The 144,179-nt window shown below is 40.9% G+C and overlaps 2 protein-coding genes across 2 annotated transcripts; one reads left to right on the top strand and one right to left on the bottom strand.

Annotated features, from left to right (window-relative positions):
* Positions 1–36,236: 36,236 nt before the first annotated feature.
* LOC134497971 (uncharacterized) lies at positions 36,237–46,016 on the bottom strand. The gene is made up of 8 exons (XM_063304021.1): positions 45,843–46,016; positions 42,048–42,234; positions 41,240–41,350; positions 40,152–40,221; positions 39,775–39,973; positions 39,448–39,609; positions 37,331–37,388; positions 36,237–36,481 (listed from the first exon to the last, which is right to left on the bottom strand). The coding sequence occupies exons 2-8, from the start codon at positions 42,222–42,224 to the stop codon at positions 36,374–36,376; spliced, it is 885 nt and encodes a 294-aa protein (XP_063160091.1). The 5' UTR covers positions 42,225–42,234; positions 45,843–46,016; the 3' UTR covers positions 36,237–36,373.
* Positions 45,993–133,328, top strand: LARS2 (leucyl-tRNA synthetase 2, mitochondrial). The gene is made up of 21 exons (XM_063304018.1): positions 45,993–46,086; positions 48,190–48,447; positions 50,253–50,381; positions 60,869–60,960; positions 62,502–62,562; positions 63,696–63,785; positions 69,259–69,402; positions 83,768–83,875; positions 84,631–84,790; positions 91,203–91,307; positions 92,670–92,785; positions 93,610–93,893; positions 97,964–98,062; positions 99,826–99,963; positions 103,169–103,272; positions 105,065–105,247; positions 106,716–106,885; positions 107,772–107,849; positions 110,218–110,329; positions 115,924–116,048; positions 132,092–133,328. The coding sequence occupies exons 2-21, from the start codon at positions 48,214–48,216 to the stop codon at positions 132,269–132,271; spliced, it is 2,712 nt and encodes a 903-aa protein (XP_063160088.1). The 5' UTR covers positions 45,993–46,086; positions 48,190–48,213; the 3' UTR covers positions 132,272–133,328.
* Positions 133,329–144,179: the final 10,851 nt, after the last annotated feature.

Below are 144,179 nucleotides of genomic sequence, written 5' to 3'. Positions count from 1 at the left end.
GGAAGGTCTTACCCACCTCTCCAGCTGGGAGAACTGGACTTGCATCTTTTGCTGTTTTGTACACTAACGCAGAGGAATATGGAGAAGGCCTTGAAGAAGATATTCAACAGCCCTTACTTAAACACTGGCTTAGTCCTGGAAGAGAGGAGAGAACAAGAAAGAAACTCAAGATTGTCTTGCTTGATTCTCTTTGGTATACGAGTGGGGGAGAAAGAGAATCTGTTAGGCTTTCAAGATTCCTTTATTTTATTCTGCAACTATAGATTCCTGTAGTCCTTGGGAATCTGTCCAGAAACAGAAACTTTATTGTTGCATGACTGGTGGTCTAAAAAAAAACAACACATCTCTGGATGGTTGGCTGTTTTGGAGATCCATTGTCTATGCCAGTTTCAATAGGAAATATTGGACTTCATGAACAGTAACCTGGAATGGTGTAAGAGAGATCCTATATGTATTGTCTCCACTGATTATGACTTATCCATCCTTAGATGAATAATAAACAAATGAACATTTGGTTGAAACCAAGCTATCTGTGGCCTCAAAGGCAGATACTGTAACTGCCACTATGACTCCAGGAAAGCCTCATTTACTGAGAAAGTGGGCATGTCCATATCAGCTTAACTGGTTCCTGGTTTAGCTGCTGTTTTATGAAAATGAGAAAGGGAGACACAATATGGCAAGCAGTCAGAAATTATGCAAGTAGAAATATTCCAGCTGAGGAAACATTAAGAATTCCCAAACAGCTGTAGTGCTTTTTTAAATGAAGTATAAAAATCACAACATATGTGGTATTTGGGGGGAAAAAATAGCAAATTTACAGTCTTGAAGGGAAAAAAAGAACTGGAAATGTTTAAAATAAAATCTGATGAATTTCAATTCTTGGCCACCATCTGTCACATTTTAAAATATGCTCTTACTGATACATTTCTGGAGTATTAACATGTTCAGGAGCAGTTCAAATGCCTGCTTAGAATGCTTTCAGGAGACTTCCACAGCATTTTCAATATTTTATATCTCTGACACTTGCTAATTAACAAAAATGCCTCCAAAGATTAGAAGACTGCACCAAAGAGTTGCACAGAACTTCCCTAATTCAATCTTATTTTTGATTTTTGATTCATTCTGAGATGTGATTCCCATCTTTGTCTGTGTCTCTTATGAAAAGAAGCAGCTAACATCCTCAGAATCACTACATGAAACATCAGCTTCTGGGCAGATCCACACTTCCTACTTAGCTTGTTGCCTGGGCAGATCACACACCTCTTCCAGAGTGCAGGAATGGACATTGTTCTCCTGCCACTTGTACCCTATGAGAAAAGCAGTCCCCATTTGTATTTTTCAACTACAGATACAAACTAGGGCAGTGTTTCTCAACCTTGGCAACTTTAAGACGTGTCAACTTCAACTCCCAGAATTTTCTGGGAATTGAAGTCTACATGTCTTAAAGCTGCCAAGGTTTTGAAACACTGAACTAGGGTTTTTCTTACCAAGCCACTGTAAGCCCTTTAGAGCTGATCATTTTGAGTGCTCCGTTTCGATTTAGTTAACAGCCACAGCTCTGATTGGTTGCATGGCTTGCCATGCCCCTTCCCCTTGGGTAGTTGCTGCCCCCAGCAGCTTTTTCCTCCTGGGCTACTGGGATGTCTGCTCCCTTTTCTTTGTTTATATATTTATATATTTATATATATATAATCTACAATTTAATGTTTTTTTTAATCTACAGTTGATTCAAGGGTGACTCAGTGGTTGGTAATTTCCCACCCATGAGGGAAAGCAAACTCAGGAGAGTAGAGAGATGGGGCCAATCCCTAAAATGAAACAGCAAACACAGGGAGACATGCCTACCCTGCAGCCATCCAATAACACTTGACTTTCCTGCATGGGTGGGCAGGACAAGAAGCAGGGAATTGACCAGTCAGGTCCTGCTTTGGCCTGGACTGACACCATCCTGATCCCATTGCTGGCTCACAGTACTCCAGACTAGAATTTCTGGAGTCAATTTTAAAAAATGTCAGCAGCAGCTGGCTTTTGAAATAAGCAACTTAGATTGTGGCGTGGAAGTGGTGTCTTGCCATGCTACTGTGGTGATGCAAAGTTCCCCCTCTCCTGGATATTTGCAACTTCATAGGTAGACTAGCCCTGTTGTCCTGCTGAACAAATTATCTTCTTTCTTCTTGTTGAAATTATGATCATAAAGCAGAGTTTATAAAAGTGGGTAAACCAATGTGGTTACAAGAGTCCCAGTGTTGCAGTGACAGTGAGGAATGTCAGAGTGTGCTGGAAAGCGTTTGGCCCGAGAGATCAGAAAATCACACACCAGGCATTTCTATAAAAATAAATGTATTTACAGAAAGCACAAAAACATATTTTCAAGCTGTGCACAGAGAGGACTGGGAGCAGGCTGTGTGTAGAAAAGAAAACAGAAACTAACAAGCCCAGGCAAGCTGCCCTCCAGGCAAATCAGGAGCTTTTACCTTATATGGTCATGCCTTTTCACCTCCAAAACTAAGGATACTTAAGTTTGACCTTCTGACTCTGCTAGAGTGATTTGTTACCATAGAAACCTTAATGACTTTACAGCCAAAAGCAGAAAAAAAAACCAAATACCAACAAGGAAAGCCTCGGGAGAGCTGAATTAAATTAGTTAATTTGATCAATCCTTTAGTGTTTAATACTTTTTCCTTTTTACTGCATTACATTTTCAGTTTGGTGACAACTTTTGAAGATCTCTGGCATCTGTACTCAAGGTTTTTGAGATGTGGCTCTGGGATTTCAGGTTGTATACATCAGTTCCTTTCTTTTTTAATAGTAAATTTTATCAAATTTCAAGAGAAGAATAAAAACTACAAAAAAAACAAAAAACTACAAAGAAAAAAAAAGAATGAAAAAAGTGCAGAAACACAAGAGAATTTTTTTCCAAATTTACAAAAAGATGTGGCTTCTGACTTTTAACAGCAAGGATATACAAAAATTTCCATAATAATCTCTATATTAAACCAAAACACATTATTTCTATAAATCATTCCACTTTATCACATTAAAAAGTCACTAAGTACAGTTACTCTTCCCCCTTATATTAAAATAAAGAAAGAAAAATCATATAAACCTCCTAAACATCTTTCTCCCCTCCAAAAGATAACATATATTTAATTATTCCCTTCCTACCATTATTCTATACATTTCTGTCTACTATAATAAGAATAAATTAAAAAGCACAAAAGTTGTCTGCTATTATACTTAATAGTACAACAATTTTAATAATCCCAATCTTCATAAACCCAAAAAACAAAGACAATTCAAAACAGTAATTCCATGTGTTAAAAAGGGAATAACATTCAATCAAATCCTTAAAGCAAACCAAATAAATATTCTTTAACCCTAATACAACAGTTTTAATAATTTTAATCTTAATAAAATTAAGGTTGGTTTTTATAAAAAAACAAAGCCAATTCAAAACAGTAAATCCAACTCTTTAAAGGCAAATAACATCAGTCAAATCCTTAAAGCAAACCAGATGAACATTCTTCAACCCTTATCCCACTTCAAAATAAACCAGAGCAGTTACATAGCCCCACAATGTGCACAGAGCTTTCCTCTTGAAAGAATCAAACAGCCCAACTGCCCCCCTCAAAGATTCCGGTTCTTTTCATGGCATTCCACCAGGAGATCGATTTTACTTATGGCTTGCAGATCACCCTCTCCCTTAGATTTCTCCAGCTCCATTATCCAATCTTCATCCCGCATCTCGATAAAACTCCCAATCTCACTCTTAAGAAAAACCTTTCTATCACTCTTAAATTCCTCAGTTTCATCCACCACATCCCCAACCTGATGGCACATTTTAGATCTCATATTTTCCACAATGTCCTGGATATCTTGCATAAAAGCTTGAAGTCAGGAGACATCTGTTTAAAATCCTGGTGAAGGTCAGAAAGAATCTGTTTGAAATTCTCCATGTCTCACGCAGTAGATTATGGCGCCCCCTAAGAGCTTAACCAGTGAAAGTTGAAGATATGGAAGAATTCCAAAGTGTGTTTACATAAAGTGAGAGTGAGATAGCAGACAGCTCTCAAGGGAAAGTGAAAACAGAAAGCTGCAGGTTCAGATCAGCCGATACAACATGTAGGAAAATGCTAATATCTTCAAATTTAATACAAAAATAATAACAGGAAGACAATTGTTTACTCTCAATCCTTCTTTATATTTGGAAGAAAAATGAAATCCAAAACTTAAAAAAAATTTTTTAAAGTAATCCCAAAAATAATGTTAAGCACCAAGAGAACCAGCTTCTCCTCCCTGTAGAAAGCCTCTCTTGAGGTACATATGCTTAAAAAAAAAATACAAATTGGTGTCTTAGAAATAGGGTGGCCGGTCTTAGTGTCCCTTTAAGGCTACAGTGCAGTTTGGAAATGGTGACATCCCCGCCTCCCAGCTGCTCTTACCAGTCGAGTGCAAAACGCTGTTTGTGATCTTCTGGCTGCAAGCAGCCATCCAGAGGACAGATGGGATGATTCCAGGTATGAATCCTTGATCCGGAGAATGTTTCTGGGCTTCAGGAAAACCTGACTGAGCCCGCAAAAAATTACATTGTCAGCTCCACCCGCTGAACCCGTGGGCACAGCTGTTCAGTCTGCCATTCCCACCAGAAACCCAGGTCGTGTACCTCAGTTCTAAAGGACTGTGATAGGTAACAGGAGATAGTGAGGACAGGTTTTTTGCTTGTGATTTTCTCTGTTTCAACACAAAGTATGAGAGATTCTCAAATTTCAGCATCAAGGGATGCCTAGGGAAGGAAAGCTGACCTCTCTCATTTCTGTTTTGTGATCCTGCATTGCATTACTTTGGCATTTTTCTGCCTGCCTAGTTCTAATACCAGAAATGAACCAGAATGCCAGAAATGACAGGAAAGGGAGTGAGATATATCTTCTCATCTTTTACCTGTTGTAATGTTAAATTGGACTCACTGTGCTTTTTAGTCATATCTATCCTCATTAATCTGAAAAGGAATGCTTACTTTACCATATTAATTTCCTGACTCTCTAAAGTCACATTCAAAGGCACATCATCATATTTGTAGTACCATAACCTTTTATATGACTAGATTGACACATCTAATTGCCATAGATGTGTTTTTCCATAATGTTTTAGCTATGATTGGTATAGCCAGCTTTTTAATGCAAAAAAATAGCTCATTATGTCGCTACAATATACTGTATTACTTTTCAGATTATCTACATACAGTAGGTAATCTGTCAACTAACAAACTGTTGCAATAAGTACAAACCATGTACAAAATGCATTTTCTACCACTAAATACTAGAGCTCTTTAAACAGCTGGATGAGATTAGGAGAATATTTTAGTATAAATTTCATTAAGGTTCAATCCTAGCATGTCATTTTAGAAATTAAGCATTCTTTTTATTATTCTAGCCACAATAAATGTTAGCTAAGGTTGTGCATGCATAGGATTGAAAGAATATAACAGGATTCTAAATAACAAAGCAGGAGCAGATTGAGGCAGAATGTAATCCAAAACAGATTCAGATTACTGATTTAGAGTCCTCTAAATGTGTTTTGTGTAAACATAAGTGTTGTGTTGAATATGGAGAGAGAGAATGCAGATGTTATTGATCTAATTCAGCACTTGTGAAAAATATACAAAAGTGTTTGAGATCTTGTGTGATTATAAGCATTTTTCTGCTACTCATTAAAGTAAAATAAAAAACTTGCATCATGCATTCTGTAACATCCTCTGCATTTGGATGTATCCTGTGGAATACCAGGTAAATTGGCCCTGAGATAGAAAGACTGAATAAATCAGTTCTTCTTGTCTTTCTATGTGCATCCCAAAATTAAGCTCTTTAATCAAGTAAATTGAGACCCAGTTTGGTCTAGTGGTTAAGGCAACGGGCTAGAAACCAGGAGACTGTGAGTTCTAGTCCCGCCTTAGGTGTGAAAGCCTAAGGCTGACCTTGGGCCAGTCACTCTCTCTCAGCCCAACTAACCTCACAGGGTTGCTGTTGTGGGGAAAATAGGAGGAGGAAGGAGTATTAGGTATGTTTGCCACCTTGAGTTATTTATAAAAATAACAAAGGCGGGATAGAAAATAAAATAAATAAACAAAACACTCACTCAATGGCATTCCCCCCCCCCCCGCAAAAAAAGAATCAAATAAGTTATCTGGTTACAATTGGTCTATTTTTTTAAAATATATGGTTATTCAGTAGATGAGTTCAGGCAGGCCTTAAATAACTTTCCCATTTGCTGGCTAGACCAATGCTTTTGAAAAGGAGGCTATCAAAATATTCAGTCTCTGCTCAATGACTGGCTTTCACTAGTATCAAACTTATAAATGTGAGGGAGAATAAAAAGATGGTTTCTCTCTGACCATTTTCACTGCAACAAACTCTGAATACTCAGACTGAACTCAAGCAGTTAAGGGGTGACTATCTAAGATTGATGTATTGATTTTACCTTTGGTGTGATGTTTGTGATTGTTTCTTTTCTCTGGGCTTGCTATTATCTACTTTTCCTAAATAACCTACCTGGACATTTTACTACTTTTTTTAAGGGAAATGTTCACTAAAACCTTCCTTCCATGTGCAAAAGCCTTAAGATTTCACAATTATGGGTTTCTAGGCTCTGGACAAGAAAATACAAATCATTTCCGTCCTAAATCTGAACTGAACAGAGCAATGGAGAAATCATTGAACACAAGCCGTAAAACTCCCCAGCTAGTGGCAGCCTACCATAATGCTTCTTTTGGTTTGTTTTTGAAGGGAAGGTATCCTTGAAAAAAAGGTCCCTCCCATGACCCCAATAAGAGACGATGATGCCATCCCCCTGCCTAGATCCATAATAAACCAGGTACCCCGTAGAAAAAAGTTTCCTTGAATGTAACCTTTTTGTCATTAGGCTTCTTCAAGCCAATCTCCTTTGGGCCTTCGGGTTTTAAATGAGCGTATCTGAGAAGGGCAACGTGTCTGGAAAGATGTTTTATGTAAACGGCTCATATTTTTCACAATGCTGGTCTTCTAAGGTGTTGGTGGGGGGATGTTTGTGGGGTGAGTTAAGTGCAAAGAAGAGCTTAATGCACCTGCAAGAGCTGAAGCATACTGCTCTCTGTCTCTAATCAACATGAAATATTTAAGGACATCATTAAATCTCATCGGCTCTTTCCCGTGGTTTTTCCATCTGACCCCAGCACAATGACATTGTAATCAAATAAGAGAGACAACAAGAGATAATAATTTAGAGGCAATTAGAGAGTTCAGCCCTAAGAAACAACATGAATGATATAAGAGTGTGACTGGACTTAAAATTCAGGATAATCAAACACTTGTACAGAAGCTAATAATGGTTCTTTGCACAGCAGGATTAGAGGCAATTTTAGTTGAAAAAGAAAAGCAACAACAACAGTGTTGGTCAGTCAAGGTTTGATGGACAACAGCTTCAGTTTGCTCTCAGGAACAACTTCCTGATGGACTTTAGTACCAGAAATCCATGCATGGTTTTGCCACTTGTAAAAAATGAGAAAATAGTTTATAGCATAACTTATCAAAATATCTGTATTTATTTGAAATCCTTTTTCCTATTTTTCCAATACTAGGAACTTAACAACTTGTCAATACCACAAAAAGAAAAACATTAAGTAGGGCTATCAGATCTGGGCTACAAAAATCTGGATAGCCACGAGATGGCAAACAAAGGGTTATAGTTTTGTTATTTTTACAATTATGTTTACTCATCAAAGGCAACAGCAATCATTGGGTGATTTCATTGGAGGGGATAGTTTTTTGTGAAGAGGCTGCCAAGCCATCCCTCTGCTCTATTTAGGAAGTGAAGTGCAAGGTGTTGGAAGTCCTGGCAAATCCAGCATGCCACATTAGCATGTGAATTAGCATGTAAATTGAGTTGTCCCACAGTGCAACTCTGAGGAAGCTGTTTGTTGCCATTCCCACTTCCTCTTTCTCTTCTCTCCTTCTTCCACCCAGGGAGAAGCAAGCATGCTGCTCTGCTCTCCATTCATCAGGGCCATGTGCTCGGGCCTTGATGAAGAATTCTGCCCCTTTCTTCCACACAGCTCTTGGCAGCTGTAGGGCTGAGAGTTTAGGGCAAACTAAGTATTTAGAAAGAAAAGAAGAACAAAGGAACTTCTTCTTTTCCACCAAGATGGATGTTACAGAAGCAACAATAAAGTCAGTAAGAATTCTTTTACTTATCTTAACCTAATATGTCTAAGCGTGCGATTCTTTATGCTTGGGAGGGCTGAATGTGTAAGATCAATGACCTGTGTTTCTCTGGCATGCTCACTGAAGCTAAGTAAGATAATTTTCTTTTTCTGTGCCAGCTTCTGGAACAGCTGCTTATCGGGTGGACATTTTTCTTCCTTTCAGATCGACTTTTTGTCATTAAATTGACTGGTAGAGCAAAGAGGTTCAAATATGTCTCCCTCAACGGCATACAGGCAGATTCTCATTTATTTATTTTATTTTCTATCTCGCCTTTATTATCTTTATAAATAACTCAAGGTGGTGAACATACCTAATACTCCTTCCTCCTCCTATTTTTCCCACAAAAACAAACCTGTGAGGTGAGTTGGGCTGAGAGAGAGTGACAGGCCCAAGGTCACCCAGCCGGCTTTCATGCCTAAGGCGGGACTAGAACTCTCAGTCTCCTGGTTTCTAGCCCGTTGCCTTAACCACTAGACCAAACTGCCTCTCACTTTTACTGAGCATACTAAATAAACTGCCACCAATGGCCATTCACCCCTTCACTTTTAGCAGTTAACAGCAAGCCTAATATCTATAGTGCATTTGGGTGTGATGTGTATGAATGGAGTTTGTCTATGCTGTGAATGAACTGAAACCTCTATCTCAGTGTTTCTCAACCTCAGCAATGTTAAGATGTGTGGACTTCAACTCCCAGAATTCCCTGGCTAGCATGGCTGGCCAGGGAATTCTGGGAGTTGAAGTCCACACATCTTAACATTGCTGAGGTTGAGAAACACTGCTATATCTATACTTGTGAGCAGAGTTTCCCCAACTTATCAACCAGCCCTGTGTGTAGCCTTTGAAACCAAGAAGCTTTTCCTCCTCCCACTTCTAAAAGTAAATGAATAATTGGTATGATTAGTCAAGAAGAAACAGGTCTTGTCAACCAACGCCAACAAGCTGAACTCTTCTTAATCAAACTAGAAGTAGTAAAGGACAATGCATTAAAGGACAGACTGTCCTATTAATATATTTAACAGAGCAGCCTGTCCCAACCAGGTAACCTACAAACGTTTTGGGATGACAAGGCCAATTCTCATCTATTCCTCCTCATGACTTAGTTTGCTTAACAAAGTTAACCTGGACAACGAACTAACCAATTTTCATAGATTTCCACAATATATTGAATGATAAACTAACCAAATGGGCAGCTCTACACCACACGCTAACCTGAAAAAAACAAAGCTGAAGCTGAGCTTCACCTGTTGTATAAAGGCAGCTGCTTGATCTTTAACTGACCTGATCAGGCATCTTATACAAATTCAGCCCCTCTGTCTCTGCCAGAAGATACCTGCTGCCAATTGTTTGTTTGTTTATTGATTGGCTGGGTTGCTCTTAAATGCTGCTCCAACTCAGAAGGACTCTGAGCAGCTTGTGTTCCCTGCTTTCAGTTAGAAGATTAAAATAGTAAAACCACATAACAGAAGAGCAACTAACAATAGCAACAGCAACAAAAACTACAAAGAAAACTATGGCCTACTGAAGAACAACAAGCATCTAAACCCAACCCAGGCCAAGAACTCCCAATTTATACAGATCCCCTCTCAGGGAAAGGGAGGGAATTGGTTCAGAATTGGCTCCTATTGCACCAGATGGGTGGACTAGAATCAATAGATAGAAATTGCAGGGACTGAATGTTTAGTAGACTAAACATCAGAAGACACTTCCAAATGGAAACTGCAGTTTGATAGCAGAAGAAAGGGCCTCAGAAGGGAGGGCATTCCTCTCATTTGCAAGCAGTAGTGGCCCTAGACTAGCTGACAGCTACTGTCACCCTAGGCGAGCCAAACAATTGGTGTCCTGGGCAACTGCTTAATTTGCCTCCCTGGGAGACTGCCCCCGGCTACAGTATTTTCAGAAGAATCTGGAATCATCCACCGTTTTTATTTTCTAAGAATGCTTGGGGGCCTTCTTGGTATGAAAGATGGTGTCAGAGATTGGGGTTTGGCTTTGCTGCAGATCAGGCATCCATTGAATTGCTCCAAAACCTTAATGTTTTAATGAAGTTTAAAAATAGAGGGACAAGGAACCCAGCGAGTGCTAAGAATGTATCTTCAGGTGCATTGTCAAGTCATCCACCATAGAACAAAAAATGGTCAAATATAAGGAAGTCAGGATATATACAATTAAGGATCATAAGCTCCTGAATGCAAGGCAAGCTTAAAACTAACAAATAAATGCATTTAAATTGCTCCTTGGAAAATTGTGAAGGCTGTGATGAGGAATGTTCATCCTAGTTACTGAAATGCACAGTTGTCTGTTTAATAGCATCTCTATTCAAGAGAAAGGCTGGCCAGATAGTTGTTCTCTCCTCTTGCACAGATGCGTTTTCCACCAAGGAGAAGACTTGGTTGAACATGCCAGGACGGTTAGCAGAAGGCTGTGGAGCATGGTTGAGAGACTTCTACAAATGAAAATTGGGGATTTAGAAGTGCTGACATTCCATAATTTATAGGGAGATAAGAAGGGAGGTAACAATCAGTTCAGGAGAGCATTAACCTTGCCAAGTTTATTTTTATATTATAAATCCCACTTGTATCCAGATTCACTTTACCACTCAACAGGTGCTTTCAGCTCTAAAGTTAGCACAATGACCTTTTCTGTACAATGCGTTCTTCTAGGAGAGTAGCCAACTTCTGTCATGAGCTCTGTCATTCTTAAAACCTCCTGCTATAATGTATTTTCCATTGACAGGTGGTAGTTTTGAAGTCAATAATAGTCTTTGCTCTCAGCTATTCCCCTCCCCCAAAGTAGGGCCTAAGTGAGAGACTTTTTTGAGGGGGGTGGGGCTCAACAAAACAAGGTAACAAACATATAATAAAAGAATTTATTCCCAAATTTGAGTGTAATAAAACACATTTAGGCTGTGTTCACACAATAGCTAAGATGTGATTTGCTTAACTATCGTCACACAAACTGGAGTTTTCTACAGCACCAGTTCTGTTGGGACCTTGACCACAGTGGGTTATTAAACAGGTTTATGCATTCTAGAAGGCAAAAGAAAATTAAACCATAATCAACAACCAATCGATAAAATGTATTAAAGAATATTTGAGGCTAATGGCATACAAGGCCATCAAAACTACTTGGTATCCAGTGAGATGCAAATAGCAGTTATACAGAAATCTTCAGCTATTCATAGTATTTAATACATTCAGCTCAGTGAGAGAAAGACAAAGTGAGTTCAAAGAAAGGTGGTGAAGCAAGATATTTCAAGGGAAAAGCAGAAAAAATAGAAGTTACATTACATAACATTACATCTTCTTGCTATGGCAAAGAAATACTACAGCTAGAGACTTACAAATGTCACTTAAAAATGTAGCATTCATACATACATATGGACACATATATAAAGGGGGCAGCCAAACTATATTCCAGACTTGGGAATATCGCATAAAAAAAAGAGAGAGCTTGCTTTGTTAGAGAGAAAAGGAAGAGGACGTCTTGTTTAGGAGGGAGAAAGGAACAGAGATAAAGACAGAATTACCTTTCTGAGCAGCCCTAAGCTTGCTTGATGCAATAGAAAATGGCTTAGCTTCTTTTGAATCCAGGGAAAGGGAGGGAAAGAGAGAGAAGGGATTCTCATCTCATCTGCTGGATGGTTGAGGGACATTTTCATACTTGTTTTGGGGAGCTTATCAAATTAAAAGAAAACAAAACTAATTTGGAAAATCATTGATAGGGTGTCAGGCAAAAAAAGAGAAAAACTCTTTTCTTCTTTTTCCAGGGCTGAAGGGGAGGGAGATTTTTTAGCTTAGTGACCAAAAGTACAATATTGTCAAAGGTTATCCTTGACAATGGGGCTTGTTGAAAGGATCAACAGTAGCAGGACATGAGAAATTGGAACCCTGAAATTACCAGTGAATTAACATTTCAAAATATAATATGTCTCTTTTCTGTTCAGTATCAAAAATTGTAAGAGTTGTATCTGTACACACAGACATGAATGCACACACACATTTCCTTTCCTTTTATTTTATTTTAAATAGGAAGGTTCAAATCACCATGAATCTAGGAGCAGGGAGATTAGGTCCTAGTCCTCCCTTAGGCATGGAAGCCACTTGGGTGACCTTGGGCCGGTCACGTCCTCTCACTCCTGAACATCACTGGGCTCTGCAACAAGCCAGCTGAAAAGCAAAAGCGCATGAACAGATGGCTTCACCATGTCACAAATGCTATGAAAAAAATAAGCATGACTTTACCAGGCTAGCTTCTTCTGTGACTCTTGGAATTAGGCAAGATCAGAAATTTCACAACTGTTAATCAAGGATGGAAAACATCTATCAGGGGGCTGCAGGAATGCTTGCAAAGCCCACCTCTATATCCTGAGAAGATCTTGCCTGAGTTTTAAAAATAGAAATGGTTTTTTGGAGCGTTTGCTAAGATGAAATGGAGTTTTCCTTTCAACTGCAGGCTATCTTTACTCAACATGCTGCTATCGAAAGCTGCATAAGAGATGGTGAATTACAGTGGTTGAAATGAAAGCCTCCCTTCAACTCTTAGTAATATAGGGAGCCATTCATACTCTTTTCTTAATATAATATGGAAATGGTTTGCCTCTGCCTTCCTCTAGTTTTTTTTTTTACTTTCCAGTCTCGCATACAGCCCGGGTTTTACCTAGTGGTCTCCCATCCATAGGCTAACCAAACGCAACCCTACTTAGCTTTCTTTAAGCTAAGATTGCATAGGTACAATGTTGGATTAGGACCAAAAAGGCTGAGGTTCATCTTCACTCACAGCTACTGAAGCTTACAGGGTGACTTTGGGCCAGTTGCCATCTCTAGCCCAACTTGTTCCAAGGGTTGCTGTCAAAGGTGTCTGTGAGAGGATCAAAATCAGCAAGCTGGCAGACAGAGCATCATGACATAGCCCCACACCTTTTGTACATTCATTACCTGCAATGGTCAAAAGGGGCAGAGTTTGCATCATGCTGTTCTATAAATTATCTTGCCAATTTTGACACCACACCTGCAGGTAACACTGGTTGTTGCCATGGGGGAAAAAAGTGGAGGAGGGGTGCTATGTGTGCCAACTAGACCTCCTGGAGGAAAAGCAGGTTATAAAACTAACAAGATAATAAAAATAGCCATGGAAGTTTAGTAGGGAAGGGTAGAATTTCATAGAGAGAAGAAAATCTTTGTGGGTTGGATGTGGAATTCCATATTTCTCCTTTTCTATCAGAAATCTAGGGCAATTTTTACAACTTGGTATGCTCCTCCAGCCAGCATATCTGATGTCATGACATTCAACAGAAGACCCTGAAATGTGGATTAGGAGAGTCATAATTCATGGGGCTAGTGCTTTTAATGGCATCCTTATTTTTGGCTTAGTACTAAGTAGCAGTCTGTGCCATACTATAGTCTAACAAAACAGGAATCCCTACCGCATTTCATTTTTCTAGGCCTGAAGGTCCAGTAATACTCCATCCACTGGCCCCTGTATTTTATGTAAGAGAAGAAGCTGAACTATTTATTGTGCCAGGTCTGCTTCTTAAAAGTTTACATTCTTTTCTTATTTTTACTATATGCCATGTGGAGTGGAGGTGGAAAGTGGAGGTGAAATTCTCATCACAACTTAGCTTCTCCTGCATTCCACCTAATAAAAAAATAACTCAACCAAACACAAATTCAATAGTGTTACTGCACTGCCTTGCAGCTACAGATTACAAGGGCAGACAGGAATGGGTTTTCCAAAAAATCCACAGCATCTGTTCAGAATGTATTGTTCTTCATTAAACAGCAGTGCAACACAGGCAAGTCCATTTAATCTGTTGGCTTTTGTAGTAAAAGCAGTTGTGTAGAAAATTTACTATATTTTCAAACAAAATAGAGTTATTGGACCAGAATAAATGATCAAGTTAAGAATTCTTTGCAAGGCTGAGTCAGGAGTACTGACTCATGTTGGAGAAGATTTTGTCTGTTGTACTTTCTGCCTAGTAATCTGGAATCCAAAGAATTATTTGATATTACTGACTAGTTTTCCACTATAACTATAACACAGCCAGTGGTCAATGCACAAAACATGAAATATTACTGCAGTAGATCTAAAACTTCACTCCATACATTTTCAAAAGGAAAATTCTATGCCCCTCTGTTTAGTAGAATTTTATTTCCCCTCATTTACAGGTGACTAGCACTAGGATCAATATCACATTTATTTCTATTTGCAATTATTTGAACAATTGTGTTCCATAACTTACTGTATGAGAAAAAAAGAATAAAAGGATCTTTAATAGACTATCTCCAACATCCTGGAGTTGCAAAACCTGTAGAACACAATGAATGAAACTGCAGTCCTAGATAAAGTCCCCTTTGAGTCAGACTCAACTTCTGGCAATGTTGTGGGTCCATCTATGTAGTTTCCTTGGCAACAGTATGTAAGTGGGTTTGCCATTACTTTATTCTGGGATGTTTCCATCCCAAACTAACCTACAACCCTAGAATTTCTTGGAGATCCACCCTCCAAATAATAACCTGTCCTGACTCTGCAAAGCATCACCATCTATGAATCTCACTGGAATTGATGTTATTTCTGAATAAGCTTGCCTAGGGTTACACTGTGTCAGGGTCAGCCTCGCTCCGAATAAGACACGGACTCACTTAATAGGGATTAAGGATTTCCGGTTTATTGAAACGGTTCTGACAGAAAGAAAAACGGGAACGGGGGTGCGGTGGTGAGGCACCCTGTTTATACCCTCTTGCGGGGTCCCGTGCTCCTCCACCCTTCATTGTCCCCAATCCCCCTTGATGGGTTTCTTGATGGCTGTGTGGGCGTTTTCCCGGTGGCTTTCCTTGTCCTCTTGGTTCAGGTGGGTCCTTCAGGGCACCAGGTGCGGCTTATCGCTGCTTAACTGAAGTCCTTCTTTTCAGCTGTATATGATTCCATGGGTGTGGGTGCTTTGGGTGCTTGGTTTAAGCGCTGATTTAATTATCTCCTTCCTCTTTTCCTTAATGATCATGATCCTCGTTGTGAGGCTCTTTGTGCCTTGCAATGGGGTCATGACAACACTGTAAGAAACCATTTTGGCAATGGGGGAGGGGGAGAATTTAAAGTTGACTTTTGCCATGGATTTATTTGATGTTACTAATTCCCAATTCCTTATTCCATATTGGGGTAATACTGATCTACCTTATAAGGCTGCTTTAAGGCTTAAACTAAAGGAAAACAAGTGGCATTATAGTGCATTTCACAAATGCATTTAATTCTGCTTACTGCCTGTATAATAATCCAGCCTTTATATAATTGCACAGGGCTGCATTTCTTTGCTCCCAGAATCTCTTATTCAGCTCCCAACCTCAACATTTCCCAAGAATTAGCTCCACTATTTCAGTTTTAATCACCACCTCTTTAAAGACTAGAGATAGGATTTTTGAAAGTGATACCTTGGCTGGATTATCAAATTCTTTGCCAGTTCTTAGTTCTGTTTCAGGATTACATATATTATACTGAATATTATAAACTACAGTACTCTTTTTTTCAGATTGGCTGTTCTAGTGATCACTGAAAACATCCCCAGAAGAGGCTAGTATCTTTCCAGTGGAAATCCTTACATTCCTCATGAAAGATAGATATGTACTATTAGTACAATTATACAATCAGCCACGTGGGCCAGTCAGGAAGCAGTACAAGCAGTACTCAGCAAATCCTCCCAGACAGATGGACCATTTGGATAAGATCATGTGCTCTCAGTGCATCCAAATAGCATTAGTTTCAGCAAACATAGGCTTTAAAAATGTCCTTTGTTCACACAGTCATAAAAATCACACAGGCAAAGCTCTTCTGTTAATGGAAATGCATGTCAATTGCTGCTATGCTGGGAAGTTGCTCAATTTTATGGATAATTTGTTTAGAATACATTTTGGTTCTTGGAAAACTTAGAACAAGCAACCATACTGTTGCATTACAGTCTTTCCTAAATAGAGGTTGCTGTCATCTTTCCTATGGTTAAAGTTATAGAACATGCTGTTTTATTATTTATTTGTTAGATTTATATTTCTCCAGCCTAGTAGTATTGCCCACTTGTCCTTTAACTTGATATAAAACTCTATTCACAGCCTGGCATTAGAAACAGAAAGAATGATAGTAATTTTATAATATAGAAACTAGTGGCAGGGAAACAGAACCCAAACAAAATTATGGTGGGTGGAATTAGAAGATCACTGACAGAGAACAAGCAGAATGATATAGAGTTGGCAGTTCAACAAGCCAGGAAAAGGGAGATTGTGACAAAATGTGGGTTTCTTTGGACAGAAGAAGCATAATTTATTCCAAATTCAGTCTGAGGACAGATAATGTTCTTGAAATCTTGCTGCCACATCTTCAAAATAATAATTTTAGAGTTCTTACCTGGGGGTTGAAGCTAATATTGACCTTGTCACCTCTATTATTTTTGCAGCATAACAACAGAGACTTGGATAATTATGTTCTCATTTACTCAGAAAACCAGTTAATCATGAATGATTAAAACTTGAAAAAACATCTTGGAATATGGCAAAGATAAACCATTTCTGTATTTATATCAAGAAAACTGCCTAGACGTATCCATGTAGTCCCAGGAGACAAGGTCCACTCAACGGAGTTTTCCCTTTTAACGGTAACATTGCATGAACACATCATATACAGTATCATATGAAAAGCTGCTTCTGTTTAGGGAGGTACATTAGCAAAACTCTTTCTCTGTTCCTTTTTACAGGATGAATGTTTAGTTTGTCACGAGAGATTACTACATCCCCTTTTTTTCTTCAATTTTCTTTATTTCCTTTTACCTCCCTTGATCCCACATCAGTTGCCTCTCTTTTCTCTTACTCCCCTCTCAGTAAGCTTTCTAGTTGCTTCCCATACAAGAAAGCGGCAGTTAATATTTTATCTGCAGTCTGACAGAAAAATTAACTGCTGTCTGACCACATATTTCTCCCTTTCTGTTTCAAATTAGCTTGAACATGCCAAGTCTAAGCAGAGATATCCCTCTCTCTTAAATTAAATAAATCTACCTATTTATATTTCCTATCTTGATAAAGCATCAGAATCCTATTTTGCTGGCAGGTATATGTTGTCTTCTGCATCTTACATAGCTGCTTCATTTTGCTTTTACTGCTTTCTTCCATTTCAATGCAACCTCATTTTCACTGGTTTAGATCTCATAGCTTCCCCACTTCCCTGCTAATTTTTTTTTAGTTTCCTCTTTTTCCCCTCACAAGATGAGGAAACTAGACACAGATGTGCCAACCAAAGTTGGTCTCACAGCTACAGTGGTTCAGTCACCCTTAGACTGTTTTGGGATTCTTCTGGATTCTTCATCTTTCCCCTAATTTCAGGAAACAGCCTCTTTGGTTTAACTATTTCCTTCTTACATGCTTTTCTAAATTCACTTTTAGTCACTCAGTCAACAGAACCATTCTTTTATCAATGACTGCCATGGATTTAGAGGACTGCAGCACTACTTCATCATACTGACTGCTGTAATTACGCCAACCCAAACCAACAGTGAGTCTCTGCAAGCGAAAAAGAGACAGGCTTCTAATTTTTTCTGCTGAAGGGTCAGATAGGACCCTTCTTTTGGATTTTCAGATTTTGGATTTTCTACAATTTTAGATGGGCCTAAGCTGAGTTACTTTGGTGTCTTCTTTTTTATATGTTATTTTTGTGAATACCTTTATATATGACTTGTGCATGGGTGGTGCCATTTTAGCTCTACTCACTGCCTGGACATCAGAAATAGAAGTACCAGTAGTTCTTATCATGTAGATTGCCACTTCCTTGTAAGTGGCAAGGAAACACCTCTAAAACCCAGTTGTGGAGGGTGCCATCCACCAAGAACTCAAGATGGCATATTTTGCACTCCCTTCTCCAATTTTTCCAACAACAACCTGTGGGATAGATCAGTCTGAGAATTAGTGACTGGCCCAAAGTCACCCAGTCACTTCTCCATAGATGAAGGTGGACGTACTTATACACCAGACTTTACAGTCCTACCTTCAGTACCTTAACCACTGTATCATACTAGCTTTCTGATTTGACAGGCCACAAAAAGTGACAGAATGAAACAAATGAGGATTGTCCCTTGTTAATTTTTCTTCTTTCTGATGAGGCTGCTGTAATTCCTTTTTTCAGCAACGTGGCGTAATAGCAGCATGGTGTACAGGAAGATGTTTCCATCAACAGTAGCTGAAAGTTATTATATAGAGCCGGGTTCTGAGTGCACCACCAGGTCAGGCCAAGTGGCTGGATAGAAGCACATCATTGTGGTTTATTACAATGAAGCAACTGGGAGAGAGCTAGAATGCAAATGGAAGAAGACTTGAACCTTATTTATTTATTTATTTATTTGTTTATTTGTTTATTTATTTATTTATTTATCCAATTTGTCCCCGCCCATCTCCTCCCATCAGAGGACTCTGGGCAGTTTACAATAATCAATTAAAACAACAATAATACAATGAATAAAATATACAATATAAAATTACAGCAATAAATAATATAAATAAGAGTAAAAAATAATTCTGTGTCTTACCTACTTTAAAAAAATAAGTATTCTAATAGCCTAAATAGCCAAATGTTTACAAAATGAGATGGTCAAATCAAACCTTTAAGAATCTAAATTCTTGCTAATAACTTTTCCTCTTCAGGCAACCTGCCTTTCCTGTAAAAGTATTTGCTTCTGTGGGAAGCAGTAGAAAACACCAAGGAGTCAAACAGGGCACTAGACTTCTCATAGGTAAAGGTAAAGGTAAAGGTTTCCCTTGACATAAAGTCCAGTCGTGTCCGACTCTAGGGGGCGGTGCTCATCTCCGTTTCAAAGCCTTGGAGCCGGCGTTGTCATAGACACTTCCGGGTCATGTGGCCAGCATGACTCACGGAACGCCGTTACCTTCCCGCCGAAGCGGTACCAATTAATCTACTCACATTTGCATGTTTTTGAACTGCTTGGTGTGCAGAAGCTGGGACGAGCAACAGGAGCTCACCCCGCCGCGCGGTTTCGAACCGCCGACCTTCCGATCGACAGCTCAGCGGTTTAACCCGCAGCGCCACCGCGTCCCACTTCTCATACATTACAGAAAACGTTATCCAACAACCCCTTTGGCAATGAAGATACTACCAGACCTGGTCCACACATCTCTGAGCATACTTTTCCCTTATAAAGTTTAGAAACTGAGTTCTTGATTTTTTATTTGTATCAGTGATAGCAAACATTCTACACTGCCATGAAACAAGTTGAATTGAACTTGTAGAGAACTGAGACAGATATAAAGAACTCTTTTGTGTGCAAGCAATTTATTTTATGTATGGAACAGGGTGTGAACTGCAGGATGTGGGGCAGCTCATAGTACGGCAGTGATTTTTACTTCTTGTGGTTGGAGTACTGAGATTGGCTTAAAGAGGATTGTGGATGGTCTTCCAAGCACCTGTACAAGCACTTGGTGATAAAGTAGAAGTATGTGAAGTCGCTCATACAATCATGTATTCTTCTTCTTTTTTTTCTCTTTCATTAAACAAACACAAGATAATAATAGTGTTCACAACCACTATTGGTTCTATCAAACCACTAATGTTTCTATTTTCTAGGAACATTGATGAGGTCTAAAGGCATTCTTGAAAATAAGGGTGATGCTGGAGAATGGCTTTTTGCTTTGCAGCATGCAGACTGTCCATTTAATTAATTAGTTAAAATTATTTAAAGAACATAAGGTCAGGTGGGGCACATAATGAAATGGATGCCAAGGGATGACCTCCTATATACCTGCTGTGGACTATAGTCCACCCACAAATACTATGTAACTGTTGCCAGTCTTCAAGGTGCCCAGAACTCTTTAGTGTACATATACTTCTTATTAAACATCTTGGTATTGCTGCAGTTAGAAAGATGATTAGTGCAGAGATAGTGCAGAGCTCAAAGAACAAAGGACCAGTGTTGGGCAGCATCTGGTTACGTTCTCTGAGTAGATGTTTCAGAAAATATCATAAGGGATAGGGCCAATCTGGAAATAGATTAACAAATGGATATTATAATCAGGAGACAAAAAGGGGACACTTGAAAAAGAATACTGTATGCTTGTGTTTCTTTGCCAATCTTAGATGTTTCCAGATCAAGATGGGGGAATTATATTACCTGGTTGTGAATAAGAACATATAGTGGATATAACAGAAATTTGGTGGAACAGAATCAGTAGGATGCAGTCGTTCTTGAATACAAACTCTATAGAAAGGAGATGGAAGTATACACTGTGGGAAGTATTGTTCTGTATTCTTAAGAGGATATAAAATCTAACATACTGTACATTGGAAGACCAGATGGCTCCAGAGAATCACTGTGAATGGTCTTATCTGTGGCTACAAATGTAAATCAGATCTAGAAATACATTAATGGCCACCTGATCAAAAAGCTGAGGATGATCATAAGATGGTGAAACAAGTCAGGGAGGCAGGCAAAGGAGATGTTGCAACAATGGGGGATTAAATTTACATAGATTGGGTACATTCACGCTCAGGCCACAACAAACAAACCAAATTTCTAGACACTGTAAATGATTGTTCCTTTGAATGGCCTTGGAATTGGCAGGAGGTGGGGGGATGGGTAACCCCAGATTTAATTCTAAGTGGTATCCATGATCTGGTTCAAGATGGAAGTGTTGTGGAACCAATAGGAAACCTTTAGTACAATACTACTTCATTCAGTATATATGCAAATGGGAAATTGCCATCGTGATACAACATAGTCTCAAATGGCTTTATTATAAACTTTTCAAAGAAGAAAAGGAGACAGAGAAAAATCAAGAGGGTAAATGCAAGTTATTTAAATCCACAGTAATTGAGGCTTTGCTCAAGAAAGGGTCAACCATGGCTTTGCTAAGAGTTCAGGGCATCATAAAAGCTAAGAAATCTTCCTTCAGGAAGTAGAAAGCCTAACCTAGTGAAAGTAAAAAAGACCACAAACTGTGACAAAAAGTGAATCATCAAGCAAGTGGCAAATTCAGTGAAATGGAAATAAGTGTAAAGTGATACACATTGTTGTCGCGTCGCGTGACCAGTCCTTCGCCCTTCGGTCTATGGGATTCCCTGGGGGGGAATGAGCCAACGATTCCCTCGCAAGGGTGAGGTCGAAAAAACAACGGTAGGTACAGGATTCTTTTGTGGTGAGAGACGCTACATCTCAGGAGGATGCTGGTGCTGCCTCCTGCGTGCCACGCCCCCACCTCCTTTTATTCAGCAGTTCTATCAGGGCGGGGGAGTGAGTACAAAGAGAATAGGGAAATACAAGTCATGCCCTTATAAGGGAATATACAGCATTCTGAGGCTACGTGAGAGACGTGCAATCTAGCTGTGCAGTAATGGAGTCAGGTTCGTCACATTTCTACCTTTTTTATTTAATTTAGTCCTCCCCCCAGAGGGTCTGAGTCGGGGAGCCAGGGACCCTTCAGTCCAAGGAGACCCATCCCAGCTTCCTCTTCCGGGGGGTAGTGTGACTGGGGGTCCTTGTCCATTTCCGATTCACTATCAGAGGACCATCCCAAGAGTGGTGTTTTCTCCATACCTACAGCAGTGACCAGGTGTTGAACAGCAATCTTTGTCTCGGATACCTCTGAGTCCAATGTATGAAGTCTCTGCTTTAAGAAGCGGAGAACGCGACCCAGCACACAGGGGCCTATGGTGCATACGAAAATCAGTAAAAGGAGGGGCCCCAACAGAGTGGACAGCAGTGTGGTTAGCCATGGAGAAATGCTAAACATATTTTGATACCATGACATGGATTGTTGGCGCTCCGATTCCCTTTTTTTAAACGGGAATCTAGCTCTTTCATAGAGTCCAATACTACTCCTGAGTTGTCGGCATAAAAACAGCAGTCTTCCTTTAGAGCAACACACAGTCCCCCTTGTTTGAGGAACAGAAGGTCGAGACCCCTACGATTTTGCAAAACCACTTCGGATAGAGAGGTAAGGGAATCTTGTAGCGCCACAATAGATTGTTCGATAGCGCGAAGGTCAGCGTCAATGGTAGCACTAAGGTGACGCAGGTTCTGATCATTGACAACAAGGGCTGACACACCGGTGGCGGCTCCGGCCGCACCTAAGCCCAGTAGGACTGATAAAGTTACAGCAGTCACTACTTCGCGCTTAGCCTTGAGGGGGTAATGAGGGGGCTCTAGGATGGAGATAAGTTCGTCAGGGGAATAGATGGAGATTTTGGGGAGTAGGAGCACCTGAATACAAAAGGCGTTAGTTCGTAACAAGGTATCGCCATATACACATGCGGTGAGGCCAGAAGAACATGCCCAAACAGAGTTGTTCCCAGGGATGAAGTATTGCCCTGTCAATCGGGCAGAGATAATACCAGAGGCAGTGTAGAGTACACCGTAGCCACCATGGCCGGTGTAACCGTTGATGTTCAAGCGATTTTTTGGAAGATAGAGGGCACAGTGATCATGAGAAGAATTAAGGCAATATTGAGTATAGTTAGCAGGAACACGGCCAAGGCAGCAGCCCTGCCCTATTATAGAGGTGATAGTCAACGTGGTGTTTTGCCAGCGGCAGGAGGAGGCTGAGGTAGAGTTTCGGATAGGGTCAGGAGAACCGACTGCTTCATAGAATGGTGGAGAGGAAGACAAGCAAAGCCAACATCGAGATGTGTTAGAAGCGGTGTGAACGAGGGAAAAGGAGGAGTTAAGAAGAGAGACGAGGGGGTTTATTTGTTTGTTGAGGGGTTTAAGAAAGGTGGAGTGAATGTCGTCGGCATTGGGCCCAACAGGTGGGGACTGAGGGAGAGTGACCTGTCGTTGAATGTAGAATATGTTGCCGTAATGAAACCCGGGCCATGTGCCATACATACGACCTCCCCATTTTACACCTGAGTCCCAGGCATTCCCCTGAGCTTTCCCTGCAGCAGTGAATTGTACAATAACCGGATTACATCTATTCCAACCCCCCTGTCCTGCCGCACCCTTTCTGGTTGCGGTGAACCTAATGTCCTCTCTCAACCGAGTGAGAGTGATGTAATCAGTCTTATATGGAGGGGTCCAGTCGATGTGGCCGGTGGAAACGCAGGACCAAGACTTGCAAAAATAATCTGCTAAGCCTCCGCAGTCGTGCACGTGATCAGGGCGGGTGTCATGTCCTGGGCACACGTACAGGGGATACCTTTTAACGATGGAGTGGCTGGGCTCTGGGGTGCCGTCCAGCCTCCTGTAGGCTGTCACTCCTAGAAGCATTTCTGCAAAGTCAAAATACAGGTTAGGGAAACAAGATGCAATTGGGCTATAACAGGAGGAGGTATTCAGGACCTGACCCAAGGCATCGCGGATTGTCCAGGTGATACTGTAAGGGCGATGCGATTCCTGGGCGTCGGATGCCAGCAGGCGTCGTCCCTGCCAACGGGCGGGCTCAGGAAGGGAGAGTTGAAACAAGGTGAGCGTAAGGCGAGATGAGGTGGCGAACCCCTTAATTAACTTTGTTATTTCACAGTGGTATTGTCCTAGATCGGTCAACTGTACGTTGGTGACAGCAAGGGTAGTTTGGCGGAAGTGATAAGTGATGGAGTAGGAATCGCCATCTTGGAGAAGGGTGTTGTTGCGGAACCAGCGCCAGAAGGTGCCTTTTCTTTTGATGGGAGAGCGTTGAAGACATTCCATGGCGTTGGATGCTGAGCTGCGGCCGATGATGGCAGGGTAGCGTAAACGATGGGTTCGAATGAGAGAGGTTGTTTTAGGGTTCGTTGTGAGGGGAGCAGAGATGGAAGAGAGATAACAGAGAAGGAGGATCAAGGAGGTGCTTGTCAGGAGGCTGCCCATGATATGGCCGGATACAGCGAGCAGGAACCCAGAGCACTCGATCAGGAAGTTGCACAGCAGCGTAGCCTTTTCCCCAGGTGACGAGTTGCGCAGGGCCTTTCCACTCAGGGCTGGGCAGTTGCCTAAAATAAACAAGGGGACGGGAAGAGGGAACTACTGGCTTAGAGAAGTGTCGAGATGCGGCCGTAGCAGAGGGGGTACCGGTAAGATTAAGGAAATTTAAAGTATACAAGGTGAGATTAAGGAGATTTTGTAACATCGGGAGGTTCGGGGGGCCTAAGGCCTTTTTCCCCGTTTGCCGATCAAGGGCATTCTTTAGAGTCTGGTTAGCCCTTTCCACAATAGCCTGACCTTGGCTGTTGAATGGTATACCGAATCTGTGGGTAATGGACCACTTACGGCAAAACTCAGCAAAGGGAGTGCTGACGTAAGCAGGGCCATTGTCAGTTTTCAAAGTTTTGGGACATCCCGATGTGACGAAAGTGCGAATACAATGATTGATTACGTTTGTCGTGGCTTCTCCTCTTTGCAAAGTTGCCAGGATGAATCCCGAATAAGTATCCACAGATACATGGATGTACTTCCAAGGTGCAAAGGAGGGATAATGAGTGACATCCATCTGCCATGTGTCACATTCAAAGGCTGTTCTGGGAAAAGAGACAAGGCTAACAGAAAAGCGGCTAACTCAGCCTGTTGGGCGGATGCTTGTGGGGCTGTTAGGCGTTTTTGCCATTTGCGATTATTTTGCCATATGCAAGCCCCTATGGTTTTGGAGCCGTCTGTAAAAACAGTGAGGGCTTCCTTGAGTGGCTGCTGAACGAACGGCGAGGTTAGTGTGAAGGGTACTGTTCGCAACAGTTGCAATCGAGGATCAGGGGGAAGATGGCATGACACCTGGCCACACCAGTCCTCCAAGGCATCCTGCAATGCAGTGGAGTTTTGTAGGAGGGTTTCCCATTGAGTAACCTTAAGGGGAATGTACAGGGTGGAAACATCCAGTCCCATTAGGGCTCTAATCCTCTTCCGGCCTTTCTCAACAAGAGAGGCCATTTGTGCTGCTCTGGTGATGATGGATGTCTTAGGTGTGTGTGGCAAGTGTAGCCATTCTAAAATATGTAGATGTTTTTTATCAGACGTTTGGACAATGATGGCAGTCAGTAATTGATGTGTTGAAAGAATGGCAAGAGAGGGTGGTTTGTCAGTGAGCGCACGGTCCACCCATTGGGTCGTAAGGGCGGCATTAACCTGTTGTAGGGCATGCAATTGTTGTTCTGTAAGGTACACCTTGTCAGCTGGATTTGTCAAACCCACTAACGCTTGGAATAAAGGTGATAACATGGGTGTAGTTAAAGCGAGGTATGCGCGGGCCCAGTTAATGACCCCCAGACATTGTTGTAATTGGACCAAAGTGGTCGGCTGGGGAAGCGTGAGCATAGGTAGAAGTGGGGCAGCCGTGGAGGCTAAAACTTTGTGGCCTAGATATTGCATTGGATAACGAGACTGGACCTTTTCTGGTGCAACGTGTAACCCTGCCGTTGCTAGGGTGGCTAAAAGAGTAGGAAAAGTTTTTTGAACTGTCCCTTTCAGGCCCTCAGCAGCGACTAAAATGTCATCCATATAATGATACACAAGAAAATGCGGAAATTGGGATCTATAGGGTTGTATATAAGGGAATATACAGCATTCTGAGGCTACGTGAGAGACGTGCAATCTAGCTGTGCAGTAATGGAGTCAGGTTCGTCACACATTGGGGCAACCTCTTCCTAGTGCCCCTGCTGTAATTTCACATACACTGATGGGCTCTAAGCTGTCTATCACTATCCAGGAAAAAGATTTTACAGTCACAGTGGATAGCTGAGTGAACATGTCAACGTGGTATGTGGTGGGGTTCCATGCTAGGGATCAATAGGTAAGAACCTGAAAATGCAATTCCATGCTAGGGATCAATAGGTAAGAACCTGAAAATACAACTGCCAACACTATAATGCCCTTACAGTATATAAATCTATGGAGTATCCATATCTGAAATACTGTGTATAGCTCAGTTCTAGTTGCCACATTTGAAAAAGAATAGGATGGAACTGGAAAAGGAGAGGAGAGTAACCAAAATGATTGATGGTCTTAAATACCTTCCTTAGGATGAAAATTTGGAAAGTTTGGGACTCTTTAACAGAAAAAAAGGCAACAGTTGGAGGACTTGATCAAGGTGTATAAAATCGTATAAGGCATTGACAGGGAGAAGTTTTCCCCTTCTCTTAAAACACTAGGACCAGAGATTATTCAATGAAAGTAGAAATTTAGAACAAATTTCCACTTAAAAGAAAGCATTATTCACATAATGCATAACTAACACTAGTTGCTTGCGGAATTCATTGCTGCGAAATGTGGTGATGGCCATTAACCTGGGTGGTTTTAAAAAGGAATTAGATACATTCATGGAGGTTAGGTCTAGCAAGGGCTATAAGGTTTTGAAGCTTCAACACTATGTCCAGGGTGAGCAGCGTGCCTGCATCTCCTGCTTGTTAGCAGTCCATGGGCATCCGGTTAGCCACTCTGAGGAACAAAGTTTGGAGTAAGATAGGTTTTGGTATTCCTTGGTAAGAGGAATATATACCATAAGGATTTACTCAGATGAAGGATTAGCTTCTTAACTTTCCTGAATAGGAAGAAAAGGCTGAAGAGGATATACTTGAAGTTGTTTTGTTTCTTCCCAAACAAAAGGGCAGCCAAGACACAAATCAGACTTCTGGCACCAGTATTAGGAAAAAGTCAGTTTCTACCAGCAACCCTCACATCTTGCATATTCCTCTTCACAGGCCCAGACATTGAAAGAAATTCCTCAAGAGATCAGCTGGCATTTGATCTGCATACTTGCTACCGCAGATTAGAAAGCCAAAGATCAAAGCTTAAAAGAAATTTGTCATGTTCAAAAAGATTTTCTTTTTCCTCCTTCACCTCAGCATTTTCCAGTGACCCATTCCTATATTTGTGTTAAGATCTGTTCTCAGGTTTGCCTTTCAGATGCCCAGGAACACACAATATCAATGTGGCTATTTAGTGATAATTTCCTTTTAGAGATTGGAACTATTCTTCTCTATTATGGAGGTGCACCCTTTGCCTCTGGAAATGATTAAGGCAAGGCTGAGGAACTCTCTATGGGAGAGGCCAGACTTTTGGGGCTCATTCAAGAAAAGCTAATGAATGGCCTAAGTTCTTGTAGCCCCAGATCTGCTTTCACTCTCACTGCATTAAAGGATATTCACAGTTGATAGCAAAAATGGAAGTAGCAGAATCATACAGCAAGAACTACTGTACATTCTATGATTATTCAATTAAAGGTGACTACATATGGAAAACAATTTTTTGCAAGACAAGTGAATGGTTGAAAAATTGTTATACTTTGCTAGTAAGAAAATAATTAATCAATCATATAAAGCTGAGATGGGGAACTCAATCTAATCTAAATGCCAGATACAGCAGACTTCCAGTGGGGACATGGCAGACTGAACAGCTGATCTTGCGGGCTCCGCGGGCAGAACTGACAACATGGCAGTTTTTTTGGCTCAGGCAGGTTTTTCCCAGGAGTGTTTTACTGGGAAAGGAAAATGCTCAGAATCATCCCATTTGTCCTCCAGGACAGCAGATTGCAGCCAGAAGATTGTAAACAGAGTTCACGCTTGACTGGTAAAAGCTGCCGGGAGGCTGGGACATCACCATTTCCCAAGCTGCGCTATAGCCTTAAAGGGACAATAAGACCAGCCATCCCATTTCTAAATCACCCAATTTATATACAGTATATTTTAAGTATACTGTATGTACACTAAGAGAGGCTTTCTACAGCAAAGAGAAGTTGTGTCATGACCCCGTTTCAAGGCACACAAGAGCCTCACAACGTGGATCATGATCATCAGGAAAAGAGGAAGGATATAATCAAATCAATGCTCAACTAATCACCCAAGCACCCACACCCATGACCTGATCTACAGCTTCATAGAAGGACATCACAAGGTAATTCAGATAAGCATCGAAGACACAGAAGGACTCACGCCTTGTGCCCCGGAGGACGCACCTGCACCCATAGGACAAAGATGGCAGCCGGGAAAACACCCAAACAACCATCACAAATCCCATCAACATCTAAATCTCCCGTCCGGTCAGGGGAATGGGGACAATAGAGGGCGGAGGAGCACGGGGTCCGGCAAGGGGCTATAAAACAGGACACCATGCCCCCATGCCTCCATTCCCGTTTTTCTTTCTGTCAAGCATTCCGTTCCAATAAACCAGAAATCCTTAATCCCTATTAAGTGAGTCCGTGTCTTATTCGGAGTGAGGCTGACCCTGACAAGTTGGTACTCTTGGTGCTTATTGTTCTTTTTGGGATTAATTTTTTTTAAAATTCTTTTTAAATTTTGGCTTGTTTTCCATCCAAATATTAAGAAGGATTGTGAGTAAATAATTGTCTCCCTGTTATTATTTTTGTACTAAATTTGAAGACGTTAGCATTTTCCTACACGGTCGGCTGTTTTGAACTTTCACTTTCATTTTTCTACTTTCCCTGGGGAACTGTCCGCATATCACTTTCATTTGTATAAACATACCCTGTAACTCCTTCATACCCTTGACTTTCACTGGTTAAGCTCCTAGGGGGCACCATAATCTACTGCTTGAGGCATGGAGGACCATGAACAAACTTTCTCTGACTGTCCTGTTCAGACAATGAGATGGCCAGGCAGAATACTAATAAAATTCTTTATTGAACAAACTATTTACAATAGTAAAAGTTCTGCAGTAATTAGAATATGTGGTTCAAATCAAGTCCAACCAGGTGGCAGAGGCCACGCAGGCAACACTGCAGGGTCAGGCTGGGGCAAAGGGGCAAGGCAGAATCTGGCCACTTCTCTGATGGAGGCTGCAAGGTTGGAAGGAGCTAGAGTGCGTGGCAAGGAAGAGGCTGAATGGAATTGAAGAATTTAACAGCAACAGAAATGTCTCTTCAGTTTCTGTTGAAATGCTGGATGAAGATTGGATAGTTGAGTTGAAGAAATTAAAGGGAGAGATCAAGTTGCAAGCCACAAGTGAAACTGATCTTCTGATGGAATGCCATGGAAAAGAAGGGGTTATTATGTATGGGAGGTCTCCTGAAGAGAAGTTGGAGTTTTTGAGGGGGGCAGTTGGGCTGTTTGATTTCTGTAAGAAAAAAGCTCTGTGTACATTGTGTGGACATGTAAATGCTTTGGTCTATTTCGAAGTGGGATAAAGGTTTAAGAAAATCTTTCTGGATTGTTTCTAGGGTTTGGCTGATTTCATTTATCTTTAATGATTTGGATTAAGATTACTGAGGTATAAAAAATATTATTTGGTTTTGGGTTCAATATGATTAAGATTATTAAACTTGTATTATTAAGTATAATGGTAGACAATTTATATGCTTCCTAGTTTGATCTTTATTATAGTAAACAGGAATGTATAGAATAGTAGTAGGAAGGAAATAATTAAATGAATGTTATCCTGGAGTGGGTAGTTGATTAGGAGGTGTGTGTGTGTATGTATACATACATATATATATATGCATGTGTGTGTGTTTCTTCTCTCTCTTAATATAAGGGGATGGAACAGCTGTATTTAGTAATTTCTATAATGTGCCAATGGAGTGATTTATAGAAATAATGTGATTTTGCTTTAATATGGAATAAGGGATTGATTAAGGAAAATTGTTGTATATCCTTGCTGTTAAAAGTCAGAAGTCACCTCTTTTTGTAACTTAATTCTCTTGTTTTTACCCTTTTTAGTTTTTTTCTTTTTCTTTATAGTTTTTTTTTTCTGTAGCTTTTATCTTTGTCTGAAACTTAATAAAATTCTTATTAAAAAAAATAAATGCCAGATACAGCCTCCGCCAACTATCTTGAAGAGCTGAATGATGTCAGGAACAGGGTTTAAGGGAAGGAATCCCTACCCTATATTCAAAAAGAATGCTCCCTGACTTCACCCCAATTTTCTATAGAAAACAAGGTGGGGAAATCATCATGGTTTCTGCCTAGAAAGATTGGCATGCTCTACAAAAGATGAAATGGGAAGCCCTTGCTGTCTTCTCCTGCATGGAATGTCTCTCCATTAACAAGGCAGAGCTTGGGGTGTACCTCATTCAAGGCCCTGTAGACTGGCCTGGCAACTTGAGGGCTACTATTTCTAATACTAAGCTTTTGTGGCTTTATTGTGATTTTATCGGCTATATTATTATTGCTGCTGCTATTTATTGGGATCATTTTGTTTAATGGATTTAGTCACCTCTATGTGGTTGTTGGGCAATTTAGAAATGCCTCAAATACATACTCAACGTCTACTTATGGTCTGCAATTATATTTGTTTCAAAAGACAATCCTGAATTTAAGACCTGTTCCCCCCAAATAATTGTTTGTTGTTGTTTATTCGTTTAGTCACTTCCGACTCTTCGTGACTTCATGGACCAGCCCACGCCAGAGCTTCCTGTCGGTTGTCAACACCCCCAGCTCCCCCAGGGACAAGTCCGTCACCTCTAGAACATCATCCATCCACCTTGCCCTTGGTCAGCCCCTCTTCCTTTTGCCTTCCACTCTCCCTAGCATCAGCATCTTCTCCAGGGTGTCCTGTCTTCTCATTATGTGGCCAAAGTATTTCAGTTTTGCCTTTAATATCATTCCCTCAAGTGAGCAGTCTGGCTTTATTTCCTGGAGGATGGACTGGTTTGATCTTCTTGCAGTCCAAGGCACTCTCAGAATTTTCCTCCAACACCACAGTTCAAAAGCATCGATCTTCCTTCGCTCAGCCTTCCTTATGGTCCAGCTCTCGCAGCCATATGTTACTACAGGGAACACCATTGCTTTAACTATGCGGGCCTTTGTTGTCAGTGTGATGTCTCTGCTCTTAACTATTTTATCGAGATTTGTCATTGCTCTTCTTCCAAGGATTAAGCGTCTTCTGATTTCCTGACTGCAGTCAGCATCTGCAGTAATCTTTGCACCTAGGAATACAAAGTCTTTCACTGCTTCTACATTTTCTCCATTTGCCAGTTATCAATCAAGCTGGTTGCCATAATCTTGGTTTTTTTGAGGTTTAGCTGCAAACCAGCTTTTGCACTTTCTTCTTTCACCTTCATCATAAGGCTCCTCAGTTCCTCTTCGCTTTCAGCCATCAAAGTGGTATCATCTGCATATCTGAGATTGTTAATGTTTCTTCCAGCGATTTTAACTCCAGCCTTGGATTCCTCAAGGTCAGCTTGTCGCATGATGTGTTCTGCATACAAGTTGAATAGGTAGGGTGAGAGTATACAGCCCTGCCGTACTCCTTTCCCAATCTTAAACCAGTCTGTTGTTCCGTGGTCTGTTCTTACTGTTGCTACTTGGTCGTTATACAGATTCTTCAGGAGGCAGACAAGATGACTTGGTATCCCCATACCACTAAGAACTTGCCACAATTTGTTATGGTCCACACAGTCAAAGGCTTTAGAATAGTCAATAAAACAGAAATAGATGTTTTTCTGAAACTCCCTGGCTTTTTCCATTATCCAGTGGATATTGGCAATTTGGTCTCTAGTTCCTCTGCCTTTTCTAAACCCAGCTTGTACATCTGGCAATTCTCGCTCCATGAACTGCTGAAGTCTACCTTGCAGGATCTTGAGCATTACCTTACTGGCATGTGAAATGAGTGCCACTGTTCGATAGTTTGAACATTCTTTAGTGTTTCCCTTTTTTGGTATGGGGATATAAGTTGATTTTTTCCAGTCTGATGGCCATTCTTGTGTTTTCCAAATTTGCTGGCATATAGCATGCATTACCTTGACCGCATCATCTTGCAAGATTTTGAACAGTTCAGCTGGGATGCCGTCGTCTCCTGCTGCCTTGTTATTAGCAATGCTTCTTAAGGCCCACTCAACCTCACTCTTCAGGATGTCTGGCTCTAGCTCACCAACCACACCGTCAAAGCTATCCCCGATATTGTTATCCTTCCTGTATAGGTCTTCTGTATATTCTTGCCACCTTTTCTTGATCTCTTCTTCTTCTGTTAGGTCCTTGCCATCTTTGTTTTTGATCATACCCATTTTGGCCTGGAATTTACCTCCCATGTTTCTAATTTTCTGGAAGAGGTCTCTTGTCCTTCCTATTCTATTGTCTTCTTCCACTTCCATGCATTGCTTGTTTAAAAATAATTCCTTATCTCTTCTGGCTAACCTCTGGAATTTTGCATTTAATTAGGCATATCTCCCCCTATCACTGTTGCCTTTTGCTTTCCTTCTTTCTTGGGCTACTTCTAGTGTCTCAGCAGACAGCCATTTTGCCTTCTTGGTTTTCTCTTTCTTTGGGATGTATTTTGTTGCCGCCTCCTGAACAATGCTGCCAACTTCTGTCCAGAGTTCTTCCGGGACCCTATCTACTAAGTCCAGTCCCTTAAATCTATTCTTCACCTCCACTGCATATTCCTTAGGAATATTAGTGAGCTCATATCTAGCTGATCTGTGGGTCTTCCCTAATCTCTTGAGTCTGATCCTAAATTGTGCAAGAAGTAGTTCGTGATCTGAACTACAGTCAGCTCCAGGCCTTGTTTTTACCGACTGTACAGATGTCCGCCACCTTTGGCTGCAAAGGATGTAATCAATCTGATTTCGGTGTTGTCCATCTGGTGAAGTCCATGTATAAAGCCGTCTCTTAGGTTGTTGGAAGAGAGTGTTTGTTATGCAGAGTGAATTGTCTTGGCAAAATTCTATCAGCCTATGTCCTGCTTCATTTTGTTCTCCCAGGCCATGCTTACCTGTAATTCGAGGTGTCATTTGACTGCCCACCTTAGCATTCCAGTCTCCTGTGATGAAAATAACATCTCTTTTAGGCGTGTTGTCCAGTAGGTGCTGCAGATCCTCATAGAACTGCTCTACTTCAGCTTCTTCAGCATTTGTGGTTGGGGCGTATATTTGGATCACTGTGATGTTAGATGGCTTGCCCTGAATTCGAACTGAGATCATTCTGTCGTTTTTTGGGTTGTATCCAAGCACTGATTTAGCCACTTGACTATTAATTATGAAGGCTACTCCATTTCTTCTGTGGTCCTCTTGTCCACAGTAGTAGATCTGGTGGTCATTTGATGTGAAGTGGCCCATTCCAGTCCATTTCAGTTCACTGACGCCCAGAATGTCTATCTTTAATCTTGACATCTCACCAATAACCACATCCAATTTGCCCTGGCTCATAGATCTTACATTCCAGGTTCCAATGGTGTGTTGATCCTTAGAACATCGGATTCGCCGTTCACCACCAGCACTGTCGGCCGCTAGCCGTCCTTTCGGCTTTGAGCTAGCTGTGTCATCACTTCTGGGGCTAGTTGAACTCATCCTCTGTTCCTTCCCAGTAACATTTTGACCATCTTCCGACCTGGGGGTCTCATCTTCCGATGGTATACCGACATATCTCTGGTTGTACTGATCCATTGAGTTTTCACGGCAAGAATACTGGGGTGGGTTGCCATTACCTTCCCTAGGGATCGCATTTAGTCTGACCTCTCTGTCATGACCTTCCCGTCTTGGATGGCCCTTCACGGTTTAGCTCATGGCATCATTGAGGTGCTCAAGCTCCAGCACCACGACAAGGTAACGATCCTTTGCTGAAGCCCAAATAATTACAAAATGAAAAATATTGCCTATTTTCACTACTGTAGTCTCAGTGAATCTAAGACAAACCTCCCATTTTGTTGTTGTTTATTCGTTTAGTCGCTTCCGACTCTTCGTGACTTCATGGACCAGCCCACGCCAGAGCTTCCTGTCGGCTGTCAACACCCCCAGCTCCCCCAGGGACGAGTCCGTCACCTCTAGAATATCATCCATCCATCTTGCCCTTGGTCGGCCCCTCTTCCTTTTGCCTTCCACTCTCCCTAGCATCAGCATCTTCTCCAGGGTGTCCTGTCTTCTCATGATGTGGCCAAAGTATTTCAGTTTTGCCTTTCATATCATTCCCTCAAGTGAGCAGTCTGGCTTGATTTCCTGGAGGATGGACTGGTTGGATCTTCTTGCAGTCCAAGGCACTCTCAGAATTTTCCTCCAACACCACAGTTCAAAAGCATCGATCTTCCTTCTCTCAGCCTTCCTTATGGTCCAGCTCTCGCAGCCATACGTTACTACGGGGAACACCATTGCTTTAACTATGTGGACCTTTGTTGTCAGTGTGATGTCTCTGCTCTTAACTATTTTATCGAGATTGGTCATTGCTCTTCTCCCAAGGATTAAGCGTCTTCTGATTTCCTGACTGCAGTCAGCATCTGCAGTAATCTTCCCACCTAGAAATACAAAGTCTTTCACTGCTTCTACATTTTCTCCCTCTATTTGCCAGTTATCAATCAAGCTGGTTGCCATAATCTTGGTTTTTTTGAGGTTTAGCTGCAAACCAGCTTTTGCACTTTCTTCTTTCACCTTCATCATAAGGCTCCTCAGTTCCTCTTCACTTTCAGCCATCAAAGTGGTATCATCTGCATATCTGAGATTGTTAATGTTTCTTCCAGCGATTTTGACCCCAGCCATTTTAAAGGTCAAATATTTGAGAAAGCTAACCTTCCTTTCAGGTATTTATTAGCCATTGGCCAAGGTATATATGCTTTCACAAATATGTTTACAGACTCAGGGGCTAAGGAGTGAAATAAAAAGCAGAGCTTTCTCAAGAATATGGAGTTCACTATTATCAGCAAATTCTACCCTTGCACAAAATTGCAGTTGTACTGTTTCTATTTCTGAAAGGATGAAATGCAGCTGGCAGCAAAGACCAGCTCCAGTGGGATAAACAGAGGAAAGAAAATAATAGTTGATGATTTGTGTGATATTCAGTTAGGAAAATGTCACAGCTCAGTAGTACAGCATATCCTTCTTGCCAAAGCTCTTAGACATATCTCCTAATCTTTTCATCTCTCAATTTACACCTTATCTCAGGTGATCTATAGCCCCAGCCTATCAAAATAAAGAGATGGTAACTGGAATTCCTTCAGATATGGCTATGATGGGATTTCTGGGAGCTGTCTGGCACATCTGGATGGGATCAGTTACAGAAGTCTGGAGTATATAAAACTTTGCTTGATGTTTGCCAGGGTCTGAGACAGTAAAATAAGAAGCTATCATTTCAAAGGTGGATGGACAGAAGATCCACCTACATCTACTGACAGACCTCTGGGTGATCTGTAGAAGATGAGCATGGATTTATCACTTCTGTTTGCTTTAACAATAGCAGCAACTGCACAAGTCTGTCCCCTTCTCCAAACAATGCTGAAATGAAGAAAGCTCAAAGAAAGTAGAAGTGTGTGAGGAAGGATACGAGTTCAATGCAATTCTGTAATCGGCATAAATACAAAAGCTCAGAAGTCTTTCACACCAAGTCTATGAATGGATTCACACACTGTGATTTTAAAATGCTTATACACAGTCCTGGGAGAACTTTGATTTTAAAAGCAGCATGGGCACTCTTAAAATGAACAATTGTGTGTGTGTGTGTGTATTCAGCTTTTGCTATCAGAACAGTGGAAAGGTGTTCAGTCATTTGGAACTAGAAAACAAAACTAGAGTGGCTTTCAAAAGATGGCATTTAGGTCACTGAGTCCAACCCCTGCTTAATGCAGGATTCATCACAGCCTCTGTTTGAAGACATTCAATGAAGGGGAGTTCATCACCACCTTTAAGAATCTGTTCCAGCATTAAACATCTCTGTTAAGAAGTTTTTCATAACATTCAAATGGAATATACCTTCCTGTAATTTAAGGGATTTAATTATTCTGTGTCCTGCATTATGGGACAAGACAGAATCCGTCAGTCTAGTTCTGTTTGATCATTTTCCTCACTTTTCAGGTACTTGAAAAGTGCTATCATATGCTCTCCTCAGTCTTTTCAAGACTAAACATTCTCTATTTTCTTTTCTCATCCAAAGATACAATTTCCAGGCTGTTCATCATCCTCATTGTCTGAATTTTTCTTAGTGTGGTGTCCAGAATGGACATAGTACTAAAGCTGAGATCTGTCAAATGTAGAATAAAACGGAACTATTACTTAATGTGTTTTCAAAATTGATTGAGCTATTGAATTTCAATGGAATATTTACATGTTTCTTATAAAACTATGGTGGACTAAGAATATATGGAAATGGACAAAATGTAAAGCCCTCTCCATTCTAGATATGGTGGTGAGAATAATGCCAATATTTACAAGCAATCTTTATTACAATAGAGCAAATAAAAACCTAATGAACATCCATAGATATATGTACAAATACTTGAGCACATGACAGTTTTTCTTCTTCTCTGCTTTTGAGAGAATTCCTTTTCAAACATCTCATCTTTCGTATGGAGATGGGGAATGGACAACCAGGGGCTGGAGAGGACGCAAAGCTCGATCCATACCAAGCTCTCCCCTGGCCATCTGGGAAAGAATCCCATCCACCTGCATGAGGAAAAATGGCTTCATCAGTTCTAAGTGGCAAATAATTAAACTGTATAAATTCTTAAGATTATCTCAATATAATTATCAGGCTATCCAAGTAGCCTTTGGAAAATGAGTTATTTCCATGTCTTACACAGAAAGTTCTTCCTTTCCTACCTGCAAATCAACCAGACTGGATCACTGGTTAGAATGGTGAAAAAGTTTGGTAAAGGGACAGCTGACCTGACATACATCTTCCCATAGGAGACAGGGTCAAGTTTGGGAATACAAGAGAAACCCATAAGAGTCTTGCAATATTGGACCAAAGTCCTACCAAGTCCTCCATTTTGTGCCTCCCAATAATGAACAAGATGTCTATGGGAAGCCCACAAAGACAACGAAAGGACACTTTCCCAATTATCTTCCTAGTGAACCAACACTGAGTTTTATTGCCTGATATGGAAGTAATACACAGTAGACTCTCAGTTAACCAGCACCCATGGGGATTGGTAGATGCTGGATAAATGTAGTTTCTGGTTGCTTGAGAGTTTAAATTTTATTTAAAGTATTATTTGATTTTTTGCTGGTTGCTTGAGAGTCAGTTCTGGTTAACTGAGAGTCTACTATATTATTTATTCGATTTTTTTTGCCGGTTGCTTGAGAGTGTCGGTTGCTTGAGTTCAGGTTAACTGAGAGTCTACTGTATTTTCCTGACTAATGATCACTGATATTCTTCATGAATTTGTTTAAACCACTTTCAAAACCACACCACATCTGATGTAATGAATTCACCTAAGCAGCTATACAAACAGTGGAATCACAATGCTGCTACTCAAGACATAGCAATCTCTCCCATTGCTTGACACTCACCCGCTGGGCATAGGCCTGGTCCTCTTGGGGCTGGTATAGTTTTTTAATCTCTACAGTTCTGCAGATACAGGATAATGGGGAATAAGTATTAGCTAAGTGATGGAATGTAATTCCTCCGAGCTATTGTATAATAAGATCCTTCTATTTACTATTACTATATATAAAAACAAAAGTTTGACTTATTGTTAAGGTTCCTTTCTTTTAAGTGGTGAGAACAATCTTAATAGTCTTGCGACAGGAGAAACATTCACTGAGAGGATCTGGAACTTGCTCACTTTATTTGTTTTATACTGTCCTCTCCTGGATAACATATACTGTACATCTGTACCATCATGTCCTATTAGCAGTCTATATACCGGAAGTCCTTGCTTAACTATGGTAATTGGGACGGCAACTGTTGCTAAGTGATATGGTCGTAAAGCGTGATGTCATGGGACTGCCATTTATGACCTCCTGCCAGCTTCCCCATTGACTTTGCTTGTTGGAAGCTGGCAGTGAAGGTTGCAAATGGAGATCTCATGACCATGGGACACTGCGACCATTGTAATTGCGAGCTGGTTGCCAAGCACTCGAATCATGTTCGTGTGATTGCGGAGATGCTGCAATAGCTGTAACTACGAGGACCAGTCATGAGTCTCCTCATTCAGTGCTGTTGTAACTTCGAATGGTTGCTGAACAAGTGGTTGTTAATCGAGGACTACCTGTATGTAAACTTGTTCCAGTGTCTATGTATGCAAATTTATTTCAAGAGAAAAAATGCTAATCTAAACTCAACTTAGTTTAGATCAAGGTTATCTGATACCATCTTTTTCTTATTATTCTCAACCTCCCTGTTCAATGACGGCCTCTGGAGTGGGTCACCTAAGCTATAGGTGAACCAAATGTTCATTTCTTCATGACTTGATACTGCGCCTTCTCTACAGCCACCTGGTCTGTGGAATGTGCTCCTAATCAAATTGAGGGACCTAACTTCCTTGTTGGCATTTCAGAAGTGTAAAAAATGTTTTGTTGAACAGGTTTTCAAACAGGTATTAATGGCTTTAATATTGGTTAGTTTAATCTATTTAATTAGTTATGTTTTTATGTTTTAACTGGAAATTACTATGAGACTTCAGTAACTGGAAGTATAAAACTTTAATTACAAACAAACAAAAATACAACTTCTTCATCATAACAGAATAGATGATGTGACATGGGGGTATCCATCTCCATACATTGGTAGGATAACCTTTTCAATATTTACAATATTCAGCATTAGTCTACCCACATTTCAGAAGACAGAGTTGTGGCTGAAAAAATGTAGGACACACCAGCTCTGCAAAGATCTTTTTTGTGGGGGAGGGTGGTTAGAGGAAGGAGTGAGCAGTAAGTAACAAACCTTCAGAGTCAACCGGAGTTGATTTCCTAATCTGTCTTGGCTTTTTAAAATGGGAAAAAGGCCATACTGCTATGATTGCTGAGAGTTATATAAGTGCCCAGCATTGATCTAACAACCTCAGTGCTTTTCTCTCTTTAGCACTGAGGATATTTCCAATTTTGCTTGTACACAGCTACAATACTTATGCTAGCTCCAGACTTGGAGATTGCAATCATAACTGCTTTTATCCAGATATTTAAGTTCCACTGAGTAGGAAAGAGCAAAGGTTAGGAAAGTCTTATGGTATTGTTTGATAAGCAGTAAATCCTTGTTTTAATTATTAAATAAAGAAAACATAAGCCCAAAAATGTTTTATATGTATTTCAATTTCCCACTAAAATATTTTTGAAAAACCACACTATTGATTCAGAAATAACCAAATGATCCAATCTCTGCAGTAAACTACATTTTAATTTGGACTTATCTCCAAACAAGTCAAACTCCTGTTTCCTAAGCCTAGAAAACTGATGTAATTTTTGCATTTGAGTAAATATGTAGTGACATAAAGTATATATTATATAATTGTGCAAATGACATAATTTATGCAAATTACATAAAGTCATATTTAATGGGCACTTTGCTCAAATGGTCACCACTTGCCCCAAATAGTCCATTAAATCAAGACTTACTGTATTTGTCAGTATAATTCCCAACATACAAATACTCAGGAGACTGGCAGTTCCACAAGCATGCAACTCACCTTCTTTTTTCTTTAGAACCACCAGTTGCAAGGAGTGAAGAAGAAGAGGCGCTTTTCACCAAAGGGGAAAGGTTCTTGAAAAAATTCTGGGATAAATAAGCTCTACTACCTTTCCCTTGGATTTGTTGGCACAAGGGACATTTCTTTGGCTTTTCTTGGTTCCTGTGACAATAAATTGGGAAGGCACTAAACAGCAGAGCACTAAACTAGAAGTCCCAGCTGCAGCTGCACCCATAGACAGTAAGAAAGGATGCTGAAAACAGCACCACCAGCAGCACATTTTCTATTCTTGAAACAGAGGACCTACAGGAGAGTAGGCAGCTTTACCTGAGCACACAGTCATTGCAAACATAGTTGTCCAACAATCCCTCAGGGACAGAAATATTCAATGGGGGAAGGTGAAAAGGGACCAGGTTTTCTCCATCCTGGACACAGACCAAGCCTCCGCGGAGCACTAGAGGAACCCAGCTGGATGCTGGACGGTACAGCACCATTCCATGGACTATGCACCAACCACGGACCATATCTAAAAGGAAAACAAGGCTTACTCAAGATCTGGTTTCATTAGTATTCCTTAATTCTCTTCTGTAGTCTAATCTTTTTGAGCACAGGCCCAAATTCTTTCAACTAATCCATTATTCTTTTTGACCTTTCATTTCTGCCCTGGCTCCTCCCCTGCTCCCTCCCCTCCAAGATCTGATCACCTGTTTTCTCTTCAGAGGTCTCTGTTTTTATATCCTTGGAAAGATCTAGAAGAGGGGCCATCACAGGAGTCTAGAAGGGGCAAGTGGGTATCGGCATGAGCAATATTGTAGAATAGCCTTTTCAAACCTGCCCCCCCACAATATATTGAGATTGCAAGGCCCAGAATTTGATTGCAAATTTGTAGTCCCAAAGTATCTGAACAGCACTCGGTTGGGGAAGGGTGAGGTACTTTCCTTTGCTCACTCCCAATGCTTTCCCTTAATCACAATCAAAATTTATTAAATGGATTATAGCTGCCCACTTCAAAAGACTCTGGGTGGCTTACAAAGTATATAAATTTGTCCTTTGTCCTATCCGTCCTCTATCCTGTTGCTTCCCATGGTTATAAAGTCTCCACCTTCCTGTCTACTATGCCAGTCATGGAAATACACTACTGTATGACATTTTGGATCATAGAACGAAAAGGATTTTGACAGCCCCATCTATTCAGGTATTTTCCTTTCACTTTTGGTATGACTTCCTTGATTCTGAGAGCAACCCACATTTACATTTGTCACCATATTAAACAAGAACAGTCTAAAGTAGAGTCCTGCTAAATTGAAGGCAAGGATCCATTTAGCACACCTTCCCAATAGTGGGTAGGTAGATACATCTGGAATGCTCACACACTGGACACCAAGGCAACAGACTCCTTTATTGCTCAGTCCCAGCTTCTGCTATTCAGAGGTAAACTGACTAAATGAAACTTTTATAGTCAGAAGCAATCATGGCAAATGTATCAATATGTATTCATGGAATGGCCTATTTTGGATATCTCAGAAAGCAGTATGTGAAGCTGCCTTATGCTAAGGCAGATAACCAATCTATGTAAGGAAATCCCACCAATTTTAAGTGGCAATGTTCTTCCAAACATACAGCTAGAAGTCTGCCTCCATTACTAAAATGCTGATTTTTTTTCCTCACTCAAGAGTTGCCAGGTCCTGTCCTTCTCAGCAGAGTGTTTCTACCAACTTCCTTTCTAATCATTTCTTCTTTCTGCTAATATCCACTCCTGAAATCCCATCAACCTAAATCCAGAACTACTAACCCCAAGATTGTCAGAACTCTCTTCTGACTTGTTTGTTTCTTCTTTATTGCAAGCCATTTTCAATGAAGATTCTCCATGATAAGCTTTCAGCCTTTCTACAAGTTCAGCATTCTGAGAAGAAGAAGAAGAAAAATCCACAATTGCAGCAATGGGCAGATGTAAGAATTAATCTCAGGGTATTAGTCCTCCTGGGGGATTATTATATTGATGTGGCAGCTCAGTAGCTTCAATGATCCTGAGTGTGATGCTAGAGGGATCATGAGCTTCTGCCAGGGACACCTTTGCTGGTAGGGTCAGAAGGGGAGGGAAGAACCTATGGGCAATTCACAATGTGAGGGCTGATGGGGCTCTGCAGGCATGAGAGAAGCCAATCTATCTAGGAGAAAGAACTCCACTATCAGACTTAGAAGACAGATGGATTCCCACATTACTTCCAAGCATATTGTGTTGAACAAGCCCCAATGGCCTGGTTCAAACTAAGCCACAGTGCTTTACGAGCCACAATGACTAGATTTTTACACTGAGCACAAGGAGGTATACAAGTGCAATAAATAAGGCAACAGTCATGTTTCAACGTATCTGACAGACACCAAGTTGGGAAAAATTGACATAGAATACTGTAATGCAAAATAAAAGAACAGTTGTAATTGCTTTTGAGTAAACAAACACAAAAGAAAATAGATTTTCTTCATTCTTTTAATGATATGATAATCACATGGGAGTTTGCAATTGTGAAAATCTGGATTCCCATCTAATGATCAACAGTAGTGTGAAAACAGGAGAGAAACCTGGAACAACCTCCTCTCACCTTTCCTGTGGCACGAAGACCCAGCTTCTTACACTGGAGTTGCAACTGGGCCCTCTTTAGGGTATTGTAGTCCACTGAGAAAGTTGCACTGAGTGGTAGACATGAAGAGTCCTTGGCTGGCATGCGTAGCGGGAGGGTAGAAGTGGATTTTGTAGTTTTACGGCCTTGGCGGGGCATTTTAGAAACTCTAAACCAGAAACAGAAAGAAGATAATGGAAGTCAAGAGTGTACAAAACCAACTTCCATTTTTCTTTCTTCTTTTTAATAAGAATTTTATTAAGTTTAAAGCAAAGATAAAAACTACAAAAAAGAAAAAAACTACAAAAAAAACTAAGAAGGTGTGAAACACAAGAAAAAAAGAATTGTAAAGATTACATAACGATTCTGACTTTTAATAGCAAAAATATACATCAATTTCCATAATCAATCCCTTACTCTGTATCAAACCAAAATCACATTGTCTTTATAATTCATTCCATTAGCACATTATAAAAATCACTAAGTACAGTTGTTCCTTCCCCTTATATTAAAAGAAAAAAAAAAGTATATAAACCTCCTAATCAACTTCCTTCCCCCAAAACAACATTTATTTCCTTCCTACCACTATTCTATACATTTCTGTCCACTATAATAAAGATCAAACTAAAAAACATACAAATAGCCTACTTTTATAATTAATAATACTATAATAATCTTAACCCTATTAAATCTAAAAACAAGCAATTATTATTATACCTTATAAATCTTAACAAATTAAGGAATAAAATCAAACAAACCTTAAAAGCAATCCAATTAACCTTAATCCAAATTATTGAACAAAAATGGAATCAAACAAGCCTTAAAAAAGTCCAAATAAACATTCTTAAATCTTTACCCCATTTCAAAATATACCAAGGCATTTACATATCTCCATAGTACACACAACGCATTTTTCATACAAAAATCAAAAAGCCCAACTGCCCCCCTTAAAAACTCAGACTTCTCAGCAAAAAACCTCCCACAGAGCAAAGCCTCTTCTTTCCTGTAATATTCCATCAGAAAAAGAATTCCATTTGTAATTTGCTGTTCAGTCTATGCCTTTAACCCCTTCAACACCAGAATGTGGTCATTGTCTGGCATTTCAACAAAGGCTTCAATCTCGCTTTCAGGAGAAACATCTCTATCTTTGTTAAAATCTTCAACTTCTTCCACAACATCTTCAGCCAGATGACACATTTTAAAGCTGATATTTTCCACAATGTCCCGAATATATTGCATAATAACTTAACAGGAATCAGAGAGAATCTGCTTAAGCTCAGAACATGAGAATGTCTGCTTGGAATCTTCCATGTTGCAGGCAGTAGATTATGGCACCCCCTAGATAGTTAACTAGTGAAAGTAAGAGCTAATAGAAGATTTCCGGAAATGTTTACACAAGTAAAAGTATGATAAGAGGCAGCTTCCCAGGGAAAGTGGCAACAGAAAGTTGAAGGTTCAAAACAGCAGATTCAACATGTAGGAAAACATTACATTCTTCAAATTCAGTACAAAAATAGTAACAGGGAGGCATTTATTCTCAGTCCCCCTCAGTATTTAAATGGGAAAACAAGCCAAAGCTTAAAAAGATTTTTAAAAATTAATCCAAAAATAACAATAAGCACCAAGAAAGACTGCTTCTCCTTGCTGTAGAAAGCCTCTCTTGGGGTACATAAACTTGAAAAAAATATATAAATTGGGTTTAGAAATGGAATGGCCGGTCTTAGTGTCCCTTTAAGGCTACAGAGCGGTTTGGAAATGGTGACGTCCCAGCCTCCCGGCATCTCTTACCAGATTAGCACTAACGCTGTTTGCTATCCTCTGGCTGCGAGGCGCCGTTCTGAAGTAGGAATGGGATAATTCTGAGCATTTTCTGTCCATGAAAATGCTCTAGGGCTTCAGGAAAAGCCTGCCTGAGCCAAAAAAAAAAGCCACGTCAGATCTGCCCGCAGACCTTGCAGGCACAGCTGTTCAGACCACCATATTCCCACTGGAAGTCCAACTTCCATTTTTCTTCATGTACAAGTAAATTGGCCCATTGAAGTTATTAGCAGTTTTCACTTCCCCAACCTGGCACCTTCAAAGTGCACTGGACTACAATTTCCATCATCCTGCAGCCAATAAGAATGACAGCAGTTGTAAATCAATCTATCTGGAAGGCACCAATTTGAGGAAGCTTGACTTACTGGATGAGCAAATGGGTGTCAAAGATACGTTTTTCTTTTTACCATACAGTGTTATCTTACCCCACTGACAAGGCTTCAGGCTCTGCCTCTTCCTTCCACATTAAGATTTAGCAGAAGGTGCAAACCATGTCAGAAAGTTCAAAAAGGCAGGCAGAAGATATACACAGATCTACTGGTAATCCACAATCATTTCTAGCCCCCAATTATTTAAGGGCATGGAGGAAAAACTCACAAAAAGTACCATCCATCCTACTATGCTCTAAAATAGAGATTTTCAAACTTTTTCATGCCACGGAGCCTATAAAAATTCTTGAACCAATCAAGAGGCACAGTTTGAAAGATCTTGCTGTAGATCAATGTTTCTCAACCTTGGCAAGTGCTGGGGAATTCTGGGAGTTGGAAGTCCACACATCTTAAAGTTACTGAGGTTGAGAAACACTGAGATAGATTATACTACTGTACCGAAATTAAGAAAACTGTAGTAAGAAGTGGAAACCTGCATAAAAAGATTGGGAAATCTGTTTAGTCCTGATACTTAAAACCTGCATTTTGACTGAAAACAATTTAATTCTGTATTTGTCTAGTTAGAGAGTTGCCTATTCTTCATGTTAGCATTGTTTGGGCTGGATATTTTGATTATTGGCATTTGTGGATTTTATCAGCATTGCTGTTTTACTCTTGCAATTCTTTTTATTGGAGCCAGTTTTACTGAGCAAGCCATCTTGGGAGTGTTTTTGCTTTTAAATACATTGACCAGATAGATAAAATATTTAAAATGTTTTCAGAAATCACTTGCTTTCAGTTGAGGAATTTGCTTTGCTGTCTATATAGCCAATACAATCAATGCCAAAAAAGTGGGGAAAAGTGGGGAGGGTAGGATAGAAACCTATTAACTTGTGTGGCATCCTGCTCTGCATAACATTTTGTTATTTTTTTAAAAATTGGCAATATTGGTTTGCCATATGTAACTGTTAATAAAATATAAAACTACGTTTTGCCAGAGAAGTGCACATTTCTGAGTCTGAATTTTTTTTGCTTCCCCCCCAAACTTCTCTTTGAACGTTATAAGAGGAATCAACAAACAGCCCCTGATTCAAATGGCTTCATCCCAGAATGCAACGCCGCATTTTTCAGGGAATCTAAAGTGGGAAAGAGAAAGAGATCGCGAGCGTTGTTACTTTTTATCCAGTCACCCTGCAGAGAAAATACAAATATATAATTACAAAGTAAATGATAAGGGTGTGTAATCCCACTGAGATACTACTATCACCATATAATCGATCCAATAACGAAAAGAACCACCTAGGTTGTGATTGCAGGATTATGAAAAAGTTCTCAAATCCACTTAAAAAATTAGGCAGCTCCGCACCCAAAAAGCACCTTACGCTTCTAGAAACTTGGCAAGAAGGAACATACAGTACTGTGATAATCCAGGGGAACAGAAGCATAGCAAAGTAGGAAAACAGCTACAGAGACCATTTAGGAAGGATCTTATTTCTCCCTGGAATAAGAAAAAGAGGGAGAGGGAGAGGGAGAGGGAGAGGGAGAGGGAGAGGGAGAGCAAGCTAAACATTTCACCCACCTCTTCCCCCACCTCTTCCCCTAGAACTCCTCAGGCTCCGGTGGAATCCAGCCCCAGCCCCTTTTTCAAAGTGCGCGGATCTTCTCACGCTTCTCTCAAGCAGCTTCTCGCGATTTACGGCTCTCCACCGGGATGGCTCTGCGCCTGCGCGAGCCGGCTTTTTGCTCACGAGAGGAGGAGCGCAAATTAAGATGGCAGCGCCCATCCTGGCAGCTGGCTTGCGGGGCACGTGAACCACAATCGTTCCTCTTCGTTTGTAAGTAATGCTGTTCCCTGCCGAGGACGTTGCTTCTCTTCCCCTGCTTGCGACCTGCTTCTCCCCCCCCCCCCCGGGTCAGCCGCTCAGTCTGCACATGTATCAATCGTTCTCCACTTCGTTGTAGGTTAGCCTGCAAAGTCGTATGAGCGGAAAATAGCCTCTGATTTCTTAAATCAATCTGAGGACGTTTGCTTATAAGTTATAACTAAACCTTAAAGGGAGACGTTCGTCGTCGTCCGGAGGAAAAGTTGCGAACTCTCAGCATTGCTCACCATGTGCCAACTTGCTTGGATTGCTGGAAGTTGAAGTTCAACAACACCTAGAGCAGGGGTTCTCAATCTTAGGAACTTTAAGATGTCTGGACTTCAGCTCCCAGAATTCCCCAGCCAGGTGGCTGGGGAGTTATGGGAGTTGAAGTCCAGACATCTTAAAAGTTCCTAAGGCTGAGAAACACTGATCCAGAAGGACTTGGGTTTCCTACTCCTGGAAGGGACAGTCCTAGAATCTGTTTTTTAGTGCAAGAGCCCAGGAAGTAGTAGTACAACTATAAATTAACTATAAATTAAATTAACCCCAGGGACTGTCTTTTCCCAGATGTTTCTACCAGTCCGATCTGGTCTGGCAGGATGGGTATGCTCCGGGTTGGTCAGCCAAGGAATGTCAGCTGGCGGGGACCAAGAGATGTGCCTTTTCTGCTGTGGCACCTGCCCTCTGAACATCCTCCCTCCTGAGATTAGGATGGCTCCGACACTTTCAGCTTTTTGGAAGGCCTTGAAGACTTGGCTTTGTGTCTGAGCCTGGGGCCCTGAGTGTCTGAAGGGCCCCATTTCATGGTTGTGCTGACACCAACAGATTTTAAGATCTCTTGGTTCTGTGTGTGTGTGTGTGTATAATTTTCTGTATTGTTTTAATTGTTTGATTATTTTTTTATTATTTTTAGCTGCCCAGAGTCACTGGTCTGAGATAGGTGGCTATATAAATAAAATACATACATACATACATTTTTAAATTTGACTAATATACTAAAGAAAGTAAGCTATAGACTACGGGATTATACTGGATTATAACAGTCAACTTCATTTGATAGAGTATGAAAGTTTAGTAGATTATAAACTGAGATGAATTAAAATAGTCATAAATGTGAATCAGAGAAAATCAAATGTCAATGATACGTTGAATGTTTACAAGCCTCTTGTAGAATCAGATCACACCTGCAATTTCCCCCCCTCATATATGTCTGTGCACTTGTATCCTAGAGGACAGTGCCTTTATTTTATGTCTTTATTTTTAAATATTTTTTCTTTAATCAAAAAGGATCATATAACCAAGCTGTTCAGTAATAAATGATACTTTTTAAAAAATTAAATGTGCCAGCCTTGATTCCTAGTGGATATGTTCACTCAGGGCATATTGGAAGGTTCCTCTGCAAGCTGTCTGCATCTACAAAAATATCTTTTTGTAGAGCAAAGACTCTTCTCTCTGAAAGGGTAGATTTTAAGAACAATTAACATGGGGAATATCAATTACACTTTTGCAATTTGTCATTCTGAAATAGCGGAGTCATATACTTTCAAGAGGTGTCCTGAACATGTAAGTCTACCTCTTAAGTGATACACATTCCTTTGCATTCTGTAGTACATTGCCAAAGTATTTCTTATATTTTGAAGATATAGATGAACAAATCTGAAGAAAGCACTATCCCAGTTTGGTTATTGTATGGAATATCTGCCATTCAAATTTGTTACTTATTTCAAGTGCACCCTCATTTCCACAGGGAATTTTGCACAGCAATATATTTTAAAAATGAAATAAAAATCACTATCTTATAATATCAGTTTATCTCTGTATTTTTCTGTTTGCTTTTTGTTGTTGTTGTTGTTGGCTTCTGGCTCTAATAGGTTTTACAGGTCCATGTGGCCCAGCCAAAGTATAAAAAAAAAAACTGATTTACAGACAGCATGCAAACCTACGATATTGTTGGAAATGTTTTGCTATTAGAAATCCTCCAAAGAGTAACAGCATTTTCTTAAACTAAAAGAATTCATCTTTTCCTGAGTGCTAATATTACTGAAGGTAAAAATCATTTCCTGTTTTTAATAGGACTGCCAAGTTACTCTGCAGAGAATGTGGTTCCCTTGCAATAAGTTTTTTGTGTTCCCATCATGCTGGAGAAGACAACTGAATGGAGTACTAGACCCAATTAAGTGGCAGAAGAGGCGAATCCCAAGATGTAGCAGAACTATTTTTAGTGAAACAGGAAAGTGGGAACAAAATTATACAACAGAGACCAGGAAGAAAGTTGAAAACTGGTGGTGTTCAAGAATAAAGCAATCATTCAGCAAAATCACAGAAACAGATGTAAGAATTGCAACAAAAATTAAGATTACATGTTTAAATTTTTTTCTTCTCTCCCAATAATTCCATACATAATCCCTACATGAGAGCCAGTTTGGTGTAGTGGTTAAGGCACCAAGCTAGAAACCTGGAGTTCTAGTCCTGCCTTAGGCATGAAACCAGCCAGGTGACCTTGGGCCAGTCACTCTCTCTCAGCCCTAGGAAGGAGGCAATGGCAAACCACTTCTGAAACACCTTGCCAAGAAAACTGCAGGGACTAGTCCAGGGTTAGGGACTCTAAGGCACCAAAACGAACAATCCTGTGGTGGTTTTCAGCAGCGCCACTGGTTCTCAGGAAGGAGGGAACACATTCCAAGAAGGGGAGGGAGATAAGAGGAAACAGTCCAGGAGGCAGTTGTGGGAAAACCAAGAGGTTCAGAATAGCCCTGCCCTAGACCTTTCCCAGGTTATTTCCCCTGAGGTTAGGTAGAGTTGCTTTAGTCTGGCAAGATTCTGTCTGTATGGCGTTGGCAAATAACTGAAGTTTGTCTGGACTGATTCTTGGTTGTTCTTGTGCTGGGCCTGACTAATCCCTACATGATTAAGTTGTACCTACTGTTTAGACTGTTTCTCTGTGTGTTTCCATTGCAGCCTTTGGGGCATGTCAGTTCATTCTTCCAATGCCTGTTGCCACCCACTGTTTAGTCCTTGAACCTTTCCCTAGTTAGTACTTACATACAGTATATATTTCTTCTCTCAAGTGGAATGTGGTTCACATTTTAAGAAATCCTGAACTCTGATTATTTTTAGCTGTTATTTATAATTTATTGAGCCACATCGTTTCAATTCTTTTCCCAAAGTGCATGAGCTTACTACCCTCATTCCAAAACACTACTTGTATATATTTTCCTGATATCCCTAACTCAAATGCAGGAAATAGTTTCAGATGGCTGTTGTTGCTATTATTTTGTGCTTTTGTTGTTTTCATCCAAGGAGCTTAAAAGAATGAAGAGGAGTTAAGCCTGTTTCTCTGTAAATAGAATGAGGAATGGTTTCTAATCACCCAGTAAGCTTTATGATTATGCTAAGGTCTGAACTGGTTTCTTTGTGAGAACTCCAGTACTCCTACACAGGAGTGGGCAAACTTTTCATCTTGAAGGGTTACATGCTGTGCCAAATGGTGAGTCATGCGTATATGACATATCTTATTCACTTTCCATTCATGTCATATACATTTATACAGTTCGTACCCCAGCCACACTGTGTAAATGATGATGTCTCCCTCAAGTTGAACTTGATTCCTGATATTCCATGGACACATTCATGCTGTTTTCTTGGCAACAAGATAAACATTTGTAATTACGTACTTCCAGGATGTTTTTTTTAGAAGCCTACATCCCTGGAATCTTCTGGTGTCTCCCATTTAAGGACTAACCAGATCAGGATCTGCTTTGCTTTTTTGAGGCCAGCCAAGGTCTGCACATATAACCTTCACATACTATTACATAGTATGTTTATTCACTCAGTGAATGCTAAGGAACCCCATTAGCCCAGGCCGTGAAATAAAATTGCCTATTTCCAAAATCTCAATAAGTTAAATCTGCCCTATTGAGAAAGGTGTGAGAATTTATATTATTCTCAAAAACTTATCAGGGAGGGTAAAGCCATATGTTACATTTTGTGATCCATTTTATAGGAAAACTGCAGTGTTAATAAATGTACTCTTGGTTTAGAAAGTGTAGCTTTCCTTTTAAGATAAGCAATGTAAAAAATAAAAAAAATACTGCTATGTGACTTGTGCTCAAAGTGATTTGTTTTGTTTTGTTTAGAAATCAAAGCCAAAGTATTATATCCTGTCAATGTTTCCATATCCTTCTGGAAAGCTTCACATGGGCCATGTTCGAGTATACACCATAAGTGACACAGTAGCACGGTTTCAGAAGATGAGAGGATTGCAGGTATTTATTTTAGGATGGTCCTCTTTCTTTCATCATCAGAGAAAGGTTTTCCTACTGATACCTAGATGATGGTAAGGATTTAAAGAAAGTTCATGCTATTGATTATTTTAGGGAAGAGGTAAGACAGAAATTCTTCTATTTAACAGCTATTGTATTAATGATGATAAAGCAGATTCATGTTGGTTGGAAATCTGGAGAGTTGGAGTACCAGTGCATCAGAGGGACACTAGGCTGGGGAAGGTTGTTATAAAGCATAAGCTGTGAAGACCCAAACTGGATTATTAAAGGAATTAAAGGCCATATTGTAAATAGGTATTCAGCATTTTTGTTCAAGGTTGCTTGTGGAGTTGTCTTTTGTTTTAATAGCTAACTTGTAACTTCCGTTTCCCAGTTTTTCTGCATTTGAGCTTCCTCTCTGTTGCCTGCATATGTTGTGAAAATTCGTTTTCCTGCCTATTTGGTATCACTTTGATGTGCTGTGCAGTCTTAATATATTTTGAGAAATGTCTGCCCTGCCCCTCTTATAGTGTTGTGTTATTGGAAAACTTGGTTCTCATTCTGCAGGAACATTCATTTATCCCTACTGTAAAGGATGAACATAGTAAATTATAAGAGATGGCAGTGGCAAATGATAAGACGTTCACTATAAGATAACAAACCTTTAATATTTTGTTGCTTGAGGAAATAATTGTCGCCTGGGGAGGAAATAATTGCACTGCTGATGCCATTGTACTTAACCAGGGAGATATGCCATAATTGAATACCATAAACAAGAAGGGTCTCTTCCTTGTTAACACTGAGTTTACTCTTTTTTTTTTTTTAACCAATTCTAAGCCATGGGCAGGACAACATGAGATGGTTCTCCAAGGATTTAAAGTTTAAGTTATTGTGGGCAAGTATCGGCACCTTCAATTGGCTTGGAAGTAAATATGTGGCAACTCACAATGTTGTGCTGATTTTACAAGCTTTTCTGCAGGCAGTTGAGATTTCTGGCAAGGGTAACGTGTGCTTGCATTGCTATCTTCTGGGCACGATAGAAAGAGAAAAAAGTGGCAGCTCCACCCACAGCTGACTTAGGCTGTGCTCGATGTTAATGGGTGCCCCTGCAACAAAAGGAGTTAGTTATTTTAGCTATGAAGTCAGGTTCATAGAATTGTAAAGGTGGAAAGGACATCAGCAGTCATCTAGTCCAGCCCCTGCTCAGTTCAGGATCCACTAGCACATCTGTAATGGATGAGTTGACCAATATATAGATTTTTTTTAAAGGCAGAATAGAAATACCACCACCACCACCACCATCATCATCCAACCTTGGATGAATGAGAATTCACCAATTCATGTGACAGTCTGTTCCACTGTCTGACAGCCACTGATTCAGATCCTGCCCTCTGGGACAATAGAGGCAACCCTTCAGATATTGGATGCCTGCTATGATAGCTTCCCTTAGTAATTTTTTTCTGGGGATAAATGTATCTAGATTCTTTAACCATTCTTCATAGGGCTTGGTTTTGAGACCCTTCTCCTTCTTGATTGCCCTTCTCTGAACTTGCTCCAGTTTTTGAACTGTGATGCCCAGAACTGGACAAATTATTCCAAGCGGTCTGATTAGGACCAAATAGATTGGATGATTTCTTACCTTGATCAGGACTCTTATGTTTTTCTTAATGCACCCCGAAATAGCATTTGCTTTTTGAGGAGATGCTTCACATTGCTGGTCCATGTTTATCTCATGGTCTACAGGGACATTCAGATCCTTTTCATGTGTACTGTTGCATGCCAGGCTTCCCCCATCCTGTACTTGTTATTTTCATTTTTCCTACATACATACAGAACTTTACATTTATTCTTGCTAAATTACATCATAGTCATTTTAATCCACTGCCACTCAAGCCAGTCCTGATCTTTTTGGATCTTCTGTTTTCCTTTGAAGCATTAGCTATACCCCACCCCACCTGTTTTATGTCATCTGCAAATTTCCTCAACCGTACACTCTAAGTAATAAATTATACTAAAAAAAATACACTTATGTTTAGGTACAGCTGTATAAAGTCTGGGTATAATCTTAAAAAGTAGCAGGATCCTATTCCTGAGCTGCAGGATTTTAAAGTAGATTTATAAATTCTGTAGTAGTACTAAATTCATTTAGTGACCTAGCTAAATCCAATTGTACATTTGAGTTGGCCACAGACAGGCCATTCGGTGGTGAAATCTGAGAATGTGGAGCTTACAGCCTGGATGAACCAAGTTTACTAAGAAATAAGCTTAGCTGAAGTCTTTTTTTCTCTGCACTGCTAGCACCCTTTAAAAGAAGCAACAACATTTTTCAAAATCTGGGCAGTTGTGCTGCTTCAAAAACTGTGTGTAACAGGTTGTTTAGTTTTGCTGTGAGGCAGTTGGTTCAGAATGTCAGAAGAAGGATGTGACTGGAAATCAAGAAATAGGGAGGAGGAGGATCAGTATTACCCCCATGGCTATGTTGTTTGCAATGTGTAACTAGAATAGAGTGATATACACCCACTAAAAAGCATTCAACTTTTGGAGTATGGATAATCAGTTTTACTTCTGTTTGTAACTTATAGCAGAAAACCAGTGATTGCTTGCATGTAGAGCCCTTTGGCCTGGAAATAATCCCTTTTGGAAAGGGTTGTTTTTGCACTGATTAAACAATTCTTTTGAATGGGGCTCAAAGGGTTAAGCAAATGCTTCACTAGAAAACAGAAAGCTGATGAACAACAAGAATTTATTGATGGTTTGTGGAAAAACAAACAGATTCACATGAAGAAAAATAAAATGTTCACCAAAATACTGTGGAGTGATATGAAAGAATACAGGGCTGGCCTTGGGAATGGAAAAGAATGAGTGAACCATTAAAGGAGGACTTTTAGAAATGAATACTCAGTCCGGAGAAAGAGGAAAGTGTGAGAAAGAAACTCAAAATAACCCTGCCTTGATAAGATGAGTCAGAGAGAAGCTCTGTTGGGCTTTCAGAATTATGTTTTACTACCAAGAAAAATGTTCCTGGAATCCCTACCAGGCCTGTTTCTTGAGCTTGCCTACTTCAAACAGCTGACAGGTGAGGATGGAGAGGAACTCCCTGCCACAGGGGTAGCACACCTTTCCAGTTTAAAAAAGTGTGGAGAGATTGGGCCAAAAACCTCACCCCACCTGTTACATTGCTCCCCTCTACAGGCCTTGGTCACTGGGAAAAAGTGAGCAACAAATCCAGCAACAGAAAGATGGTCTACCACCATCTTATCATATAATTTTGAATATAGTTACTCTGAAATAAGTCTCTGTGTAAATAAGTACAACAAATAATCTCATGGCATGATAAAGACTAACTATTTTGTTGCTTCAGTTTCTATAGGCCATAATCCACTTCATCAGATGTATGGAGTAGAGTTCTGGGGGAGGTGTACCATAGATACTAATGTATGTGCATATGAAGTGCTTTATAAGATAAAATTCTTATATTTGCTACAAAAGGCTAACATGTTTTTTTTCCTGTACAGTACTAGGGCAGCTGGCTGGGTGGGTTGGGAACTTGTTGCAGGAAAAGTATTTGTTTGTTCTTATGAGAAGCCTGTCTATACCACTGACTCCTTCCCCCACTCTCATCATTAAGAATATGCTTTTATTTGGATGGATTTTGCCATTTGTAGATTTTACAAAAAGCTGTATCTACTGTCAGCTGTATATTTTATTAACCAGAATGTTTTCATGGATTTTATCTAATATATCAACTGTATTTTTGAGTTTTAAATTCAGTAGCTTTATATAATATATCGAAGTAGCAAAGAACAAATGATTCAGAAACTGGGGAACCAGTGGGAGTATCCATATGTTACATTCCATATTTTTATTCCTCTCTTCCTTCTCTTATTACAAGAGAATTACAAGAAATGGCTCTCTAATTATACCAGGGTATTTTATTATTTGAGGCTGTCCTTACCAATTCCTTTTTTTTTTTTTTTTTGCTTTTCGCTGCTGTTATTTGAACTCATGTTTTCTTGAATATTGCATTTCTTTTGAATACTGGCCAATCTCCACAACTTCAGAAAAGTGCATTTTCATAAGCACCTTTAGAATCTATTCACAGCCTAGAGTGCAGAGACAATGGAATTGAAACAAGGATTTTCCTGAACGTATTTGAAGGCTACATTAGTCTCCATGGTAACAGAAAAATACATCTGCTTCTGTGATTAATCTATGGATAATTGACAGTGGACTTGAACAATTTGCACTAATGTTATCTTGTGCAATGCACTTATCTGTATGGTAACAACGAAATCTCTCTTTACATTTTATTCACTTGTCCATATTTCTTTTTAAAGAAAGGTTTTCTGGAAGTTCATTTTAAATATAGTATATACAGATGTCTATACGTTTGGGCATAGTTAATTATTCAGCCATTTTTAAAATTGCCATGCTTTCACTCTCCCACCGATCAGATTTGGTGGATGAGAATATTTTCTGTCTTGTTGCCAGGCTCTGTGGGAGTTAGCAGTAGTGCTTTGTAATGCTTATGATGAGACGAAAAGAAAACAAGATTACACAATATGGAAACTTTAAATAAGATCCACAAGTTTTACCATTTAAACCAGTGTTTCTCAATATAAACAGCTGTAAGATGTGTGGACCAACTCCCAGAAGTCACAATATAAAAACCCTTTAAACTCTGAAATAATTAGAATTAATACAAGAGCCCAGAAGGAGCATATAAAGTAATTTGGAAAAATAAGCAGATAACTGATGGAAGATAAAAGTGTTTTTTTATTTTTTATTTTTATAGAAGATACAAGTGTTTTTTTTCAATTTTTGAGTCTTGCAGGGATTTGGAGAATTCTTATTGCTTCCATGCAAGAATTACGGCTTAAGAATTTACTTAACTGGCATTTAACCCCTATAAGAATCTCACAGATAACACATAAATATGCTACAAGTTGCTGGAGTAGATGAAGTCAAATACACATGCTTAAAAAAACAAAGTGGGAAATGATTGTTTTATCCTTATTTATAGTAATTTTATTAAAAATTAAAATTACAACAACAAAAATACAAAAGAAAAAATAGATGTGCAGAAAAAAAGAAAAAGAAAAGAAAAGAAAGAAAGAATATAGTAAAGAAAAGAAATATATAAAGAATAAAGAAATGACTTCCCCTTCATCACAAGAAGTATAAACAATTTTAGTAATTTATCTTCTTCTCTTAAAATACAACAAATGATCTCTTCTTCCCATATCTCATCTCTTATCTATAAACAAATCCTTAAAGCCATTTCAGTCCTAATATCAGCAAAAGTCCAGTAAGGGTTACGAGAGATAACAACATATCTGTTTTAACCTTGATCAAATAAACCAACTTTATATTCCTTCCCTTTGCTTCTAACAATCTTGATCTTCAGTCCCTTCAAATAATGTCTTAGAACTTGATTTCTTTTCATTTTTTCTTTGTCCTTTCTCACAAAGTTCTTCAAAGCTTTAAAAAGCCTCTTTTGTAAATCCAATATAGGAAAATTATCCAGGTCACTCTTTTGGTTTGTTATTTGTTTATCCCTTTTAATTATTAAGACATCAGCCAGTTTCTTTTGTATGTCCAGTGTAACATTGTTTTCCATGCCATTTTTGTAATCTGTCATTTTTAAATCCACTTTCAAATCAATCTCAATCTTTTCAGGTAAAACATGCTCCTCTTCCATAACATCTTTTAAACACAATCTATCTATACAGGCAGACAATCTTAAAATTAACTTCAGGGTCCATTGTTCAAAAATATCCTTCAATATATAAAATGTTAAAATATTTTGCTTCATTCTGAATTTATAAGTCAAGTTTGAGTGTTCTTCCCTTTTAATTGTAATCTTCTGGTTCCCTCTAGTGTTGAAAGTCTCATCCTATTATGTTTTTTTAAGAGAATTCAAAAACAAAAGCATTTTCCCATGGGAAGGATTCTTACAATTAATTCTAAAATCTTACTTTAAATCCATCTGGATCCTAAATCAGTTTGTAACTTTCCAAAATCAAAGTTATAATTACCCTTTTGCTGTTTATTCCCCCTGCCCAAAATTGTTTTTAAGTCTTTAAACTTGTATTTACTTCTTTTGCTAAAGATTGAAGGAAACTCACCCAGTGTTTTCCCACTTGTTGAGCCAAAGGTTCCTAATAGCTGAAAAGCAGTTAACAGTCAATTTCTGAAAATGACTAGAAAAGGAACTATGCGAACTTAGTGTCCTTTCAAAGGCACCAAATGCGGTTTGAGCAAGATGGTTTTTCCCTCATCTCTCAGAGCTCTAAACCTGCTGGAGACCACTGTCTTGCAGTCTCCTTGTGAGGAGCAACTGTCTGGAGCACTTAACATAAAATACAGTAAAATAAGAAAATGAATAAAAAAGAAAAAGTAAAATACAGTAATGAGAGAAGAACAAAAGAGAATACATAATATATCCAATAATCAATCCAAAGATAATTTGCTATTAGTAAAACATGAGTTCTGCAGTCTGGAAATGCAAACTTAGCAACAACTGGTGTTGCTTTAGAGGAGTCTTTCTCAACCTTCTGACCCTGGAGAACCCTTGAAATATTTTTCAAGCCTCAGGGAACTCCTGCACATTCAAGCTCAAATATAGGCCAGAAGTTACGAAATTATTATATTCGTTTCATGTGTAGGCTTGTATATATGGATTAATCGTGTTCCTAAAGTAAAAATAAAGAATAAAACATACATCTTTAATGTGAAGTTGCCCAAATTTGAAATAATTTTTAAAACAAATTGTGATCTCCCAGGGAACCCCTAGTGACCTCTTGCGGAACCCTAGGGTTCCATGGAACCCTGGTTGGGAAACCCTACTTTAGAGTCTTTATCTGATAGAAGACTTTTACATACAGTTCATCTGGTCATCTGGTAAATGGCCTAATCATGGGTGTTAGAAGCTCACTAAGCATATCTCCAGAGAGGTGACAATAAAGTAATAATGGGCTAGTGGCTCAGTGTTCCTGGACTCACAGGGGTAAGTCCTTTCTGCATTAGGGGGTTTTCTGAAGCTTGCCCTCCAATACAGCAGATGACAAGTTGTCAAAGCACTGCAATGTAAAGGCCCAATGGAATTTATTAACTAAGAGCTGGCTAAGATGCTGGACTGGTTTGAAACAAGTTACTGTGTCCCAATTATATTCCAGCTGGTATTTTGCTGGATTCGGTTTGTAATTCTGTGTCAAAGAACCTTTGTCTAAGACAGGGTTTCTCAAAAGTTGAACTTTAAAGAAGCAATATAAGAAGAATATTGATGCATTTGAATTTGATGTTGAAGAAGACTCCTGAGAATACTGAGGACAGCCAAGAAAACAAACAAATGGATCATCAAACATATCAATCTAGAGTTCACACTTGATACACAAATGACCAGGCTCAAATTATCCTACTTTGGATACATTATGACAAGACCTAGCTCTCTGTAGAAGGCTCTAATGCTGGGAAAGGTGGAAGGAAAGAGAAGACGAGGATGGTGGATGGACTATTAGAGTGGCAATGGGTACACCTGAATACCTGAACAACCAGGTTAGGGATAGATCGTCATGGAGAAAGTCTATCTGTGTAATTGCTAGGAGTTGAAAATGGCTTGATAGTACATATGATTATTGATTATGTAATCAATAATCATGTGTACTATCATCATGACCCAGTGCCTGGGGAAAGAACCAGGTCTTCAAGGACTTCTTAAAGGCTGGCAGGGTTGGGACCAAGCTGAATCTCAGGGTAAGATGCTATTCCACGTTATATTTATGGCCTAAAGGAATGTCTTCTTTACCTGGTTTAATTACCTGGTTTAAGATCATTACAAGAAAGAAGAAAATGACATTTAATTGCAGCCCATTTTATATACAAGGGAAAACAACCCTGCTTGTTTGTTATATTTACATTATATTGTGCAAAGCTGGTCATTGAATAATCTTTCTCAATTTTGTGCACTTTTTCTAATGATATATGAAATTCTGGTGTGTTAGGAGAGGAATAAAGTAGAATGTCATAGTGCTCGTGGAAAAAAAAGAGAAATAATAGAATGATAATTACTGCATAATTTTCTATTGCTAATATACCAAGATTAGACTATTAAGATGGGAGAGCAAATATAAAAGCCAAAGTCTCCATAACTTTTCAGAGACCAGGAAATCTGAACACTTACCTATTTTTGAAATTAAGTGATTAGTTTCTGCTTCATTCTTAATCATTCTAACTCAATCTAAAATTGTGATTCCAAAGATTTAGTACATTTTATGATAGTACACTTCAGAAACAAAGCTGCTGTTTTTAAAACATGTATTACTATAATTACAATGCAAACTACAGTAAAGTTTATAACAAAACAGTGCTGGTTATATTATTTTGATAAGTAATATTGACGTCCTTATTTTTAATAATCCTTTGCTTCTGTTTTAATCCATTGCTATGATATATCTTATTCAGATAAGTTTGCAGGATATGCATTTGGAAAATTGTGAGGATTATGCATTTATGAGTATGTTTGGGTGAGAAAAGGAGCTTCATTTTCCTGATGGAGATATAGATTAATGCATTTCTGCTTCTGCCGCTTCCTCATGTATGCATAACCGCCCAGAGTCCCACTTTTTGGGGGGAGATGGGCGGTGATAGAAATTTGAATAATAAAATAAATAAATAAATAAATATAATGTCTTATCTTTGTTGTTTTCTTCTGCATCCTGCACCAGAGCAGGTGGTATATTATATCTTTTAGACTGCAAGCCCAACTGGGATTGTACTGTGGTGGGTTTTTTGAAGTAATTTCAGCTAAAAGACTCACTAGAGTATATTAAGATACTTTAAACAACTAACTATGCCCCTTTCCCCAATACATTACTGATACCTATTGGTTTCTGAACAACCAATAGCTTCTAGAAAGGCTCAGCTATTTGCAGAAGTAAATTGTGCAAATAACAAACCTAGTGGACATGTCCTCAGACTGACTTGACTTACTCAGATAAGTCTGAAATAGATGCAGCTGAACAATTTCCCATCATGTGATACAGGGTTCTGTGTAATAAGACTTTAAGTATTAATTGTTAAATGATACTATGTTGAGTAGAATTGTGTGGCGCAGAGTGGTAGGTGGCAGTTTTGCAACTGAAACTCTCCCCATGACCCAGGTTCAATCCCAGCAGAAGCTGGATTCTCTCTTGGGTAGCCAGCTCAGGTCGACTCAGCCTTCCATCCTTCCGAGGTTGGTAAAATGAGCACCCAGCTTGCTGGGGAAGGTGACGACTGGGGAAGGCAATGGCAAACCACCCCACTATAGTCTGCCAAGAAAACATCGCAAAAGTGGCACTCTCCCCAAAGGTTCAGACAGGACTCAGTCCTTGCACAGGGGACCTTTCGCCAGAGTTGGTAAAATTCAAGAGGATCTATAATGCTTGTGTTGTTGTTGTTCTTTGTACATCCTCATTACTATGCAAAGTAAACACCTGGTATTTTATTTTGCATAAGCTATACATGCTGCAGAATTCCATTTCTCTTTTTTGTTTGGGAACTGATTTATTTTCCCAGATAAGTAACTGTTGCATCCCTTCTCTACTTTACACCTGGTTTTTTATATAGCAAGAATAATAGCACACTATCAATATAGCTAGAAAAATGCACTTTCCATTTATATTGCATTTACAAATGGCACAGCCATGAAGCCACTGATAGGAGGAATAAGGAGGTCCAGTTTTTGTTCTAGAAAAAGGAAGTAAGCTCTCATTCATTTGTAAAAATGTCATCTGATAAGCGGGCCCTTACCTAAATCCCTGATAATTTGGAAATCTACCTACCTACAGAGTGGTAACAGACATGCTTACCACTGATTAATCTATTTATGGTGTGCTTCAGTTGTTTTTCTTTTATACATGCAGAAAATCAAGCCTTGACAATAGTCTGATTTGGAATTTAGAATGAGCTACGGTTCTTTAGCACCTGGCTTACCAGGGCCAAGCAATGGTGTCATTAAGGGCTGCCCAATTGCTCCTGTTTTGCTTCTCTTTCCAGAGGGATTCGTTAAATAAATCAAAAAGTCTTTGTAATTTACTTTAGCATTATGCACAAACTGGATCCCTGGCTTGCTCTCCCTTAACAAGCCAGAATTACAAGGCAGAGTTAGTTCCTGATTACCCTATTTAATATAAACAAACAACAACAACAAAAAACTTGCTGAACAGGATATGTGCTGATGGAAGCATCAGGAAGCAAAAAAATATATAATTTTGTTTTGTTTTGTTATAAGGGTATATATAGTACTTATAGCATGTACACTAGCTCTGACTGTTTTCAAGTAAGACAAAAAATATCTTGTATGTTATACTTAAAGCGAAATAGTTTGTGACAAGCACACTTTGGATAATTCTGTGACAGAATGAAAATGCTGAGTTTGGAAACGTGTTCCATTGTTTTGAGCCCTGAAGCTCTGGAAAGTGACAAAAATGACATTTGTTTTTGCACAGGTGATAAATCCAATGGGATGGGATGCATTTGGATTACCAGCAGAGAATGCTGCAGTTGAGCATGGATTCCATCCCGCAGAGTGGACTCAAAGGTTTTGTTTTTCCAGCTCCTTGACCAATATGACAGTACAGAAATCGTCAGAGTAGGAGGAAAGCCGTGTTAGTGTAGGGTAGCCAGAAAACTGAAGGAGTCTAATAGTAGCTTTGCTGACCAACACATTTTAATAAAAGGCATATGTTTTCATGAGCTACGGCTCACTTCATCAGATGCCTAGAGTTGCAGGATTTTAATTGGGACAAGGTGGGTGTGGGGCAGGGAAGGGGAGGCAGGGTGGTTATACAGATGCAGGTTACTTGTGAGACAGATTACAAGTACTTTATCAATTAAGTATTGTAATTTTGATTTATGTGAGTTCAGCAATTTCTCACTCAGTTGGGCTGCTAAGTCTCTCGTTTCCAAACGGTTACTTTGAGATCAGTAAAGTGTCCTGGGTGGTTGAAATGCTCTGATATTACTTTGTCCTTGTTTTGAGTCCTGATATTAAACTTGTGCCAATTAACTCTTTTGCACAAAGCTTCCCAGAAGGACATTGCTAGCAGATTAAGTTATACAGAAGAAGAGTATGCCTCTAATCTTGTGTGTATTTGTTGGGGCTTGTGATGTCCTGTTGGTGGAGATGTGGGAACACAATAGACATCTGGGTTTGTTGCAGGGTCTAGTTCCCGAGTTAGCATCATTGTCATGTTGTTTCTTGTTGCTTGTGATAAACCCCTTCAGATTGGGTGGTTGTCTGTATGCTGGTATGGACCTGCCACCCCGTTCCTAAGAAAGTGCAGTGTAATTGTTCATTATGGGCTGTAGCTAATTAATAATGAGTTTGAGTGGTTTGAGTTATGAGCTATTGTAGGTGACAACCAGGGGTGTTCTGTTGTTCTGTTTCTGTGGCCTGATTTTTAATAAATCCTTCTGGGAATTGATCTGGCTCTATTGATTTGTCTACTGATCTCGTTGGGTAGATAGTTTGATCTTATTGGGTGGGTGGTTCAACATTCCAGAGACAAACTTGCATCTGCATAACCAACTTGTCTTCCCCTCCTTCCCCTCACTCCATCCCAATTTAAACCCTACATCAGTTTAGCTACTCCATGCATCTGTTGAAGGGAGTCATAGCTCATGAAAGGTTATGCCTTTTAATAAAATTTGCTCGTCAGAAAAGGTGCTGCAGTAATGAAGTGGAAGTTTGTCATACACTGAGTGCTGTACTTAATCCTTCCTACATTCATTAACCCCCATTTCTACAGAGAAAGTCACAAGGTTTAATCACATGTTGAAGAATATATATTTCATTAGAATTTGTCTATAAATTTGTTTGGCTCAAAAATCTGGGATTATGCATACATTCCCCTGATTTAGTGTGTGTTGCTATCTGTTGTCTGTTAAATTGAGTGGAGAAGGCGGGGAAGATCATAGAGTTTAGGAAGTAACAGTCTTGCAAAAATATTGTAGCAAAATGAATGATGGTTAAAGCTATTGTTCAAATTGGAGAAACTCTTCCTGCTCTAACCATCATGGATCACACTGGAGGATTGTTAAGTTGATAAAATTTCACTGAGATTTTGTTTTGTCTTACAGTAATATTCAACACATGCGAGAGCAGTTTGATGTATTAGGCTTGTCTTTTAGCTGGGATCGGGTAAGTTTTTTAAAATAAGTATTTTAGATTTAAAATGTAATTGGTACATTTTAGAATGTAAATTGCCTATGAAATATCTAAAGAATCTGCAGTTTCATGTTGTTAAAATATGTGAAGCTACTCCTTCTCTCATGACTGTTTTTATATTAATTTTACTGTGTGACTCCCCATCCCTTGGAACAGACAGTATTGAATTTGACAGGAAAAAACACAGAGAAAAGAGCTGGAGATAGAAAAGAGGGGAAACAGACAAACGGGTTTCAGTTACGTGCATGTAGGCTTAGATGCAATGGGGTAAGCTGGAGAAAATAATATTTATTTCATAAGCAGATAAATATTAAGTATTTTATATATCATAAGTTTAACAGGGATAAAATCCTCCCCTCAGGGATAAGGTATAAATAAATAGGGACATGAAAGAAAAGAAGGTAATAAAATTGCCAGAGAAGTAACTTTTATACTCAATCTTGTTACTGTTTTTTGTTTTGCTTTGAATTAGAAAGCTGTTTAACTTTTGTTTGTGAACTAGAGGTATGCCAAATATTTTGAGGACAAAATATTCAGACCCCAAAACATCCCATTCTGTCCTCACTGGAAATGTTATGATATTGGAACATTTAGGAAGTAGTTTGACCTTGAAACACACCATTTTGACTATGAAACAGAAGTTGGAATGAGCCATGTCAGGATCAAAGCACTTCCAGTAAGGGTCATTTCAAGATCAGGACAGGACATTTTGGGGGATGGATTGCTTTGACCACAAAACATTTTGTGCAGTTTTAATCAAAACTTTTACAGAATCTTGAAAAGATGCCTCTGTGCTTGCCTGTCAGAGATCTATGTGTGGATTTTAGTAATATAACCCCTATCTACAGATTGTTAAAAATGCTCCTTTTCTTCAAATGGTAGAAGATATATATTATCCTGAAAAATGAATGAGTTTTACTCTTTGCTGAATTGTGACTGCGGAGACCCCTCCCAGTCTAAGAAAGATCCCTCGTTTGTTTTAATGGAGGAAATGCTAGACCTTCAAGCATTCCACAGGGTACATAGGAGTTCTGCATCAGGTAATTGTCTTCTGGGTGAGTTTGTACTGTGTTGATTTGATAGAATTGTTCTTTTTATGTTTACAGGAAATAATCACTTGCTCTCCTGAGTACTACAAGTGGACACAGTATCTTTTTATTAAACTTTATGAAGCTGGTTTAGTCTATCAGAATGAAGTAAGTTTTAATATTGCTTCAAATTCATAATTTAGGTTACCTTTCAAACCTTGAGTAATTACTGCTTGTGAGACAGATACAAAGCTCAAAAGATAAGAGCCACATTCTGTAGATCCATGAAGGAAAGGAGCATGTTGCCCATCATACAGCTTAGTGAAAGATGATTACTTTTATATAAGCATTTCTCCCTCTTCATTTCAGTGTTTTTGTCTCCATTTTAACAAATGATACAAATAAATAAAACATTACAGTTAATACAACACATCAGTGAAGACAACAAAACCATAACAGAGTATCACAGGTGCCAGATTTTTTTTAAATACTTGCTAGCATCTACATTTGTGTGCCAGGCAACCCTCCTTTAAGAGAATGCTCCAAAATGGGGCACCACAGTCAAAGTTTTCTGTCCAACTGAGGATGGCTCACCTCAGAAAGATGAACATTTTGAAGATGCTGCAGTGGGAAGAGGGTTTCCAAAAATATAAGCTAGTTTCACGCATTGCACTCAAACAGAGTTTGTTTTAACCATGGTTTATTGGATGAACTGCTTAAGAGCTTGCTGTAGTAAGCCAAAGTCTATTGGCTCTTTTACCATAAGTGCTTCAGCAAAGGATCGTTACCTTGTCGTGGTGCTGGAGCTTGAGCACCTCAATGATGCCATGAGCTAAACCGTGAAGGGCCACCCAAGACGGGAAGGTCATGACAGAGAGGTCAGACTAAATGCGATCCCTGGGGAAGGTAATGGCAACCCACCTCAGTATTCTTGCCGTGAAAACTAAATGGATCAGTACAACCAGAGATATGTCGGTATACCATCGGAAGATGAGACCCCCAGGTCGGAAGATGGTCAAAATGCTACTGGGGAGGAACAGAGGATGAGCTCAACTAGCCCCAGACGTGATGACGCAGCTAGCTCAAAGCCGAAAGGACGGCTAGCGGCCGACGGTGCTGGTGGTGAACGGCGAATCCGATGTTCTAAGGATCAACACACCATCGGAACCTGGAATGTAAGATCTATGAGCCAGGGCAAATTGGATGTGGTTATTGGTGAGATGTCAAGATTAAAGATAGACATTCTGGGCGTCAGTGAACTGAAATGGACTGGAATGGGCCACTTCACATCAAATGACCACCAGATCTACTACTGTGGACAAGAGGACCACAGAAGAAATGGAGTAGCCTTCATAATTAATAGTAAAGTAGCTAAAGCAGTGCTTGGATACAACCCAAAAAACGATAGAATGATCTCAATTCGAATTCAGGGCAAGCCATCTAACATCACAGTGATCCAAATATACGCCCCAACCACAAATGCTGAAGAAGCTGAAGTAGAGCAGTTCAATGAGGATCTGCAGCACCTACTGGACAACACGCCTAAAAGAGATGTTATTTTCATCACAGGAGACTGGAATGCTAAGGTGGGCAGTCAAATGACACCTCGAATTACAGGTAAGTATGGCCTGGGAGAACAAAACGAAGCAGGACACAGGCTGATAGAATTTTGCCAAGACAATTCACTCTGCATAACAAACACTCTCTTCCAACAACCTAAGAGACGGCTTTATACATGGACTTCACCAGATGGACAACACCGAAATCAGATTGATTACATCCTTTGCAGCCAAAGGTGGCGGACATCTGTACAGTCAGTAAAAACAAGGCCTGGAGCTGACTGTAGTTCAGATCACGAACTTCTTCTTGCACAATTTAGGATCAGACTAAAGAGATTAGGGAAGACCCACAGATCAGCTAGATATGAGCTCACTAATATTCCTAAGGAATATGCAGTGGAGGTGAAGAATAGATTTAAGGGACTGGACTTAGTAGATAGGGTCCCGGAAGAACTCTGGACAGAAGTTGGCAGCATTGTTCAGGAGGCGGCAACAAAATACATCCCAAAGAAAGAGAAAACCAAGAAGGCAAAATGGCTGTCTGCTGAGACACTAGAAGTAGCCCAAGAAAGAAGGAAAGCAAAAGGCAACAGTGATAGGGGGAGATATGCCCAATTAAATGCAAAATTCCAGAGGTTAGCCAGAAGAGATAAGGAATTATTTTTAAACAAGCAATGCGCGGAAGTGGAAGAAGACAATAGAATAGGAAGGACAAGAGACCTCTTCCAGAAAATTAGAAACATTGGAGGTAAATTCCAGGCAAAAATGGGTATGATCAAAAACAAAGATGGCAAGGACCTAACAGAAGAAGAAGACATCAAGAAAAGGTGGCAAGAATATACAGAAAACCTGTATAGGAAGGATAACAATATCGGGGATAGCTTTGACAGTGTGGTCGGTGAGCTAGAGCCAGACATCCTGAAGAGTGAGGTTGAGTGGGCCTTAAGAAGCATTGCTAATAACAAGGCAACAGGAGACGACGGCATCCCAGCTGAACTGTTCAAAATCTTGCAAGATGATGCTGTCAAGGTAATGCATGCTATATGCCAGCAAATTTGGAAAACACAAGAATGGCCATCAGACTGGAAAAAATCAACTTATATCCCCATACCAAAAAAGGGAAACACTAAAGAATGTTCAAACTATTGAACAGTGGCACTCATTTCACATGCCAGTAAGGTAATGCTCAAGATCCTGCAAGGTAGACTTCAGCAGTTCATGGAGCGAGAATTGCCAGACGTACAAGCTGGGTTTAGAAAAGGCAGAGGAACTAGAGACCAAATTGCCAATATCCGCTGGATAATGGAAAAGGCCAGGGAGTTTCAGAAAAACATCTATTTCTGTTTTATTGACTATTCTAAAGCCTTTGACTGTGTGGACCATAACAAATTGTGGCAAGTTCTTAGTGGTATGGGGATACCAAGTCATCTTGTCTGCCTCCTGAAGAATCTGTATAACGACCAAGTAGCAACAGTAAGAACAGACCACGGAACAACAGACTGGTTTAAGATTGGGAAAGGAGTACGGCAGGGCTGTATACTCTCACCCTACCTATTCAACTTGTATGCAGAACACATCATGCGACAAGCTGGGCTTGAGGAATCCAAGGCTGGAGTTAAAATCTCTGGAAGAAACATTAACAATCTCAGATATGCAGATGATACCACTTTGATGGCTGAAAGTGAAGAGGAACTGAGGAGCCTTATGATGAAGGTGAAAGAAGAAAGTGCAAAAGCTGGTTTGCAGCTAAACCTCAAAAAAACCAAGATTATGGCAACCAGTTTGATTGATAACTGGCAAATAGAGGGAGAAAATGTAGAAGCAGTGAAAGACTTTGTATTCCTAGGTGCAAAGATTACTGCAGATGCTGACTGCAGTCAGGAAATCAGAAGACGCTTAATCCTTGGAAGAAGAGCAATGACAAATCTCGATAAAATAGTTAAGAGCAGAGACATCACACTGACAACAAAGGCCCGCATAGTTAAAGCAATGGTGTTCCCTGTAGTAACATATGGCTGCGAGAGCTGGACCATAAGGAAGGCTGAGCGAAAGAAGATCGATGCTTTTGAACTGTGGTGTTGGAGGAAAATTCTGAGAGTGCCTTGGACTGCAAGAAGATCCAACCAGTCCATCCTCCAGGAAATAAAGCCAGACTGCTCACTTGAGGGAATGATATTAAAGGCAAAACTGAAATACTTTGGCCACATCATGAGAAGACAGGACACCCTGGAGAAGATGCTGATGCTAGGGAGAGTGGAGGGCAAAAGGAAGAGGGGCCGACCAAGGGCAAGATGGATGGATGATATTCTAGAGGTGACGGACTCGTCCCTGGGGGAGCTCGGGGTGTTGACGACCGACAGGAAGCTCTGGCGTGGGCTGGTCCATGAAGTCACGAAGAGTCGGAAGCGACTAAACGAATAAACAACAACAAAACCATAAGTGCATTTAAGAAAACATATGTAAATAACATGGGATTCTTTCCTGAGGCATGTGATAAATTTGATTGCACAAACGATGTCATTTTTATATTACAAGAAATTCACACATTGCACTCAAACAGAGTTTGTTTTAACCATGGTTTATTGGATGAACTACAGTGGTCTAATTCAGAAAAATAATATGGCTTAGACATAACCATGGTTTATAACCACAGCTGGATTCACATGGCTTAGTACTGTATTTTGCGGGTGCATACTGATGTAATGGTTGCCTATTCTAAAACACCATCAGACTCTTAAGTAGGAATTCAAAGATATCTGATTTATTAAAGAACAGTATGCAGGATCACAGAGAAAGCTGAGAATGATGAAAGTGCGCCAAATTCAAACTAAAAACCCTCAGTGCAAATGAAATCCCTCCCCCCCGTAGAATCTTCCCAAGTTCACAATCCCAGGTGCTCCTAACAGCTTCTGATGGTCTGCGGGAAAAGTCCTTGAGCAGAGAAAATAACCCAAACACATTCCATTGTACTGATTTCACATACAGAGCTTGGTACAAGGTCTCACAGCAGCTCCCTCCCAAACAGAAACGTGCGTCAGCGCCATGGCATGTGAAACGTTACGATGTATAAACTACATTGAATCAGTGAACATGACAACTGATATAAATGATCTTTCAGGCATTCAGGTTCCCATCTAGGTAGAGAATTTGATGCAAAGATCAACTCCTTGCATTGGGCTTGGAAATGGTTTGGCAACAGTGAATTCATTTAAGAACAAGTGGAAAGTGTTTGAACTGGCCAGCTCCACTTACCAATCTAATTGCTGTGTTCTGAACTAGTAGTGTGTCAGAAATGTCTTCCAGGACAGCTCCCTAATGCCATTTTGTTCTAATTGAATCGTGAGAGTAAAGGGAGGCTCCCATAAATGCTGCTACCATACAAGTAAAATCACTTGTAAGGACTGCATGAAACACCTTTTCCTGTGGAAGACTTTCTGGTGTTTAAAGTAATTGGTTTTGTGGCCTTACAGAACAATGCCAGTAAATAGTACTGATTTCAGTCGAGGTTACTCCAGGTTCCTGGACTGCAGCTCTAATATTCCAAAAATACAATTACTTTCTAGAATCAGTCTTCTTCCACTGAAGATGTCATGTGGAGAATTTCTTGTTATATAAAAATGACATCATTTGTGCAATCAAATTTATCAGATGCCTCAGGAAAGAATCCCATGTTATTTACATTTTTTAAAAATGCACTTATGGTAAAAGAGCCACTAGACTTAGGCTTACTGCAGCAAGCTCTTAAGCAGCACTGAGTGAAGATACCAAAAGGAAAAAAAAAATGCTTTGTAAGGCATCTCTTTAGTTTTTTTAGTATAATATATATTTTATTTTTAATTTCTCTCAAATAGAGAATAAGCAAAATGTGATTTTAGCGTAGGAGAGATAAAAGTAGCTTGAGTAGCTTTAAAAAGGGATAATTGGGTGTTGCTCTGACTGGAATAAAAGCTTTTGAAAAATGATATGTGCTTCAGGGCCCACAAAGTATAAGTATTTGTGCCAGTCTCCTGTTTGAAAAGTTGCCTCAGTCACGGGCTTGCTTATGCCAGTATTCCTTCTCTCTGATTCTGGGCATCACTTAGGCAATGGTGAATTGGGACCCAGTGGATCAGACTGTCCTTGCTAATGAACAAGTTGATGAAAATGGCTGTTCATGGCGTTCAGGAGCAAAGGTGGAAAAAAAATACCTCAAACAGTGGTTCATTAAGACAACTGCTTATGCAAAGGTGTGAGTATAAATGGTTTTGGAGAGGGGAGTCAGTGCTTGGAAAATGTAAACCACAAACAAACCTGAAGGTCTTCGTATCAGTAATATATGTATAGAATTATATTGTTTTGGCCTCACTTCTTTGGTGTGTTTATAACCACTTACAAAAACAGATGCAGTTGCATTAATATCATGTTCCTAGAGCAGCTTGCTTCTCTAAATAATGTCTTTTGCTATGAACAAATGTGTTAAAATGACAGGTCATGCTAACCTAACTTTTAATAAAATTTGTTCTTTTTTGACAGTTTCTTTATATTCAGTCACAAACAAACACATTCCTGTCTGTGACAAAGATAATGTCATGCGCTGCCTACCTCTGAATAACGTTCAGACGCTGGTTTGCAAATCAGGTTCTGGTTTATTTCAGGGCAGGTACAACGTTGGTAGAAAAAAGCTGAGAGTGACAGGAGCGCGCCGGTGCGGGGTTTAAATACCCCGCGCCGGTCAGCGCCCCCTCGCTCACGGTCACGTCACCCCCCTTTGTCCCATGCGTTGCCCTGCCGTTGGTTGAGGGTTTCCAGGATCGCCCATCCTCAGGTTTCCATTCTTCTGCTGATTGCTTTCAGCTGGGCGATCCCCGTTGTATTGCCGCTGATGGCTTGGGTGGCTCCGTGATTCGTTTAGCTATTGTTTGTTAGCCGTTAATCGTTGTGGGTTGATGGCTACTTAACTTGTGCCCCTTCACTTATTTCCTTGTCATTGTCATGTGTGCCATTGCGCTGATGACTTTAGCTCAACGGCACTCATGACATACTGCCCCCTTTTCGAATAGTGTTCTCCCCCGGTTTTCTTGGTTTTCCCCGTGGAGCTGTCAAAACGCCACATTTTTTTTTTTTTTTTTTTCAAAGTTCCCGCCGGAGTAGTTGTCGCCCCTCCCTTTGCTCCTCCCTCTACCACGTGCCTTCCCAGGGTGTGTCCATGGTGCGCATGCTCGGGTTCTGACCTGGCTTGCGCATGCTCCAACCACACCCTGTTTGTTTGGCTCAGTTCGGCGAGGCGAGAGGCGTGGCTGGTCGGGTGCTGCTCAGCTCCAGGTAGGGCCCTTCTTTTCTTATTTAGAGTGCATCGCCTTTGTTGTGTCTCCTGGGCGTTGCCCCCAGGTTGCCCTGTTGACTTGCTTGCCACTCCCCCGCGGCCGGGGGGCGGGGGGAGGGTGCTGGCGATCGTTTGTCACCACCCCGTGGGCCCGGGGCGGGGGGAGTGAGTCCCGGGGGGGGGAAGGTCCACCCAAGTCGCGGGCTTGGGGGGGGCCCTTTCCCTTGGGGCACGGGAGGCGGGGGGGGGCCTGCGGGGGGGGGGTTGGTTTTGCTGACCTTGATTGCGGTTTGTCGGGGTATGCCCGGTGAAATGCTCTGGTCAGGTCAGGCGCGTTAACGTTGTGCGCCGCCACCCATTCCGGGTGGGGGAAGTGTTTCCACCTGACCAGATAGTGTAGAGTTCCTCGTTGCTTGCGGGAGTCGAGGATGTCCCTGATCTCGAAGTGGTGTTGCCCGTCGATCATTAGCGGTGCGGGCTGTGGCGTGCTTGGGTGCCATCGGGAGGTGGTTGCCGGTTTTAGGAGGCTGGTATGGAACACCGGGTGGAGTCTCCGGAGGTTGTGTGGCAGGTCCAGGCGTATTGCTACCGGGTTCACTATTTGCGTGACTCGGAACGGCCCGATGTACTTAGGCCCCAGTTTTTTCGAGGGTTGGGTTGACTTTAGGAACTTGGTGGAGAGATAGGCCATATCCCCCGCCTGGAACGTCGGTTGTTGGCGCCGGTGCTTGTCGGCCTGCTCTTTGTAAGCAGCCTGTGCCTCCTTCAGCGCCGCCGTGATTACTGGCCATGCTTCCGCGATCTTCCGTCCCCAGTCGCTGGCGTCCACCTGGGGTTCCGGGGGTTGAGGTAGCTCCGGTATGGGGACGAAGTCGCGCCCCGAGACTACTTCGAACGGGGTTTTCCCCGTGCTCGTGTGGACGGCGTTGTTGTATGCGACTTCGGCGAACGGGAGCAGTTCAGCCCAGTCGTCTTGGTGGTAGTTCGTATATGATCGTATAAATTGCTCTAAGGTGGCATTAAGAACCTCAGTGGCTCCGTCCGTCTGCGGATGCCAAGCCGTAGATAGGGCCTGTTGGGTCCCCGTCAGCTTCAGGAAGGCCCGCCAGAATTTGGAGGTGAACTGTGTGCCCCTGTCGGTCACCACACGTGCGGGACATCCGTGTAGCCTGTACACGTGGATGAGGAAGAGTTTGGCTAGTTGTTGTGAGGATGGGACCGACGTGCAGGGGATGAAGTGGGCCTGCTTTGAGAAGTAGTCCTTCACCACCCAAATGGCCGTTTTCTTCTGGCTGGGTGGGAGGTCCACTATAAAATCCATAGAGATTTCCTCCCATGGGCGGGAGGGTTCTGCCACCCGTTGCAATAGCCCCGCGGGTTTGCCTGGTGCCCGTTTGGCCCTAGCGCACGTTGGGCAGGACGCCACGTAGGTTTTTACGTCTCGCCTGAGCGCGGGCCACCAGAATTGGCGCCGTGTTAGGTGTAGGGTCTTGAGGAACCCAAAGTGTCCCGCTTGCTTGGCGTCGTGTGACCTATGCAAGATCGCCTGGCGTTGCGAGTCCGGGACGTAGATTCTGCCTTCCCCCCATGCCAGGTCTTGCGCCATCGTTACCTTGTCGGGGTTTGCCAGGAACCAGGGGTCGGTTTTGAGGGCGGCGGCGAGGTCCGTGCGCATTCCCCCTGGTAGTTGCGGTTGGCTTCTTTCCGTCGCCGGTTGTCCCGCCGTCGGCTGCGCCGTAGCGTCGAGCTGCCTCCGTGCGCCGCTTCGGGTGGTCACGGCCATCCCCAGTTGCGAGGCGGATAGGACCGTCCCAATGGTGTCTGGGGCGGGCTCTTCGTCTTGGGGCAGCCGGGAGAGGGCGTCGGCCAGGAAGTTCTTCTTGCCCGGCATGAACTTCAGCTGGAAATCAAAGCGGCTGAAGAATTGGGCCCATCGGACCTGTTTTGGGCTAAGGCGTCTAGGCGTTCGTAGGGCCTCGAGGTTCCGGTGGTCCGTCCAGACCTCGAATGGTTGGGTGGCTCCCTCGAGTAGGTGACGCCATGTCTCTAGTGCCGATTTCACCGCGAAGGCTTCTTTCTCCCAGACGTGCCATCGCCTCTCTGTCTCGGAGAACTTCCTTGACAGGTAGGCGCATGGTTTCAGGAGCCCCGTGGAGTCTTTTTGTAGCAGGATGGCTCCCAGGGAGAAGTCTGAGGCGTCGGCTTGGACCACGAACGGCCGTTCTGGGTCCGGGTGCGCGAGGATTGGCTCCGTCGTGAACAGCGCTTTCAGCTTGTCGAATGCGGTCTGGCACGCGGGAGTCCAATTCAGCACTGTGCCTGGGTTCTTGGCGCGTCGGGTGTCCCCCACCCCTTTGGTTTTGAGGAGGTCCGTTAAGGGGAGGGCTATCTCAGCGAACCCCCGGGCGAAGGACCTGTAGAAATTCGCGAATCCCAGGAAGCTCTGTAGTTGCCGTCTGTTGCGGGGCCGCTCCCAGTTTAGCACCGCTTCGACTTTTGCGGGGTCCATTTCGATGCCGTCCCCGGAGATTCGATACCCCAAATAGTCTAGGCGCTCTTTGTGAAACTCGCACTTTGTAGGCTTTGCATAGAGCTGCGCCCTTCTGAGCTTGTCGAGGACTTGCCTGACTAAGGTTACGTGTTCCTCGTGTGTTTTTGTGTAAATGAGGACGTCGTCGATGTAGACCAGGACCCCTTTAAACAGATGTTCATGCAGTACCTCATTGATGAGCTGCATGAACACCCCAGGGGCCCCCGCGAGTCCGAAGGGCAGTACCTTGTACTGGAAGGCGCCTAGGGGGCAGTTAAACGCCGTCTTCCATTCGTCCCCCTCCCTGATTCGGATGCGATAGTACGCCTCGCGAAGGTCCAATTTGGAAAAGACTTTGCCCGTGGACAGGTGGGCGAGCATGTCCTTCACCAGGGGTAAGGGGTATTTGTTGGACAGGGAAGCCGCGTTTAGGCCCCGGTAGTCGGTGCAGAGCTGTAGGGTCCCGTCTTTCTTCTCCCGGAATAAGACGGGGGCTCCGACCGGTGAGCATGCTGGCTCTATGAATCCCCTGTCTAGGTTTTTATCGATGAACTCCCGGAGGGTTGCCATCTCCTTCGGGGTCATCGAATAGATCTTTGGTCTAGGTAGGGGGACGTCGGGCAGTAGGTCGATCCGGCAATCCGTCTTGCGGTGGGGGGGTAGTTGGTCTGCCTCTGCCTCTCCGAAGACCTCGGAGAAGTCGGCGTATTGTTCTGGTAGGTCTGCTGTGGTAGCGGCGTTGTCTTGTGTGGTCGCCTCCGCTCGTCCTACCGTGGGGTTGCTTTTGCCAGCTGGTACTGGTGCTCGATACTCGCCGTCGCCGAATGTGAAGGTGCGGGTCGCCCAGTTGATCCGCGGGTTGTTTTTCGCGAGCCATGGCATCCCCAGGACTGCAATGGGCCGTCCGATGGGCGTGACTACGAACGATGTGCGCTCGGTGTGAGTGCCCATTTGCAGGGTGACCGGCTCGGTTTGTAGCGTGGCTGGTTTCCCTCCCGCTGTAGAGCCGTCCAGCTGGTGGAATGCCAGCGGCGTGGGGAGGGGGAAGCAGCGGAGGTCGAGTTTGGCGACTAGGTCGGGGTGGATGAGGTTTTTTGAGCACCCCGAGTCCACTAGTGCCGCGGCCGTGGTGGCTCCGTTGCCGGCAGAGAGTTGAATTGCTGCCAATATTACGGAGCTTTTGTCGTTTCGTTGAGGTGGTCCGCGTTGCTGTCCCACCGCCTGCCTCGCCACGCGTCTCAGAGCAAGCGGGGAGCATTTCCCGCCGGCTGGTCGGGGTCGGTATTGTCCTCTTCCCCCCAGTAAGCGTCCCAGCCCTCTTCCGGTGTCGCTGTGGCCACGGTCATTCGGCGGTGAGGGGGCGGCCCCGGGTTGGGTGGTTTGGGGCTAATTTTCGGGGCGGGCTTGGGCGCGCTGGTCGGCGGTCGGTTGGCGAAGCAATCCGCCGTCTTGTGCCCTAATTTGCCACACCTCCCGCAGGGCTCCCGGTTGAACTTCTTTTTTGGGTATATGGGGCCGGCCATCCCCCCGTGTGGTGCGGGTACCTTTTTCCCGACATAGTTTGTGTCTTCCGTGGTTGTCATAAGGAAGGTGCGGTGCGCGTGTTCGGCTTTCCCCGCGAGGTGGATCCACCCGTGTAACGTTTCTGGGTCGTCGCGGTAGAGGGCCCATTGGAGAACGTCGCGGTTGAGCCCCCTTTTGAAGATTTCCAGCAGGGTGGTCTCAGACCAGTCGCAGACCTTTCCCGCGAGGGCTTTGAACTCCAGGGCGTAGTCAGGGACCGTGCGTGTGCCCTGTTTAAGTCTCTGGAGTGCGCTTTTCGCCCGTACTTTAGCTAGGGGGTCTTCGAAGTAGTTTTTCATCTCTTTGATGAAAGCAGGGAAGGTGGCGAGGGCGGGGGAGCTGGACTCGTACAGTTGGACGTACCAGTCCGCCGCCCTGTCTTGGAGTTTGATCGCCACGGCGGCGATCTTGTCGGCCTCGGAGTCATAGGAGTGTCCGTGCCTCCCCATGAACTCCCTAGCGTTGGTAACGAAAAACGAGAGTTTTGAGGGGGTCCCATCGAAGAAGATGGGGAAGTCCTTTGGGGCCCGGGCGTTTTGTGCGGCCCCGCCTCTCGCTTCCCGGGGTGTGGTGTCGGCCGCCTGTGCCGTCTGCTGGCTCTCCGCTGGCCCGTGTGGGTTCGGTGCTTCGCTCGGGGTGTGGGCTTGTGCGGGGACGTCGTTGGGTGGCGCAGGGGGCATAAGCGCCTGGAGCATGGTCCGGAGTTCCGTCAGCTGAGCCCGCATGGCCGCGAGTTCAGCTCGTGCCTCCTCGTCCACAGCCCGCGCCGCCGCTGGGGCCGGTTCCGTTGGCGCGTCCTCGGGGGTGGGTTGCCGGTGGGGTTCATCGTCCCTCCGCCGCGGGTCCGCTTCCTCCTCCGTCTGATGGGTGTCTCCGTCGTCCTCCTCCGTGTTGAGCACCGTGGGGCTGTCGCTCCACGCCCGTTGCTGGGGTGCGATGTGGGGCGCGGGGTCCTCCGCTGGTTTCGGAAGTCGTGCTGCTCCCTCCCGCGGTCGGGTTGCCTCCGTCGCCATCTCCCCTTGGGGTTGGAGCTGAGGCTCGGGTCGGGTGGGGTGGGCGTCCATGGCTCCGGGGGTCCGCGGTGCCTCTGGCCTCGGTCGGTCCTCCTCTGTCTCTTGCCGCGCGGCTCGCCCTCCTTGCCCGCGCCGTTCCGGCCTCATCTTGCTGGTCTTCTCGCCGTCTACTCCTCCCGCGGCTCGTTGTCGTCCGGTGGGGCTCGGCGAGGCTGAGTTTATGACTCTCAGCTTTATGTCATGCGCTGCCTACCTCTGAATAACGTTCAGACGCTGGTTTGCAAATCAGGTTCTGGTTTATTTCAGGGCAGGTACAACGTTGGTAGAAAAAAGCTGAGAGTGACAGGAGCGCGCCGGTGCGGGGTTTAAATACCCCGCGCCGGTCAGCGCCCCCTCGCTCACGGTCACGTCACCCCCCTTTGTCCCATGCGTTGCCCTGCCGTTGGTTGAGGGTTTCCAGGATCGCCCATCCTCAGGTTTCCATTCTTCTGCTGATTGCTTTCAGCTGGGCGATCCCCGTTGTATTGCCGCTGATGGCTTGGGTGGCTCCGTGATTCGTTTAGCTATTGTTTGTTAGCCGTTAGTCGTTGTGGGTTGATGGCTACTTAACTTGTGCCCCTTCACTTATTTCCTTGTCATTGTCATGTGTGCCATTGCGCTGATGACTTTAGCTCAACGGCACTCATGACAGATAAACTGAATGTCTTATATCCACTAAGAGGAAATGCCTCTGCCCAGTGTTTAGGATTCTGCCTTTCCTCCATACCAGTATTTAAATGGAATAGTACCCTTCCCCCCTGATCCTCTTTGTATTATTTGCTAAAGAGCTACTGTAAAAAGAAAAAAACGGTTGGATATGATATTGGAACTATTTTTGAGAACTAGGCAATATTTGCTATTCTTCTTCCTTTGCGGCAAACTGGAAGGATTCATTAACTTGTAGAATTCAAACTGAGCGTTTAAAAAAAAAAGTGTGTATTAAACACTTGTACTGAAAGAATGTGTCCCTTATCAGTTAACATTTGACAGACACATTTAATTTATTTTGTGTGCCTTAAGTACTTTCTATGGTGGATTCAGTAATCATGATATAGGACAAATTTAATCCACAAAACAGCCATGGGTTAAATATGTGTGCCTCGCCCATCCCCAGAACTTCTGTGGAATAATGAGCATAAGACTAAGAGATTGAAGTATAGATGAAAGTCTAGATGAAGTTCAGGCATGTGCTTGCTAGTAGTGTTGAAAAGTTTATGTCTTGTTCATCTCTAAATGGAGATACCAATTATTGGACCCAACCACCAAGGTATGCCCTGGTTCCAATTACTTTTTAAAAATCTTAAACAGCTTCTAAAATTATTTTCAGTTTTGTTAGTGTAAAAACTATCTAGCTTCTCTATATTTTGCTTTTCACCTCTCAAGAAACTTGTGCTCCTTGCCTAATGTTGGAAACAGAGTTGAGACAATAGCTGGAATGTATGTTCTCAAAAATGCAGGGGAATCCATTGTTTCCCTTCTTAATAGAAATCTAAACCAGTCTCAACACCTGTTATTTTTAAACTCACTGTACACGTAACTCACACATTTTAAGAGACTTTAGCTAAATGCAGACTCCAGGTTTGAACAATAACCTCATTTTTCTCCATTACCTCCCCGCTTTAAAAATGTTGCTATTCAACATTTTACGTAATGAAGAGCCCTTTCTATTTTGTGACTGCCCTATTAAATACATTTGTTGCCCTGATGTGAATTCTGAAGTGATTTTATATGCTGAAACCCATCTTTCCCCTCCTCTTCTGTCAGAGACCTTTCCTTTGAACTGGGATTCAGAGCTTCTATCTGATATTTCTAATATTCATGGTTTATTAATAGTTTTCCATAGGATGGAAGATTATTTTTAATGATTCACATGTTGGGCTTTAAAACTGTATAAATAATGTGTCAAAAATACTGTTTTTACAGTAGAATAGTATACACTAGGAAAATCAAACTTTTTCATTTTGCTGTTAACCAAAAGATAATGGTTGATATTTTCACCATTCACTAACCAACATTTTTGTTGTCCAGTAGAAGACAATTTCACTATTCAAACTGTTTTTGAAGGGGGGTATGAGAGAGAGAGGAAAAAAAGAGAATTTGAGATGTTCTGGATAATCATCCTTTCTCTTTGCAACATCTCAGATCATTTCTCAATCTAGGTCATCACTTTGCTTGAAACACCCAGCTCTATAATTCCCTTGTCTTTCTGTCTCTTAGCAACTGGTACTGTTGACTGCCACCTCCAAACCATGTCAAGATTTCTTCTTACACTGCTAGAATTACTCCTTATAACAGATAGTTTTCTTTAAATATTATTTTGGAATGGGGGAAGGAGTAAAGGAAGGTGTTTCTGTTTTTCCTACTCCTGTCACTTTTTACATTCAAGAAGATATTTGGACTAGTGTTTAATGGTTGTTATAATTTTCATTATTCCATCTTTAATATCAAAATGCCTGATAGAAATGAAAATCTAGTTAAAATTGTCTCCCTGTTTCTACAGATGAAGGTATACAGGTTTGTACAGTATGCTTCCTTTATGAAATTAGTGTTGTTTCCTTTTACATTTATTTAGAAGCATTGTACTCAAATATGCCAATGAAACATTTCATTGAACATATCCCACATTGGATCCCCGCACTCAAGTTCCTGCCTCAAAGTGGTTATTCTGGATTCTTTCTTTACTTGGTAAAATAAGACCACCTCAACAAGCTTGGTGTTTTGGATTTTTTACTTGCACCTTGTTAACCAAATTACTGTCCTTTCTGGTGAGATAAATTGCAACCTTGCTATCTACCTTGAAGCTGAAGTTCAGTCTGTTTTTTTTATCTAGAATTTAAACTGCTTTGGGTTCTAAAAAAGGAGGATCATGCAGCTCACTCTGAAGTCTTTTGGTTTTATTTTGCCTGCTCATATAATTTTCATGTAATTGGGTGCAGATGTAACAAACCAGTCCAACAAATGAGGGTTAATTGCCCAGGAACATTTCATGTGCCTGTATATGTCCTCCTTGCTTCTCTTTTTCTTCTTTCTGTTGTTCACTGGTGTTCATTAACATTCTTTCTCTTTTAAAGCCCCAGTTTCTTGTGACATCCAAACCAGAAAACTGTGGTTTAACAAATCTTTATTATGGTCATAGACCAGCTTAAGGAGGGTGGGATACAGTCAGTTATTTACCTGGCAGGGGAGATACCCTGATCAGGCCTCCAATTTTTGTCATAGTTAATAGGGACCCTTTACTTCACACTATGAGTTTAAAAAACCAAATGAAACCATTGAAAAGTTTGGCCAAACATGGGTGTGAGAATGGAGGAAGGACAGGAAGCAGGGAGGAGAAAGCAGACACACAGTTTGTATGAGTCAATAAACCATGATTGGGGATAAATATTGTTAAATCTGAACCTGTTCTGTTTGGTGGGTATTACATTGTCGCATCTTCTTACACTAAATAGTTGAATTATGTACTGCAAAGGAGAAATCAGGTGAAATTTGACTGAATCTTTGAAGTGGAGACACATCCTTTTTAACTTCTGGATTTATATAGAGCAGCTGTCTGCTTAGCTGTTTGGAATTCAGAGCAAGGGTTAAAATGGCAAGAAACTTGTTTGCAAGGACTCAGCTGTGCCTGCTATTGATTGCTTCTTTTGTCTCATCTACTTAGCTGCTTCTAGCATGACAGCCAACTCCACTAAGAAGCAGATTTTGTCCCTTGGAGGCACGTTTTGTTCCAATGATGTTTCTTCACCTCCCCACCCCCGTTTTTCTAAAGATACTCATAGTTCCCAATGGTGCATATTGTAACAGGCACATATATAGCTACAACAGCTTTCCAGATATGCTAGGTCTGTAATGCTAGGCTGTATTCTAGTGTTGTCTCACCAGTATATATGTAAATATTCTCCATTCCATAGTGGCTGAGAAGGTTTGAGGCAATATGTAAAAATAGTCTTCATTGATATGATTTACCAGGGCCCACTTCCAATTTTGTATGAGTTGTGTCCCATTGCACATGCCTACTCCTATTTTTTTTTCACCAGTTATCTCCTCTTGGATCTATTTGTAATACTAATGAAAGAGCACTATAGAGTGCAGCATTACATTGGTACACTGATTGTTTTAAATAGATTAAATAAGGCAGGCCCCCATTAACTAGTTTAGTAGATTTTTGAATATATTAATCTACATTTGTTGGTAGTCCTTCAGGGTTGAAGAAGACACACTGTTGTGCAGTTCATTTGTGGACATGGAGGTGGCTCTGCAGTCCCAGTTTGGAAGTGCAGAGTCTGGTCACTGGACGTCCATGTTGTAGTAACTGGGTGTTATTCTGTGATGCCACTCACAGTTTTCTATTGGTTTTTGGCGGCACCTGTCTTCAAAACCGGTGGAGGCTTCATAGCACAGGGCTCGCCAGTGGGTTCTGTCAGCAGTTGCAGCTTCTAGTTCCCTTGGCTGCATGTTACAGTGGCATAGGGTTTCTTTCACAGTGTCTTTGTAGTGCTTGTGTGGTCAACCTCAAGGTTTGTTCCCAGACTCCAGTACACTATAGAGCAACTGACAAGGCATACAGTGGTCATCCATTCTGATGACGTGTCCCACCCACTGCATTGGGGCTCTGATAATCAGGGACTCAATGCTGGTGGACTCCTGGCAATTGAAGACCTCCAGGTTGGAGACACGATCTTGCCAACGAATGCTGAGGATGAAGCAGAGATCGTGCATGTGAAATTTCTCCAGTTTTTTTATGTTCCTTCAGTACAGAGTCCAGGACTTCCATATAGGAGAGAAGGGATAACCACAGCTCTGTAGACTTTCAACTTTGTGGAGATACGGATGTTGTGTTGATTGAGCACTCTAGCATGCAGCAGTCGCAGTGCCTGGCTGGCCTTGCTGATCCTGGAGTCAGTTTCTTTGTCTAAAGACCCATTGCTTGAGATGATGCTTCCCAAGTATTTGAAGCTGTTTACATTTGTCAGTTGAGTGTTGTCAGAAATGATTTTTGGTTCTATGGGGTTGGTATTTGGCATGACCTGGTAAAGTACTTCAGTCTTGTTCAGGCTGATAGGCTGAAGAGCATAGCAGCATCTGAGAATTTGTTAGCATCAACTGTAGATCACATCCTTGGGTGCCAGGAGCACACAGTCATCAGCAAAGAGGGTTTCTTGAATGACTATATGGAGGCATTTTGTCTGTGCGTTCAAGCAGCGAAGGTCAAAGAGAGAGCCATCCAGTCGGTACCTGATGTGCACTCCCTCCTTCAGACCCTGGACAGCACATGATATGCAAGTGAAGAACAGATTGAACAGGATTGGGGCTAGCACACAACCCTGTTTTACCCCACTGGAAATGGCAAATGCAGCTGATGTATCACCATTGTAAAGAACCTGTCCTGTCATTCCATTGTGAAGTAGCTGAATCAACTTCACAAATTTCCTCAGGCATCCATGTCTCAGGATGGTCCAGAGAGCCTCCCTGTTTACAGTGCCAAATGCCTTTATCAGTTCAATGAAGACAGAATAAAGAGCTTGTTCTGCTCAATGCGCTTCTCCTGGACTTGCCTCACGGCAAATATTATGTCTGCTGTACTCTGTTTTGGCTGAAAGCCACACTGCACCTCTGGGAGGTTCCCTTCCAAGACAATGACATGTCTGTTCAAGAGAATGTGGGTGAAGATCTTGCCTGCAATGGACAGCAGTGAGGAGATACCTCTGTAGTTCCTGCAGTCTGATTTGCTTCCTTTATTTTTACAGAGAGCCACAATGAGGGCATTGTGGAAGTCATCAGGCATCTCCTCTGTGGATCAAATGTCTTCCAAGATGTCTTGGAATGCCTGTAAGGTGTTTGGGTCTAGTGCTTTGTAGATCTCAGCAGGAATGCCACCCTGCCCTGTTGCTTTTTTGAGTTCATCTGCAAGATCACTTTTTTGATCTGATCAGTAGAGGGAGGCAGGTCTAGGGCATCCAAGACAGCTGAGGAATCTGCTGCAAAACATCTTGATCAACTGTGGATAGCCTATTGAGTAGGTTGGAAAAGTGTTCAGCCCAATGGTTTTTCAGTCCTTCCTGGTCTTTGATGAGGCTCAACCCATCAGATGACAGCAAGGGGGAGCATCCTGATTTAGAAGGACCATAAACTGACTTTATGGTGTTGAAGAACTCTCTGGTGGCATGCATGTCTGCATAGCGTTCCACTTGCTCAGCCTTTCTCTGCCACCACTTGTCCTGCATTTCTTGCAATTCTGTCTGTACTTTGGCCTGCAGGTGCTTAGACTTGTCTTTCTTTGAGACAGATGATGGATGTTCTGCCAGTCTGCTTAGGCCTTGTTCTTGGCCTGAAGGGCTGATGAAATGGTGTCATGGTTTTCATCAAACCAGTCTTGATGTGCCTGGTTTTTCAGTCTGAGTACAGTTGTTGCAGTCTGTGTGATGACATCTTTAAACTGCGTCTTTTCAGAACAGGTTCCCACAAACAGTAAATTCACAGAGAGTTTTTCATTAAGTACATCTTGGAAGCATTGGACTTGGCCTGGGTCTTGTAGTCTGGTGATGGTGAATGACTTTCTGACAGCCCTTGGTTGCTTACAATGTAAAGGGAGGATGTGAAGGTTGAGGACTGACTGGACCTATGTATCTACATACATTCATACATACTGTACATACATATACATACATACATACATACATACATACACAGTATACACACACACAGAAACACACACACACACAATCTACATATATTTCTGCAAAATGAATATTGTCCTATTAGAGTTTGGCATCATAGCCACCAGTCATAAAATCTTTAGCAGAACAATATATAGAAAAAACAGGAAAATCTGCATGTTGCAAACTAGTTGTTTGCATCCCATTATATATTGAAGTAGCATTTTAAAGTATTGTATGTGCTTTAAATAAATGTCATCCTCAGTCTCAAAATTGTCAGCTTAAATGTTCTGACCTTAAAACTCATCTTTTTCACACACATTTCTGGTATTTATTATAGTTCTCTGTCTTTACTGTCTGGTGATGTTGATCGTTCTGACATCAATTGTTTTCGCTTTTGAATACAAATAATAACTTGCTATTTTATTTGCTTTTTTTACATGATATGAGTGTTGCTGGATAGGTTCTTAATATATGCTGAATTATATCTTAACCTTATTTCTTCTTTTGATTCATTTCTTTATACTGAACCTCGGCTTCTGTTATTTTATTGGAATTTTATTTAATTATTTTGTGTGGGTTTATTAGGCTTAAGTAAAATCCCTGCATTTCCCTTTATATACACAGACAGAGAGACACAGAATATCACATTGCAGGCCTGTTTCTTTGAAGTGCCTAATCTACCATTAAAACTGAGAAGCTGTACTTCAGTTGGCAACCTGGTGTTGTTTTTATTAACTGATAACTTGTTACTGAATTTCCTGAGATGTTTTAGACTGGTAGAGTATGCCATTGGATTGTTTTGGACCATTGTGGCCACAGTTACTATTCCTACAACTTCATAACTTGAACTGTTTCAAGATAGAATTACATCAATCCCTACTGAATGCTTTTTTTCACTTCTGTTGTGGGCTTTTCTGACATGAGAGGAGGATTCAGCTGTTCCAGCTTTTAACTTGACAGTAGATAAAATTCAGATTTTCCAAGTGGGAAACATAAAAAAATTATGGCACCTTATTTTAATGGAGTACTTATAATAATGGAGTACTTATAATCTTAACATACCATGTATATTGTTATGCTTGATTTCTGACAAACTTATCTACGAAAAGCTTGGTAATAGGAACCAATACTATATCCGTTGATGCAGTGGGGAGGTGGCTACCCATTTTCCTGATAAAGGAGGAATGTACAGAAGTTCTGAACTCATAATATTTTGGAAACTATCATACTCTTTTCCAAGCTCTGAGAAATCTTTTACACTGTTAAAATTAATGCTAGATCCTAAGCAGTCCTTTATACACCATGGAAACTACTGGAACGCAAGGGAGTGTACTATCTCTGTACTGCTTCTAGGGCTGATTGCAGATGCCAGCTGCTGTGTATTTTTTCATGAGGTGCACTTTTTAGATATGTAGAGGCCACACAGAATTTCTTCTGTGCATATGTTTAATGTCAAAGGTTTAAAATTTCCTCTTACTGTTATTACAGGCCCTGCTTGATGGCTTGTCAGATCTCCCCAAATGGTATGGAATAAAGGAAATGCAAGCTAATTGGCTTGGGGATTGCACTGGATGCTATTTTGAGTTTATGTTAAAAGTAAGTCCTTCCTTGGCAATCACTGAAAAGTGCCATAGTATTTCTCACAATATATTGCAAATGGTTGAAAGCTTTTAGAATTTATCTGTGAAATATGGGTAGAGTCCTTTAGATAGAGTCTTTTGGAACTGGACTGTATGAAGAATAATTGAAATGCCCACTGATGCACTTTCTGGCATTAGCAGAAAGTAAATGGATACTGGTGGTAGAAAAGGCTGCAGATGCAGTTGCAGTTACTAAGAGCAAAAGGGGCCTTTTAGTATGTGACCCACATCAGGTATGGCCCATAAAAAAATAAAAGCATGTATAGCCCCCTTAAAAACACATGTTAATAAGGAAATGCACAGGTAAAGCCTTTTGAGGCAAGAAAGAACATAATGTGAAAGCTCCAGAAAAATGCTCTCAAGCCGTGTGAGTAATTTCATTCATAGAACCCTCTTCTTTTCTCTGTTGAATTTGTAAGAAATGAACACAAGCCAGGTTTCATAAAGTAACTAGCTTCAAGCTATTTATGATTCTAGTAAAGATCAGAAACTATAATTAGCTAACCTGGTCAGGTCCGGAGATACAATCAAACCATAGTCAATCAAAACAAACCAGAGTTTAGTAGTATGTTCAAATCAAAACAGGGTATGATATTTTCAGATGCAAAATATGGTCCTCAGAACACAACTGGTGTGTCTTCAGTATTTCAGATGTACCTGCAAAGGAATGATGTTTTGAATAAATTGTGGTAATCCTGTCTTGTTTGACAGATTAATAACAAACCAACAGGAGAAACAATAGCAGCATATGCCTCGGCACCTGAAGCTATATATGGTTCATCCCATTTGTATATCTTGCCTGACCACAGATTGTTTTGTGGAAATAGCCATCTGAAAGAAATCTTCCAGAGGGAGTTGGTTCAAGGAAAAGGTGATTTTCCCCTCTATTTACTGTCTATTGTAGTAGTGCTTGATTTGGTCAGGCAGAATTGGCCAATTCACACATATCATATATCAACATGAGAGTGCCTCCATGTCAAAAGATAGGTACAAATATATAGCCTGAATTATGTTGGATATCAGTCAAAATTATCACAAAACATCCCCAAAGCAGATATTCTTGAGTGGGCAAACTGACATAGGCATTTTGCAGGCAGGTAACCAGAACAAAATCTTCTTTTTATCCCCTGTAAAAATAAGTTCTTGAATGTGTGTGTCTTGTATTGTTGGCAACACAGTGCTCTGGGATGCCAGATGGCTCACTAGGATCCATAAGAGGCCCTCAATTCCCCATCAAAATTAAAAGTGAAAACTACTGCTATCTTGTCTTTTAGAAGATGTCATAAATTTTTTTAAAGCACTGTAGTTGTGCAAGATTTCATGTAAAAATGCCCCAAACCCAGAGGTTGCATGATCTTTTAAGGGTCTGGAAATTATATTTTTAATTTAAAAAAATGCCACCTGCATCGTCATATGAGATTGCATGATAATGCCTAGTGCTGGAAAAGTTTACTGATCTCTGCATTGTTGGTTAGCTAAAGTTTAGTTTGACTTTTATCTGAAAGTCCACTGAACAATCAAACTAGAGTATCTCCTATCAGCCAAAATAATAAATTGGCTTGTTTGTTTAGTGCAGTGGATTAAATGTTAATCCATTTTATGAAAAGAAGCCACTTTTTCAGTCTAATGTAACTCTTTAAAACTGTGGTCAGTGGATAGTGTTCCTTTTTATTGAAAGCTGAGAATACCAATCAAAGAGAATATTTGTAGCTCAGGGTTGAACTGTGGAGTTCTTGGTGCTCTCTGAGCCTTGTTGTTTTCTTTCAGATGTTTCATTGCCAGACTAGGCAACATCTTCTGTGTGAAAAGGGAGTGGGGCTTGCTCTCTATTTCAACACCCTGATATGCAAAGATTAACACCAGACAAACAATCAAACAGCACACAATACCCTAATCAAGGAACTATTAACTCAGTCAATCAACCAAGCAGCAAACAACAGCCTAATCTGGAAACTACCAAGGAGAGAACAACACCCCCACCAATACAAGCATGGCAAGCCACTATATATAAACAGAGAGGAAACCCACTCCCTTTTTCGCACTGAAGACGTTGCCTAGTCTGGCAATGAAATGTCTGTAAGAAAGCAACAAGGCTCAGAGAGCACCAAGGACTCCACAGATGGAAATTGTGTTTGATTCTGAGAATTGTTTAGAAGGAGGAATGTGACTTAGTACTATAAAAATAATTCAAATTTAGGCCAGATGCTGAACAAAAAATGTCCTTATAGTAAGTGGTTTCACATCATGAGACTGCAGCATTCATACAGCTCTGTTGTGGTGGTGGATTTTATCAGTCATTGATCTAAAGTTTATAAATACAGCATCAAGACTTCCTTTTTCACCTTTCAAAAACAAAAAAAATCAAGCTCAAAAGTTTAAGTTCTTAGTAAGCTTTAAAAACATGAGAAAGTATGCCTAGACAATCCCAAGTATCATTTGTAATTTATGTTTTTCATACCAAGGGATTGATTTGAAGTAGACCTTTGTAACAAGGAAGTAGGTATGTGAATCTACTTTCCTGGCAGAATAAGGAAAGAGTAAAGCAGAGAACTTTGAAATGTGCAGTGCTAAAGTAAGAAACATGATGGACACTCAGTTGTTTGCTTTTTGATGCATCATGCTTTTTTAAAAATGCCAATATGCCTTTCATCTTTCTTTCACTTTGGAGTGGTGTATTTTCAACATTTGCCCGAACTCAGGGCAGGTATATTTCCCCTGAACTGTGTTCACAGAACCTTTCTCCAATTAATTTGTTTTTAACAATAACTAAACATTTTAAAAAATGGATGAAATCTCATGAAACACCAAAGTTTGTTAGACATCAGTGTTTTCACATGAGATTTTATGCAACATCAGAGAAATCTTGAGAGATTTTAAGTGATTTTTACAAAATTGGTTGATTCCTCATCTACTTTTTCCCCTATTTGCTTCTACTCCTATGAGTCAGAATATAACATTTTATTAGTCAAGAGGAAAAGGGAGGAGTGGTCCCTTTTAAAAGAACAGACACTTTCTGGTAAGCAAAACAGCTAAAACATATAAACTAATACAAAACATGGACCTTTAAAGAACAATTTTTTAAAAGTTATGTATAGGAACAAAAATCTCTCAGTGTAGTAATAAAAATATACTTTAGGGAAATCTCTTATTGCCTGTTAATTTCCATTGTGATTTGTACATGTTATTCAGAAAGCCTCAGAGAATAATAATTCAGGAAAAAAGAAGAGGAAAAGAGTGGGAGGGAAAGATTTCACAGTGAAAAGAGCTTTGGTGTTCATTAAAAGCTAATTAAGTTGAAAATTGATGATCTCACTTTAAACAAGTAACATTTGATCTTCAAGGATCACTTCATGCATACTTCATTGCAAAACATAGCAATAGACATTCCTTTTAATTTTTCTTATTTTATGCATACACAAATAAAACTTTAACCTTAAAAAAGTTAAAAAAATAGAAAGACAACCCCAGACCAACTAAAAATACAAACAAGAAAGAAAAGAAAAAAGAAGGAAAAATATCTACCTTATATTTTATACTTACCAAAAGTCACTAGTTTACTAATGAATATATTGCTATAATATGAACAATAAAATATTATTTAAAATATCACAAAATCTGTCCTAACAGTCAGAAATCACGCTGAGATGAGGAGTAGGTCTCTAGTGTTTATTACTGCTACATAAAACAGAATCCTAACAAACTGAATAAGCGTGGGAAAAACCCAGACAGATAAACCCCGAAAGTTAAGGCGGGTCTGATCTGTGTCTCTTTGAATGGCTGCTTAATTCCTCAGTACTATGCATGCGTTTTCCCCCCTGGATAGAGGCCCCTTCCAGCTCGCCATCAGTAGTCATGACAAAATCTCTTCCATAGTAACCCATATTGCTGCATCCTTTGATTAGTAGAAAAAACTGTCTTTTCCAAAACAGATAGATCACACATTTCCAGCAACCATTCCATATCTGGAATAATATCACATTTCCAATTTCTCAGTATGATTCTTTTCTTATGATTCTTCTCCCCCAACTCCCATAATTCCTGATAAACAGTCAAATTCTAAAGCTTTGGTATATAATTCAACATTACACTAACATCTTTAACATTTAAAGCTTTACCCATATATCTGCTTAAAAAGGTAAAGGTAAAGGTTTCCCTTGACGTAAAGTCCAGTCATGTCCGACTCTAGGGGGCGGTGCTCATCTCCGTTTCTAAGCCTTGGAGCCGGCGTTGTCATAGACACTTCCGGGTCATGTGGCCAGCATGACGACTTGGAATGCCGTTACCTTCCCGCCGAAGCGGTACCTATTGATCTACTCACATTTGCATGTTTTCGAACTGCTAGGTTGGCAGGAGCTGGGACGAGCAACGGGAGCTCAGCCCGCCGTGCGGTTTCGAACCGCCGACCTTCCGATCGGCAGCTCAGCGGTTTAACCCGCAGCGCCACCGCGTCCCTATATCTGCTTACAGCATATATATTAATAAAGTATCTCAAAAAAAATACCAAATGATCACATGACCATATCATATGGGTCAGTAAGCCCTCAAATTTTTACACTCCAGCATAGAAAATCTGATATCCATCCTTTCATGTGCATTCTTTGGGGAGTCCTGTATACCCTAAATATAATTTTTGATGAATTAACTTTAATATTGGATCTGTAGATACCATTTTAACATTTTTAAGGACATGAATTCATTGATGGGGCTTTATTGCAGATTCCAGTTCTTTAGTCCATATTTGAAATATCCCAGAAATGTTCACTTTAAAATTATTCTTGAGGTTTTGATAGAGATACAGTATGTTATAGGTTTTATTCTGTCATAGATTCCATCAAGCAAGAGAGTAACTCAGGTGTCTTTGAGGTGACCAGAGTGTTTGATCCATATTGATCCATTAGAACATGTTTATGTGTCATGCGCTGCCTACTACTGAGTAAAACACAGACACTAATTCAGGGAAGATCAGGTTCTGGTTTATTTCAGCATAGTGCATAGCTAGAAAAAGCTGAGAGTGAAGGGAGCGCGCCGGTGCAGGGTTTAAATAGCCCGCGCCGGTCAGCGCCCCCCCCACCTTGGGTTGTGTCATCCCCCCAAGTCCTGTATGCTTCGTTGCCGGTAGGTGAGGGGTCGCGGGGCCCCTGCTGGTGCCCCGGGCTTCGCTCATAATCGTTTTCTTCCTCCGGCCGGTGATTGCTGTCAGCTGGGCGATATCCGTTGCGTTCCTGCTGACAGCTTCAGGTGTGCCTCGTGATCTGCCCTGTCTTTGTCGCTCTTTCTTCCCCCTTTGTGTTCTCTTGACTGGTTTTTCTGGCCGGGGTCGTTCCCTTCTCCTCGGGGTCTATGTCTGTTGTTGTGCGTTGCTTTGCTTATCTTTTAATCCCTTACTCTTGTTTCCGTGGTATTGTCATGTGTGCCGTTGTGCTGATGCATTCAGCTCAACGGTGCTCATGACATTATGTCCACTTGTGAATTGGGAAGACCAAATTCAGTTTGAAGTTGGGAAAAACAGACGAATAGACATTCCTAGTAATAACTGAACACTTGTGAAATAATGCCTCCCTCTCTCCCTCCATTTTTTTAACATTTCAGTATTTTATTGGTAAAGTATAACAACTAGAAGATACGATGAAGTAGAGCCAAATATACAACATTGCTAATATAATCAAAAAAGAATATACAAAATAGAAATTAATTGAGTGACATTTGAATATACCCATAAAGTATTAGTATAGAACTAGCTCAGCCCTTTAACATATTACTAAATCTAGTTATGTAGCCCGTCTATTACTCTACCTTCTCAGTTTTAACACAATATATTATTTCAGTACAATAGTAGTTATAGAATAGACTTAAATTCTTTTTTTTTAAAGAATTTTATTAAGTTTCAAGACAAGGATAAAAGCTATGAAAAAACAAAAAACTACAAAAAAGAAAAAAGAACTAAAAAGGCGTGAAAACACAAGACAATTTTTTTTTTTCAAAATTACAGAAAGATGTGACTGCAGCTTTTAACAGCAAGGATATACAAAAATTTCCATAATCAATCTCTTACTCAAAATTAAACCAAAACCACATTATTTCTATAAATCATTCCACGTTGGCACATTATAAAAGTCACTGTTACTCCTCCCCTTTATATTAAAATAGAGAAAAAATAATTCATATAGACCTCCTAAACAGCTTACCCCCCAAAGATAATTGTCTGCCATTATACTTAATAGTATAACATTTTTAATAAACCCAAAAAACAAAAAAATTACTTAAATTCTTAATATTCTGTTATTTAGTTGCCTTAGAGTAATGACTATAGATAAGTTTATATTCTATCAATATTAATTACAGTTTTGGATGTTAATATTACAAGCATTATGATTATTTAACCTTTTCTTCAAAATTAAATATAACATTAGGAATGGGTGAGAAAATAAAGGAAGAGCAAACATCAAGGGATTTCTTTTATAATAATGGGGTTCTGATCTTAAGCTAAATTACTTGCCATTAAAGTCTCCCTTGTGTTATTACGTGGTATGTGTATATATGTTTCTATGTATATATGTATGAGTGTGGGTAAATGTGTTTTTATACATGTTGATAAAGGAAAATAAGTGAACCAAAAAAAACAAGTTTAGCAAATTTGAAATACTAAAAAAAATAAAAGACAAAAAAAAGAATAAAAAATTGAAAAAAAGAAAAAGGAAGAAAAAAGCTGTTAAGTTTCTAACTTCCCCCTTTTTAGGCATCTGCTAGTTTGCAATATTTACAAGAGTTTAGGTCCCCTAAAAACCAATCTGTAGATAATTATATTTGCCATGCTAGATGATGTGTTATATGGGAACCATTCTTGCTTAAATTTAGTTAAACTTCTATTGTTAGTGTTAGTTTTGCCATTGCTGCGTTTTCTCCAAATTTAAGTTCCAAATCAGATATTGTTGGACTTGTTTCTTTTTTCCAATGTTGGGCATAATTTATTCTTGCTGCTGTAAACATACAGTATATCTCAATAAATTATGATATGTCTTGTTGATTTTTTCTGAAATTATTCCTAATAAAAAGAGTGGTTTCATTTTAATTCGAATTCCAAATTTTTCTGCATTGTGCTCTGTATGTCTTTCCAGTATTTTTGTGCTTTTTTACATGTCCACCACATGTGATAAAGCGTTCCTTCTGATTCCTGACATCTCCAACACCTATTACTGTATGATTTATCTATCTTAGATATTATTGATGGAGTAGTATACCATGTGAAATAATGTTTCAATCCCTACAAACTGTACATTTTACAGACTCTCTTACCTCAGTGACCGCTGTGAATTTACTCATCAATCAGGAAATTCCTGTAGTCATCTCAGCAAAATCAGAGTTTGAAGGCTGTCTTGATTTTAAAATAGGTTAGTACAATAGACCATCATTGTTGGTTTTAATGTAACATACTGAAATAAAAGTATCTGTCTCTGGCTTATAAGAGCACCACTTGAAAGAGAAATGAAGATCTAACCCATTAGGGTTAGCACACTTAGATTTTTAAGAGTCACAGAGGCAAGATTCACATATTGAGGTAAGTGGTGATATAGTTTGGTTTGGTCTGGTTTAGCATATTGTAAGAACTCAGCCACTGTGTCTCATAAATCAAGGTTTATGACTTAGCATATTTATTGTTTTATTAATTATGTAAATATATATCCTCCCTGTACTCAAGCAACCCCATTATGCAAACCTAGTGTGGCTTATTTAATAAACCATGGTAGAATCAAATGATGGCTTAGTGTAATGTTTGAATCTATTTTATGAAATGCAAATACAAAAGGGGCAGAGTTCACATTGTGACTTTGTGATGCACATTTGATCATTAGGCCCTCTTGCTGCCCTTCTTTAAGTGCCCATGACATGGAATAGCTGTGCTTCAGTATCATGTGTAATAGGAATCTTAGTTCTTCAAGTACCAGAGCTTTATTTACAAAAGGATAGTATCAGGAAACTCAATACAAGGTTTATAGATGTACAAAATAAACTACAGTGAAATCAAAGTAAACTAATGAAGGATATGGTTAACTGGTTAGCTGGGACCCTGACAAACAGTATTTCTGCAATTCTGTTGCAGAACCTGATTGTTATTTCTGATTTTGATTGCATCCTAAAGTTCATAGAAGAAAATATTTTCCTCATCATGGCTGAATTCTTGGCTGTTTTGATGCTCAGCTTCAATGCACTGCGCAAATGGCTTTTGAAATTTCCTTCCATTTCCTGTATTTGGTGTGTAACCTGGGTAATTGCTATTTCCACAACACCCCCATTGGTTCATAAAAGTTAGATTATCATTGGACTTTCAATCTGAGCTTTGCTTTCAGCAAAAAAGAAAACCTTGCAAATTACTGAACTCAAATGAGAAATATGTCCCAATATGCAAATATTCAGTATCTCTTGCATCTCAGAATATATAGGTAAAGACAAAGAGGAACAGTTTCATCTAACAGTATATATTGAATTGAATCTTACAAGAGTTACGTTTATATTGAAGACAAATTCTCAGTTTAAAGAAGGTGAAGTCACTTTAGATTTGAAGATTGAAGGCTGAAAGAAATAGAGAATCATAATTTCAGGAGAATAGAAATAGCTACAGAAATGTACAATTACTATCATCAGATAAACTCTTAGTGAAATCTTAGGGAAGTTGCTTTTGTACACGCACACAAAGGTGGAAATCATGTTGAAAATCTGTTTAAGAGAGATTTTTCCTTATTTTCTCTTTCCAGGAATCCCTTGCATTAGCCCAGATGATGCTGAAGTTGCTAAAAAAATTGGTCTTGCTTTTGATGAAGTAATTGAAACACTTCCAGATGGCTCAGAGAGACTGATAAACTCTGGAGAGGTTGGTGTCATAGTGCTTCTGCTTTATCTCCCCCATTTCTCCATGCTGTCTGGAAACACTTAGAACATAGTATCTATTCATATTTCATATTTTATTTGAAATATCAGACTTTTTTTTTAAATGTGCAGAACAGTGATAAAATGAAACTAATTTAGATGCACATCTATATGGACTGTGTTAAATTATTCAGATTAAATAGCTTCCAAATTATGCAACATCTTCATGCCTCATTTGGGTATAGAAATAAGCCATGGAGAGAAAAACCAGGAATTATCTGAACAAGCCACAATTACCTGCAACAATGGCTTTGAGTTGTTCAGTAAACCATGGCATACTGTTGCCATGCATGGGCACAGGTTTTTAGATGGATTAAGGACAGATCCACAATTGTCCTAGTGAAGTAGATTTTATTTTGACTAGAATATGAGAAGCTCAAATCCCTTTGACTGCCAGAAACCCTGCAAATGTCCTGTAACACAGTAGGCCGATCTGTCAGTGATGGAGTGCCAAGCAGCAGAGAGAGAGACTGTTTTTTAAGATACAGGTATTTACTTCTCATTGCAAGGGGAAAAAAAATTAGCTAAGCAGGTTTGCTGTCTCACAGCTAGCTCCCCTTTCAGATAGAAAAAATCTTCCCTCTGTTCCTCCATTAGTTAAAATAAATCACATTTGCTATTGTGTATAAATTTAGTTCAACTGGGCTGATGGCTTTACTCATGGTAGTGTGTATCTCTGGTCAGGTGGATTACTTGGACTTGTTTATTATTTATAACAATTTGATTGTTGAGTAAAGTGGGCACATCTTTTGCTTTTCGTAAAACCAGTTTACAGGTATGACTAGAGAAGAGGCATTAAATGCCATCACTCAGCAAGCCAAAAATAAAGGCGTAGGAGGATACCTAACAAGTAGTAAATTGAAAGATTGGCTGATCTCACGACAGCGTTACTGGGGAACCCCTATTCCAATCATTCATTGTCAGAATTGTGGCACCGTTCCTGTACCTTATGAGGACTTACCTGTGCAATTGCCCAAAATTACTTCCTTTAAAGAAAAAGGTGTCTCACCTTTACTTTCCACTTCACACTGGGTTAATTGCCTATGTCCAAGGTGAGTATGTTTCCTGTATATTTAATGTTTTAACATATATATTGAAGTTGTCTTTTCATTTTATGCACTGTTTTAAGTTATAGTATGTTGTTTTCATAGTAGTGAATATTTAAAGTTTTTTTAATATCTGTCCTGAAATTAATTGGGTGAAAATTTCATATCTAATTGGTTAAATAGTTTAACTCAGTTAAAAATAAACAAATGCATACACATCTCACTTCTAACCAGTTTGTCTAGGAGGAAACTGTTAGCTACTGTTCTTGCATTTTGTGAGGTAAAGGAATTGCTCAAAGAAAAAGAAAAAAAAATTAAAAGAAACCTTTTTTTAAAGGTTAAGTAAGATCTATGACTGTCTTCTTTTATTCTTCTTATTTTAACTGTAGAAATTAAGAATCTGTATTCATTTATTTGCAGCAAGGATGCTACAGATTTAATTTTCTTTTACACTGTCTAGAAAAAAAACATATTTGCTTTATTTTCTCTACAAAGATTGGAACTCAGAAGCTACTGCTTTGTGTACCAAAAGATTATTTCTGCATCAGAAAATTGTAATGCATGAGTTACCTATGCTTTTGGAATTGGTCTGAGCTCTATTGCTGCTCTGTATAAGCAGCTATTTGGATTAGAAAAGGATTTTATACAGGCCAGATTTAAAATTCTTGTTTATTTGGTCAATAAGAATCTAATTCGGATTTAGAAAATTACATATTCATTGAGGAAATTACATCTGTGCTCTCTAAGGCTGTGTGGACGGTGAGTGGAAAAGAGCAGAATCCTTGGGAGACAGTTACTTCATCATGTGCATTATGGAACACTGCTCTCAGCAGAGCTGACACGATGAATTTGGCATTGTTAGGCTGCCTTGTCAGAGCCCTAAGTGATCTGAAACCATTCACACTTCAGCACACAGAGGCAGTAAACCTGTCACCTTCTCTGGTTGTTCAAAGAGGTTCTGAAGAGACTCCTTCTGGTAATAAGGCACCTCTGCATTGTAACTCCTGACAACTCATTTTTTTTTTCTCTTGTTATTGCAAGAGGCATTTGAGATAAAAAGTGAAGTTCAGGCACTGGCAAACTTGAAAAATTCTTATTTCTGTATATTTCTGTATGGCCAGTAGCAGTCTTCCTTTAAAAACATAGCTAGTGTAAAGATGTTATTGGGCAATCTAGCCCATAGTAATTCTCTGTTACAGAAGAGGATTAATCAGTGCTTAACTTAAAAAACAGATTTCAGGCCCTGGTATTAACTTGGGTTGTTGGGAAGGAATAACGAAAGGTTCCTCTGAGCACTGTTGGGGAGGACTGTTCCTTGCTAGGAAATACTGTTACTGCAGCTGCAGGCTGTGTTTGCTGTTGCTTGCCCCTAGTTACCTTGAAGGCTGTCTTTCCATTCGCATTGCTAATCTAGGCATTCAGAGGAGCACACTGTAGGACCCCCCTGGGACTGTATCAATTCGGAGTGCAGTTCAGGAATTGTATGATTAAACAACCTCCCACATGCCTTCCACTCATGACTGCAAATTGCTAAGTCTTTGTGGGGCACCCCTCTTACTTCTTATCTACAATTGTAAAGTTCTTCTTTTATTTTTTTTTATTACATTAATTGCTGTGTATGAAAGTCAGTATAGTTAATCTACTCAGTAGGCAGAGCAGAAGCATACAATGCTTCTTTCTATTAATAGAGACATGCTGTTTTTTTAATCTACATGAGCCATGTTATGTCCAGCTGTCGATCCAACCAGAAGCTGCAAACGTTGGGTGTTGGCTTTCCCCTTCTTCCTGCTAATAGATATTTTCTTCATAGAGTATGCTGTGACTCAGTACTTGGTGAAGTTCAGCATTAGGAAATTATGAGTTCAGCCTCAGTCAAGCCTGGAATTTGAAGGTGTCCATGTGAGAAAGAGAACTATTTGCTCAAGACCAGGGATAATTATTATTGAGGTGGTGACGGGTAGGGGACGCTATGGCGGGAGCCAGAGGGCGAACCATCTGTGGGAAAGATGTCCCCGGTGTTTGTTACCGGTGGCGTGTTCTGGCCCTCTGTGCTCAGATCCAGGCCCTGGTCAGCAGATCCGTAGGGGCCCTGGTCTCCGGCTGCTGCTACTCAATGCCAGGTCTGTTAACAACAAAGCCCCCCTCATATGTGACTTGATCACTGAGGAGGGGGCAGACCTGGCATGTATTACCGAAACCTGGCTGGGCCCTGTAGGGGGAGGTGCCCCTTTCGGAAATGTGCCCAGCCGGGTTTACAGCATGGCACCAGCCGAGACACCAGGGCAGGGGAGGAGGGGTGGCAGTTGTCATCCAGGAGTCTCTGGTGGCCTTCAGGGGCACTGCTGCACAAGTGGCCGGTTGTGAGACCCTGTTCTTCAAGTTGGGTGCCCGAGAGCAGTTGGGAGTGTTGCTGCTGTACCAGCCTCCCTGCTGCATGGCAACCTCCCTGCCTGAGCTGCTGGAGGCCATCTCAGGGTTGGCAGTGGAGTTCCCCAGACTTATGGTTCTGGGGGACTTCAACCTGCCGTCCCTGGGGCATGCCTCGGAGGCAGCTCAGGAGTTCATGGCTACCATGGCAGCCATGGGCCTGACTCAGATTATTCGGGACCCGACTCGAGGCAGTGGCCTCACCCCGGACTTGGTTTTCTTGTCGGAGCAGTGGCAATGTGACCTGAGGGGAGAGTTACAGCTATGCCCATTGTCATGGTCAGATCACGCCCTGGTGGCCCTGAGATTCTCTTATGCCACCCCCCTCCGCAGGGAGGCAAGACCCATTTGATTGGTCCGCCCCCAGCGACTGATGGACCCGGTAGGGTTTCAGAGGGAGCTGGGGGTTATACCTGACGATCTGCTGCACGGTCCAGTGGAGGCCCTGGCCGCAGCCTGGAATAGGGAGGCGGCCAGGGCCTTGGACAGGATCGCGCCTGTGCGACCTCTCTTGCCTCATCATACCCGATGCTCCCTGTGGTTTACGGAGGAGCTGAGGGTTTTGAAGAGGATTAAGAGACGTCTAGAGCGCTGCTGGAGGAAGACAAAGACTGAATCCGACTGAACACTGGTTAGAGCTGCTATTAAGGCCTACCTGGTGGCGATAAGAGTGACGAAGCATCAGTACTTCTCCACCCTCCAGTTGCTAGAGTCTGGCAAGACTGATGTCAGTCCTAGCCCAAGAACAACAAAGAATCAGTCCAGCCAAACTTCAGTTCTTCATTTGCTAACGCCTTATAGACAGAATCTTGCCAGACTCAAGCAACTCTACCTAACCTAAGGGGAAACGACCAGGAAAAGCTCTAGGGCGGGGCTATTTTGAACCTCGGTTTTCCCACAACTGCCCCCTGGACTATGTTTCCTCTTATCTCGTCCCTTCTTGGAATGTGCTCCCATCTTCCTGAGAACCAGCAGCATTACTGAAATCTGCCACATGCTACTGGTCATGCTGGTTGGAAATGATGAAACAGTACAAGATATCTGGAGGCATCTTGTTGCCTATCCTTTCCCAGAAGGAGGCTAATGAGCTGGATCCATGTTAATTTAGATGTATGTAGTTCCCATTAAAATCCAATGGCAGCTGATGCTTATTTAGCTCTAGGATGATAGAGACAAGTTGATTAATGGAGAGAAGATTATTACAAGATTATCAAGACAAGATTAATTATTATTAATGCTATATGTGTCACTGGTCATAACAGACAGAGAGAGTGAGAGGTAGAATAAATCCTGAGTCCAGTGCAAATGCTTTTGGGTTTTTGTTATTTAATGGGAGGTCTAATATATATGTTGAGATGGGAATCCATTATTTTGTTCATCACAATAGGAATATTTTGATAAACATTTTTTAAATTTCTAATTTCTTCATTTTTGGTATTATTTGAAAAGCAAGGACCTGAGGATTTCACTTCATTTGCATGTTTGATTAGATAGTACAATAGATGATGGTCAGAGAATTGTAGCCCACAATTCTCTGGACCTTATATAGCTTCTTCAGAACATCCCATCTCAAAAAACAAGACCCCCTCCCCCCTATTCCTTTTTATCTTAATAGAGCTTTAGAAATATTAATTATAATTTATTGTCAGATGCAAAAAGCCTGCAAGGAGAGAAACTGACACAATGGATACATTTGTTGATTCAGCTTGGTATTATTTAAGGTACACTGATCCTCATAATACTGAGAGGTAAGTAATTTGGACATTCTTCATTCTGCATTTATGTGTAGTCCTGTAGGCTGGCTAGCTTTTTTATAGACCAGGTTGGAAGGTTCCCCTGTAGCTAATATTTCTAATACTTGTCTTCAGTTTATACCAAACATGGTGAAAAAAAGATTCTTCTGGGAGAATCTCTTGTGATTCTGCTGTTATTGGCCTCACTGCAGATATAAAAAGCTGCTTTAACTGTCTCATTTAGGGCACCATCTGATCTGTTATGGCCCTCTTCCCCCTTGGAAGACTACGTGTTGTCAAAATTTTCCAGATTCTGGAGAGCTAATTTAGAATAAAGAAAAGAAATATGACAAACAAACAATTAATTTAGAATACAAAGTGTTTTGTACCCATATTTAAATTTAGAAGAAAAAAAATTACAAATATATTTTCATTTATTTGAAATAGAAATAGAGTTATATGAGATTTGCAGGCAAAGGTATCACCTGACAAGTTTCACAGAGATTGGTTCAGCAATACTTATGCCAGAGAAGCTGTTTAAGCAAGTGGGTTTCCAAAAACCACATGTGATCACCTGTGTTTTTAAGATCAGTTGTTCTGAAAATGATACGCCTGATAGAAGTGTCCTTTGGTAAGAAATGTACAGAATTTCAGAAGAACAAGTGGAGAGGAAATGTTACCAAAACAAATGAAAAACAGTTTAAGGCTTTTTTGGACTGGTACCAAAATCTCATAGATTGCAATGTGTGTGAAGCGAACAGGGGCACAGGCAGAAGGATTGGGAACTTCCAGCATTTCCAAGTAAGCCTCCAATGCTTACCTGCCATGTCTCACAGAATCCATCAATGGATAATGAAGAACAGGAAACCATGGAATAATCCTGTAACATTATTTCAGGAGATTTCCCTTGAAACACCATTACTGAAGAACTCTAGTAAAACTCTAGTAAAATTACTAGAAACTGGAGCTATCCATCCCAAAACTAGAGCCCAATCTTTTTCCATATTGTGTTTTCCTTATACAGCAAGGCTAAAGAGAAACATATGACATTGTGTAGTTATGCTGCCTATAAGTCTGTGTTGTCTCAAATTTCAAATGACTAATGATGCTTTAGGAGAGTTCATATTTTTACTTTTTGTTAACAGCAACTTTGATTTGAATATCTCCCAAATCTATCCATATCTGCCCAATTTTCTCTGAATTCACTTGAATTAGGTGCTTGTTCTTAATCTGTGAGGCACTGTTTGTTTCTACAGTGCAGACCACTTATTCTAATATTGAGATTATTGCATTATATTTTGTTAATGCTGGTTTACTGTTGGATCTATTTTTATATGATATTTTAGTCTCATTCTGAATGGACTTTTACCTTGCAACAAGTTAGTACTTTCTAAAGACACACATTCCTATGTGTATTTAATGACTACCTCTATAAATATTCTTACCATAAATATGCTGCTAGATCACCTGTCAAAAGCACACACCTGGATCACTCCTACAGAGCTGTTTGACATCCTTTACCATTGTTCAAGGCCACATACACAACTGATTTAATTATGAAGTACTGTCTTTTGAAGTTGTGGCTACTGAAAGTTCAGAATGGATTTTGTTGTGATATATTGATGTTGCCTACTAATGGGGGCAACAATGGCAGCCTCCAATTAACAGCATCCTTTAAACAGTTAATTGATGTTTTAGTGATTATTATGACTTGGAATGACTTCTAACCTTCTTTGCTAATTTTTATTTCTTAATGTAGTCTTTTTTTTCCCCGTTAGGCCTTTTGACAAAGATTTGGCTGATTACTGGATGCCTGTAGATCTGTACATTGGAGGAAAGGAGCACGCAGTCTTGCATTTGTATTTTGCCAGGTTTTTCAGTCATTTTTGCCATAATCAGAATATGACTAAACACAAGTAAGTGGAACAACCAGAGCAATCTCAGTCCTATAGTACCTATGACTATCATCTTTATTCAGATGCAACTCACAAAGTAGGTTAGATATATTTGTGTGTGCACGTGTCTGTGCGCGCACACACACACACACGAATTATTGCCCACTTTCTCACAGATGAATGCAAGGCCAATAATTGTCAGTTGGATTCAACAGTATACTTATTAGGCTGTTTTACCATATTCAACAGTCAGAGGATGTCTTTCCTTCTCTAAAAAGATGCATATATATGTGTAAGCCTCTGATCATACAGTCAAGGGAACTAACTATGAGAAATGAGCTTGATGCATTCGGTTTGATGCATGTGTGACTTTTAGAAGGTGTACGGTGGTGTCAAAGGCAAACCAGGAAAACCTGATGAGGAAGAGAGGGACATACATTCAGGATTCCTAGGGGGAAGTAATGAAGGAAGGTATATAGTCTAATCTGGCCACAACATGATACAGTTGTTAATGTTAAACTAGGGCTGGGAAGATACCACTCAGACATGAAACTCACACAGTAACTTTGAGCTGTTCACTGTCTCTGAGCAAAATCTTCCTCAGCAAATGCAAGGTATAAATGTGGGTATGTGTGTATGTGAACAAAATTGACTTGTATGGAAATAAGGAAAAGGGCAGGAAATCCGAGGTTAAAAAACAAAGCAGAGATTATCCCACTATGCTGAGATGCTCTCTCTCCTTCATTGCATTTACACAGTTTGTTTATTAAAGGACTTTATCCCACTCCTCAGCCAGAAAAGCTCTAAGGATAGTTAATGTACAAAAACACTCCTCAACCGAGGGTTTACTGTCTAAAGATGTGCTGGAGAGAGAGACAGACGTGGAGAAAAGGAAGAAAAAAGCAGTAATACTGGTGCCTAACTTTATTTTTGCCCCATTCACATTTTGTTTATGTTATACAGTATCTTTAGATTGTAAGTCCACACTCTTACAATGGAAATCATCTAGGGAGCCCAGTGAGGTGCCTTTGTATCCATCTCCCTCTTCTGTGGCTTGATGGGAGAGCTGCAGATTAACTATTCTGAAGTAGGACTCATTACAGGCCAGATTTCCATTCCTCTTTAACAGTAAGAATCTATACCTGTGGGTTCATTTTTCTTTCCTTTTGTTTTTTGTTTCTTTTCTTTTTTCTTTTAACTTCATGTCAAGTAATTTTCTTTGGCACTCATGAGAACGAGCAAAAAAGGGAACCAGTGAATTATAATGCTGTATCAGAGCTAGTAAATGGATAGACAGTGATATAAAATTAACAACTTAAAGAAACAATGGGAGTCCAGAATTGTGCTGGAGTATATTACATGACTAAAATTGGAAGCAAATTTCTCCACTAAGTTCATTGCAAAGCAGTTAGCATGTGTCTCTGCATATCACCAGGAGAGGGAGCTCTAACTGTAATATTATCAATAAATAACTGCTAATAAACAGAACAATAAATAGAAATACAGTGGAAAGCAGAGTAATGATTCATTACTACCTGCTTCCAGGTTTCCATGCATTTTGAAGGCACTCTTTTCATGCTGTTCTTTAGCTCCTCTCCTTCATCCTTGCAAACAAGAATCTGTATTTACTTCCATAGATGGTAAAATATTTTGTCTTTTTACCAGTAACTGTTTCTGCAAGCAAACACAAACTGAAAACGTAGCTTGAATCAACAAGGCAACATATGTGAATTAACGGTGTCATAAAAGATAAACACTCCCTGAAAGATTAGCTCTAAGCTGGAGGCTTATTACATGTGTAAGCTTAGCTTAAGTTGACTTTTCCATGTATGGTAAAGTTTGGTAGTTTTAGACAGATTGATCTTTAATGGTAAACCACCTGTGTATAAAAAGAAAGAAATCTCCTTTTGCTCTTTATCAGTTTCACCAATTAGTAATATTTTGGAAGATTATACTGTATCACTTCCTATATTATTTTATATTATACTCTTTTACTAAAATCCTCCAACTGTTTATCTTTGTCTACAAGAGTATGCTAGTGCCTTCTGTATCCTACAGAATAGTTTGCACTCTAGCACAACCCTGCATTAACCTTACTCAATTTTCAGAGGGTTACTCTAGGTGGAAAGTCATAGCTTTGCCTCTTCCATATGATCTAGGGACTGTCACACTGGCGGTGTGGAAAAGAACCACGCTGGTGTGGCCTCCCTGCTGCTGATATAACATGAGAAGAATATGGGCCTTATGCTGACCATAAGGGATTGGAGCATGGGGTATGATACTCAAGGGTGGTTGTATCAATCAATTTAGGTAGCAAGTAGGAGTGCCAGTCCAAAGAGGAGTGAAATTCAGCTGTTGGCTTTTTCACCATTTGTGTTACATTGATTCTTCAGACTCCAGCCTTTATTGAAGCAGTAGCTTGGAACCTAGGACTCAGTTCTCTCTCAGTCATCTCCTACCTTAGATGTTTTTTGTACTGGAGAGCAAGAAGTGGAATAGAATCTGATTTAAGACTGAGGATGTCTGACTAAAAGATTGTCTTAGGGACACTGTTGACATCCAAGTCTGAGTTTGGTACCTGTTCAGCTTTCACCACTGGTCTTGAGTCCTTCCTGTTCAGAGCTGGAAATATCCAAATGAGACATACACACTCACTCTCTCTCTAACCCAAAGACTGGGCAGACCACTGTCTGTGTAACAAGAAGTCTTTAATTATATTGGCTAAGAAATATGGCAATTGTAGAACAACAGAGTTGCAGGGCACCAAATTAGGGAAGGCTGTTGGATAGTGTACATGTGTGCTTACATACTGGGTGATGTCATTCTACTGCTTTTGAAAAAGAGAGGAAAAGAGGAAATCATAATATATGTAAGGGCTTTAGGTTCGTACTCAGATGGTAGTGCTTAAATAATGAAAATGAAATATATTTTAGCAAATTCCTTATAGTTCCATCATTGTATAGTTCCTAATTTTATCATATTTTTGCGTTCATGTTTGTAATCATTATTATTAGTCAATAGGCTATACCACCCTTCTTTGATTCCCCAGTTTGAGGTCCTTCAAATATATTGAAATACAGTTTCCCTTGTTTCCAGCTAGCACTGCCTTTGGAAAGCCCAAGATCTCTGTTCATGATGTGCTTACCATGATATTCTATCATCAAAATTATATATATAGAACATTCTTGAAATGTATCTTGACCATTTCAACATTTTCTGTCCTCAGAGAGCCTTTTCATAAGCTCTTAGTTCAAGGCCTAATCAAGAATCAAACATTCAAGCTACCAGAAACTGGCAAGTATTTGAAAAGAGAAGAAATTGATTTTTCTGGTAAGTGAGGGTTAGCAATGTGCAAAATGTTTTGCATCTGAACTGTTCCAGTTTTGGGTGGCCTGTGCCTGAACTGAAACATTCATGTTTTTACATGTGGGACTCTCTTGCTCGGGGCAGGAGGGACCCAAGGACATTGGTGGCAGAGGGGCTGATGTGGTATGCCACACTGGGATATTGGTGGCAGCTGAGAGAGAGGGAAGATGCTGAGATTGTTGAGAGGGCCATTGGCAGTAATTAACAGGAGGGATGGAAGGGAAGATGATATGGGCAGGAGGCGGTCCAGTTAGACATGCTGTGCTGGGAGCTGCTGTGGGGAGGCAGAAAGTGAAGGGGCAGTGTGCACTAGCTTTGCCCTACTTGTCTGTCTGGATTTTGTTTTGTCTGAAATCTGAAACAAGCAAAATAGTCTGCCAAGCCACAGCTGAACTGAAATGGTTCGGCAGGATCTTTGTGATATAATGGTTTGTTCCAGGTTTGACACAAAACATTTTCTTCATTTCAAGACATCTCTAGTGATGTTGTTACAGATATGGTATCATTCTAGATACTCCAGTTTAGTGGAAAGATCAGTATTTATTAGAAATGTTTATGAGAGTTCAGTAACCTTTGAGCTAGCTGGCTTTCCTACAGATATCATAGTTCAACAACAACATGTGGTTTTATTGAAAATCGATACACAATTTGATGCCTAAGATGCTGCTAGTTGAGTGTTGCCTTTAGTTGGTCCATCATATTTCTGAGTGAGGACTACTGGCTTTTCTATAGGTAATTGATGCACAGCTGGGGCCCCAGTGTTTCACCCAGCATCCCCAAAACTTTGGATGGAGCCCCCAGAGATCTTTACAATTCATTACTAAATTACATACTTTTTATGTGACAGGAGGAGAAAATTGTTAAAATTGAGTTAAATTGACTAGAGACAAAAGTTTAAATAATATTTAATTTTAACTACATTTAAATATAACTCACATTAAATCAGATTTATCAGCCTTTGCCCCACAGAAATTGTATAATTCTGCCATTGATATGGGCAATAATATCTACCATTGCTGGTCAAGGGGTTGTGGATAGTTAAACTGTGGTTTATATTTGTTTATTTTGATAAAAGTGTAGCTCATTTGGGGCTGATGTTCAAGGGAGAAAGGTGTTCCCATATTTTAACTATGGATGAACCAGGTATGAATTGCTACAAGTGGAACTTTAGATAAACCTTACATGGGGTGACATATTTCACATGAGAACCACACATCCCAGGAAAGGTGGACTGAGATGATGATGTGCAAGAGCTTTTTTTTTATTTGTTCACCTAATGCAAACAAGTTCTTTTGCATATTACTGAATTTGAAGTAAGTTAAGCGAAATTAAAAGACATTTCTATGTAGCTAGCAAGCATTAGCTAATTTGCAGAAGTAAAAATTCCTAGAAGAGAATAAAAATAAAACAACAAGCTCTTTTTGATCCAAAAGAGCTGCCTTCCAAACTTAATTTTTCCAGACAAGAGGATCATTCCCATTACCTCAGCTAGTATGACTACATCCTGCTTGCTGAAGATGATAGGAGTTGTAACCCAATACATCTAGAAGATACCACATTGGAGAAGGCTTCTCGGAAGTTAAGATATCAGCAGAACAAGTGCATGTGATGGACAGCCTTGTTCCATTTGTCCTTTAGAACTCGAGTAGAATACATTTTGAATATGGGTGCAGTAAAGGATTAAAAGCAATCAGCTCTTAATGTAAAGCATTTTTAAGGTTGTATCTTACCTTTTTTCTTGTATGCATATGTTTAGGTCCTGAACCCATTCATGCAAATACCAGAGAGAAACTGCAGGTGATGTGGGAAAAAATGAGCAAATCCAAGTACAATGGAATAGAACCTGAAGATATAATCCAGAAGTATGGAATTGATACAGTCCGGCTATACATCCTGTTTACTGCCCCTCCAGAGCAAGACATCCTGTGGGAAGCAAAGAGTAAGAATCCTGCCCAAAACCCAAATTCTTCAGATGTCAATTGGTGTTTTATGTTGCAAAATGCCTTTTAGGCTTTCAAATTGCTGACAAAATTCCCAGGTTAAATCTCTTCGCTGTCTTCATAAAGAAAACATCTGGTTTGAGTTGAGGGATATTTATTGATTTTTGCTTTTATGCTTTGTTATTTTATACTTGTGCTATTTAGGAATTGCCATTGGAAGACATCCATTTCTCTTTCTAGCAGCCTTCTTCAGCCTGTGGCCCAAACACAAGTTCTGTATTCTTTTCACTCCAAATATCTGCCAGATACCAAGTATCTACCAATCTACATTCAGTAGATACTTCGAATGCTACCAAAAAGAGAAGCAGATGTCTTTCTGAAAGAGGGATTTAATAATTTTTTTTCATATATGAATGTAATTCCCCAAAGTTGTGTGTTTTGGATTGCTGACAGGATGTATCATCTTAGATCCTTTCTATGTACAAGTCTTTGAATGGTCTGAGATCAGAGTGTTATCTCTTGGTCCATACAATGCCATACAAGGGTCATAAAATTAATTTGCAAAGTTAACTGACTCAAGTTAACACATTCAATTCCCATGGAACTGTGGGGGGTGGATTAGTTGCTTGCTAGCCAACACTCTTGCCAACTCCTTGCTCCTGGGACATTTTTCCTTGTGAGGTCATGGTGCCTTGATGACATTATTCCCATCCTTCCCTCCCCATCCTTCTTGAGCAGTCTGAGAGTGGCTCTGTTGTTCCCCATATATGGTTGTTTATTTTTTATTGCACAACAAATGTGTATAAACAACAAGGAGGGAAGACTGAGCACAGATTTTTACACTCTGCCGTTAGTTAGAGTTGCAGAAGGATCCTCAACAGTCAAATATTGGGGATCCCCATAGAGAGAGTACAGTTGTAGGAGAACCATTGCTTTCAGTGACTATGCAGAAGTGTTTAAGAGACAGGTCTATCAAGAAGCAACTCAGCTGCAAGGATCTGGGCTGTTATAAACTCACATTCTTTAATTCTATAGAAATTGGGTAGTGTCTTGCTTATCTTCCTTCTGTAAGTGGCACCACTTAAATCTGTATTTTCCTCTTTGACCTTCATGGCAAGAGAGTCCTTGGTTCAGTCATCACTTACTATCTAACTTTACAGCAGACTCCTCTGGTAAAGGGTTCCTGTCACTAGACCAACAGCCTAAAAAAATTAAAGAAAAAAAAACTTTTTCGGATTATTTTAAATACAATGTGTAGCTGCTGTATCATCAAACTGGTTGAACATTATTTTATTCTGATCAAATGTTATGTATTTAATTGTTTTAAAATTAGAAACTTGCACTGGTGACTCATTAGTAGAGGAAGGGCAGAACTATAGGTTACATTTTTTTTCTTTTTCCATTGCTGAAATTGTTATCTTAACTTGAGCTAATGAAAACTTCTGTCTCCTATAATTTTTCATTCAGCTGATGCAATCCCTGGGGTGCTACGATGGCAAACTCGCATCTGGCACCTAGCAACTAAATTTATAGAAGCCAGAAATTCTGGTCCTCTGCCCAGTCCTCACTTACTTAACCAGAAAGATAAACTGAATGCCAAACATATCTGGAAGCAGAAGAACTTCACTGTATTTGAGGTTGGAAAGAGATTCTGCCTATTTCAAACATGTTAGCAATGTTTTAACAATGGTTAACACCAAGCTGCAACAGAGTTGTGATCTTTTTACTTGTTTAGCCTGCATTTCTGTAGGAAAACTGTTATCTTTCTAAAGTGAGGGAAATCAGTGTGTTTCTACAACGGGTCATAAGGATGAGCGCAGATGTGACAAGGCTAGATATGACATAGCAGGAAGTGCTACCTTCCCCAATCTGGCACCCTTCAGAAGTTACGGACTAAGTCACCACTGTTTCCTTTCATCATGGAGAGTGGTAATCCAGCACATCTGAAGAGCACCATGTTGGACTAAATTAGAGGGTGTTTTATGAAAATTAGTTACTGCTCTGCAGATAATAACAGCAGTGTTCTGTTTCATACATAACATACATGCTTCTATTTCTTCCATAATGTTGTGGTGCACACATGCACACAAATGTCAGGAAGGAAAACAGTAAAGATTTCTTAAATGTTGCCAGATGGCAATCATCTTTGTCCTGCTCCAAAGTCAGGAACATTAAATTGCCTTCATAATTATCTTTCTCTTTTTAAAATTACCACTTACACAGGGCTATTTTTGTGGGGGGAGGGAGTACAGCATTCTGCCCACTCCATAATTTATTGAAGACTTCTGTTATCTGAAGGGACAGTGGCCAAAACTCAATTGTTTTTGTTCTTTTTTTAAAGTGATGTCTAAAATACTGTTTTTAAAACCAATGCACTGTTTTTATACGCTATGTTAGTTTGGTAAAGGGAGACTATAAAAGGTGTCAGATAAATAAAAATAGAGAATAAACCCTTTGCTGAAGAACTTCTGAAGTGTTGTGATCTAAATTAACTGAAGAAAAAAATTGCTTTTGTGTGACTAGGTAACAGAATACTTCCTGGAGGATTATTTATTTAATGGCATAATTTCTCGGCTGATGGGCCTCAGTAACATATTGTTGGTTAGTATGCTATATAAATTTTACAAAGTCTGTTTATTCCCACAATTAGATTGTGGATCCAATCTAATATAATATATAATATCAATACATGTGGCATAATGTTTAGCTTTGTATTTCTCTGAAATCATTTTATTTCTTTGCACTGAAGAAAGCATGAAATTCTCCTTTTGGAAGTGTGTAATTTTTAATTTTAATATGGCTGATAACCACTAGTAGTTAAACACAGGTATACACAAATTGGTTACCTCTGCAATATTGTGAATATAATTATTTGCCTGTAAATTGCAATGTATTTCTAACAATAGAGTTTAAAAAAGCAGTCGTATAATCGTTGCTTTAAAAAAATACTTTCGTTTTGAATAAAATTTTCATTTACTGTTTTAGAATATGTAATGGCTAAATCAGAATCCCTGGCATAGGCTGAATGTACTGAAACAATATACTTAAACTGCAGGTGTCTTGCTGCTAATATAATAGCATCTTTCTCTGCAGGCTATCTTTTCACACCCTTAACTGATGGCACGTGTTGAATAAAACTTAAGAGTGGTGGAATAAAACTTAGTGTGGTGGAACAAGTTTTCTCTAGTATTAAGTTTCACTCCTCCCTGAATGAGGAAATATGAAAGCTAAAATTAAAACCAGAAAGCTTCACTTCTTCAAAGGGCAATGTAGTTTTCTTTCCTCTAAAAAGTTCCCTTCTACCAACAGTGGTAAACATGAACCTTGCTACTGAAAGAAGTTCTGTTGTGAATAAAGCTGATTGGTAATTGATAGACAATTGTCAAATGGAGTGGATTATGTTTGATATGGTTCATGGCAAGGCCATCAGTCTCAAAATATAACTGGGGAAGGTGCTTGTGTGTATTTAAAGTTAACACCTGAAGGATTTCATATTTTCTTAGCAGTTAGAATACAATATTTTACAATTAAAATGTCTGTTGCTACTGCAGTTATTGTGGTAGAATTGAGTTGCATTCACATTTAAATTACCTGTTGATGATTGCTTATTTTCTTGCTTGTAACAAGTGAAACAGCTCTGCCCATTCTAGCCATTTTGTGTGTATTTTAATATCATGTAAATCTATCCACTGAGTGTGTGTTTAAAGGAACAAAGCAAAATAATTCCCTTAAAGCAATGCTTTAGCTAGTTAAAAATGTCCTTTGCCTTCTTTTCAATTGTTTGCCTGACTGGGTGATTTCCAGATGTCTTAGACTTTGAGTCCCATAATTTCTCATTAGGTCTTGAAGGAGCAGAGAAATTTCTTTCTTTGTTCCCTCCTTCCCGCCCACGTGGAATCTGTGAATGTGAAATTACTCTGTTTCACACATACAGACACACAAAAGGTGTTTTGGAAATAATGTGGTTATGGCAGAGCCTGCATGTGAAGTTGGTGCTTTTATTACTTAGATTTTTTTTAGATCTATATTCCTGTACCTCCAGAAGTTCTTGGCAATGTGCAGAGCGCTCCACCCAACTGTCCTGCGAGGTGGGTGGTACTGAGAGAGAGAGACTGGCATCAATACGGCCTTGCTAAGAGTGGGCTTGAATTTTTACTTCCCATCCTTAGTCCATCACTTTCACTCGGATTAGGACAGGGGAATGCAAGATTCAAATGTGCCATTGTTTATTAATTCCTTCAGTCTTGGCAGAAAATGGGAGGAACTGTTTTTCCTTCACTTCTTTTAGTTCCGTGACTTTATCTAGACCAGTGTTTGTCAAGCGTAGTGTCCTAACAGCCAGGAAACACGCTGAGACAAGGAACTGGTCTCTAATGTTTTATTGCTAGTACATAACAGGAATCCTAACAAACTGAAGAAGCGTGGGAAAAACCCAGACATATAAACCCCAAAGGTTAAGGCGGTCCCGATCTGTGTCTCTTTGAATGGCTGACCAATTCCTCAGTGCTACGCATGCGCTTAACAGTCTGGATGGGAGCCCCCTGCTCGCCATCCTTACTCATGACACGTAGCAACTTTAAGATGTGAGGACTTTGATTCCCAGAATTCCCCAGCCAGCAATGCTGGTTGGGGAATTCTGGGAGTTGAAGGTCTAGCCAGGTGTATAAGTCTTGCCTAACATCTCTCTCCCATTCGCTTGTTTCCAGCTTGCTTTTTGAGGTGTTATAAACTGGTCTTCAGGAGCATTCTTTGAGGACTAAGATTTGCTAAATACTGATGTTCCTGTGAACTGGGTTCTGCATTGCTTTTATCACGTTACTGTTAAAAAGTTACTCATTTCTAGATAGCTTTAAAGCTACCATCAAGTTTCATAGTACGTTATTACAAACTTCTTAGTTTTTTAAATTTTATGTCCCATTTCTAGACTCATAAACAGTTAATGAAACCCATTTTCTTCATTCTTTCATAGCAAGCCTCTGAACAGCTTGTTTTCCACAGTGAAGAATTTGAAGATGCTCTGGCAACTCTCCTTGTTATGCTTGCCCCACTGGCACCACACCTAACTTCAGAGATCTGGAAAGGTAATATTATTTAGTTAGTTTAGTTGTAGAACTTACATGGCCACCTATCTCATGTGATGATCCTAGGTGGCTCACAACAACCAGTAAAAACAATAATAAAAATAAAACAACTCTTCCACCAAGCACCAAACCACCCAGACGATTATCCTCCTGATTTATTTAACTGGGAAAATACTGTAGAAAAAAATTCTAAATACAGTGATTGAATTAACTGCATTCAATTGGTTATATAAGTCAGCCTGATTGAAATTGGTCCCTGGAAGACGTTTTGGCCTATGAATCCCACTATTGCTAGGTGGCATGCCCACTGACCATCTTGATTGGGGATGATGGCCGTTGTAGTCAAACACATCTGGAGTATACCAGATTGGAGATGCTGATTAAGAAGTGGTTGTTAGAAACTTTATGGTAGTAGGTGATTCTGTGTATAATTGTTGTAGAATTTTAAAAGACCGATTGATATGAATTGCTACTTAAAGCCTGGCAACATTATCCATTGATTTTAACCTGTTCAAATGCATCAAAATGGCTCAGAAGCACAAAACCATCATTAAGGCAAAAAAGCCACAACAAAGCAGCAGAATCCATTTATGTTAACAAAGTTTCTCAATTTGGAATCTGGGCTTTAATTTAAATGTCTGACAACAGTTCAAGGCCTTTCTTCAGCTTTTACATGCTATAAACCTTGACTCAGGGCAGGCATGGGGAAAGCAGGTACAGGAATAGTTTCTCCTATCCAGGTGAAAATTTTACCTGAAATCCTTGGAGTCGCTTTCACTCAAGTATTAGAGGAGAACTCCTCTACATAGGCTCTTTCCAACATCATCATAATATTTTTAATAATGTTTTCATAATTTTAGTTACCACTATGATGCTCTGCTTTTCCTCCAAATAATGCAAAGCTGCTCACCAATGTTTTCTAAGCAATTTACAGAGCCAGACCCGATTAGCTTCAATATCAACCTTCAACTGCTTGCTTCCACGTCATTTCTTAGCCTTTCAGTTCCTCCACTACCAGTTATATGAAATTTAAAATGTATGCTCTTTGGTGGAGTCTGTTCACAGGACTACTGTTTATCAGGCGTAGATTGTGGTGGAAACTCACAATTACTATTTTTCACAAGGGAACCATTATCCAGCAACAAATCTGTAATTCTTTTATTACCACATAGTTTATGAGGCAGCTAAATAACAATGTAAAGCAGGACTTCTGGTTTATAACAAGATAATATGTGCAAGTGAGGAAATAAATTCCATTTATGTTTCTTTTACTCAGTTATTTCTTTCTGGCTTTTTGAAGAAGAAAACTAGCAATATTTTCCCCCTACTTATCTACTTTCATGTACTTTAAAGTTATGTCTTTGAACATCCCTTGGAAGGCATATCGGTTAGAAAGAATTACAACCCTATATGAATATATAGGTACTTATATCTAATTGGTTCTTTTTTTTTCCAGTACACATTGCTGATCATATTTAAAAATCAGTTGGCTTAGAGAAATCACAAACAGGAAAGAGCATGTATCCAGCCTCATATTAGGTTTTCAGAACTACCTTCAAGGTGAATGGTTGTTCTGTCTTAGTATTATTTTGTGGCTAGGAAATATTTACTGCATAATTACATCCAAACAACTCCAGCACATCAACAAGATGGGACACTAGGGGAATTCATGCGATTTAGCTGGTGGTAAGCAGATTTCAGACTTGCAGAATCTACTTTAAAAATAAACAAATCCAGAACACTCAAATCCACTAACTGAAACATAGTAAAAAAAAAAAAATACACCACAGTTCACAAATTACTCCAGGTTTCTTTCATTACAGCAGTATAATTTAAGATTTGGGGTTGATGAGAGTCATGTTGTTGCCACTCTTAGTCACCAACAAGGAATCAGCATTCTTTGCTAATCTACTGTTAATCACTCTGAGGTTCACCAGAAGAGTCACTTTTTACCCGCCAACTAATTTATTTTACGTTCCACTAGGTTGAATTGCATTTTTAATAGTAGTCTTACTTTGTAGGGTCTTTTTACATGTTAATTTCAAGTCATATCCCTTTATAGTTTGTGAAGAAAAACATCAAAATAGTTAACTTTCTGCTAATATTTATTAGTGGCTTGACTTATCTTTAGCTAATGTCAATTGCTTATAGTGTATTAAGGCTGCAAAATAATAATAAAAAGGGTGAAGCATATTTTGTCATAAATCTTTTTACAGCTGTCACCTTCCTCCTTTCAATTTTATTTACCACCACCCCCCCATCTTATTTAGTTAGACTTTATGGTTCATTCTCTATTTTTTCTCTCTCTCATTCCCTATGGTTCATTCTCTATTTTATTTACCAACCCCCCCATCTTATTTAGTTAAACTTTATGGTTCATTCTCTATTGATGACAAAACTTTTTTCTTATTTGCCCCTGTAATGACACATGAAAAGAAAAGCCAGATAACATTGTAATCAGATTCCCAATATTTTGTTAGGTATAGAGATAGGACTGGATGACTATTTTTTTCAATCCAAATACTTATATTGCTGTTATTACTGTTGTTTTTCAGTTTAGTTCTATAAATGTACTTGTGATTTTCCTCAGGAAATAGTTGCATTCTAAAAATAAAAATCCACTTATCAGTGTAGTTAAGAGTATTATTGATATTTTGTATTTTGGGTTGTGGAACTCTTCTCTGCAAAGTAGCATACAGAAAGGTGAGACTTTTTACAATATGGAATGCTTCATTAGTCTGTATGGAATTCCCTCAGTATATTTGTATGTATCCCCTTGCACTTCATTAGAGTTCATCAGACTGATAATTTGGCAATTGGTAATGGTGAACAGGATGTGGAAATGTGTTTCCTTCCTGAAACCTTGAATTTGAAAAACATTCAGACACATTTAAGACCATTTACTGTACAAAAAAGCTTGGGTCAGGTTTGAGGTAAAAAACAGCTTTTGTTGCTTCACTGAATAATTTTTGTTGGGAACTAGACAAGGAAATTTTGTTCCTATGGGTTCAACTGTACTTTTAGCAGCATTCAGTACCATTAAGCAAGTTATCCTTTGACAAGGGATATTACTTTACAGGGGGTAATCTTAAATGTCCCAGCATTTTGAAAAAGTAGTGGTGCAGGACTCTTGCTTGGCCCCGTGAAATTCGTCTGTTTCAGACTTCTGTTTTATCCACCAGGCTGATATAAACGAAGCAACAGTAAAACAATCTCTGGAGTCTTGGGATTGGGTCTTGTTATTGTGCTATTTTATCCTTTACCAATGAATACCAAGAAGGCTATGGTTATCTGAGATTGTTGATCAGGAGAAAGCAAATCTGGAACTGGGGATTGAGTCTATTCTGGATGGACCTACATTCCCGCAACAAATCAGGTTCACCTCCTGAGGATGCTTTTGGACCCATTTGTATTATTTATGGTCTTAGCTTAATCTCTATCATATTTTTTTTCCATCTGATTTAACCTATATTTTGTTTTAATGCTCTGGGAGTTGAGCTACTGATTATACTTTTTTCATTCTCATGTGACTCATTTATAAATTGTAATTACCAGAATTCTGCATTCTGTGTGTTAATACTGAATATGTATATACAAACGTGAAAGTAAGAAACATACTTTTAAAATTAAAAGATTAAAGTAATGAACAAGAAATAAATTCCAGCTCTCATACAAAAGAACTTTTTGATAATATAAGCAGATAGAATTGTTCTTGGATCATTAAGGGCATATAGGCATGCAATTCTTTGAATTCCCTCCTCTGGGGCACAGAGAGGGCTCTAGCTCCAAAGAGGTGACTTAATATGGGGTCTCCCTTCTCATCAGATTTGCTAAAGTTCCAGCTGGTTTGTTTTCCTTCTGTTGCCTGTATTACAAAAGAATGGTTTTAAAAAGGGGGGGAGAAAATGGGCCTAAAAAGGAGATAGACTTTCTACTCTTTTAATCTTCCCTTCTGAACTGTAGCCAATGGACAGTTTGAATATATAAACCATAGCCTGAGTGCCCATATCAGAGAATAGGTGCTAAGGCAATTATCTGCGTCCATCCTGGATATTCACTTTAGTGGGCCTTATTTATCAACAGATACTCAATTTGCTAAACTCTACTTCCCCTAAACCAGCCTTCTCCCATCTGGAGTCCTGCAGATGAGACATATTTTTATCTATCATAATTCCAAACCTTTGGCCAGATGGGTGGCTGAAGCACGAGGCAGTGTGTTGAGAAAGATAAAATGTCATGTGTTTATTTTTATGTGTCATGTGGCTATTTCAGCATGTCATTGATTTGGCTTTTTTTTAAAAAAAATAAATAAAGTAAAGGCATTTTTGCAAGAGTATGAAAAATCCTATTTAGACAGGAAACAAGGAGCAGCATATGCAATGTGTTTTGCTTTTCTGTTCATGCAATCATTAGGGAAGAACTAAGCATATTTTTAAATCGACATGTTCTAAGAAGGGGCCAGCAGGAAAATGAATCACTGCTCCAAAGTCCTATTGCGTTTCTTAATTAGTTTAAAAATGATTTCTCACATGGTTGCATGATTCAACCCTTCTACTATGAAAACAACTTTTTGCCACTAACTGACCATGTTGTAATAGCTGTTGCACATAATGGAACGTTTGTTGCTATCCTAAGGAGGAAAGGATTAGCTGTCTTGTTTTTGGTTAAGCTAATGAGGATAGCTATCTAAAATATTGCATTATCTATTTTCCAGTAAACTTCGGGAATGAACCAGTGATAGGAAGCTGATTTCAATAGGACAGTTGTTGAGCTTTAACTTTGGCCAGATCACAGACCTTATTTGAGAGTACCACCAGCATACTATTAGTGGCATAATATTTATTTTATACAGTTTTTTATGTCCAAGCGAGGACAACCTGTGCCATTCCAGATGTTCCTGGATTGCAGCTGTCTTCCCCATATCTACTGACTGTATTGACTAGAGTTGTGGTTGACAATACTGGAATAGAGGGAGGGCTCCTCTCTCTATATTCTATATTGTTTTCAGCCTGTGTTCCCCACTTTCTCTTTTTGCCATTCATGGGGCTACAAGAAGTGTGGCTAGTAGTACTGTAAGGAGACCTGTTTGGGTGCAACTGAAATTTTAGAATCCTTGTTACGACTGGGGTTAAGTGGAAAAATTAATGATTTAAGCCTTGCAGAAGCTTAAGGAAATGGGGAAAATTGGTCCAATTGTTCTGGGTGATTTTGAGATTTTTAAGTGCTAAAGATGCCTTAAGCTTCTGCAGAGGTTAAGACAACCATTTTAACTGTTAAATACTCCAAAACTAAAAAAAAAAAGCAGGCAAAAAAGTTCCATGTTTTCTTTTTTGTTTTTAAAACACTCTCTTAGAGCCAGTTTTTCAGCCTTCTTTCAGCTTAATGCTTGGTTTTCTAGTAATAAATGACTGTATTTTCTTTCACCTTCCTCTCTTTAGCTGTAAGCTAGGATCCAGTGTATGTTCAGTTTCTGGTCAGTTAGCTCATCAGTAAACAAGCTATCAGCATTTTCGCTCTAGCATCTATAAAACTAAGTAAACAAACTATTAAAATGTTTCCCTAAGTACAAGTAATCTATCGATATTGCATTTCAGGTCTGTCACATGTTCCAAACAAACTCTGTACTCATCACTGGGACATGGATGTACTGCAGCAGCCTTGGCCTACTGTAGACCCTGAATATTTTCAGCTGCCAAACATAGTGGAAATGTCAGTCCTGGTGAGAACATTCATTTTCATTTTCATTATTTTCATTTTAAGAGCGACCAACAAGATATGTGTAAATATTCTTGAATGCTCGGGGAGGTATGTGGATGTATGTTTAGTTGCTCATTGTTGGAACATTTAGTGCTGCCAAACTGTTGAAGCTAAGCAGATAGCTTGGATAAGAGACTACTAGAAGTCCCTTACCTCCCAGAACATACATCTTCCTTTCCTATAAAACTCATGAAAGTGAGGCATCCTTCAAAATCTTTGACCTTAAAGAACTGAATACTTATTGTTTTCTGGCCCCTGCATATTTTTTTAAAAGTTGTATTAGTATGAAAATGTGTCTCCTTGGGGTAGATTGTTTGAGGAGGTGTCTAAATACAAGTCTATAGTGCTGGGGTTTTCTCTTTTATTCTAAAAAGTTATCTGAGCTAGCTCACCCCAGACATTCTGGAAAGCACTTCCTATTTTGATGATTTTAGGAGCTGTTTGGGGACATCAAGTAGGAGCTCAACAGCGCAGATATCTAAAGCAAAGCTGTGGAGAGAAAACTGTAATAGTCAGTGGGGTTCTTCTTTACATATACGTTCTTACCCAACTGGATATGGAATGTTTATATTCTTATGTGCGCCTATGCAATCTGTTCTTAATCTTTCTGTCCCTCCAGAACAATGCACGTTTTTAGTGAGCAGTTTTTGTTATGTCTGCTTACAGAAAACATGCCAAATATAATGGAGATAAGTAAATGTTTGAGCATGTAGAGACACAGACCTGCCCTTCATGTTTACACACCCTATACAGAAGGACATTCTAGTTTAAAGCATGCCTGACACCATAGTATGTTGGCTGGTCCTCATGCATATTTTTATAATTATATTTATACAACTGAGACACACATATTTCAGTTATAAAATGGGGCAGAAATTAAATTTAAAAGTAACTCAGCTTGTGACTGAAGTTCCTGCTTCAAACCGGTAAAAGGCTGAGAAAACTTTTTTTTTCCTTGTCTGGTTCAGTTAGTTATTAGACCTTGTGTTTTTCACTGAAATCTCACGGGAACACTGACACCTGTTAGTTTCTAGAGGGGACTTGGGGAGTTTCCCAGCTCTCTGGCAGGCAGTTCAGTCTGGTGCCTGGTGGACTACTGGCAACAGGAGGGGATTCAGGGGCTGGACTCTATTGCCCTGAAATTGCTTTTTTTCTGGGTGTCAATCCCAAATGGCACCTTGGTTTACTGAGACTCTCCAGGGAATGAAATGCCAGAAATGATGCCTGGAGCACCGGCAGAGAAAGACAAAAAGCAAACTCAACCAAGTACAGGTGCGTACCCACGTTTGGGCCTACACAGTGTTGATGAGGGGGGCAAAGCACCTGGCAGCAGACTCATCCAGAAGCTGTGTTTAGGGTAATTCACTCCCTTTTAGAGAGGCATCATCACTGGGTGATGTACAGCACTTTGCTAACAAAGTCACTCAGATTTGCTGTAGTCTTGACTCCATGTGGGAAGTCTCAGAGCATTGGCCTGTTTGCTCCAAGGAAGTGGATAGGGCGTGCTCTAGATTATCTTCTGCTACATGTATATTGGACCCTTGCCCATTCTGGCTGTTGTGAGGAGAGGGTGGAATTACTGTGGATCCTTATACTTCCTTACACCCTTGAAAGAGGCTGTGATGCAGCCCTTGCTGAAGAGGCCATCTCTTAATCCTTTATTCTTAGATAATTATCATCTAGTCCCCAACCTTTCCTTTTGGGGGAAGATTGTTTTGACAATGGAAGCAGATCAACTACACGGCATCTTAGAAGAAGCAGATTCAGATAATCTTTTCAGTCTAGGTTCAGGCAGGAATATGGGACTGAGATGGCATTGGTTGCTCTCCCAGCTGACCTATGCTGGAACTGGATGGAGATAGTGCAATTCACCTGACCTTCTTAGACCATCAGTGGCTTTGATACCAATGACCGTGGTATTTTACTGGACCACCTATGGAGGTTGGGGAATGGGGGCACTGTTTTGCAATAGTTCCACTCCTTCCTCTGTGGATTGTTTCAGTCTGTTGTAGTGGGGGAGGAGAGTTTGTCCCAGTAGCTCTTCAGTTACAGGATGCCATTGGGGTCAGTGTTCAGTCCCTTATTTATAACATTTATGTGAAACTGTTGGGGAGTTCATCTGACAGTTGGGGAATGGTATCATCAGTATACATTGCTACCCTGGGTTGTGAGAAAATGCTATTGATTCCCTGTCATGGTGTCTGGAGGCTATTAGAGAACCGGCTCAAATTGAAACCAAGCAAGATGGAGTTTACAGGTAGTTCTCAGGTTATGATGGCAATTGGGACCGGGATTGCTGTTACTAACTGATGCGGTTGTAAAGCGTGATGTCACACGACCACATTGCTTAGTGACAACAGTTCCAGTTGCTGTCGTAATCCCAAGATACATGGGTCATTAAGCAGGAAGCAGCAGGAGTCCCAGGTAAGGCGCGCAGGGGTGCTGCAGGGGGGTGGGGGAGTCCCTGGGAGACCCAGTGCAGGCCACGCGTGAGCACAGGAAGGCTGGGGGAAGGAGGCTGTGGCTCAACGCAAGCACAAGGCGGCCAGGGGGACTTACCGGAACAACTTGTGACCTTCCCTGCTGGCTTCCCCATTTACTTTGCTTGTGGGAAGCCAGCAGGAAAGCTCACAAATGGCAATCACGTGATCACAGGGCACTGCAATCATTCTAAGTGCAAACCGATTCCCAAGTGCCTGAATCGCGATCATGTGACCGCAGATGTGGTGCGATGGCCAGAACTTTGAGGATCAGTCATAAGTACCACTCATTCAGCGCCATCGCAACTTTGGACAGTCGCTGAACGAGTGGTCAGTAAGCAAGGACTATCTTTACACATTGGGGCTCCCCTTTGGCACCAGTATTGTTCCTGGATGGACAGGCACCACCTGTTCAGGAGCAGGTTTGTAATTTGGGGGTCCTTCTGGACTTGCAGCTTCTGTTTCAGCAATAGATGGAGGCCATGGCTAGAGAGGCATTTGCCCAGCTTCAGTTGGTGCACCTGGTCACAATAACTCATGCTGTATCACCACCTGGATAGACTACTACAATGTACTTTTTATGGAGCTACCTTGAAAGACTATGCAGAAATTACAACAGTTCCAGCATGCAGCAGCCTACACTGTATTTTAACTGGCTCCCAATGTTGGGAGCATATTACGCATATATTGTGGCCTCTGCATTGATTGCAGGCTGAGTTCTATTTATTTTTATTTGATCAACTTATATAGCTGTGCACTCATCATATGACTTAGGTTGGCATATATCATTAAATAACAATATTAAGGCAATAAAAACTAATAATAAAAAGGCATGAAAAACAAAAGTCAAAGCATATAAATGCATAAAGTGCTGAGGGAAAAAGCATCTTTATCCAGCAGGTCATACTACAGACCCAATGCCTGAGGAAAAAATGATTCTGAAAATCAGAAATGGTTGGGGCCAGTTGGATCTTGAAGGGGAGAGGCAGCAACAGAGAATGTACATCTCTCGGGTCTTACCAGATGATTTTTCCTAAGCAATGGGACACAGAGGACACCATTCCTGTCAAAACCTACTGGATGGCCAGAAATAATGGGTGGTTCCACAAGTATCCTGGCACTTTGCCATGAAGGGTTTTATAGGTTAAAACCAGGTCCACGAATTGCACCTGGAAGTGAACTAGCAACCAGCACAGCTTGCAGAGGAGAGGTGTTAACATAAGCATACTGAGGTATACCCATCGCTACCCATGCTGATATGTTCTGGACCACCTGAAACTTCCAAGTGGTCACCAAGGGCAGACCTGTGTAGAGTGCATTGTGGTAATCCCATCACAAGACTAAGGCATGAGTGACTGTGAGCAAGGCCTCCCAATCCAGGAATAGGCATAATTGGCAGACAAGATGAAGCTCTGTAAAGATCCTCAGAGCCATGAATGACACCTGCTCTTTGAGCAGGAGCTGTGAGTCTAGGAAGACCTCCAAATTATGCACCAGATCTGCTTGGGGCAGTGCCACTCCATCCAGAACCAAAGATGGAAATTACCAGTCTTATGAGGGTTGAATCTAAGCCTGTTCCCCCTCACCCAGAACCCTAAATTCAAAGTGCTGGTGTTAACCTATAAAGGTTATCATAGAAATGACTTGCCATCATCAGTAAAGATCTCACAGAAGCATGGGAAACGTATTTTAAAGTCCTTTACAATTCCTATGAGCAGGAACAGGCAAATCTAAAAACTGAAATAAATCAAGGAATTCTTCCTAAATGACCCCTGAAATCAATAACCATCTTACAAAGTCATTAAAGTCAAGCAAGTTTCCTTGTGGCGATGCCATCCTGTCTAAGATGCTGAGGGAAAATGCCAACTAGTAGGCACCTGTTTGGGTGTCTCTTATATAGATAAAACGGGTCATATTTCCCATGACTGGAGTATTACCATTGTTGACTAAGATTAGCAAATGTTATGCCTGCCACCTGAATAGCAAATTATAGGATTGGAGAGAGAAAGAATCAGTACTGGGCAGTGAGCAGTTTTTGTTCCAACTGTCCTACATTAGATCATATTCTTACTGAAAAATACAGCTGCAAGAACAAGTCTATACTTTATGTAGCCTTTTCAAATCTCAAAACATTTAAGAACAATTCTTTGAGAGAAGTTCAGTAATACAAATATGGGAGGTGTCTCCTGCTTTTAATTCAACAATTTGACAATAACTCTGGTTAGAATTAGGTGTAATCCTCAAGGTATTTTGTCCAACCCAATCCCTGTTCAAAAGGGAGTTACACAAGGCTGTATTTAATCTCTTAAAACTCCTTAGTAGATTTAGTAGTCAGATCTGAGTTTCCACCCCTGCAAGATTGCTGGGGTGGATATTCCAATTCTGCTACATACTGATGATACAGCTATTCTATCATTAACACCTGTAGGACTTTTTACCTATTACTACGAAGAGCACCTTCAATGACTAGAGAACAATGAGAGGAAAACCAGCATGGTGTTTTTTGCCAGAAAACCTAAAAGATTTAAATGGGCTATTGAGCGGAAGGACATTGAGCAGGTTGACAATTTCAAACTGGGCGTGTGGTGGGGTGGGTTAGTGCTCCAGGCTATAGGTGCCTGGAAGATGCATATTGATCATGTTGCTTCACAGGCATGAAGTAGTACAGGAGCCATAATAAAGTTTTATCTGTACAGGAGGTAGGAACTGCATATTTTTCATAGCAAAACTAAATACTTTATGGTACCCAAGTGGGACTATTTATTCATTATATATAACTTGATATATGCAAGTGATTGTGTACAAGTTTGCCTTGCAAACACTCTTCCAATTACCTAGATGCATATCTAATGTGACTTTTAGAACAGAAGCAGGGGAACAAAAAGTGGAGGTGAGGCATGGATGTAAATATTCACCTATTGCCTTAAATGCTACTGATTCCATTAGTCCTGGCAAACCAATTTCAGTCTTTGTAGCAACAAGCAATTTGGGGAAAACTTATTATTTCTTGCCTTGTGAACAACTGCGCCTTTTGGAATACACTCAGGCAAAAAGAATTAGAAAGAAGCCCTAGATGTTGAACTTCAGATATTGAACCATTAGCTGTATTCTACCTCATGTTAGCTCCCATGATTCACTTCTAGGTGGAAACCAGGCAGATATTAACCACCTTAGTCTCTTCTGCCTAACCGAGTTGGACTTGATGTTTTACCTCTTCAGTTCTTAATGGGAGTTTTTTTTTTAAGTCCCCATGCGTGAAAGAACTTGTCCTTGGAGCACAAGTGCCACAGAGACTCTCACACACATGCTTTTATACTGCCCGTTACCAAGGCAGTTGTCCAACCCTTTACTGACACATTTTGCAGGTCAAAAATCCTTGTGGATTTTTTTTCTGTCAGACAAGAAACAGTTTATCACATTTCCAGGTTTTGTGCTACAGCAGTTACAATTCGTAAACAAATAATTTTGGGGACAGGGCTTGGGCAAACACATTGAAGGTCCTTTTCAATCACCTTCACAATTACTGACAGATACTCGCAAGCTGAGGTCAACCCTTTCAACGTATACCTATTATTATTATACCTATTATTATACTTATTATTATTATATCAACCTGAAGATGTTGCCTAGCTGGGCAATGAAAGGTTTGCAAGAAAACAACCAAGCTCAGAGAGCACCAAGGACTCCATACCTCTTATTGCTTATTTCTTTTTATTAACCAAACTTTATTGATCCTATAGAACTTTAGTTTTTTCTTTCTTAAACATAGTATTTTATTAAGCCCTTAATTTAGTTTTGAATGTTTAAGTAAGTTTAACTATTATCGTTATTTTATCATTGATATTTTATTTCAGTTTATTCTTATTTTAATATTTTTATGATCTGAAGGATTGCACTTATACCTTTTATTCCACTTATGTATCTATTTAATTACCTTTTCTTGGTTCTTAATTATTATTGTATTTTATAATTTCTGTTACCGGGTTGTATTAATCAATGATCAATTACCACAATAAATTTGATTGATTGAACCTACAAAATTCTTCATGCTTGGCACCTGGATACTTACAGGACCACCTTCTCAAGCTTGCCCAGCCTGTTAGTTTGTTGAAGGAGGGACTCCTTGCTGTCCCACAGTTCTGTGATATCAAGGGAGCCACAGCTAAAAGGTAGTGGAATGGACTCCTGACTGAAATCAGTCTGGCCCCTCCCTGATAGTTTTTAGGAAGTTGCTAAAAAAAGCTCTTTTGGACAGCGTGTTGATAACATCACCTATGCCTCGTTATTATTTTTTTCTCTCCTGCTTCTGTTTGTATTTTGTGATTTGGATTGTTGCTTTAATTTTACTGCCAGTGTTTTTATTGTGACATCATAATCGCTGAGAGTCATAAGACAGGTGAGTTAAAAATCAAATATAAATAAACAAACAGATAGCTGCCTCAGGTTAGAAGGAGTTTGGTAAGCATGTTTCCTGATTAACAAATTTTATTAGAGGGCATAACATTTCATAGTTAGAAAAGGTGCCACCAGACTTTTGCTACCACAGACTAATATGGCTCTCTTCCTAGAGTTATCCACATCAATAATTAATGTAACTCAATATTTCTTGATAGTGTTATCCACAGAAATATTCCATGGTTTTATGTATACATAAAGAAGACAGAGATTCAACTGGAGGCTTTTATTATTTATTTATAATAATGTTCAGTCCCCTTTTCTTTAAAAATAATCCCTGTGCATTGGAGTATATGCACTGCCACTTAACAACAGTTCTCTTTTAACACCCACATAATAAATTGGTGGGATCTGCTATCTGGGAACAAGTTACATCCAAAGTTGGGCTACAATTAAACTATCTAAACAGAGGAGCTGTTTGCTGAATTACAGTTCTATAAGCTGTCGCCATCATCATCATCATCTGACTCCCAGGGACTCTGGGCGGCAGAAGAAATGCTGGGAGTTGTAGTATTTGAAGTGACACAGGTTTTCTAACCTCTCCATTTTATGAATGGGCAATGGTATCTGATACAAGATTGCCATTTTTGGTAGCACCCACAAAGTCAGATGTAATAAGTACTTCTATCTTCATGTAAGTCAAGATAAGTAGACAAATCCAAATGTTGCTTTTAACAAGGCTCCAAAAGGGAATTGGTATTCTAAGCTACAACTCAGTATTTGTCTCACTACCTCAGGCTAATGACATGTTGCTTTCCTAGACAATTGTAATTTGGTCTGGGCTGGCATAACATACTCCATTATTTGCATTTGATGCTGGTCCTGTTCCTGGCCATATTTAGCCAAACGTACCAGCTGGAAACGACATGATAAAGGTCACTACGCATTTTGGATTTTGTGCAGTAGACATAACAACAGATATATCTGACTGTTGCTCCAGGAGGTATTGCAAGGTTATGTTGGCTGCAATAGACTTTTTTTAAAAAGCAATTTTATAGACTGAAATTAGACTAAAATACTATGGAAACAACTGTATAAAAACCTCATTTTATAAGGGACCATTTATTTTCTTTCATTTTGTAAGATTAAAAAAAAATAAACTAGATAGACTGACTGCTTTTTTATTAGAATTGTTTCTGGAAGCCAATCTTCTATCCATGGTTGTGTATCTTTCAATCAGGAGCCCTTTTGACTTGGGTGGGGTGTGTGTGTCTGTGTGTATGTAATAAATAATTTTAGGAGTAACAGAATCAGTCTAAACCTTCCCTAAGCTGAGAACTGCATCCTTCAAAGCTAGATTCAATATTCTTCCATCTGCACTACTCCAAGGCAGGTATAATAAAGTCCCTATACTTGAGCATATCTGCCCATGTGGTGAAGTAGAAACCACCTCACATGTACTGCTACACTATAAATTTTACAGGGATATCAGGTCAATCTACATTTTGTCCCTAGTAGATAAATTCCCTGAGTATCCAGATAATTTTTACGTGAACCATCTACTTCAGGATTTAAAACATTACATTACATGCACAGTTGCCAAATTCTGTGTTGCTGCAATGAAAATAAGACAAAACCAGACAAAGAAATAACTCCCTTTTTTAAAAAGTACTTTTAAATTTGAAATAACTTAATAAATTGTCAGGAGATATACAGTATATTGTTACTTTATATTTCCTAATGTTCTAGGCTCACACCACTAAGGTAACAAATGTATTAATATAGTAATAGCAGAGTGAATGCTATATTATTGTGATATATCTTATTAGTCAGTAGTATGTTATTGTATTGGTTTTACTTTGCTTTTCTCCTTTTAAATTTTGCTGGTCATTGACCAAATAAATATGATGGATTGAATCAAAGTCTTCAATAGCAGTATTTGATATGTTACAAGAATATTATTTTCTGTTTCATAGTACAGGTAGTCCTCGCTTAATGACCATTCATTCAGTGACCATTTGAAGTTACGATGGTGCTGATTGAATGGTAGTCACAACCAGTCCTTGAAGTTACAGCTGTTGCAGCACCGTATGGTCATCTGCTCAAAATTCAGTGCTTGGCAACTGGCCCACATTTACAACTACAGCATGCGCTTCAACTTACCTCAACGCCTATCTTCCCCCCATCCCTGCCCTTCTGGCTGCCCTGCACTCTGCTGCCACCACCTGCCCCTGCCGCCTCCACCATCCCCAGCTTAACTTCACTGTCTTCTTCCTCCTGCTGTTGGTCAGGGATCTGGATGCTGGGTGAGCTGTCACCTACACTGCTACCCTGCCTCCTCTGCCAGCTCCATCCCACTACCTCCGCCACAGCCAGGCCCAGTGAGACCCCTTTGGCAGACGAGGCTCTGTTGCCCTGCTGTGCTTGCATCCCAGGGTTGTGCCCTTATCCAGCGCCTGGATCCGAGGCCAGTAGCAGGAGGAAGAAAACATCGAAGGTCAGTGGGGGGTGGTGTCAGGCTCTGCCTGCTACCCAGTAAAAACGCAGATGCTAGTGTAGGCTTAGGTTCTGGTTTTATTTGAGTATAGAATGCATGCCCTTTAAGAAAAGCTGAGAGTGAGTGGAGCGCGCCGGAACGGGATTTAAATAGCCCGCGCCGGTCAGCGCTCCACCCCTTCGGGTGTGCCCCGACCCCGTTGGTTCCGTTGCCGGTAGGTGAGGGGTCGTGGAGCCCCTCCTGTGCTCCGGGCGTTTCCTTAATTGCTTCCCTGGCCGGTGATGGTTCATTGCCGGGCGATCAGGTTCGTAATCTCTTTGACAGCTCAGGCGCGCCTCGTGGTCTGGTCTTGTCAATTACCTTCTTTGCAACATTGTATCTCTCTCTCCCGTGCCTCCAGCTAGAGTTGATACTTTGTTGCCAGCACCTGTTGCTCTTTTGTTAGCTAGTTGCCTTTTCCCTTAATCCGCCCGGTACCCATTTCCCTGCATTGTCATGCGAGCCGTTGCGATGTCACAAGCATCGCAACGGTGATCATAACATACTGCCCCCCCTTTGAGAAGGTTAAGCCGTGGGTTTGGAGGGGTAGGTGGCATGGAAGGTGCGGATCAGGTCGGGGGCCTGGACGTCATGGGCAGCGACCCACTCAGGGTGTGGAAAGTGTTTCCACTTTACGAGGTATTGGAGGGAGCCCCGCCGCTTGCGGGAGTCAAGTACCTCCTTTACTTCGAAGTGTTGCTGCCTGTCTATCATCACTGGTGGAGGGGGGGGGCGTGTGTGGGTGCCACCAGGAGGGATCACTTGCCGGCTTGAGTAAGCTGCAGTGAAATACCGGGTGTAGTCTCTTTAGATTATGGGGCAGGTCCAAGCGCACCGTGACTGGGTTCACGATTTGTGTCACCTGGAATGGTCCAATGAACTTGGGGGCCAGCTTCTTCGATGGTTGCGGCGATTTTATGAATTTGGTGGATAGACAGACCATGTCCCCCACCTGAAATGTTGGTTGTCGGCGCCGGTGTTTGTCCGCTTGTAATTTGTACGCCGTTTGTGCCTCTTTAAGCGCGTCCTTGATGACCGGCCAGGAATCTGCGAGTTTCTCACCCCAATCACAGGCGGCCACTGTTGGGGACGGAGGCTGAGGTAGTTCAGGGATGGGGATGAACTCCCGACCCGACACTACCCCAAAGGGGGTTTTTCCCGTGCTTTGGTGTATCGCGTTGTATGTGACCTCTGCAAACGGGAGGAGGTCCACCCAGTCATCTTGGTGATAGTTTATGTAGGAGCAGAGGAATTGCTCCAGTGTGGCATTAAGGATCTCTGTGGATCTGTCCGTCTGGGGATGCCAGGAGGTTGACAGGGCTTGCTGGGTACCTATCAGTTTCAAAAAAGCCCGCCAAAACCTCGAGGTAAATTGTGTGCCCCTATCGGTCACCAAGCGGGAGGGGCATCCGTGTAGGTGGTACACGTGGACTAGGAACAGTTTCGCCAGCTGTTGGGCTGACGGGATCGAGGCGCAGGGGATGAAATGCGCTTGTTTTGAAAAGTAGTCTTTTACCACCCAAATGACCGTTTTCTTTTGGCTGGGTGGTAAGTCGACTAGGAAGTCCATTGAGATCTCATCCCAAGGGTGGGAGGGTTCAGCCATGGGTTGCAGCAGCCCCTGGGGTTTGCCAGCCGGTCACTTGGCCATAGCGCACACTGGGCAGGACGCCACATACGTCTTGACGTCCTTCCTCAGCGAGGGCCACCAAAACTGTCTCCGAGTCAGGTGTAGGGTTTTCAAGAACCCGAGGTGACCAGCCTGTTTGCTGTCATGCGATCTGTTGAGGATCGCCTGCCGTTGTGAGTCGGGTACATGTAACCTTCCCTCCGCCCATGCTAGGTCCTGGTCCATGGTGACCTTGTTGGGGTTGGCGAGGAGCCAGGGGTCAGATTTTAATGCCGTTATGAACTCTGCCCGTAGCCCACCTGGCATTTGAGGTTGCCTGCATCTAGGGGCGGGTTGCGTCGTAGTTGTTTGCGAGGGGGGGCAGGCTGTCCCCGAGCGCGACCCCGGGTGACCACTGCCATACCCAGCTGGGAATCGGAAAGCACCGTCCCTACGATGTTGGAGATAGGCTCCGCATCCTGAGGCAGTCGGGAGAGTGCCTCTGCCAGGAAGTTCTTTTTGCCTGGTATGAACTTCAGCTGGAAGTTGAACCGGCTGAAGAACTGAGCCAGCGTATTTGCTTGGGACTAAGGCGCCGGGGCGTACGGAGCGCCTCGAGGTTGCGGTGGTCTGTCCAGACCTCAAACGGGCAAGTCGTCCCTTCCAAAAGGTGACGCCAAGCCTCCAGCACTGCTTTAACCGCAAATGCTTCCTTTTCCCACACGTGCCAGTGCCTCTCTGTCTCCGAGAATTTCGAGAGGTAGGCGCATGGCTTCAGGATTCCAGCGGAATCCTTTTGCAGCAGGATGGCTCCTATTCAGAAGTCAGAGGCGTCCACCTGCACCACAAAAGGCCGTTCGGGGTCCGGGTGAGCTAGAATTGGCTCCGCTGTGAACAGCGCTTTTAGTCTGTCAAACGCGGTTTGACAGGCAGGAGTCCAATTAAGTACGGCCCCCGGGTTTTTTACCTTGCGCGTCTCCCCGACGCCTTTGGTCTTGAGCAAATCGGTTAAGGGTAGGGCGATTTCCGCGAACCCCCTCGCGAAGGACCTATAGAAATTTGCGAACCCGAGGAAGCTTTGAAGCTGGCGCCTGGTGCGTGGGCGTTCCCAGCTCAAGACTGCCTGAACCTTCACGGGGTCCATCTCTACGCCTTTGTCAGAGATTCTGTACCCTAGGTAGTCCAAGCGCAACTTCTGGAATTCGCACTTGGACAGCTTAGCGTAGATTTTGGCTTTCCGGAGCTTAGTGAGGACTTGCCTCACTAACCTCTCGTGTTCCCTCTGCATCCTCGTGTAGATGAGGACATCATCCAGGTAAACCAGTATGCCCTTGAATAGGTGTTCGTGCAGTACCTCATTGATGAGTTGCATGAAGACCCCCGGGGCCCCCGCAAGACCGAATGGCAGTACCTTGTATTGGAAGGAGCCCAAGGGACAGTTGAATGCCGTTTTCCACTCGTCCCCCTCCCTGATGCGGATTCTGTAATACGCCTCGTGGAGGTCGAGTTTGGAAAACACCCTTCCCTTTGACAGGTGTGCTAGCATGTCCTTTACAAGGGGTAGGGGGTATTTGTTGGATAGGGAAGCTGAATTTAATCCGCGGTAATCGGTGCATAGTCTCAGGGTGCCGTTCTCCTTTTCCCGAAATAGGACGGGTGCTCCAACCGGCGAGTTTGCTGGTTCTATGAAGCCCCTGGAGAGGTTTTTGTCCAAGAATTCCCGCAGCGCCGCTAATTCTCTCTGGGTCATGGGGTAGATCTTGGGCTTGGGTAATGGGACGTCTGGGAGCAGTTCAATTGTGCAGTCCGTCTTGCGGTGGGGGGGTAATTGGTCCGCCTCCTCTTCTCCGAAGACATCTGCAAAGTCTGCATATTGCTCTGGCAGTCCTTCTGGGGGGGGGCGGTCGTGGGTATGGTCGACGACTTCTGCCCTCCCCACCATTGGAGCAGATGGTTTGTCCGGTGTCGGTGCCTGGTAGACCCCGTCTTTGAACTTGATGGAGCACGTCCTCCAGTCTATGTGTGGGTTGTTGCGTGCTAGCTAGGAGATCCCAAGCACTATTATGGGTTTCCCTATCTGGGTTTCCACAAAGTCTATGGATTCCTTGTGGGTGCCCATTGTCAGGGTGACCATTCCGGTCCTCTGGGTGGCCGGTCCCCCCCCCCCCTGCTGTAGAGCCATCTAGTTGTTGGAACACCAGCGGTTTAGGGAGGGGGGAACAGGGCAGTTTTAGTGCAGTGACAATGTCCGGGTGGATCAGATTTCTGGAGCACCCAGAATCCACCAGAGCTTTGACCGTAATGGCTCTAGGGCCATAAGGGAGTTTAATTGTCCCTGCCAGGATGGAGCAATCGTCACTCACCCTGGGGTTGTTGCGCCCCTTCTTCACCACCTGCCCAGCGGCGCTGCTTAGAGCAGGTGGGGAGCATTTTCCACCGGCTGTTCTTGGGCGTCGATCGCGTCCCCTGCGAGGTAGGCATCCGCGTCCTCGTCTGGGGTTGCTAACGCTCTTGTCAGGCGTCTGGGGGGGTTGGATGGCTTGTGCGGCATCTCCGGTGTGGGTCTGGGCAGGCGATCCGTTGTCCTGTTTTTGTAACAGTCCACCGCTCGGTGGCCCGTCTTCCCACACCTGGTACACTGCCCGCGGGCAAGCCTTCGTTGTTAGTCCGCGTGCCAGGTCGGGTCCGACTGTGGGACTAGTCTTCTGGTGCTGGGAGGGATTTTGTCCTCTGTGGTTGCAAGCAGGAACGTGCGCTGAGCGTGCTCCGCTTTTCCGGCTAGGCAAATCCACCCGTGAAGGGAGGCTGGGTCGTCCCTGTAGAGTGCCCATTGTAGCACCTCCCAGTTGAGGCCACGCTTGAACATGTCAATCAGGGTGGCTTCAGACCATTCCATGATTTTGCCTGCGAGGACCCTGAACTCAAGGGGATAGTTGGCCACCATTTTTCTTCCCTGGCGCAGCGCTTGAAGTGTGCACTTGGCCCTTTCCTTCACCAGGGGGTCCTCAAAGTAATGCTTCAGCTCGGCTAGGAAGTTGTGGAAATTGGGCAAGGCTGGGGCTCCGGACTTGGACATCTGTACATACCAGTCGGTGGCCCTATCTTGGAGCTTGGTGGCCACTGCCGAGATTTTTGTGGCTTCTGTGCTGAAGCAATGGCCGTATTGGGCCATGTAGTCCCTCGCATTTGTTAGGAAGAAGGACAGTTTCGTAGGGTTCCCGTCAAATTGTACGGGGAAGTCTTTGGCGAACCTCCCAATTTGCGGGACCCCTACCTGTGGGTGGTGAGGGATGGCTCCCACTGGCCTGGGGCCACGAAGCCCTGCGACAGAGTCTCGTGCTTGGCCCCTTCCGCTCGGGGTTGTTGGCGGGGTGGGTATGGTGACTCGATCCCCTCTTGCCCCGTGCCGCCTCAGTCTTGGAGCGCTCGCCTACGATCGTTGCCAGAGACTGGAGCATATGTTCCAGGTCTCGTACGTTGGCTTCCAGGGCCGTGTCCTTGTCTGGCGTGCTATGGTCTGCCGATGGGGACAGGAGCAGGTGTTCAAGGTATCGTACCCTGGCTTCCAGGGCCGTGACCCTGTCTGGCGTGCCCTGGTCGTCCGACGGTGCTGCCAGATGCTGTCCGGTACGTAGTCTTGCGCCTTCCTGCTCGGGCGTTTGGTGGTAGCGGAGCCTCCAGGTGGAGTAGGGTGTTCCCGTCCAGGGTCCTGCTCCGCCGGCCCATGTGAGGAGTTGCTGGTCCCCGACTTCGTCTTCCGTCGGGGCTCTCCCGTCTGGGTTGGAGCTCCAGGTCTGGAACTGGGGTGCGGTGTGGGCAGGGAGGGTGTCCGTGTCCCAATCCAGGTGTGCCACCTCCAGCAGCTGTCGGGTTGCCTCTGCCTCTTGCGGGCCGTCCTTCACGCCTCTGGTGCGAAGTGCTGGCTCCATTGCTGTCCCCGGTTCCGTTTTTGCCAGTTGATCTCTCCTGCGGAAAATTTTCGTCCGGGGGAGCTTGGCGACTTTGGTTTGGTGACTCTCAGCTTTATGTCAGGCTCTGCCTGCTACCCAGTAAAAACGCAGACACTAGTGTAGGCTTAGGTTCTGGTTTTATTTGAGTAACAGTATGCGTGCCCTTTAAGAAAAGCTGAGAGTGAGTGGAGCACGCCGGAATGGGATTTAAATAGCCCGCGTCGGTCAGCGCTCCACCCCTTACTTCGGGTGCATCCCGAGCATTCCGGTTCCGTTGCCGGTAGGTGAGGGGTCGTGGAGCCCCTCCTGTGCTCTGGTTGTTTCCTTAATTGCTTCCCTGGCCGGTGATGGTTCATTGCCGGGCGATCAGTTTCGTAATTTCTTTGACAGCTCGGGCGCGCCTCGTGGTCTGGTCTTGTCAATTACCTTCTTTGCAACATTGTACCTCTCTCTTCTGCGCCTCCGGCTAGAGTTGATACTTTGTTGCCAGCACCTGTTGCTCTCTTTTGTTAGCTAGTTGCCTTTTCCCTTAATCCGCCCGGTACCCATTTCCCTGCATTGTCATGCGAGCTGTTGCGATGTCACAAGCATCGCAACGGTGATCATGACAGGTGGCATTGATAGGTGGCAGTGGCAGAGTGCAGGGCAGCCAAAAGGGAGGGGGGATAGGTGGGTGGGTTGGTGTAGAAGCAAGTGCAGCAGGGCAGCGGAGCCTCATCTACCAGAGGGAGCTCACCATGCCTGACTGGGGAGGAGGCAGGACAGAAACAGCAGTCACACAGGGCAGGAAAAGCATGAGGTCCTCACCTAACAACCACAACCAGGACTATTGGAATTGCTGTCGCTAAGCAGTGTGGTCACATGATGTTTTGCCTAACTACCACTTCGCTTAGCGATGGAAATTCCAGTCCTAATTAGGGTCATTAAGTGTGGACTACCTGTTAGAACCTTGCATAAACTGACTGAAGCTAAAAGAAAAGTAAGAAATGTTAGATGCCTTCTTTAAGTTTCATCTGTTTCTTTCTTTCTCTCCAGATCAACAATAAACTCTGTGGTAAAGTTAAAATACCCCAGCAAGTATCCCGAGATGCAGAAGTAGTTCGTGAACTGGTTGTTCAAAGCGAACTAGGGAGTGAATACCTTCAAGGAAGAACAATTACAAAGTTCTTCTTGTCTCCTCGAACTGCCCTCATCAACTTTCTCATCCAGGACTAACAAGCAGAGATATTTTCTTAGAATTGCCCATGTAACTGTGGTAGAATCCAACAAAAAACATCTTTATTTCAGTGAAGATCAAAAAGGAGACCAAATCACCTCGTTCAAGAGCTTCAAGACTTAATAATTTCTCTTTGTATCACCTATAATCTTGTATTGCAGAAATTTATTCCTGATTACAGTATAAAAGCAAATCATGGAAGCCAAAGTTAAAATGAAGTTAAATATGGCGAATTTTTCACAGTTCTGCTGTATCGTCTTAAAATCTGTTCCTTGCATGGTTTCACTCAATGTCACAGTTGAGATTCTATATATAAAGAAAAGGAAAACAATTGGAGCTATTTATGTTATGAAAGGATCATTAAGATGAATGATTGAGCCTGCATTTGTGATTGGTCCATGGTTGTTTAAGAACTATAATGGATATAGATAATTCTTACATTTCAAATCATTTCAGCTCTTAATAGTGTTACCTAAGTTAGCAGTATTCTGTTGTGACAATAATTATCCAAGAATATTTCCAATTCCTCTCCTCACCTCAGAAAATAATAGGCAACCCAATGTCCTTCAAAAGTTTTTGACTGTAATGTTCAAAAGCCACTGTCAATATAATACAGTCAGGAATTATGGGAACTGCAGTCCTAAGCACGTTCATTTCAGAGGAATAGGTATTGGAGAATGTTAGTCAAACTGCTTTCTTAGGTTCCACTTGGAAAACAATTTTCCAGTTGGAGAACATAATTACTTTTTTAAAAAGTAGGAAATAATCTTTAAAAAGTCCTATTCCATTAGGAGGCCCTCTCTTATTTCAATACTCCGCAGAGGAGCAATGCCAGAGACATTTGGGCAGTGTTTCTTTGTTATAGGAAGTCACCCTAAACCTAGTCTTTTTTTTTCCCTTTCACAACACCTTTTTCAGTGATCAGGATGAACCAAAAAACCATGTTAATTAGCACTTTACTAATTGTTTTATATCTTGAGTAAATTATGCTTTGCTAAAAGTGGCAGGATTTCTCATGTATTATGCTGGAATTTGGGACTTCTGAGCAACAAGCTTGATAAGGATGAGACATCATAGATGGTCTTTCTGTGTTTCTCCAGTTTTCAGCACAAGCAAGGAAAAAGAGGGTAGTGGGTTGAGTCTGCACTCAATGACCCCAGGATTGGGGGGATATGGCGGGCAGAGTGTGCTTAATTACCATGGACTCACCATTGTGGTGATCCTGCTTAAGCCATTCCTTCTGAAGTAAATGGTTTTACAGTTGGCCAAAGCTTTGAGAACACATTATTTTTCCTCTTAATATATTATTGTAAACTGATTGGGCAAAACATTATATTAAACATAACCCCAATATTCTGGGCAAATTTAGGAAAAGTCAGTCTGTTTCCTTAATTGTATACTATTAACCACGCAATCTCCAGAAAGGAAAGTTGTCTGATATTGGGTATACTCCTGACCTCTCAAAGTTTATCATTATTTCTTAAACAGAGAGAAGTAAAGTAGAGAAGTAAACATACACGGAGTATCAGGCTCATGCATAAAAGCCTTGTGAAAACGTTAGTACTGGAGTTAAAATAATGAGCAGTTATCCAGAAAACCTTCATTTGAAGTAAAATTTGCAGTTCAGCTCACCACTCCAAGAAATGTGTGGGCATAGTCAAGGATACCAAGAGAAAATCTATCATATCTCCACATTTCATACCATGTATCTGAAAAGTACATTACAATAAATTTATAGAAACTTTGGTTCCCAGACTATGTCAATTCTAATATGGTTTATTTTCTACTATTTTTAAAGCAAGCTTTTAAAGTTGCATTCTATAATTCTGGATGCAAGCTTGCCTCCCTCTCCCAACAAAAGAATAAATTATTGCTAGTTGGTGATTAAAGAAACACAAAGGCCTTCAATGGAAATTGTACAGCCATAAAAGTGATAGTCTGAAACTGAATGACTAGTTATACAGCAAGAATTTCAATTACTCTTTCAAAAAAACTTTTCCACGGATCAGTTAAAATATACAGTGCATTCGGAAAGTATTCAGACCCCCTTCACTTTTTTCAATTTTGTTATGTTGCAGCCTGATACTACGATCATTCAAATTCATTTTTTTCTCATAAATCTACACTCAGTACCCCATAATGACAAAATGAAAACAGGATTTTAGAAATGTCTGTAAATTTGTTAAGGAAAAACTGAAATATCACATGTATGTAAGTATTCAGACCCTTTACTCAGTACTTCGTTGAAGCACCTTTGGCAGCAATTACAGCCTCGAGTCTTTTTCAGTACGACACAAGCTTTGCACACCTGGATTGGGGGATTTTCTGCCATTCTTCTTTGCAAATCCTCTCAAGCTCAATCAGGTTGGATGGGGACTGTCGGTGGACAGCCATTTTCAGGTCTCTCCAGAGATGTTCAGTAGGGTTCAAGTCAGGGCTCTGGCTGGGCCACTCTAGGACATTCACAGAGTTGTCCCTAAGCCATTCCTGTGTTGTCTTGGCTGTGTGCTTAGGATCGTCACATTGGAAGGTGAACCTTCAGCCCAGTCTGAAGTCCTGAGTGCTCTGGAACAAGTTTTCATTGAGGATATCTCTGTGCTTTGCTCCATTCAGCTTTCCCTCAACCCTGACCAGTCTCCCAGTCCCTGCTGCTGAAAAACACCCCCACAGCATGATGCTGCCATCACCATGCTTCACTGTTGGGATGGTAGGGCAGGTGATGAGCGGTGCCTGGTGTCCTCCAGACATAACGTTTACAATTGAGGCCAAACAGTTCAATCTTGGTATCATGACCAGAGAATCTTGTTCCTCACAGTCTGAGAGTCCTTCAGGTACTTTTTTGCAAATGCCAAGAGGGCTTTCATGCATTTTGCACTGAGGAGAGGCTTCCGTCTAGCCACTCTGCCATAAAGCCCAGATCAGTGGAGGGCTGCAGTGATGTTGTCCTTCTGGAACTTTGTCCCATCTCCACACAGGATCTCTAGAGCTCAGTCAGAGTGACCATTGGGTTCTTGGTCACCTCTCTTACTAAGGCTCTTCTCCCCTGATTGCTCAGTTTGGCCAGGTGACCAGCTCTTGGAAGAGTCCTGGTTGTGCCAAACTTCTTCCATTTGAGAATTATGGAGGCCACTGTGCTCTTGGGAACCTTCAGTGCAGCAGAAATGGTTTTGTAGCCTTCCTCAGATCTGTGCCTTGCAATAATCTGTCTCTGAGCTCTGCAGGCAGTTCCTCTGACCTCACGGCTTTTGCTCCGATACAGTATGCATTGTCAGCTGTGAGGCCTTCTATGGAGAGGTGTGTGCCTTTCCAAATCATATCCAATCAATTTAATTTACCACAGGTGGACTCCAATCAAGGTGTAGAAACAGCTCAGCAACTATCAAGAGAAATGGGAGGCACCTGAGCTAAATTTCAAGTGTTGTTGCAAAGGGTCTGAATACTTATGTACGTGTGATATTTCAGTTTTTCCTTTTTAATAAATTTACAAACATTTCTAAAATTCTGTTTTCACTTTGTCATTATGGGGTACTGAGTGTAGATTAATGAGAAAAAAATGAATTTGAATGATTGTAGTATCAGGCTGCAACATAACAAAATTGAAAAAAGTGAAGGGGGTCTGAATACTTTCCAAATGTACTGTATTTTACCCCAAAATGTTTGTAAAAATAATTAGCACAATCTGTGTTTTAATTCAGTTCTACTGAAATAAATGGAAGTGTGCAAGAACAGTAGTGTTCTTGCAAAATTCCATTCATTTCAATGAAGCCTGTAACAGAAGTTTCTGATGGATTAGGTTTATTTTGCTAATGCATTTTCTTCGTGCAGAGTCTGGTCTCCCTCTATGTATGTGTATGTAAAAAAAGCAAAGATGAAGCAATATTATCACTTGAAAAGTGTTCTTTGCGTGAGAAGCATAAAATTAACAGCTTGTCCAACCTTCAGAAACATCCTGGCAATTAGCTGCATTCAGTGTTCCTATAATCCATTATGGATGGATGTGTTAAATAGATGAACAACTGGACAAATACAAGGCTTGAAGTTTTTTCAGACAAAGATTGCAAAAAAAGAAAAGAAAAAAGATAGGAAAAAAGGGAATGAATCACAACACTAATTGTTATTTACAAAATGTAGATTACATAAACTATAATTAGTTCCATTTTCCATACTGACATTAGTCTGCAAACTGTTTAACTTAATTCTTCATTCCTACAGGCTATTTCTAGTGAAGTTGCCTCTGAAGGCAGTGGATATCCCATTCAGAAATTAAAGTCAAAAGTTGATGAGAGCAAGAATCTGGATTAATAACAGAGTGTGCTATTAGGTGACAGTGCAACCGATCCAGCTGCTAGCAATAGCAAAAACATGGGCAATTCTCCAGTAAAAACATGATTTAGAAAGAAGTGCCAAAGGCAGTGTGTTGTTCGATACTCAACACAAAACTCCCCTTCCTAGGAATACAACCATCCACACTAAACAGTGAAATACTTTTGCATTCCAGACCTTCATTTAAAGATGGGCTGTAGACCCTCTTTTGGTTCCCCGTTACCCATGTGGATGCAGAAGAAATTGCTTGGACTCAAATATGCCAAACCCCTGGCAGGAAAAGAAATGAAACTGCAGGACCCCTACAGAATCAGGCTATCAGGGCTCACTTTTATATTGCTTGCCAATAGTCTCAAATACTGCAGCTGTTATTTGGTCAACTAGCTAGATCTACCTTTTGTTTCCGCCCCATAAAAAGGGACGCAGTGGTGCTGCGGGTTAAACCGCTGAGCTGCTGAGCTTGCTGATCGGAAGGTCGGCGGTTCGAATCCGCGTGACGGGGTGAGCTCCTGTTGCTAGTCCCAGCTCCTGCCAACCTAGCAGTTCGAAAACATGCAAATGTGAGTAGATTAATAGGTACCGCTTCGGCAGGCAGGTAACAGCGTTCCGTGTAGTCATGCCGGCCACATGACCACAGAAGTGTCTATGGACAAACGCCGGTTCTTCGGCTTTGAAACGGAGATGAGCACTGTCCCCTAGAGTCGGACACGACTAGACTTAACGTCAAGGGAAACCTTTACCTTCAGCCCCATAAACAGTCTCTTTCTTTCCTTTCTTTAATACTCCACAGATAAAGATTATAGTTATGCAGACACTTTATCTGGGGAATTCTGGGGGTTGCAGTCCACATATCTTAAAAGTTGCCAAGATTGAGAAACACCGCTCTAGATAAATTCATGGAACTAAAAGAAGTGAACGAAAAACAGTACCTCCCATTTCCTTCCAAGACTGAAAGAATTAATAAACAGTTGCAGATTTTAATGTGGGGTTTCCCTGCCCTAATTCAAGTGTAAGGGATGGACTAAGGATGGGAAGTTAACAAATTCAAGCCCATTCTCAGCAAGCTGGCTTGGGAATTCTATGAGTTGAAGTTCACACATCTTAAAGTTGCTGAGGTTGAGAAACAATGGCTTAGAGCCTGTCAGCATCTGCTTTGGATTCCACTTTTCTTTTTGCAATTAGTCCCTTCAGTTCCTTTAAAAAAAAAAACATACACCCCCTTCCTCCTCCATGTTCCTTACCCACTCAAGGTAGAAGTGGTTACAGCAATTTCTCACAAGGCAAGAATAACTTAATATTTAGAGATTTTCTTTTTGTGGGAGTTTCTTTACAGTACTTCCTTAGCATCTTATGTTGTTTTTAAGTGTCATCTATAGCTGGATCTGGCCTATCTTCCATGGAACTCCAAGAGGCCTGCAATTAATAGCCTTCTCTTCTTAGAGCTAAACTACCCAAGACATTTTAATAGGCAGGCAGTTGGCAGCAGAATGCCCACTATCCTCCACAATTTAAACGTTTTTAAAAAATCAAAACATTTCACAAGATAAACCAAGACTCAAGACTATTCTAATGAGATTTTGGGATTCAATTCTAAACACTGAGTCAACACACCTTTGACCTGCTCATCATCTAACTCTGCCAAGTATCTGAAGTCCAAAAAATTCCTGCCCTCTCTTGCTGATAACTTATCTTGTAAGAAGATGGAAGAAAGAACAATAGTGTCTGCTTTCCTGGACCTAATCCTCCACATGAAGTGAAAATGATATTATCTTTGAGTTCAAAGTATCAAGGGGAGGAGAAATAGAGACGAATGAGTCTGGTATACTGGATTTCAGAAAAGTGGATTTGATGAACTCAGAAAAATGGTTTGAAATTCTGAAGAAAAGTGTCCAGAAAGGATGGGAAGTCTTGCAAAATGTGACTCTGGCTTAATTCTTACTAGAAGGAAAAATGGGGAACATTTAAAGAGATCACTGTGGATACACACACAGAGCTTTCTAAATATTGAAAAGAGAAAGGGTTATAAGAGAGCCAATTTGGTGTAGTGGTTAAGGTGCTGGCCTAGAAACCAGGACACTGTCAGTTCTAGGCCTCCCTTAGGCATAAAAACTGGCTGGGTGACTGGGCCAGTTACTCTCTTTCAGTCCAACCCACCTCACAGGGTTGTTGTGGGGAAAATAGGAGACAGGAACATTAGGTATGTACGCCACCTTGAGTTATATATAAAAAGGCAGGATAAGAATCTAATAATAAGAAAAATATCAAGAGGGACATACAACAAAAATGATAGCAGTTATCAGAAACTATATAGATTATATCAGGAAAGCTAAAGTGCAAAACAAGGTGAGACTTACAAAAAATGCCCAAAAGAACAAAAAGGTGTTTCAGAGTTATGTCAGAACAGAAGAAAAGGCAAAAATACCATAGATCTGTTGTGAAGAGGAAGGGATAGATACTGATAGCAAGCGAGAGTAAGAGGCAGGATGTCTTAATAACCATACTTTAGACGTGTCTCATCTTAGAAGCAAAATCCTAGTGGCCATTGTACCACTACTAAGAAGAAGGAAAGAAACACTTGGCTAATAAAAATTAATTCTAGTCTCTAAAGAACAGATATATTACACTCTGGATGGCTGAAGAAACAAGCAGAGGTTTTGTGATAACAACCACTAAGAATAACCTTTGAGAACTCATGAAGAACTAGTAATAAGGTCCCAGAAGACTGGAGGGGAGCAAATGTTGATCAAAAAAATGGAAGAAAAAGGAACTGGATAATTAAACATCTGTCAGCCTGACATCTATACTGGGCAAGGTCTTTCAGCAGATTATTAAGCAGCATATTTGTGACTAGTTGGACAGGAATGCAACAATTAACAAGGATTTGCCACAAACATGTCATGCCAGACTAACCTTATATTCCTTTTTGACAGAGTTATTAGCTTAATAGATAAGAGGAATGTTATGGACATAGTGTAACTTGACCTCTATGTTTCTCAAGATATGAATTTTAATAAAACAAAATATGAGCTAGATAATACAACTGATAGACGGTCTCATAAGTAGCTGAATGACCACATTCAGGGAAAATGAAGTTTTAAAAATATCTAGACAGGTATGAACAGTGAATCAAAATAAACAGGATGAAATTTAACAGAAAAAAAAATTGTGAAGTTCTGTATCTGGGAAATAAAAAATGAAAGGCACAAGTATAAGTTGGAGGAAACCTGGCTTGATAGTCAAACATGTGAAAAGGATCAGGGTGTCCCTGTAGACTGAACACCAGCCAATTACATGACACAGCTGCTAAAAAGACAAATGCTATTTTGGGATGTATTAATGGGAACAGGGTCATGGGAAGTAATTGCTCCACTCTACTCAGGTCAGATCCCTTTGGAACACTATGTCCATTTTTGGGCCCCACAGTTTACAAAATAGTAGTAGTAGTAGTAGAGCTAGAAAGGGCATCAAAAAAATTAAGTTCAGAGGAGGGCTACTAAGATGGTGAGGAAGTTGGAAATAAAGTCCTTGAAGCACAATTAAAGAAACTGGGTATGTTTAACTTGCAGAAATGGATACTGAGGAGGAGATGCAATTGTAGTTTTCAGATAGCTAAACAGTTGTCTTATAGGGGAAGGATTGGGCTTGTTCTTTTTGCCCCAGAGGGCAGGACCAGAAGAACTGAGTTCAAATATAGGAAGTAAATTCAGGTTAGATATTGGGAAGAATTTTTTAACAGCAGAGCTGTCGACCAATGGAATAGATTGCCTTGTGAACTGGATTATTCCTTTTCACCAGAGATTTCAGAATCTGAATAACCATCTATTCAAAATGTTTTAGCAGAAACTGCACTGAGCAAAGATTTGGACTAGATGATCTCTGAGGTACCTTCTTACTCTATGATATTCCATGATTGCCTGCAATATTTACACATCTCGGTGAATAATTATGAGACAAAACAGTTCACATGAGCCAAAATGAATTTCATCTATTTAGTGTTGAATACTAGTTCATGATTTAGTGGCAGTTGTATATCCAAATATGAATGTTCCCTAGTATAAATATCGCTGTGTGCCTGAGTGCAGTTCCAGAAATATTTCTGTCAGTTGGTCACATGCATTCCAGTGGATGGACCTGGTATGCCATGGCACAATTTCACTTTGTCTTTCAAAGCTAAGACAGAGCAATCAGTTGCCCTCCAGGAAAGCAGAGAAATTCTTTAAATTCCTTTTTGAAAAAGGGTCATGTTTGTTCATTCAAGGCTGAAATGAAAATGCTCCCTCCCCACACACCCTAAATCCTTCTATGGACTATTTTGTGTTCTCTGAACTATGTGCATTATTGTACTGTAAAAGCATGGATTGACTCTTTGTATTAATTAGGAGAGGATTTAAGTTTCAAGCAGTCACTAGGGCAATTGACAAAAAAAAATATTTCCTGTTATGATAAAACTAAACAGAAAGTACTAGATCTGCATGGGAGGAGTAATAATGGTTTGTGGTGAGTGCATCTTGAACTCAGAATAGACATTTTAAAAAAATCTGCTTTGAGAAAAGTCAAAATTATACATCAAGAATAAATTATGCAAATTCATGTGGGGCACAGAGACATTCTTGTAAATAAAAAGTTAGAAGCTTGTGCTTTGCAGCAACCCAGCTGCCCCATTTGTTTTATTTTAATCCAAATTCACTTAGATTAGATCTGATGGGAGTTTGGAGATATCTCAATATCTGAAAGACTCCTTCATGTCACTCACTGGATTTTATGTATGTATGTACTTATCAAATTTGTAGGGCTATCCATTTCAAATGCACTCTGGGTGGCTAATGATTAAAAGCAAAATAAAACAATAAGCTAAAACTTTAACAAAGAAGAGTGGCCAGACAGCAACATATAACAAACATCCAGGCAATACAGCCAAGGAATGGGCTCATCTACAGTACCAGGGCCCCAGATTAATTAATGAACAGAATTTTTTTTTTAAGTCTCCAAATACACGTATTGATTTAATGTAACACTCTTCCTCCTAAAGGGCAAATCTTTGCAAAAGTCTTTGCATTGACAGCTGTACATACAAAAACTTTCCCATAAGACAGCCATGTTTGTTTGTTTGTTTAATAAATTTGTATAGCTGCCCATCTTAATAAGGGATTCTGGGCAGTGAACAGTAACAAAATAAAAATAAAAACAATTACAAGTAGAAAAATTAAAATACATAGCCACAATTACTAAGCCAGGAGATGGGTGCCTTCGCACACTCAGGGCCCAGGCCTGGGCACAGAAGCAGGTCTTTAGGCCTTTATGATAGGCCAGCAGTGTCTGGGGCATCCTGATCTCTGGAGAGACAATGTTCCATACGAAAGGCGCAATACGGAAAAGGCACCTATCTTGTACTTATATATAGATGACATCACACCAAAACTTACTGACGTGAGTGGCTGCATGCCACAACATGGATGGTGAGTTCTACACGTTACTGTATTGCCTCACTGGGGCTCCTGTACTATAAATGTGAATGTGAGAGAGGCCAGTAATAAACTTACCATTTAATAAACAAAACTGTTTGAGGGCCCAGAATGTTTACTTCGTGCTTTTCTTTTGTAGTGTTTCTGAACCTTGGCAAGTTTAAGACGGGTGGACTTCAACTTCCAGAATTCCCCAGCCAGCCTTAGTGGCTGGAGAATTCTGGAAGTTGAAGTCTAGTCGTCTTAAACTTGCCAAGGTTCAGAAAGTGTGTGTTAGAGTAAAGTCCTAAAAATATGCCTCCCATTTTCAACTTCATCCATTCCTTTCACTATATTCCCTTCTATCTCTTGTAGGCAAATACAAGAGTTTTGTGTGGCTACAAAGATGGTAAAATGAAGGCACTGTTGGAGGAGAATCATGTTAGTCAATGGTGATAAAAAATTAGCTGTCTAGTAGCACCTTTTCCTACAAACCAATTCTAAGGCATAAACTTTTGTGAGCAGATGCTCACAAAAGTTTATGCCTTTTAATAACACCTGTTAGTAGGAAAAGGTGCTACTTGCTCTTTCAGTAAAAAGAAGGATGAGAGCAACCAGGCAGGGCATTTTTCCCCTGTAGGATTACTTTTTGCATTATGAGAAGGAAATGTATTCTTTGGCCCATGATATTCACCCAGATCATGTCCTGAAGAGCAGGAAATAAGTACCTAAATAAATTACATTTTAAAAGCATTGTTACTGTCACATGTGAAAAAATAATTGTCACAAATATATCCTGCTCCTAGAAAAACAAAAGTGATTTCTTCACTTGAAATATGAAAGCAAAGACAGGAAAATATTCCAGCATTTATATGTCTCGCATAATTTTGTATTTGCAGAACTGCTCTTGGGAATGTATACATGGCCATGGAAGTACTGAAGGCTGGTGAAACCCTGAAACAGATCTCTAGGTCAAATGTGAAAAAAAATTGGAATGCTTTCCATGTTGTCTGTGTCCATATTGTTTTACATATCCCTAACCTAATTCTCTGTGAACAGGAAGGATATATGTTTTACATTGTTCACTAAGGCCAAGAGGGGTCAGGGAAAGAGAAAATAAGATGGCTGTTTCCTTCCCAAGTGAATATTGAGCTCAAATTAGAAAACTCTGAATGATACTACAGATCGGAAAAAAGAAAATGCACAAAGTGGGTAGTGATTCATAAGAAAGGAAACAAAAAGCAATTGATTTTACAGTAAGGGCCCATGTTCCTCTCTCTCTCTTTTGGTCATGGTTTTGTTTCGAGGCTGGTTGAATGATGTAACATGACTCTTCTAGCAAGCTGTGGCAACCTGGAAGCCAGTAAAAATAAGGTATGACTTATTTAAGTGGTTTAGCACTTTGGGTCCCATTTAAAGGCAGGGGAAATGAGTGAAAGCTTAAGAGGATGGAACGATGATGCAAAAGAGGTGAGACTATGCCTTGCATAGGGCAAGATTTTTGAAATAGGAGTTTGCATTTTGAAAGGGTATTTTTTTTTAATGTATTAAGATGCTTTAGGCTTAATACTATAATTTTCATTCTACTTCAAAATAATTTAGTGGTACCATTAGAAGTGGCTGCAAAAAAACCTAAGAATTGCTCACCGATTGCAAATATTTGCTCATTTGAAAGAAAACATGGTGAGCATGATCCTGTGTAGATTTACAGAGAAGTGCATTCCACTTTCAGTGAGATTTACTCTCTAGATAAATATTTACATTGCACTGCAGCCTTAGGATCAAACATGTGTTAGGTAAAGGTAAAGGTTTCCCTCGACGTAAAGTCCAGTCGAATCCGACTCTAGGGGGCGGTGCTCATCTCCGTTTCAAAGCCTTGGAGCCGGCGTTGTCCATAGGACACTTCCGGGTCATGTGGCCAGCATGACTCACGGAACGCCGTTACCTTCCCGCCGAAGCGGTACCAATTAATCTACTCACATTTGCATGTTTTCAAACTGCTTGGTGTGCAGAAGCTGGGACGAGCAACGGGAGCTCACCCCGCCGCGCGGCTTCGAACCGCCGACCTTCCAATCAACAGCTCAGCGGTTTAACCCGCAGCGCCACCGCGTCCCTTGTAAACATGTGTTAGACAGATCACTAA

This window comes from Candoia aspera, chromosome 4 (genome assembly GCF_035149785.1).
Source record: "Candoia aspera isolate rCanAsp1 chromosome 4, rCanAsp1.hap2, whole genome shotgun sequence".
Taxonomy (NCBI): Eukaryota; Metazoa; Chordata; class Lepidosauria; order Squamata; family Boidae; genus Candoia; species Candoia aspera.
This window is presented reverse-complemented; position numbering and strand designations above follow the sequence as displayed.

What these genes read in the sequence shown, in the direction of transcription:
- LARS2 (XM_063304018.1), top strand. Translation starts at nt 48,214, where the DNA reads ATGTGGTTCCCTTGCAATAAGTTTTTTGTGTTCCCATCATGCTGGAGA. An exon ending in GTTTAGTCTATCAGAATGAA is followed by an intron (nt 63,786 to 69,258) that starts GTAAGTTTTAAT and finishes GGCATCACTTAG; the next exon opens with GCAATGGTGAATTGGGACCC. An exon ending in GGAGTTGGTTCAAGGAAAAG is followed by an intron (nt 84,791 to 91,202) that starts GTGATTTTCCCC and finishes TACATTTTACAG; the next exon opens with ACTCTCTTACCTCAGTGACC.
- LOC134497971 (XM_063304021.1), bottom strand. Translation starts at nt 42,224, where the DNA reads ATGCCCCGCCAAGGCCGTAAAACTACAAAATCCACTTCTACCCTCCCG. An exon ending in AGAGTTCTGACAATCTTGGG is followed by an intron (nt 40,222 to 41,239) that starts GTTAGTAGTTCT and finishes TGCCCCTTCTAG; the next exon opens with ACTCCTGTGATGGCCCCTCT. An exon ending in GACCTCTGAAGAGAAAACAG is followed by an intron (nt 39,974 to 40,151) that starts GTGATCAGATCT and finishes TTTTCCTTTTAG; the next exon opens with ATATGGTCCGTGGTTGGTGC.